Here is a 121,896-nt window from a genome sequence, read left to right on the forward strand (position 1 = left end):
CCTGTCTCTACTCAGGAGCTCTCATCCATCAGAGAGTGGGCACAGACACCAAAGCCCTCCTGTGACACTGTTGTGGTTTAACCCCAGATGGTAAATAAGCGCCACGCAGACACTCAGTCCCTCCCTCCCACTCAGTGGGATGGGGAAGAGAAATGGGGGAAAAAACAAAGTAAAATTCGTGGGTTGGGCTAAAGAGATTTTAATAGGACAGAAAGGAAGAAAATAGTAATTATAATAATAACAATAATAAAATGACAATAGTAATAAAAGGATTGGAATATACAAAACAAGCGATGCACAATGCAATTGCTCAGCACTTGCCGACTGATGCCCATTTAGTTCCCGAGCAGCGATCCCCCCCAGTTTATATACTGGGCATGACATCACATGGTATGGAATATCCCTTTGGCCAGTCTGAGTCAGCTGTCCTGGCTGTGTCCCCTCCCAACTTCTTGTGCCCCTTCAGCCTTCTTGCTGGCTGGGCATGAGAAGCTGAAAAATCCTTGGCTTAGTCCAAACACTACTTAGCAACAACTGAAAATATCAGTGTGTCATCAACATTCTTCTCACACTAAATCCAAAACACAACACTGTACCAGCTACTAGGAAGAAAATTAACTCTATCCCAGCTGAAACCAGGACAGACACTAAGCGCTCAGCTAGGTACTGACCCACAGTATGTGCCTTCTCCCACCCAAGCTTTTCCCCTTGACTGTTGGGACCAAGGCGAGCAGCAGCTGGGCACCTCTCCTCTTCACCTTAGGCCTCAGAGCCAATAGTCACCATGTCTGCTTCTCTTCACAAGAACTGGGAGCGGACCCAGGACCCAGTGTCTGGACAAAAAAAGGTAGTGAGAAGATGAAGTCCTGCATAAAAATTGCCATAGGATTTTTGGGTGTGTCGTGGTTTAACCCCAGCCAGCAACTAAACACCACGCAGCTGCTCACTCACTCCCCCCCACCCAGTAGGATGGGGGAGAAAATTGGGAAAAGAAGCAAAACCCGTGGGTTGTGATAAGAACGGTTTAATAGAACAGAAAAGGAACTAATAATGATAATGATAACACTAATAAAATGACAACAGCAATAATGAAAGGATTGGAATGTACAAATGATGTGCAGTGTAATTGCTCACCACCCGCCGACCGACACCCAGCTAGTCCCCGAGCGGCGATTCCCCGCCCCCACTTCCCCGTTCCTATACTAGATGGGACGTCACATGGTATGGAATACACCGTTGGCCAGTTTGGGTCAGGTGCCCTGGCTGTGTCCTGTGCCAACTTCTTGTGCCCCTCCAGCTTTCTCGCTGGCTGGCCATGAGAAGCTGAAAAATCCTTGACTTTAGTCTAAACACTACTGAGCAACAAGTGAAAACATCAGTGTTATCAACATTCTTCGCATACTGAACTCAAAACATAGCACTGTACCAGCTACTAGGAAGACAGTTAACTCTATCCCAGCTGAAACCAGGACAAGGTGCAATGCTAATAATTTTTTGTGTTTGCACAGAGGAGAAGGGTCAGGCAGATGTAGAAGTTCAGCTAGTAAAATGCTTGATGGAAAAACATGAAGGATATCTTCTCAATAATCTGCTTGTTACATTTTCATAAGAAGAGCAGAGTAGGTAAAGAAATAATTCAGCTTTGCATTTATTCCTCCATTATTCCAGGCATAAGAGGCATGTGACCTCCTGATGGAAACTTGGATAAATCAGGTGGTCATCTACTGTTTGCATATTGCAGCTTGTTCTCTAAAGCTGAGCATGTCCTAAAAGGTAAAAAGTCAGTACTTAAATGTAACTGAAGGCTGTGATGCCCTATCTGGATTTTATTAGTAGGCATGATTGGCACTCTTCCACATCTAGTCATTGGCTGATGTTCTTGAGAAGGTGAGTCAAGACAACCTGGCAGTAAGATGCTGTGTCAATGCACATGATGCTGATACAGACCAAGCTCCTCCTTAGGTCCACCAGAGCTGGGAGGGCTTGCGCTGGGGGCAAGTGCTTTGGGTGTTCAGCTCAGAGGGCCCTGAAGGGCCAACTCACTCTGTGAACTCATAATGCCACCAAGAGACCTGTATGCCTTGGCGCCCAAGGGTACAAGCAAAGGGTGATGGTGGAGGCCTTGAGAGGCCTGAGAGGCACCTTAGCAGAGGGCTGTGTGATGTAAACATAAATCAATCAGACAAGTACAGGTTATGGAAGGGATACAACCTTGAGAGCTGAACAGAACAAATTTTAGGTCACAACAAAGGATGCAAAGAACATATATCAAATGCAGGTATGAAAACATCCCTCTGTGGTGTTTCCACAAAGAAAATAACAAGAAGGTACAAAAAAATGTGAACAAAGGCAGAACAGAAAGAAAGGAATGGCTTCGGTATTGTCATTGTTGTTAAGGACTCCATCCCTGATCAATGCCACTACTTACCTACAGCAGGTCTCCCTCGCCTTCAGTAGAGTCAATGCTGCTTTTTAAATTGCCACTCACCATATTTTGTACTATATGTTGGCAATTTGTATGTGAAGTTATATTTTCACTCTACACTCGGGTTAAGTGAATCAGAATTTTATTCTAATTTAATTCTAAAATACCCTTCAGATAACAGCAAGATTTACCAAGAGTAACACACCATTTACCATACATCAAATACAACCATCTAAAAATAATCCTTATTAAGTTTACATGTACTTCAAGCAGCTGTAGGGCCTCAGTCTGTAGGAGGGATTTGTCTCTGTGCAAAGAGGAAACTAATGCATTTGTCTCACTTCATACCTTCCTAATGGCCATGTCCGCAGTCCACTGAAACCAACAGCCTGAGGGTTACTGTGTGTGGTGGTCCTTGGATTGGGCCTCTAGCTACTGAACTCTGAGTAATCTGTTGAAAGAAAGAACATCTGAGCCCCCTGAAAGCTGCTTTAATAAAATTTTTTTCAAATCAAACCATCATATATACCACTTTCTAGTTCGCATTTGACATCTGCACTTCTCATCACCATGACAACGTAGCGATGTGACCCATCATAGAATCTTATAAAAATTTATAGCAAAGTATTTTATCAGCTTGTTAATTCTGAACTAAACCTTTCTGAACAAAGAGAACAGCAAGGCTTCTGTTTGCTAAACTGAAGTGCAAATGCACAGGGTATCCAGGGTTCACAGTAACCAGAAGTCTGCAACACTTCCAGAAAAAATGATAATCAGTTTGAACTACTTTCCTGTTCAGGGAGAGAAATGATGAGATGTTTTTACTTTCTCTTTCTTTCTCTTTCACTGTCTAAAATCATTGCTTTTAGTACTTAAGGGTTTTTTTCTTACATCAAAAATATAAAAAAGTACTACATGACAACACATTGGAAAATATCCATCAGTTTAAAAGACAAACATGCAATTAAATGATTAATGGATTTTAAATATGATTCAACTAAAATTATGCAAGTTTTGAAGACTAAGAGAGAGATTATTCTTTTCTCTCCTGAAGCCCTATGTGTTATGCGGTACAATTTAAGAATAATATTCTGTTTACTTATCTGTTGATTTAGGTAATAAAGAGGGCCCATTCCAAACACGGAGACTGACTTCGCAGATGGATTTAGCCACCTACTTGTCCCCAAACTGTATAAGATCTTAAAGGTCTTCATCACTGCAACCTTCAAAGTACCTCACATTCCTGGGTTTTGGTGCTCCCTCTAACAAGGTCCTTGGATTCCTGCTTGTGGCATTGAAGCCCCACACAGCCCCCTTCTCAGGGAGGTCACTTCCCTCCCCCCTCCTGCTCTGAGCCCTGCTGGGGTTGGTACAGAGTGCCCATCACCCTGTCACATTTGGCAAACAAAAGCGATGGCACAGCTGGGATCCTGTCCTATTTACTGCCTTAACCACTTACGAGAAGTCTCACCTGAGACAGGAAGACCAGGGTTATTCTCTTTGCTGTTTGCATGGTGTTAGACCCACATCTCCAATGTACTCATAGGTAATGCAGCTGTGAGATACTCTGGGGTAAGGTTCCTCAAGCCTTCTGGTTTGAACTGTACCATTTTGCATGGGATAAGGAATGATAAGTACGACTCATTAGCTATTCTAGATAGCTCCCTTCTTACTTGCTGTATTTTATTGAACTAGGTATCAGATATTTAATTATCCCTGTGAATTTAATAAGGAATTTAATGGCCTAGAGAGAACCATGACTGAAAATTAGATATTGCAATGTCCTGTTGTCCAGGAATACTTGTAGGTGCCCACCTCCACGGACCTGGGTTCTTACCCAGAGCTGTTCTTTAAAGTATGATACTGCTGCTTTCCAAAAGGCTCATGAGAGCCACATGGATCTGGATGTTGGATCAGACGTGAAAGCCCCAAGAACTTCAGGAACAGTTTGACCTAAAACATTCCTTCAACATCCTTGAATCATCAGCCCTTCCTATGCCGCCTTATAGAAAACCTCAGCTAGAGGGCAGGGAAAATTCTCAAAATATAGTCTGGCAATTCACAGAATCACAGAAAAATTTAGGTTGGAGGTCATCTAGTCAAATCTCCTGCACAAAGCTTAGCTACTTGCCATGTAATTGCAACACTAGCACTAGGAAGAAGATCCTAAGGCATATCTATCCTACAAAGTGAAGCCTGGAAGTCCCCCAGTTGCTGCTGTACTCACATGGACCAGCCATCCAATTCAGCTTTGTTGGCCCAGACCTGAAGCATTGAAGCGATGCTTGGATTCTGTGTCACTCTGGCATCAGTAATGCTGCTTTAAGTCTCCACCTGGGTAGTCTGCATGAATCCTACTTGCCGTATTACTCTACTACCTTTGATAACCAAGTCTGCACAGGCCTTAAAAAGAGCTCTGCCTGGACTCACCTGCAAATCACCTTGAAATATGAATATGAGCCAGCAGTGTGCCCAGGTGGCCAAGAAGGCCAATCGCATCCTGGCCTGTATCAGGAACAGTGTGGCCAGCAGGAACAGGGAGATGGTTGTTCCCCTGTACTCGGCACTGGTGAGGCCGCACCTCGAGTACTGTGTTCAGTTTTGGGCCCCTCACTACAGGAAAGACAGTGAGCTGCTTGAACGTGTCCAGAGAAGGGCAACCAAGTTGGTGAGGGGCCTGGAGCACAAGTCTTATGAGGAGCGGCTGAGGGATCTGGGGTTGTTCAGTCTAGAAAAGAGGAGGCTGAGGGGAGGCCTTATCGCTCTCTACAACTACCTGAAAGGGGGTTGTAGTGAGGAGGGTGTTGGTCTCTTCTGTCAGGTGTCTGGAGATAGGACAAGAGGAAATGGCCTCAAGTTGAGGCAAGGGAGATTTAGGTTAGATATTAGGAAAAATTTTTTTACTGAGAGGGTCGCCAAACATTGGAATGGGCTGCCCAGGGAAGCGGTTGAGTCACCATCCCTGGAGGTATTCAAAAAGTGAGTGGATAGGGTACTCCAGGGCATGGTTTAGGGGGCGTGGTTAATGGTTGGACTTGATGATCTTGAAGGTCTTTTCCAACCAAAATGATTCTATGATTCTATGACTCTATGAAATTGGTTTTAAAGTATTAAACTGGAATATAACAATGACTAAAAATTGATTTATATTAAAGATCAGTGAGGAAATAGTTGGGCTATCCAGCTGTTGTTCAGTAAAAAGAAAGCAAAATAATGAGTGGGTTTGACAGATGCAAGCCTCCAGCTATTCTGTTGTTCTTCCTACTTTCCTCTCGTTTTTGTTTTGTGTTGCATCCTCAAAAAAATACTGTAATACATCCTCAGTGCTGAGATTTCAACACATGTGGATTCACATAGCATGGTAGTTAATATGCAGGAATTTGGGGATTTTACCCAAATCATTCCCATTTCTTGCTGCTGAAATGCATGGCCCAACACTAAGCAGAACAGGGCAGCCCATAACAAGCCCTAACCACAAAAAGACCAAAATCCTAAATCACATCTTATTTTCAGCCAGATCCCCATGCCTGGTATTTGCCTTGACAGTGCAGAGTAAGCCAATAGGTAACTCTTGACCCGGGGATTTACATGGATTTTAGGTTTCTTAAACCTGGTCCTAAAGTACTGGACTCAAATCCCACTTTGATTCACAGGAGTCTTTCTGCGGAGATTAACCCCATGTGCACAGGAGTGGACCACCATCACACAGGGGAATACAGGACGAGAATAGCGGGCATAGCTTTTCTGTGCTTGTCTCAGTTGCTGCTATGCTTTCCTGTGGGTAGAGGGAGGTATGTCTGCTGATTTTGGCTGGGATAGAGTTAATTTTCTTCATAGTAACTGGTATGGGGCTATGCTTTGGATTTGTGCTGGAAACAGTGTTGATAACTCAGGGATGTTTTCGTTACTGCTGAGCAGTGCTCACACAGAGCCAAGGGCTTTTCTGCCTCTCACCCCACCCCACCAGTGAGGAGGCTGGGGGGGCACAAGGAGTTGGGAGGCGACGCAGCTGGGACAGCTGACCCCAACTGACCAAAGGGATATCCCAGACCATATGACATCATGCTCAGCATTTAAAGCTGGGGGAAGAAGAAGGAAGGGGAGATGTCCAGAGTGATGGCGTTTTGTCTTCCCAAGTCACCGTTATGCGTGATGGAGCCCCGCTTTCCTGGAGATGGCCGAACACCTGCCTGCCCATGGGAAGTGCTGAATGAATTCCTTGTTTTGTTTTGCTTTGCTTGCACGTGCAGCTTTTGCTTTACCCATTAAACTGTCTTTATCTCAGCCCATGAGTTTTCTCACTTTTACTCTTCTGATTCTCTCCCCCATCCTGACATGGGGGGAGTGAGTGAGCGGCTGTGTGGGGCTTAGTTGCCAGCTGGGGTTAAACCACAACAGTATGCAAGCAACTAGATTAAAAGTCATGATTCCCTTAAAATAGCATTTCTGAAAGAGACGAGGTACCTGGTACAAACAGAGGAGAAAAGTGGGTAGAAATGAGAAATGTCACAGTCTGGCTACCCACAACAAGGATTGCTGCCTGATATTAGGCAGCAGTGAGGACCCTGAATCTGTAGGAGTTGAATGCACTCTACTTTTCTTTAAAAGCCTATGAAGAAGAGAAGGCTCAAGGGAGATGTCATGGCTACCTGCAGTTGCCTGATCAGAGGATCTGAGAAGACATGAGAAATTCCTGTTAGACATTAGTAAAACCTTTTTTGCCATGAGGGTGGTCCAATACTAGAACAGGGCCCAGGGAGGCTGGGGAACCTCCATCCTTGGAGACCTGATTGGACACAGCCCTGAGAAAGGTGATTTGACTAGACGTGCTCTGAGCAGGAGGTCAGAGTAGATGGGACCTCATGAGATCCCTTCCCACGTAAATTATTATGATTTTTTGAATCTGTGATTCAAGACACACAGAGAACCTGGCAGGGATGAGCCTTCAATCTTTGCTCACTCACTGTTACGATCCCTCTCTGGATATGCTGAACACGCAAGTAATTTTCAGTGTCCACACATACAAGTGGACAATCTAAACAAGGTCATGCTTTAGTTCCTTTAAATATGCTCAGTGGAATTAACCAGGAAAATTTGTATTTCTGAACTTCTGTACAGTGCTCCTGCAGAGAACCTCAGGATGTCAATCCAGACTTTTTGAGAAAAAAGAAAATAAAGAAAAAAAAATTCCCTTTGCCAGACCCAGACTTGGAGCCTGATACAGACCTCATTAATTGCAGTACCTTGGGTTCATCCTTAATTTCAGTGGCTTTTTGCCTGAGGACTTTCTGGAGTTGATTTCAACACAGATATACTCAAAATGGTGTTGGGAGATCATTACATTATGGATGAACTCCTGGTTATACTCCGATGTCCATTCCCATTTATGTGCAGAGGCATAGGATTTTGCCTCTTTTGCAACTTGAAGGTTGTTGTTAGGAGCCTACACAAAATGAATTATACTGAACATGATTAAACTGTCAGACTTTTGAGGTCTGCTCATTGTCCATATGGGCATGCCGCAAAAAGCTGATATAAAAGTAGGCATCAATACAGAGAAGGCTGGTAATCATTTCTGCCACAGCCTGTACCATGAAGGAACCTCTGCCCCTGAAAGTGGCTGTGGTGCTTGTGATTCACTGGGGTCTCTCTTCAGAGTTATGAGCCACGCCCGAGCTGATGTAGACACACAAACCTTCATGCTCTCATCTGTTCCCATCTTAAATTAATAAAACCTTAATTATAGGAGCAGGGGAGCAGTAATTGTTTTTGAACAAATTAAAATACTCCATCATGTACTTTGCACTTTTTTCTAAGCAACTGGGTTTTTTCCCTCCTCATTAATGCTTTTCTCTGAGGATGCTAATGGCTCACTCAGTAATGATGCCGTTGCTTTTAGTTAATCAGTGTGTTAGCAGTCACTGCCGGTGTCAAAATGAAACCAATCTCCTTGTCTCTCATAGAGCATAATTCACACAGTGAATGTTAAGCAGTGAAAGCATTCACAACAAAAGGTGTGTCATAAGGTAGCTTTCACCCAGATACCTCTCTATTGCAACCATCATACCAAATTCATCATGAACTATTAATATTTGTTCTCCATAAATAATAAATTCCTCTGCATTTTCTTCTCATCTGCAGAGGGGAACAGTTACACAATTGGAAAGGAGTGTAACACTCTATAAAATGGAAAGAAAAAGTTGAATAATTTATCTAAAGATTATATAGGGCATGCAAGGAAATAGGCTACAGTAGAAACTTTTGAGGAATTATGCATTTACATATCGGTATTGTCAGACTTTGACAGCTGGAACTAGGGATCCTGATCTTGATACTCTCAGTTTTTTACTACGGTTTAGATGATATCCATTTTTACAATAATTTATCTTTTGTAAAGGTAAGAAGAATATTGGTTTCAGATTGCAAGGTGCCCAGATAACCCTCCTGTCAATTTCGAAGTTTTCTTCCTCTGGAAGAATGTGATGAGGATAACTGGCAGGTACTGACACCTTGTCTTACTGTCAAGGTAGAGGATGTGAAACTAAATCATGAATCAGTGAAGAGCTGACTGAACTTTTACCATTTGGCTTGCTTGTTATTATTTCTATAGGTAGATTGGCAAGAAAATATTGATAGCAGAGAGCAAAAGGGGACTCACATTCAACACTGAAAGTCCAGAGACACCCATCAACAAGGAGAAAATGAAAATAAGTGGTAGCCATAGCACTGCTCTGCTGTTCCCCAAGGTCTGTGCTACACCCTGCAAGGGAAAGAAGTAGCTGCAGGAGAAGGAAGTGGGATGCTTGGGAGGTTCAGGGAAGGGAAGGAATCATTGCATTTGCAACCCCAGATCTGAGATGTGCCTAAGAGGGAGGACTGCAAGTTGCTGTTCCTCTGGATGGAGGGCATAAACACAACAATTTGAGAAATACACTCATCATCTTTTTCTCTTTGTAAGGCATTCACAAGAATTTCAGAGAAGTGCGTTTCCAGTGTACTCACAAAGCACACCGCGTATAAATGCCGATTGTTGTGGTGCTTTGCTTTCCTTTTCTTGTGTTTTCTGTGTCATTTAAAATTGAACCGTAAAGTAAAAAAGTAAATCTAGGTGAAAAGTAATTCCTGCATCTTATAACAGGCTGGATTGATTTCAGACTCTGTTTACTTTGCCCCCCATAAATTTGCCATTCTGAGTACTGTTCATTACTGGTTGCTTATTTCAGATTTTATTTTTGGTTTTACCCTCTGCTGCTGTGTTTTGGACACTTTGTGCTGGACTTCTCATACATGTCTTCTCCCATTGAAATCTTCTTCTTTCTACCCCAAGCTGAGGCAGCAAGACAGATTACCCATGAGTAAAGACATTGGGCTGGAGGATACAGAAACTTTTGAGGATGTTTTTCATTTTAATTACTATCTCCTATCAGAGTCAGTGGAAAGACTCCCATGAACTTCATTGGTTATCAGACTGGGTCTTTACTGAACACCTACCTTGACAATGATGAAGACAGAAGCTCTCTATTTAGCTAACATAAGGGTAAAAGAAAAGTAGTGGAAATAAATCAAGTTCAACACTGTTTAATGTTTCTCCTGCAAGGAGTGAAAAAAGGTAGTTCAGCCTCTCAGCTTAGGAAGAATATCAGCACATCAACTAGAATTCCTCTGTTTTCATTATTTTTGGTTGGCCTGGAGTAGAAGGTGCAAGGAATTTTCTAGGACAATTAGCTGAAGTTATGATTTTTACTCCGTTTAATTTATAGTCCTTATACAGTATCTGATCAAACACGCAAAGCATCCCTCCTGACAATACCCTTGCAGAACGGAGGTGTATAAGGCAAGATCACAGCTTCAGAGAAAGATCAAACAATGTAAGCTATCTCCTCTGAGTTTTGATCTAGTGCCTTAATGCAAGATGATCCACCTCTTCCAATCCACAAAAGCTTTCACAGTGAAGCTATCATCTTCCTATCAGACTTGATGACATTTAGATGCACACCACTCACAAACCATGAAATAGTCTTACCACCCAGGTATTGAAGGAGATCTTTAGCATTTGATGCAAGCAAGGTTAATGCAATAAAAGCTCCCAACTTCTGTGATATTTTCAACAGAAGACATTAGAGAATTAAAGTTTTTCAGGAAAGCAGGCAATTTACACCTGATCTCACCTATCTCAAGGGTACCAAGTAAACAAATATATATATAGTTATTGTTTGTAAGAAAGAGTAAATCACTTTTTATCACTCAGTTCTGCCTGAACTTCCATAGAAAATCTTTTTCATAACTAGCCTTCGGTCTTACTGAATCTTGGAAAAAACCCACCACTGAGGGGCTTGTTGGCAGAGCGGCCTCTTGAACAAGCAGAGCCTTTTCAATGGTCTTTAAATATACATATATATGCCTCCTGCAATAAAGCACGTCTTATACATTATTGGGTCACTTTAGAATAGTTTTTTAAAAAGCCTATTTAAAAAGACTATTTAAAAAAAAAGTCTATTTAAAAAAAAGTCTATTTCAAAGAGCCATTATGAGGATTGTGTGGGATACATTCCTCACCGATTCCTTTTTTCTTTTTTCAGATGCAGTATTTATAGGAGCATTTGAGTCACTAAAGTTTTATTTCCCTAGCATGTTACATGTTTTCACACTCAGAGCTCCAGTGCCATCTGCCTTTGCTGGACCTTATGAACAAATAGTGAAATTTTGCTCCTCTGTACCTGTGTGTATGAAGTGGTTGGGTTTTCCAGCTCAAACGGGAATGACACCATCAGCATTTGGTGCCAACTCTCAAGCAGTGATAAAAGCCTCATAGCTTTTCTTCACTACCAGACTGTGGTGCAGTCAGTCAGTCAGTCAGTCAATCAATCTCTCTCATTTAAGGCAAAAGCTGTGAATATTAGGACAAAAACATAAAAGGTTCATTCCCATCTTTGGCTTATGGTGGTATGAGTGCTGATGAATTCAAACTAGAAAACTCACAGCTAATTAACTCACTAGGTAGCTGCTTGTTGACATTATTTTCTCTGTTTGTGATCTAAATTATTGAAGGATAAAAATAAGGCAGTTTCCTACTCACATTTTTTTAAAGCTGAATTGGTACCAGTGCTTTTGTTGACCTACTCCTCCTTGCCAAAAGCCAAAAAAAGGCCCCTACTGAAAAAATGTTGCATCATAGAGAATGTTGCATGATAAAATGAGCTCTCCAGGCAGGTTTAAGAGGGGTTGACCTTGCTCAGATGAGGGAAATGCACAGAAACCATTGTTAAAGAATTAGTTTTGTGCAAACAAACTTGCTAAAATAAACTCTTCAGTATGCTCTTGAGCTGCATAGATAGTGACCATGGGTTAGTCCGAGGACACTTGCCACATTTGCAGTTGCCCATTAGCCAAAGGCGAGGGCTGTGGGAACATGCTGGTGAGATGCCAGACTCATGGGAAGTGTGGCAAAGTCAAAGCAAAGGGAGGGATCCACAGGGAAGTATTGGGATCCAGAGGAGGTCAAACCCAGGCTTTTTTGAAGGGTTTCAGAAAAGGCACAGAGTGAGAGTGGACCAGGTGTATAAATGCAGGGTTTTAAGTCCACAGGTGAACTGTAGGAACTACCCTGTCTTCCCCCACTCTGGGAAACAAACAGCTTTAATGAAGCCAAAACAAATATCCTCTCAGATGAAAACAACCTAAACAATTTGATGATTCATTCTACTAAAACAAAATATTTTGTGTGTAATTAAACTCCTTTCAATTTTGTTTTCTAATTCTGCTTCCTTTCTATACCAGAACCTGTTGTTTTGAAAGAAATATCAAACCATTCTAATCCAACAGCATTAACATGAAGCATTTTGACATGTTCAGACCAAGACTGTTTCCATGTCCCTTTTGGTTTTTTTTACTGTTGAGGCATTTTACAGATCTATGTTGCGCGTGGAGAGAGTACAAGCAGAACTGATCCATTTATATATGAGTTTTCTGAGGTGCAGCTGGGGCTGTTTCTGAGATGCTAGTATGCTATAGCATTGGGGGCTATATAAATGTGTATATATGATGTACAAATAGATTTAGAGAGGAACTGGACAAGATTCATTAATCATTACTCATTACTCATTAATGATAACGCAGGACCCTGTGAACACAACTTTCATAAAATTCTTAAATTGCAGATTATGAATGCTGGGAGGATATGCTAAGGAAAGGAGCATGTTTTGTTTTACTGTTTCTTAGAGTCTGGCTCTAAGTATCTGGTTCTATGATGAGCCAGCAGCAGTCCTGGACAAGAGGACACAGAGAAATACTTTACCCTCACAAGTCCAGTATTAATATATTCAAAAATATAAATAAAACCTAAACATGTGTTTTTATCTATTCATACTGCCATTCTGCACAGCAACACTGTAGAAAATATGTTATAAAAGGATTTTATATTTATATATTAAATTATTGATATGTGTTGAATTATTACATATTGCATTTTTAATATGTGATTATTAAATTATTTAAATACAAGTATATGATATTTAAATAGGATTTCAGTTCTGCTAAGATTATGATTTTTCTTCCTCCTGATAGAAGCCTGCATTAAAAACTCTGACTTTAGTCCATCTGTTGGTAGGGAAAAAACCAACCCTTCCAGAGATGGCTTTTGCTGTTCTGGCACCGTCTTGTGGCCTGCTATATTACCACAAGATCTTCAAAATCCAGAAATTTCTCTTGTCCTCCAAAAGCTTTCCATATTATGTTGACAGGGAATTGAAGCGTTTGCAGAAATGGGAAAGGTTGCAGCGGCGCTGTAGCAGAAAATGCTCCTGGTAAAGCCATATTGCATTTGTCAGAGCAAAAGGTAAAAGCTCCTTGCTGCTTCATATAGGGGGTATTGCAGGGAAGATGCGCTAGGTTAAACTCACACAGTATAGGCTGAGCGCGGCACTACGGCTACGCTGCTCGGCAGGACCAGGCAACGTGCCACGTGGCTGTTGAGCGACCCTAAGTGTAGTGGGTCACAGGGACAAGAACAGATACTGCCTCTGCATTTGCTGCAGCGCACGTTGCCTGTCCCGCACTTCCATGGGTGACCCGGTGTTTCAGTCTGCCTCTCAGGGGCAGGTTAGGTCTGCAGGGAACAGCAGCGGGGGCAGCGAGCACTCAGCTCTTTTTAAGCCTCCCTGGTGCTTGTCTGAGGTTGGGGAAACTGGTAGGCACTACCCGTCCCTCTGCCTGTGCCACCTGAAGACATGTTTCTGCCTACTAACAGCCCATTGGGCCTAAGAAATTATTTAGGTTACGCAGACCAGACGTTGTTTAGGTGGGCTGTGGACTAACCTACTGCAACTCCAGCGCACTGCAAGGTCTGCTCTACTCACCTCGCTCTCCTGACCCCCGGCCACCAGAGGGAAAGTCTCTGCACAGTGAGAAAACACTGGAGTGCATCTTACCTTCCTTTCTGTTTCATTTTAAACCACACTTACAAAAAGCCACCTTCTGCTTCTCTTTTTTTTTTTTTATTTCCTTGCTATTTTATGTCCCAATCAAGGCACTTGTGAATCCCCCACTGTGCTATCACAGCATTTTAGGAGTTGGAAAAATTATAATAGTCTTTCCCTAGCTGACAAATACTGAACATCACTGATGTTTATTACTAAAATAAAACCAAGAAAAACAGCCAATGAGTATAAAATCTTGCATGTGATGATACACTTTCTTATCTTTAATGTAGGATTTGCATTTGTGTCACAGTTTGACTGCTGTTCAATACATGTGTCTGACTTTCTTCCTTTGTCATTGGGTTGCTTGAACAAACTCCAGGTTTGCGTTTGTTACTTTTGTGGGGTTTTCTTATTCTCTCACTTACTCTAATGCACAAAATTACAATTCTCCATATTACTGAATATCTTGCAACACTTCTGCTTTGCTAAGATCAACTCCATGTGGTTTTGGAGCACTATCACATCAAGGTTCATTATGGCTATAGCACTACTCAATGTAAAGGTGAACACCCAAGCCTGGAAGAGTGATCTTTGGAATATATACAACAAAAACATGACTAAATTGCCATCTATAATCTGTTGGGAGTTTATATGACAAGGGTACAACACTTTGAAAGAGCCTGCATTCTGAAATGGAGGATGTACCCAGTTTCATTCTTTTAAAATATTCTTAGTGAGGCAAAATCCAGTTCCCCTGGAAGTCAGGAATTTTTATTGAAGTAGCAGCATTATAATTATGATGAAGGTTGTAATACTAGTATAAATACCTGCATTTAGTTCCCCCTCTTCAGGAAGTTATAAAAGATTCTTCTAAATTGTGATTTATTGATTTGGTTTCAAGGATCTTAGCCAAAAATATGAACAGCAGAGGATATTTCACAGCATTCCCAGCAGGCCAAGCAAAGCTCTTGAGAGGCACTGTGTAGACATCACAAGGAAAAGTAAATGTCAGAATCTGCAGATTTCTACATCTTTGAAGGTCTGGGGCTTCAGAGCACCTAATGCTGCAGCATAGCTGTGCCTAAAAGCCCTGCTGAGGGGAATTAAAGCTCTATTTTATAAGTTACTGAGAACAGATGCAATAAGAAAAAGAGTTTCTGTCCCAGGGAACTTTAGCCCTTGTATGTTATGAGGCACAATAGACAAACACACTAAATATGTAGGGAATTTGGCCAATGTAAAATGATCGCGTTTAGTATGAGCATCAGTTGAAGTTGAAAGATAGTTTAATATCTCACTTGAAAACCGAGGGGAATAGCAAAGCTGAGTGTAATTTTCCTGTGTGACTGCTGGGACTTCTAAAGCATCAGTGCGTTATTTGTCTTCCTTCACACACTCCTGAACCTCCACATGGTGTTTGCATGACACAACCCAAACCTTTTTTCCCTTCACTGCCTGCTGATACAAGCAGCTGCTGGTTTGGAAGCAGTAACTTTGGCAAGGCTCAGCTGCACTCAGAGAATGAGCTCTGCTTCTGAATGTTCAGAAAAATAATGGAAATGTCTTTGTTACGAAAGGGAGAGGAGGAAAAAAGGAGGAGGAGAGCTAACATGATAGAAGAGAAAGTTTCTTTGCACCAGAGTTTCTGACACAACAAATTCCCATCGATACCTGTTTCTGAACAACGGGTAACAGCGAGATGAGAAGGCAATTTGTAAACCCTGGGGAAATCAAGTCCCATCTCTTCATGCGATCAGAAGAGAAGTTTTTCAGGTCACTGTGTTCTTGCATATTCACACATGGGAAAAACACAATCTCTAGCTGCCTGAAGGATTTGAAGTTTGCTGTCACTGATATGACTGTCGCTTCTAGTTCTTGGTTATTCCTGCATAAACTCAATATATTAGCCTGAAGTGCTGAAGCAATGAGAATGGCTGCAGTGCATTGTTAGGCACACTATTGCAAGCTTAGGATATGTATGTACAAACCCACAGTAACTGGATTTACACACACTTCTGAGTGAAAGCCCACGTTCCCCATGTCTCAGAAGGGTGCTGCTTTCAGCACTCTTGGGACCTCGCGGGGATAGAGGAACACCTCAACTTTCATTTTATTCCACAAAAACCTCCTTGTGACTACAAAAGTCAGGGCTCTATTCCCACTGTCACCTATTCATCTGGATTGCCTTGTCCTCAGAGTATCAGGCTCCTGAGAGAAAAGCTCAGGGCTCTGCCATTGTGGGGGGCAGCGGGCATGGGCACCCCTGTCCTGCCCTCATCCTCGCACCAGCACTGACCCAGCGTGAGGCCTGTCAGACTGGCAAGGGCCATGACAGTGACATGGAGGGGTGTTCCAAAATTCAGCGCATCGAGTGCAAGTAGCACTGCAGTGGCCATCCTCGGTTGCCTGGGGACCATGATGGAGTGATCAGTGTTCAGCCCAGGGCCTGATGCCCTGTATGGGGCAGTGGGGAAAGGGAAAGAGAAAGGGAAAGGGAAAGGGAAGACCTCCCATCCCACCTTTCACTTGAAGGCGTAACTAAGTGCCTAAGTTTACCTACTCTTTTTCCAGGGCTCAGCCGGGAAATACTTGCCCAGAAAAAACACTGGTTTGAGAAATAGGGACAGTGCAACCTAAAGAGTGATCCCTGCTACCTCTTAGGTTCAGGTGGAGAATCCTCCCCTGCATAGCTTCTTCCACATCATGTATTTAAGATGAGAAAAAAAGGACTATTGTTATTCATAAAAGTGTGTTTTCCTGTTGAAAGAAAACTAGCTGTCCGTGTTGCCCAGTTGTGCCTGGTTCGGCGGCAGCAGGAGCAGTCACACCGTTCCCATGCCTGACACCATGCAGGGATTATGGAGCGGTGTTAAGTCACAGCCTGTCCGTGCTCTCAGTTCATATCTGCTCGCCTGTCTGTCCTATTCACCAGGCTCCTGGTAGTACCACAGGGGTGCTGTTTACAGAAAAAACAGCTTGATACACAGCCGAGCAAATGATGAAAGTCCAAATTTTTCCTCATTTACAGCTGTGATGTTGCTTCACCACTTTGTAAACAAGGAGGTGAAAGAAGCTTAAAAACGCCTTGGCACAACACATGGAAGGACAAGCACAGAAGCCTCGCTGTGACGTGGAAGAGCTTAATGGGGGCACCATATATCAGCCACCATATACACTGTGGAGTTACACCACTCTAACACATAAGCCTGGCTGAACAACACAAGCTCTGCTATAAACAAGCTCTTAGCTCTCTTCTGGACTAATACCTTCTGACAGTTTCAAATTGAGGGGCTTGACTAAGTTATTACAGGGATGAATTTAATTGTTTGGCTGTAGGGGGCTTGTCAACAGTCTTCCCACACCTTTGTTAATGTTTTTTTTGTCCTCCTTCTGTCACTTGCCTGAAGGATGAAGAACACCAGAGTAAAAGAGCCATCATGCAGCTCCTCTTGCTGAGGGAGGCTCCTTGTCACAGCCTGAGTCCAGGGAGGGTGGCACATGTCCTGGGGTGATGACTAGGATTGTGGACAGTGATTTCAGCAGGCAATTTTCAGCAGTCACCCACTCAGATAAACAAGGGGTGTTCAGAACAGCTTGTAAAAAAAAAAATCTATAGAATAAATATGATCCTGTCCCTTGAATGCTTATGTCTCTACCTGAAACTTCCTTTTCTACTCTTCTTTCTCTGGGGAAAACAAAATCCACCTCCACCTTAATGATAATTCTATATTTTGACCTGGGATTCCTGAATTGTGTCAGATTTGGTATGGGGCACGTAAGCTATTATTTCGGATCCTACAGACGCTGACCAAACAACCAAAAGTTTTCTGTAACACACAAACCAGGGCAGCAGCTGGCGACAGTGGCAATGGTGACAGCACAGGAGCACAACAAGTTTGGGAACCTCTGCAGAAGATGAAGTGGACAGTACCAGGCTCAAGGGAAAGGATGCTCTTAGCAGTTTAGTTCATGATTTTTCTTGTTATTTCCCTATGGCCATCATGTGGCCCTGATTGTTGCTATGTATATATGAGTACTTTACAGTCTCTATGGCCCAACCGGGAAGTAGGGGAGCCTTTTGTGCCACATTTTACTGATGGACAATAAAGGCACAGTGAATCTCAGAGCTTTGTCTAAGGTCATTTGGGAAGACTGTGTCAGAGAAGAATGAATCTAGGTTCTTGCAGTCCCTTCTTGTACCTCAGCCATGAGCCCATCATTCCTTGGTGGTTTCTCAGCATTTTATATTTTAATTTCCCAAATACTCCCACTCTGTAATGTTTCATCCTAATGCTTTTTTAATGCTGTCCTACTTTTCTTTTAGCTTGTCTAATTTCAGAGAGAAAGACAGACAACTGATGCCAAGGAAACCTATAAATCACTTTATTTAATTTTTAACGCTACTGAAAAATCTGTTTGGGATTTATGTCACTGCAAATGAAATATGCCATTTGCAAGTTGCCTTTTATAATTTATTGAGCAAGTTGAAAATGTTCTTTAAAACAAGCTTTGTCAGCTTGTCATCTACTGGAGCAGAAGTAGTACTTTGCTGACGGATCACAGAAATTGGATTTTTATGGTGTCCCATCCATTTCGAAGGGCTTCCTTTTCTCTGACAGGGTTGACACAGGATGCCACTTCAGAAGCATTGCACATGCTCCAGAGGACTACCTCTGTTTTTAATTCATACCACTATCCATCCTGCATCTTCCTCAAGTTAGCTGAACACCGTATGTTCCAATGTCTTAATCTGAAAAAATAGGTATACACAAACACACGCACAAGTCAAATATTTAGGGCTGACATGATGCACATTTGAAAAGTTTTAAATGGAGCATTCGTGTCACGTAACCTGCTTTGGGCCATCGCTCGCTTGCAGCTGGCTGCTGAACAACCCCACTGGGGAAATCTGGTGGCTGGGGTGTGTGTGCCAGTCCCAGAAGGCAGCCAAATCCCAGATTCAAATCCCAGAGAAGTGATGACAAGGTTTCCCTGGGCTTCACCAGGTTTTGGCAGAGGACCTGAAGGAACATGTCTGAGCAGCCTCTCCGTTTTAAGGCTTTCTTACATGAGCCAGAACATTGAGAAGGTGTGTAGAGCGGGGACTATCCTAAGGGCTGTACTGGTATTTTGGGATACAACACTAGAAAAGCCTCCTGTGTGTAACAGCTTGAATATACTACATACAGTTTTTAATGTAAATAAGGCCCAGAGGAGGAATGTGTATATAAAAATCTGTTTCACACCTTGTAGTATTGCAGGTTCTGCTTCCTGGCTGGAAATGTTATCAAGCCAACACCTTCCTGAGTGTTGATTTCATGAACCAAGAGAAAAAGAGAATATAATTATAGCACCCTGTTATTTTCATTTTGGCTAGAGTGCTCATTTTGAAGAGAAGAAAGTGGTGGCCCAAACTGCCTCTGAGAGAGGCAAAAGCACCATCAACAAGCTCAGTAAAACTCTTTGTGGACTGGGAGGTTGGACTGTTGCCACAGCTGATGTGATAGCCCATCTCTCACAAAGCTACAGAAAATAAAATTACATAGTGACATTCCTTTTCAGGTGGCAAATATCTTAATCATGCCTACATGTTAGGGTGATGGAGTGAAAAAAAATTGCTAAATAATTTTCTATCAAAGCTGCATGGCAAATATGGTTCATTGCATTTTCCAGAATTCTCAAGGGCTTTTTTAGATTTCCTCTGCAATTAATAATGAGAAATTATAGTGACTGTGCTTATTATTTTCTTGATTATTATGATTTCTCTTGTCTTCTAAAGACAAAAAGTCCTGTGTCTCCACCAAATTGTTACTTCTTTTTGTGATATGCATGCTCAGCTCTTGGCTTCTTCACATGCTTACAGGGGTATGGAGCTCAGAACTGGGGGGAGGCTGAATCCAGCGGAAGTCATGGGACATGGCCATTGAAGTTCTGAAGAAAGCTGTGATGACAACAATGAGAGCAGGAGCATGGAAAAGTGACAGAAATGGGATAACAACAGCATGGAGACTGTGGAAAATCAAGAAACTGCGTTGTAGTCGTTCATGATGGGCCCACCCTTCATGGGCTGATCTGAAACATGTCCATTTGCTCACTGGGTGAGAGAAGAGAAAGCTCAAGGGTGCAGGAGACAAACGTGGTGGAGCCTGGGAAGGCAGGCGTGGAAAGGTGCTGTGTGTCCCCTCTCTGCACAGCCCTCCCCGTATGTGCTTGCCCAGTTGTGCCCTGCATCTGGGGTAGAGTTTCTCGCAAACACTGAAGCACAGGATTTTTTCTCTGAAGTGTGGCAGTACTCTGTGGAGAATCATGAAAATTCTCTGGCCTTGATTTGTCTGTCTTTTCCTTCAGAAAATGCTGAGTAAAAGAAAGATGATAGAAAAAACCCCAAGGAAATCTCAAAGGGAATTTGAAATAGTTGCCAGAGTGCAGAGATGACAGATTTATTATCGGTCAAGGGTTAGCCATCCTTTTAAAGCAAATGCCTTTGTCTACAGTAAAATGAAGCTGTTGGGGAAAAAAACCCACCACCAACAAAGAGAATTGACCTAAATTATAAATAGCAACATGAGATAGGATGTATTCTATGAAAGCTTTGTCCTTCAGAGAGATCCAAGAGGTGCTGCCCAGCATTGTACATTGTGGAAACATGTATTTCTTCAAAACTGCTAAAGTGGCATTTTAGTCATGTGAAAGACTGCAAATTAACAGTCTAAAAAAAACAGTAAAAAAATTACTGCGTCGAAAGAGGCTCAAGGATAAGAAAGCAATAACTGCTGCTGCTGGGTTCGTGCATTTTTTTTTTCCTGTGGATGGTAAGAAAAACAAATCTCCTCCTTACAGTAACTTCACCTCTACTGCAGGTGTCATAATGAGTATCAAGTTGAAGCCATGAGCTGGAATAATTGGAGCTCCTCTTTCAAAGGGACAGGCAAGCAGCATCTCTGGATTTTGTCAGACCAATCTAGAAACATTTTTGCTCAGAGCGTGCAAGGCTGCAAATGATGAAGTTGCCACTGACTGTGACCTTTCTTCAAGGCTGTTCATTCCTTTCGTGTGAAAAAAGGAGCTTCATGGAAAACATGGAAAACTTAGCCACATTTTTCTACTGGGGAGGAGAAGGAGTTTTCATAAATATTGCTTTCAGGGTTGACATTTGTCATCTTTGTTTTGAACTTAAGACAGAAGTTGTTTAGGAAAAACAGAAGTTAATTTTGTCCGGTGTTCGGAGTGATTGGGCCCCTCAGCAGTGTCTCATCTCAGGCCCCTCTTTTGGCCTATTTTTCCAAACCCTGACATTTGCAGAGCTCAAACCCAGATATTAAAATGTGTAAAACTGAGTCTAAATATTAAAAGGTGCCTTTTTATTAAGAAAAAGGGGGGAGTTAAAATGAAACAGCTATGGTGGTTGTTCTCTTGCATCTGTAGCATGGGAGCTTTACTCATTCTAATGCTATCTTGAAGAGTGGACACTCTGGCAGACAGCTGCCTTAACATAATAAAATAAACTTACTTAAGGCTACTTCTTCAACTAGATACAGCACATACAGTGCTTCTGACATGTTAAATTTGAGGCCTGCAGGACTCCAGACCATAATGCCAACGTCTGGGTGCTGTTCAGACTTCTCTCAGTTATTCCTTTAATTATAGAGGTGGAAGGCTCAGAAAGCCTTTATTGCGCTTGTCGATGTGCACGCTGTCAAAATTCAGCTTGACCCGTGACGTGTGAGCCCTCAGCGCCCTTCTCCCTGCACCTACAGCGAGGGCCCTCCGAGGGACAAGCCGAGGACAGGCCAACAGCCTGTCGCAGGAGAGGTGAAATCCTCTCCGTCTTGTCCGCAGGAGGGCCAGGATACTCCCAAGGCACCACAGGTCTTAATCTGAGATCACAGGTAGGAAAGAGACTGTAAGGGCCCTGTTTCAGCTGCTCTAAGCAATTGCACTCAACGTCTCTGAAAAAGGCATTTCTCTGGAAGAATCTGATTCTCCAGCCAAGCTCTCATGGGGAAAGTGGGCACAAAGCCACCCAAGAAGAGGAGGTGACACAGGTGCTGTGTGACCTGCACTTCCAAAGCATGGGCGCATCCAGGCCTAGAGAGCGGTTACCAGCGTGGGCTCGGTCCTTTGCAATTCAACCAGCAGCAACAGCCTGTGCTGTGGCTTCGTTAGGCGAGAACTGCACCCCAAATCTTTCTTTCCAACTTCACAGAACTTCCCCCATCACTGATCTATTTCTAAAGCTACCAAGTAGCCCAAATGTACCCGTTCAACACTTAGGACTTCATTTCATGCTGACGGCCCTCCGCTAGCACGTTCACCACCAGGTGCACCTGCAGCACGGAGGCTGGGAGATGCCCACAATGCCGAATTGCCCCCGGGCTCCAGTACCCGCCCAGCCTCTCCTACACCGGCTCCCAGTCAGGAGCTGCTCCCGTAGGGGAAAAGTCATTTTTATTTTCATAGGGCAGTTCTGCAATCAGGGAGGAGGGGACCCAGTGGGCACAAGAACGAATAGAATAGGTGGGAAGGGAGAAGTGGAAGCCAGTACTACTGCTGAATTCTTTTTATCATGTATTTTAACATGGCTTTTGCTCCCGGAGCAATGCTAATTCTGCAGTGCTAGAGGGGATACATTCTCTGTCTTTCCCCTTTTTATCCATAGTCAGAGCACTGCCGTTGATTTAAAAGAGGCTACATGCCAGCTGAAGGCAGATGACAATCTCTCTACTGCCGTGCGTGGAGTCAATCTACACTCCTTTAATCATTTCATCTACCCTTTTAAAGAAAGCAAGTAAAAAAAGAGGGAATTTACTCCTGTAAGGGCCCTTAAAGGCTGGTTCATCTGAGGCTTAATAATACAAAAAAACAACAGAAAAGATACTGATGTTATAAGCTACAGCCAGGTCTCTTTTCTGCTAAATTATGTCTTAGCAGAAACAGCATCAAGGAAGGAAGGAAGGAGCCTGTGGAGCTTTTCTTAGAGAATGCAACCTCACAACCCTTCTGAGAAGATCAACAGTTTCCGTTCCCATCTCTTTATCTCATCCTCACCTCTTAAGGCCCTTCTCTATTTGCCAAACACCTCCACAAAGTCATTCAAAGATATCACACATGCATCCTGCTTTTGCAGCACTTGCAAAAAAATTGATATGCTAATATGAAAATGCAACAAGTTTGGTTTGGAGGTTTTTTTTCTCAGCTATGCAGTTTTTCTCTTTCTGCACACCTTCATTTATAGGTTGTAAGTTCTTTAGTGCAGGGACTGGCTCATTCAGGACCTTGTTTTGTGCTCTTCACTTTGACAGTATTTAATCAATAATGGCATGCCTGAGTTACAGCTGCAGTGGGAATCAACACTGAGTTTCTCAACTCCACTGCAATCATACCAATAATGCTATGCTGTCATTTCACACTGAACATGCTAATTGTATTTTATACAACTTTCAGTAGAACTTCACTAATTTTAAATGTACCTGCTGTTGCCTTCAAGAGCAGCATTGGGAAAATGTGCTTCATCCAAAAAAAAAAAAAAAAAGGAAAAAAGGAAGTGTCATGACAGATACATTCCTCACATCAGTGTGGAACAGGCCCCCGCAAGTCTTGTATCTCAGTACAAGTATTATACAGAAGGACTGTCAGACTGTTCTCTGTCTGCTCATTTTTCACTGTTTGTAGCCATCAGTCATCTATTTGTAATGATGTGAATCAGGGAACTCACCAACACTTGTATGTCCTCTCCTTGCTTCTTTTGCTGTATTTAACACGTCCGAGAGATTGCTAGGTATTATACCCTATCAGCAATAGACTGGGTGGTATTCATACAATCCAGCATCCAGCGCCTAGCCTGGCCAGCCAGTCTCCCTTGACTCAAAGAGCAGTAATGGAAAGTGGCAGGCTCCTTCCCAGAGGCCAGTTCAGAGCAAGAACCAAACTGCAGAGGCTTGCGACCATCTCTCCGCCGGCTCCAGAGGGACCCCAACATTACTCACCTTCCTGATTGCCTTTTTAAAAGAATACCAACCAGCTAACCAATTCCCTCTCATTCATCTGCCTTGCACCTTATGTCCGGTGCTGGAGAGGATGAATGGATGGTCTTATGGGTAATTCAAGAGCAAGGTCATCTGCAGCCTTGTTTTATGACATATTGTCCAGGGAATGCAATGCAAGCCTTAGCCTATCTCCTCCCAGCACCACAGATAGAACAATATTCCCTCCCAGCCCCCCGCCCCCGCCATTACAGAGACCTGCATTAAAGAGGTGGAGGTGTCCAAAATCCATACTGGTAGGGACTATAAAAATATAAAGCACATGAATCTTGGTTCATACATGTGATGAAGAAATTGCATCTGAGAGGCAGTAACTGAGAATGGCTCTTGCTGATGTGCAGGCTGATTTGGCTCGGCTCAGCCTACAGTGAAAAAGGATCACTTTGTAGTTGTGGGCTTACAGCACCACAGCTGTGTTTAAAATCCCCAGGTAGGGCTTACAGATGCAACTCATAAAAAGCAGCAGCTTTACTACAGTGAAATGATTTTTTTTTCTTTTCAAATTTCTTTCTTGAATCCTAATGTCACCAAACTGCAATTTGCTATCACATCAATATTTTCTGCTTTCACTTTCCAAACATAAATTTCATCTCCCTCAAGTCTTCAACACAATAAACAATTCTGACCCAAACAAAGCTTCACATTAGTCTGTGTAGCTCTTCTCATGAGCAAAAATCATTAATGGAGTCCCACCTTAAATCTGGAATGTCAAACTTCCAATTTATTTATAGAACAAAGATATGAAAGGATCAGAGCCCTGCACAATGTGGATGAAATTATATACCCAGGAACTATGTGCCTGCATGGCCTCCCTCAGTCTCTCCTTCTTCATGCAGCTCAGCCTTTTGCTTCAAAGGCATCTGTGTTGCTTTAAAAATTTCCCATGCAGCACTGATGTGGGGGCAATCAGGTGTGTGGGCATTTCAGATTTTTAATTAAAAGTTAAACTATAAAGCAGCCTGGGCCCACTCAGTTTTGAAACAGGGTTAGGGCAGAACTATAGATCCTCTGTCTTTGATGGCTGACAGGAACCCACCACGTTCCTCTCACCAGGACACAGACAGGATTCCCCCACTTTTCTGGAGAAAAATATTAGAAGGCACCCATTTAGCTTTAAAACAACTCTCTCCTATTAAATCTGACATCAGATGCACACAACCAAGTCATGGAGCTGTCTCTGTGTGAAACACTAATAAGGTGAAGGACAGGACATGAACAGCACTACAATTCACAAGAGCTTATACAGAAGAGACATACAGGGGAGGGCAGGAAAAAGGAAAAAAAAACCACAAACCAAAACCACCACCACCAAAAAAAAGACCATTCTTTCAATTCAAATGGTTAGAAGGAAGGATGCAGAAACACAGTGGTGTCTCTCTGACCACTGCTAATAGCAGATATGTAAGTGAAGAAATAGAGGGGTTGGATAGGAACCCCTCCATCCAGGGTTTCTGGATCCTAAACCAAAAAAAGAAGTTTGTGCCTTACTGCGCTTGTATTTGCTGAACATTCTCCACCTTTTGGACTTGCAGAGGGTACTGCAAGTTAAATATTGCGTGATCGTTTCATTCAAATATTCATTCACTATTGTAAGATTACTTTCAGCAGTAGACATGGTAGGGGTAAGCCCATCTTGTGGAGAGTCACAGGAATAAGCGAATTCAACAGTCAAAGGAGCCATTTACAATTACATTATCCTCATTTGGTGCACCTTCAGAAAAGGCTGCATGATTTCAGGTATAGTCTGCCAAGCCAGAAGTATTCATTTATGTCCTAAAAAGTCTTAGTGCTAAAAATCAAAGTCAAATACACTGTTCTTATCTATTGCTTATTTTTTGAGGTGATTAAGCACAAAAATATCTCATCAACTCTGGCAACTGTTGCATGCATCAAGTGATTGGCTTTAAAAAAACAAAACCAAAAACTGTGACAATTTTGAAAGATTAAAAATCTTTGTATTTGTTTGGAAGATTTTGCAAATCCCACATCTCTAGGGAGTCCTCCAGCAAACTTGTTTATGAGGAAAAGAAATAACAAAGCATATTTTAAACATCAAGGACAACAGTGTAATATGGCTTCTAAGCTGTTAAATCTTGGATTAAATTGTTGGTATATCCAAGGAAGATCTGAGTGTTCAGGATGTTGCATTATACACACTATCAGCTGAAGATCAGATAAAATTTTTTGAAGAAATCTCCCTCTGGTGGTTAAAGAGGGAATTTAATTTTTTCTAGCCATCTGTTGACTCAGCCAGCCATATCATAATAGACTGTTCAAATCTCACTAAATAAATATAAAAGTCAGATGAGGTGGTGGAAGCCTGGAACTATTGTGTCCGTTCCATACTGGCTACCTGTAATTTGGAATACAAAAAACCCAAAAGCCAAAACCAAAACTTCAGACTTAAGTTTCCCTTCACTACTCACAACTGCTGTAAGTTCCAGCAGAGGGCCAAATGCAGTTTTTTTAATTTTATAAACCAGCCATATTACAGCCATAATCAATTACAAATGTATGTCTGAAATTACACTGGAATTTTGTCTTGCTGTGCTAGTACTTTAGAAAGTGAATTTGGTTAGCTGGGTTTTAAAGGGTAAGTTATTTAACTCATAAAAAGCATTGTTAAGAATTAATTTTTAGACCTGTACTGCTGAAGATGCCAAGTGTAGGTTTTAGCAGAAGAGACACCTTATTCCAGCTAGTGAGGGTTTAGCGCCTTCAGAAACCTGGTGAGTTTTGCAGAGAATGAGTGTGCATGCTCAGAGGAAGAGGAGTCTTCCCTTTGCATTTCATAATATGTAAACCATGTAAATCACTAATTCTACTAGGTAACCAAGGGCTCAGGGTCCTGATTTGTAGCACTGTTAGTGGGATATACAGTCTTTAAGCTCTAAGTCAAAAGTTCAAATGTAGTCCAGTATTGATGAAACACAAGTTTTTCAATGATTTGCTAGTGCCAGCCCAGCTGCGGCAATCACCGCCACATAGCACCAGGCCAGTGCATTGCAGTCAGCCTCTTAACATAACTGCACATGTTGTAAAGACACAAAGCTGAAAGAGGGAGCTGTTTCTGTACACCACTGTTGCCTGCCATAACACTAAAGAATTTAATTTTCCAGACCTACAAGAGAAAGGAAAAAAAAGAAGCAAAACTGAAAACACACAAAGCTTTAAAGAATTCCAACAGCTCTCATGATTTGCTTCTGAAGGATTATCCAACTTCCTTGATACTATCTGTGAAATCCCAGTGACTGAAAACAGGTGCTAGTTTAAATATTAAAAGGGACACTCTGGCTTCCACATCAAGCATCAAAACTATTTCAATATGAAATAAGACAATTCAGAAAGATGCCTGTCATGTTAGCATTAGCTCAGTTAGAACATGCATGCAGAATAGCCGTTTCATGGGCTCCAAAAACTGTTTAGGAAGAGAAGTCTTAACACAGTTTTGCTGCTGACCGAAGTCTGCAAACCCACGACCAGAATTTTGCTTCGCAGGTCTGCCCCAGAAAGCCTATGGAAAGGTCTGTAAAGGTCCACTGGATTTTTGGAGACCAACTATATTCATCTTGTTATCAAATTCGAGCCCAATGGTATTAGAGTCACCTGACTCTAGAATGGAATACAAGACCTTTTAAACCAAACGTAACAGCATACAATAGGCAAACATGTTTTTCTATCAGACTACAAATTCACTGAAGAGCAGTCACAGTTCTCTGTTACTCAAATTACACTTGGCAGAATTTAGGATCCAAGTACAAATGACAGCAGTTTCCAGCAATCTAGGTTTGCTGTCCTTCAGAAACAAACAGACAAAAAAACTTCCACCCATTCAATCAACAACTCCTTTTCATAACTGTTAAATTTTTACAGAGAGATATAAATCAGACCTGACCTTACTAATCTGGACTCCATTTGTAAGAGGTTAAAATTGGCATTATTGTAAAGCTGATAGAGAACTTGGGACATGTAAGTATACTTGCTATGGTCAATTTTTATTTTTAAGGTAATGGGTATGGAAAACAAACAAGCTTAACAATACTAATACAGTCTTTTAAAGTGGTTTTTTTTTAATTAAAAACATTTGTCAAACAAGATGAGTATTTACAAAACACTGAGCCTTTCAATTCTGTTATCAAAGCCTGCTGAACACAGTACATATAAACCAAGGTAAAATATTATACAAATCTAAAATATAATAAGATATCAATAAAATTCATGTGACTTAATAAAAACTACACCATTTCCCAAATCAGAAAGATAAAATATGAACCAGCACAGCTTGAACTGAATATGCAGACTTCCAATAGATTCATTAGGGACAGCCTCTGGGTAGTAATCTAACAGTCTGGTAATTGATGCTAGATCAAACCCACTGCTCATGTGTTGAATGTAAACTGTACATACAAAATTTACAAATATTTTCAAAGGCTCATTCTTAGTCTTTGGAAAGATGTTATAATTAACTCAATACAATTGATGCAATCTCTCTGTCTAGGACCATTTCTGTGTAAGGGCTTAACTTGTCTGCCCAAAAGACAAAAAGAATTTAAATTCTTCTGTTGGACAAAAAGAATAGAAATTTTTAATAACGCGGAACCTAAATTTAAAAAGGCCATTTTCTACTACGCTACATACATTGAGTGTCCTTTCATATCACAGACAGAAAGAAAGGAAAAATCCAGGTGACTCAAACGAGTATAGGTAGCAGGATATTGTAAACTCTTCAGAAATCCATGTATTTGCTTGTAAAGAATCTTTACTCAGTGCTTTCAGAGAAAGGCAATATATACCTCATCTAGTGTCTGATATAAACAGGTAAGAAGACTGTGGCATAGAGTTAGACAGCTTCATTATGCAAAAGAAAACGAAGCAGAAATCTGTACATGGTTCTCTTTCCTTTCATACAGCATACCAGATTTCAGATCAGATGATGTTTCACCTTGATCAGTAACAGAAGGAAGCCTTCACATCAAGGCCAACCGAACACTTCATTTCACTGTGTTACTGGCAAAGCAACATTAACAGGCACTTGGCTAGGCTGTTGTGCTGGTGACCCGTTATTGAGAGGTTGTTGTGGAACAGCAGCTGGTTCCATTTTGCTGATGTGTGTTATGAAGCGTAACCGCAGTTTCAAAGCTGGTCTTAGATTACAAATTATTTTCTCAACCTGTTAAAAAAAAAAAAAAAAGACGACAGAAATGCATGGGTAAAACAGGAGTATTTTGACATATGTCACTACTGTACACAAACATCACATTAGCAAAACAAATAAAGGAAAAAGATATAGTAAATAGTGGTATTTATGTTAATATTTTATTTACCATGTTAACTTTTGAACCTTGAAAAAAACCCTCCCTGGTGTAACAGTTGTACATGAAAGCTTTGCAAAACAATTCACACAACTGACAGTTTTAAAAGTGCATACTGTTATAAACTAAAGTCAGGTGAACGATTTTTCACTGAACATGGATGCATTCTTGCTTTCATCACATGTCAAGTTATATTAATGAATCAGAAATTAGGTAAAAACTTAAAAGGTATAGATTGAAATGACGAAAAGCTATGAAATATCCAACAGCTTTATTTTTTAGTGATTGCTTTAATAATAGTACTTAAAGCACCCTCAAACTATATCTTAAATTTCAGACTACAGAAATTAATCATGAAATCTGAGATACCTAGTCTTCTGCATGTAAAACTTTTAAATGTGTAGAAGTGCACCAACTTCCTAGTTTGCACACAGACACTAGACAACTGTTAGGCATTTTGTTGTACTGCTACCTATGAAAATAATTCATAAAAAGATTAAATTGCTATATGGGAAGAAAGATAACTGAAGTATCGATATCTACTGTTTACTTACTTGGTCTTTCACACTGTCACCTGTAAACATATACTTCATGTGATACAAGAAGTCACATATAGGATCCATGTAGTTCAGGTGTGAGCTGTACCGATCTGCATTCAGAAGCATTTCATAAAATGCCACTCCAATCTGTTTCCACAGACACAAAAAGCACCCCAAATGAACACAGGTTTTAAAATGCTTTAGAGTAGAAATACATTTAAACAGTGCAATAAATATATGTACTACTTTTTAAGTATCTGTGATTCCTAACTATTTACTTTCTTACAAGGGCAAATGGGCAGGTCTAGCTCATCCCATTATGATTAACTAAATTATCCCATTTTCCCAAGTTAACTTCCAGCGAGTGCAATGATGGTATTTTGGTATATGCTACATAATCAGTGCTTAAACATCATTGACTGCAATATGGTTTGAGTAAGTGCCTACAAAACTTGCAAAAGTAGACCTTAGTAAATAACTAGGAAAATTTAGCACAAGATTTGAGTCTTCTGGAGAGAAGATATTACAGTTTATTGCATTCAGCTTGTATATAGACTCCAGCAAGGTCTTCAGCAAATGCATACAGTGCATTTTAATGGTTCAAGCATCCTCTACAAAGAGTTTACAACTACAGTGTTTCAATATACTTATTAAGGAAGTGCTGTGTGCAGACATGTGTGTGCCTAGGACCATTTAAAGATGGCAATGTGAAACCTGAACTTTGTGCTTGGTCATTTAAGTCACATGATAGTTGCTGCATACTCTGAGGGTAGCAACTCCTCACGATTTCCTCACACTGAAATCAACTCCTTGCAAAGAAAAAGGAGTGGTATGGGAATGTTAAAAGCATGGAAAGATGACAGCTTTTTAACTTTTCTTATATTTTTGGTTCAATACAGAGAATGCAGGCACAGAGAAAATTTTCTTCCTGACAGAAAAAGAAACCAGTCAAAGCAATACTTACTAGCAATTTGTAGTATTATACCAAAATCTATAAAATGATACTGCTCCATGCCTAAACAGTACTTTCTGTTGCTCTTCAGTACTTTTACTTAAGCACTGCTTTATGGAGTTACTTCTATTGTAGCTTTAAGACCAAAAAAAAAAAATAAAAGGCATTCCTAAAGAATTATATATGTAGGTTTTGTTTCATAATATCAAAGTATACTTAAAAAGAACCAGAAAAGGCCGTAACTCAGGGGTAAAACTGAAGGAAATATGTAAACAAGTATACAGAAACACTGGCATATGATTATTTAACTACCTGATACAGTTTCTTACAGTATCGTGTGTTCATGATATATCAAAAACATGGGAACAAAAGTTACAAAACTCTTCTCCCACTGTGTATGCATCCCTACAGTTTTTGACTTCTTCACAGGACAATGTATGCAAACTAAGTATTTTAGAAAGAAATGGGGGCGGGGGGTTAGGGTGGGGAGAGTTGCAGCTCAGGAACTAATGGGGACCTAAGAAGGTTAAGAGTGAAGTCCCCAGCACAGACATTGGTAACTGGGGATGACAAAGTAATGAGTAGTGGTAGCGGACCTGTATGTTATTTTGGTCAGACTCTAGAGGGAGACAAGATACATACTTGACATCGAGACTTAGTGTATATTTACTGACAGCACAGATATTTAAAGACTTTGGATTCCCAAATTAAGCTCTTATTTCTAAAAGGGTCTCTGCTACCTGCTGTTTTTCAGCTCATCTGCCTATTGGTCAGCTCCATCTCTTTCCTCCTCCCCTACCCTTATCCACATTGAGATGAAGGTAAGAAACAGCTTGTGCTCCTCCATCCTCACAATTCAGCTCTTGCACGCTTCCCTCCCCTGCATAGCAGCTTTTAAAACAGGCAGCAAATCTGATGCATATTTTGCATGCAGCTTGAAAGCCAGAGAAAGCATGTATTGCTTGCTATTTTGGAGGTTGTATTTCTTTTTTTGGTTTGGGGGGTTTTTTTGTTTGTTTGTTTGTTTTAAAAAAAAAAAAAAGAGCTAAGTGTTTTATCCTGAACCAAGCTGACAGTTAACTGGGTAGCTGAATACCAACTCAGCAATTCAGATCTTTGAAAATACTATTTAATTTGTATAGAATTTAATTCTGAATGTTTCCCAAAGATCTCTATCAGATTCTGCTTTGTAATATAACAGCAAAGCTAAAATAATATATACTGTATAAATTAGACCAAGAGCTACACTTTACCTCTATCATGCATCGTGTCCTCTCTTGCTGGAACCGTTGTAGAAAAGGACCAACAAGGTGGTAAACGTAGAGTAACTGGAACTCTGTTTTCACTATGGGTATCAATACTTCTGTGAGGAACCTGTAGTATTTCAAAACACTGCTTCAACTGGATTTTTTTTTTTTTTTCCTTCTTTCCCCTACCCCAAATTCTAGCCAAAACATCACATTCTCTCTCACAGATTGGGGCCTTCATTTCAGAAAATACAGTGTAGCTCTGCAAATATTAGTTATTTCAAATATTAGTTATTCCAGTGAAGTGCTGGAACATTTCCAGCTATTATTACTGGACTAGAACAGGCAACGATTCTAAGCTCAGCAGAACGCTACACACAGTCAAAAAGCTGTCCTCTGACGTTTTAACACTAGCCTTAAATCAAGGTTCAGGTTTAACTGAGAGGAATACATCATACCACCTTCATTTTTGTTCAATATTTTAAGACTTAGTAAGTGAAGTCTGTTAGTTCTCTCATTAACACAGCACTGAGGAAAGTCTAATCAATTTTGTAATGCAGTGGTATTTTTTACTTGCTTTAATGATTAAGTGGACCATTACCACATCCTTCAGTTAGCAAAGTATCTCAACATGCAGTAGAGGGTACTTGCTAGAATTAAGGATACATTTACTGATTACAGTTGATGCTTTAGGAATATGCTACAGTCAATGGTTTAAGACAAATGTAAATGAATAAAAGCATGAAAGCTAACCAAGATAAAAAAAGTCTCATTAAAGGTAGTCACAGTCTAGACAAAAGCCCCGAAGCTTACAGATAACAAGCATCATGTCACCGGAAGAGGGAGCTGGAAAAAAAGTTGTGATCTATCTGGCGAGTTTTGGAGCTCCCCTGTACGTATTTGCTAGTGTAAGTGCTACAGGTACAGCTTTGTTATTTAAAATATGCATGGAATTTAAAAGACAAATTAAATCATCAAATATCTTTACACCTACTTAGGAATGAGAGAAAGCTGTCCAATGCTAGAATGATGCCAGACAGCATGTGCCAAAGCCAAAGTGTAGCTACAACTCATCTCGGAATAAGACTGGTGACATGCTGTGAAATCAAACAGCTGGAATGGGTAACCAACCCACTCTGTCTCTGATGTCAAGCTGGGACTGTTGATAACGCTTACAATGCGATCATGGAGAACAATCCAGTATGGCTCCTAGAAAAAAAAAAAAAAGTCAGAATTGTTTCTGAAAAGAACACCATGTAAGACAATGCTTCCTCAACTCTTTCTACTATTATTGCATTTCTAAAAAGGTTTTGACTACATAGTAGTTTACAAACCTGTCTGACAAACATGAAAATTAAGAAGCACAATACAGAAAGCATCCATGTTAGTGGATATGGCACACTCGAGGGTGTGGCATTGTCAAGAGGTATTTTATGAATTTAATTATTTAGTCAGCTAATACAAAGGTCGCCAGAGAAGCAGAGCAGAAGCAAAAAACCTTAATGGAAGGAGACTGAGAGTTTTCTGAGTTTTCTGGCACAAACAGACCAAAAATCCAAGAAGGAAACAGGAAACAAAAACCGGTAGAAAAGTCAAAGAATATAGATGAAGATGCAAGGAGAGGGAACAGGAAGCATAAGAAGCTTTATAAAAATAATAAGGATTAAATCCATGTTGGCTTTCTTCCAAGAAAAGGAACCATTTTGTTGGGGAAAAGAAGTGAAAAGAAAGGCTATCTGTTGCACATACAAGCAACAGGTAAGCACGATCAAAATTAGTCAGGCAGTCCTGGTCAGGTTACAAGAGTCATTATATTCAGAAGATCAAAGTTTCTACCAATACACAAACTCTAATACTGCATACATTTGCTTTTGCAGTTGTAGGCTTATGTCACTCATATGGTTTAAGAGATACAGGATATGCAAGTGCAAGCTTTAATAGAAAATTAGATTTGCATCAGAATCCTTACAGACCTTATTTCATAGTTCCAGTTCTCAATTAATACTACACGTGACATTTAACTATGTTTTTATATAGGAGTGATTTACTTCTTTTCACCCTAGCCTCAAAACATAAAAGAAAGACAGAAAACCTGGTCATTTTTTCCATGCTGGAGGAGCAGATGTTTCTCAAACATACAAGCAGCCTTCTGAATAGCTCTCTGTGGAATCTACAGATGTTGGCTATCACACTGCAAACTGCAGAAGCTTTCACAACATACTCTAGAAAGATGATAAACCTTACATGGAAGACGAGATTTTTTTATTTTAAAATACAAGATATTGACTCACTGGTAAGGCTGTGATAATTAGTCCAATCGCATTCATCCAAGCTGTGATATTCTCTCTTGGCACCAGGGGCTGACTAGAGACAGAGAAAAAGAAAACTGAAGCTCTGAAATTCACAATTGCAATTTGTGCTTCTGGTGCACCTAAAGACAAGGTATACTTAGGCAAAGAATATTTCTCAAGTTGAGAGAACTACACACATACAGGTATTTAGAAGAGCCAACAGACAGTATAAATGCCATTGTGATGCTGCTTGCAAAACTTTGTTCAGGCATGATTTTGTGTTAGTAGCTTCAAAGGCTGTTATCACACTGTTCTTCCTAACAAATAGGTTTTATTGACTCTTCCATGTGCCCCAAACAGAGCTAACAATAATACATTACTAAGCTGAATGAGGCTGAAAACCAATCATTTCAGTTTGTCATTGCTCCAAGATGACATCTGAATCGCTGCAAGAATACTAGGTCCTTTCTTTCACTTCAGTTCTTTTCACAGCGGCTGAGCAAGAAACAGCTATGGGTCAAACTTAATGCATCATGACAAAAGGCTAGCGTTGGCATACCACTTGTTTCAAAGTACCTCTGATTTTACATTAGCATCAGGAGGATTCAGTCCTGACAATGCTTCCTGCCCCTTTCTTTGTGTTCAAAGATCCTGTGATATTAACTGATAAAATGTCCTCCTCCCAGCACAGCTGAAAGAACGCCAGACTTTTTCCAGCCTCTCTGCCACTGAACCCACTGGATAAGTTCTTTGTCTGTGCGGGGTCATCCTTCTGCCTTTTAAGGGGATCATGCTGAATCAACTGTTCCTGAAGCACACACAAGCCCCTACAGCACAGAAATATAACACATGACTTTTCTGCGTGATCCCTGTAGCCTTGTTTGTCCTCGAAAAATACTTTATCTATAAAACTTCAAGTATTTATAATTAATTAAAAAATTATAAAAACCTAATAAAATGAGTACCACAGACTACCTTAGAATCTCTAATTATGTATTATATATTGTAGAAAACAGTTTCAGAGAGCCAACGTACCTCTTCAGCACAACATTCAGTAGTGCATTGCCCACATCCTTCCCCGGAACAGCCAGAGCCATGAGCTCAACACAGGTAACATGGAGGGCATGGGCAGCTGGGTTAGGGAACTCGTTGAATCTCCAGTCACAATTTGGAAATGGACCGGGTGATTTGCCTGCCATAGGTGACAGTGATTAAGGAAAAAAAAGCTGCCCCAACACAGACCAGTGTAAGCAGCACACTGCTTAAAAATATATATACACACCACACATACTAAGTTGAATTGAATTGAAAGGTAAGTTACTGAGAACAAATAAAACAATGGCATTTCATAAAAATAAGACATATGGACAAAAGTATGAATATAAGGCCATGACACTCAATCACTGAAGGACTGCATGAATACATAGCTATAAACACACTACACACACAAGGTCATGCAGAGGATAAATTTCCCCGATTAAGAGGTAGAACAAACCAACACCAACCATCTAATTTACCATCTGCTTCCAAGACAAGAAAATGAAAATAACAAGAAATTTCTACACTGCATAATCTGAAACCATTAATTTGCTTCAGTATATGATCTTCTAGCAGATTTCTAGGGTGACAGTTTATGCAAAATAAGCACCTGCTTAGTCTCTGAAAATATTCTACTTTCCCAACCAAGACTAACTCATTTGAGCTACATATAGAAAAGATCTCTGAACACACTGTTAACATTTGCATAAAAGAAGGGTTTTATATAATTTTAGCTTTCTTTAGAGAGACCTAATAAACTTCTTTCAAGTTACACATAAAAGAAAGGCAAGTTCGGGAAGAGGAATAAAGGAAGACACATAACATCCAGAAAATTGGTCAACTTCCATAAAGGTGACCCAGAAAGCTGACCCAGAATATCCAGCGAGATTCCACTAGCGCTGTTCTCTAAAAACATAGCTGCATGGGTTCACCAGCTATTTCCATAGAAATTTAAATCAGCTGTAGTCATAACTGTAAAAACTAATAAAAGGCAGCAATTAAGAAAATGTAAGTTTGTGTTAAAAATATAACTTCCAGTTTTTCCCTCCTAAAAAACAGATTCTCAGCAGTTGCTAACAGCACATATACCAATCTTCAACTAGACGCAGCTAGTTATATACTATCTTAAATCTGGCACTGCTTATAATATGTTATTTTTAGTAATATTGATAATGGCATTAGAAAAAAGTAACCTCATTTTCTACACTTTTTTTTAAATACTCATGCTTTGTATCAAGCTGATTTTATGTGGCAATTAGAATTCAATTCAGAATGCGTAAATATGAGTATTTGTATTTATAAGTGATGCATTAAACAGTGAAGTATTTATACAAAGACTGTACTTCATTTTCACCATATTTTTCAAGATGTTTTTACTAGGGCAGCACAGTCCCTGTGTAGAATAATAATTAAAAAAAAAAAAAAAGTACATTGAAGTAATCTAATATGAATTTAGACTGATATATGCAGCTAAATAAAGACTCCAAGCTTTATTTCATATCAGGATAGACAGAAATTGAACTTTATGTTTTGATAAAGTGAAGCTATAAGACATTGGCACAGCTTACTTAATGCAAACTTTAAGAAGGATATTGTCTACTAGTCTTCCAATGAGCTTGCAATAGTAAGTGTCATCAGGAAACCACGGATTTTCTTCTCGGGCATTCATAGCACATTTGAGATAAGTGTCACTTAGACACCAGCCTAGTGGGCGATTATCTTTGAGAGAGCCAATTATGGCATGAACAAGTTTTCTCTTGAGGTTTGTGCGCTCTCTGAGATGCCCCTCATAATAGTGAAGAGTGTTGTACAGGTAAGTCACTGGACGGTCTGCCAAGAAGAAAAGGAAAACAACAAAACCCAGAAATAACTCCTAGCATCACTATTATGTTTATGGTGGCAAACAGGAAATTAAAATCAAGAACTCTACAAGACTAAGCTGTATGTATTTAAAAACAGCACATATGGAATTGATTCACATTCTTTATTTCACTATGCTCTACAACACTGATTTGCCTTTGTTTTGTACATACACTTTAACATGTGTGCAGAAGGGTAGAAATTGAGCAAAGAAAGTCACTATTACTAACAGTTCATATATTAATGATAATACTAATATATTTGTAAGTAAACTGTCTAAATCATCTCTTCATATAAAAGGTATTAAATAGGAAGAATCCAGGTATGAAGTCAGAGTAAAGAAAGAATATTGTAAATTGTCTGGGCATAACATAGCAATGACATCTATACAAAAACTTATTATAAAAGTGCTGTTAAAAAAGTGTTAAAAAAAATCAGGTTAAGTTATTTGAATCTTAAACAAGGATAGATGGAGGAACTGCATTGTTAGGACACAGGTCCAAGTAGTTACTACTAGAAGGGAACGAAAGGGAAAGGTGTAAAGGAAACATGAATTAGCAAGAGCTACCTGAATAAAAGCAAGTTCACTGTTAGTAGGCTGAAGTTCACTAAACAGGGATTGTACCACTCTGTGGAAATGTACACAGGGCTTACAGAATAGGGAAGGATTAAAACACTGCTGTGCTAGTAGATGAAAATTATGAACGAAGGAGATGAAGGAGAATAGAATGATTGCAACAGGAATAAAACTGTATTCACAGACAACTTACCATGGAATTTGTATAAACCTCCCAGATGATCCAATAAAGTTTCTAGCGATTTGGACACTGGAAGCAATTCCAGAAATCTATGGATTACAATGTCAAACACTGGCAGAAAGCGCAGGCATACATTTCCAAAATAAATTGGTAGGTACTGGGGTTGGATCTGAACTGGGGGATTGACTTGTTCTGCCAAGCCTTCAAAATACAGCTTTTCAGGATATTTCTGGAGGGAAAGAAATCCAACAAAATCAAAAGCTCTTTCTTTAAAAGCAGTGCATTAAATATTCAGCATCTACCTTGCTTTAAAAAGACACTTCATAACCCTCATTATCAGATATGAATGTAGTGAGATGATTTCACTGTAAAGCTTACCGAAGAAAATTCAACTCTGAGTGAAATTATTTACGTATTAGACTAGTAGATAACAACTTCTTCAGAAAAAACAAAACAAAACAAAGTTTCACCACCATTCTAAATGGGCATAAGAGAACATTAAGCATCCCAAGGCAAAGCTGAAAGCAGCTAGCACTTATGTGTCCCTTGTCAAGTATTTTAAGAGAAAATCTAGGGAAAATCAGCACTACTGAAAGTTTCTGCATCATATACTGAATCAGAACACTAGAAATGATATGCATGTAATAACTCCCTGGGAAAGAACCGGAGTGTACTCAAATACCAGATGAGTACAGCTGAAGGTTGAGCTTATAGTGTTTCACCTGTGACTGAAATGTCTATATTGCAGATTGGGTCTAGTATCTGTGCAGCCATGTCAGAGCAATTTGCTTCCCTGCTACCCTTATGCTTTTAGGCACTGTTAAAAGACACTGTATGGCTAAAGCAGAGTGCTAATACAGACCAAATAGCTTCTGGATCAGAACTAGGTTGTATGTGTTTAGCTACATGAGAGTTTGCTTGTATCTATTTAATCTCAGTGTTGATTTATCATTTGACAGAAGACTCCATTGGTACATCCTTTTCTAGCCAGCAGAAGCCACTATGTTTACAGCAGCATTAAAATCTCAGCAATTCTTTTCCCTAACATATCAGGATATCATGTTCTTGCCACAAAAGAGATGGAAGAAGCTTTAATAATTAGGAGAAAGCATAGGTTTAACTATTGTTATAGTCATAGAACACCAGAAGGAAATACCTTCTCTCTGATGCACAAAAACTGTTCTAAATGAATTTCAGTAAAATCAAGATTTTAAAATGATGGGATTTAGATGAGCAGGAATGAATCTCCAACCAACTCTTCAGCTGCTTCTATCTTTGAATATCATTGCATTATAATTTTAACTATTACATAAATATAGTGATTAATTTTTCTTATACTAGTCCAAATAAATTACTTACTCCAAAAATTGACAGAGCTGTCCTGTCATTTACAGGACAAAAGACTCTCTGGCTGATAACTACTCCACAGAAAGTATTACAATAAAAGAATTTTATTAGCTTTGATACCTTGTGATAACTCATATGCTTAGTATGCCAGTCATTCTGCAGCCAGTGCTCCGGAGAATTCTCCTTCACAAAATCACTCACTCTGTTTCTGAAATCGTTAGGCTTGAGTAAGAGTAACTGAATTATGAAGTAACAGACTTGAGCTTCATTTCCTTCATGACTACGCATAGCCTTAAACAAAATGGATCAGAAAACATGGAATTACAGTTGACACCGCTGTCTGCTTTATAACCCCTAAACATTGGCTAGCAGATTTGGCTGCACATTAGGTACATCTGCACACAAATTCACACTGAGCACATCGTCTTTCAACTCTATTTTTTCAAGTGAAGGCATAGAACAGAGGCGGGTTCAATCACATCCTGTGAAAAGTACACATCACATTTTTTATTCCATTTGCAGAAAGCCTTACAAACTCCCCAGTGACAGCATGTTCTCCAAGAATTCTAGCTCTCTTTTAGCTGTCAGTTCTCTTATTGAAAATAACCAAGTGATGATAATGAAGTTAAGATTGCTTCAAACTTCTGGCCACTCTGACATGTTTGGACTTCAGTTTGAAAACCAAACTAAAATTCAAACAACCAGCTTTACATTAAGATGAGATTTTAAAATATAAGTAAAGGATAATTACTGAAGGAAAATTTAATTCTCTCTAGGTGAGTTCTGCTTTGTTTTGTAGGATAACCTGGAAAGACAGAGGATGCCATTTCTCTCTAACTTTTCTGATGAAACAGGTTGAATTCTAAGCAAAGAAAGCATACTCTAATGGGTACAAGATTTTTCATTTGCTTCTGAATCATGGCATGCCACACCCCTTCTACCTCTTCAGGCTGCAGAAATAATTGCATAGCTCTGAGATCAGAGACCCAAAGCACTAATAACAACATTTAATATTGTTATATTATAACCAATTCAATGGTTGCCATTAAATAACCAAGAAAAGCTTCCCCTGAAGGTTCAGAGAACTGTAAGACTGAGTTTTACATTGCGTACAGAAGTAATCTGTTATTTTACTTGATTATTGGGTTAGCAAATAGTCGCTATTTAAAACCAATGCATTTTTAAAAAGATTGCTCCTACAAAAGTGACTCAGAAAGCAGACTGTGTGAAGAACTGGTGCCTTATCTTCTAAGGCAATACTTACCAAACACAGTATCAACCTATCCAGTGTTACAATGTTGTATTTCCACACCATGTCATTGAGAATCTCAATACACTTATTGAGCTGCTGGCCTCCTGCAGAGGTAGAGAATTCATACACCAAGAAATCTGCAAATGTCCTGACATGTGCCACCAGAGCTCTGGCCCCAATTCTTTCTAACACTCTAGCAGGAAAGAAGAAAAGAAAAAAAAACAACAAGCAATTGTTATGTTCTTAATACATTTTTAACTGGTCTATTTTATAAGAGTTAGTAGGTTTTAATACAATTGTCTTTATTAAATGAACTGAAGAAAACCCCAAAGCAAAGCAAAAAAAAGCCTTAGAGCAACGGATTTCCAAAGTCTGGATACGAATCAGAAGAAATGCTTCAAGTTCACCAATTCTTATGTATAGTATTCTGCCCTGAATCCACGCCTGCCTTACGCGTTTTTAGTTATACAACTTCTAGGACAATCTTCTGCAACTCAACTTTATCTTCCTGCAGTATGCATTTTAATATAACCATAGCATTAAAATACTGGTATTTCCTCATTGCACAGAAGAGTAACAAATGCTATCATAAATATTAATTGTTTCAACAGATCTAACAAGGACTGAAAAGAAAGAATTTATTTTTCACAGCTAGAGCTGATGCTGTTACTACTGAGAACAAGTAAAAACACTGTAGGACTACTACTTCTACAAAAAATTTTCATCTTAATCCAACATTTGCTTTTTGAAAAAAATATTTGGCCTTTATTCCTGTATAAAGGCAAAGTAAATAAATGCTTTATATTTCCTGTTTACTATTTCAGATTGCCTGAAACACTGCCATTACAAGTAAACTGCTTAATTCAAACACCTCACATCCTTGTCTCTTACCAGGAAGAATATGCACTGCAGACCACTGTGTGGTGTAACCAATCTTAAACACTGCACAATTATTATGATATGCTTGCTAATACCTCGCTCCACTGCTTTTTTCCATGCTCTGCATGCTCTGAATTAATAAAGTACAAATCAAACTGTTAATGCACAAGGCCTATGTCCTCAGAACTGAGAATGCTACTGTAATAACTTTGAAGTAGCACATCTTTTAAGCTCACCTGTAGCCAATTTGATTAATGTGATCGGTCTCTAACAACATCTTCCATAAGAGACAAAGAAAAAGTGGGGGTGAACCTTGCATAGAAAAGTGTGTGATTATATCATTCTCATTGGTCATAGACTTCCACTTTCGGTATTCTTCTTCCACATTCTTCTTCAAGTTAAAACGGCTTTCCTGAGGTACATTATTCTGCTTGAAGAATACCTGAAATAAAGTAGGCTTTGCTGTGACTGAGAGCCTAGAATAAAACATCTGAACAGGCAAAAGTTTGCCTGACTTAGCACCTTATGAGCTCCTACTTCCTTGTACAATACAAACCTACTAGGTAGGATTGTTGCTTCACTCTGACACCACAGTGACTGTTTTGTCACTAACAAAGCTACATGACAAATTGCCACAAGAAAAAAGGCTTCAACTTTTTTTCCTTTTTTTTTTTTCTTTAAATTTTTTTAAAAGATCTGATTTACCTTCCACCAGAAGTATCAGTTGGCCAAACTTGGCCTTAGAATACTCTAGGAGAAGCTAATGCATTTCTGAAGAAATAGCAATGTTACAATCATGCTGCATTCTTTAGGGACTTGAGATTAATGAAGTCTGGACAGGGGAAGAATCTCACCAACTAGCAAAAGGCAAAGGATCTTGTTAAGTGACTAAATTCTCTGTATTTCCAATTAGAAAATCATCAGTTTGAAACTATTACCTGCAGAGGAGCTGGAAAACAGCTTAGTGTATGTGATGCCCAGTTATGTGGAGTAAAACTCATGATAGTCTGCAATATATCCTTGCACCAAGTTCCCTGAATTGAATCAGAGCCTGTGAAAAAGTCTAGAAAATGGATTGATGATATTAGAATCTCACACAAAAAAACATTTCTTATTGGTATTCCTTTTGCAGTCACATGCATCAAGGCTTTGCTAGTTCAACGGGGCTTCCTTTTTGGCCAACTTCTCCCATCCTTTTTCTCTGAATCTTATTTACTCTATAGAACAAGCTGGATATTTTTTTTTTTATGCTATTAACAATAACAAAATTATTCTTAGGTTTTGAGCTAGAAATAAAGCAATCATGATTTTAAGATTTTATATTTCATTTCCTGTAATGAAGGTAAGACAAGCTTTTGCTGATAACCTGATTAGACTTAAAAAAAAAATCCTGAGGAAGATAATGATGATGAAATTGCCAGATGCCATTTTATATTTCTTTAAAAAGGCTGCTCAGCAGTACCTTTCCCAATTAAGCTGTAGAAATAAAACACAAGCCTCATCCCCCCAAACCCAGTGTTGATTTAACATTAAAGGTTGAGCAAAGGTTAAAAAATAGAGAAAACACAAAGAAGCCCTTTCCCTTTCAAATCACCTCTACCAGTTTTTGTAAAATCAGTTGTTCTAACTCTCCAGCAACTCTGCAGACTAGAACCATAAAAAAAAGGAAACAGAGAAGACATCTCCCTTGTCAAAACTAACAAAAACCTGACCCATGTCATTGCACATTGTTAAAACAAAACACACAATAAAAACTTCCCCCTCTCCCTTTCCCAAGAAAGCAAACCCAAACCACACACTACTTTTTCTTAAAGGTAAGCTGTAGTGGGGGTGGCTTCCACATGAGCAACATACTTGCTGTGCACATTCCATGGGTTTTTTTTAAATGGCATGTATCCGTAATCAATCCAAACATTTAAATTTAAAATAATGAAATTGAAAATAAGACAGTAAAAAAATAACTAGTCATACTGTATCTCTGCATAAAAATAAACTTTTAAACAATGTCTGATTTCACTACTGCTTTAATAATAGCTTTTTGCCTAAAAACAAGTAGTTAGAAATTAAAATCAGACTTTGTTTCAAAACCAGAAGTGTATGGGATATGTTTTATGACTGGGTTATTTCAAAGATACTCTATTAAACAGTATTTTAGCAAAATGGCTTGACTACAGCTTTCACTTAGATGTTATCTCACAGTACTGCTATTACCTGTCACATGTGTTGCCCTTGCTAGAGTTAAGATCAAAGCCCTGTTGAGTTCTTCTGATTCTGCGGAAAGAACTGTTTTGGGATCACTGAGGAATCGTGTAAACTGTGGTTGGACTTCCGAGCTGCCCAAAGCTGTGATTAGCCTTAGAGCAGTACTCTCAACACTGAAAGAAGGAAACAGTCCAGTTAGCAAATAATGCTTATATTGCAGCTTCTAAGATTCCCAAAATACCTATTTTTCCTCCATTTTCTGCTTCAGATAATACAAAAACTTTTGTTTTGAAAGTGATCTTAACCTTTTGGAAAAGTTTGCTTTTCCCATTTTTTAATAGAATTGTTATCAACTATTTAAGTACTATATTTTCAAATAAAGCTCTCAAAAGTTGATTTAGCGAAAATTCCAGGTGCAGAGCCCCTGAAAAAGAGCCGCAAGTATCTTCAATTTAGACCCGCCCCCATTTTGTTATCTTTTGAACGTCTTCATCTGAACAAGGATACATAGATAAATAAATATATGCAAAAACAGAATAAAAAGGCATGCATAATGCATGGGAAGTTTCAAAGCTAACTATCACCTTAAAGCAGACAGCACTAAATTGTCCTTATTAAAGAACTTAGGAAGTACTGCTTTTGATTAAAAGCACTTTATTTTCCAGTGCTCTAGTTGGAAGCACTTCTCACACCAGGTAGTTTGAAGTAATTTAAAAGGCTTTTTTATAACCCTGTGTCTTTGAAATGCCAAAGCCATAGGTTAGTTTACTCCAATCTAGTTGCATGCAGTGCTTATCAAAAGTGACTGATTAACATCCACATTTCACAGACTAAGATGACAAAACAAGATTTAGGTGAATAAAAAGAGCAAGACCTTGAATTTAAGGAGAAACTTGTCTTTACTTGTTCTCTTTGTTCTTGATAAAGGATAAGCAACTGAGCAATTTGAATTTGGACTAAGACATTACTGTGTAACTAGACTTCCTTGATATGAACTGATAATAATGAGGTTGCTCTGTCACCCTCACATACCCCCACAAGAACTATTCTACTCTAAGAGTGAATGGACACTCTTTTCCCCAACTTTTCTGCAATAAACCCCAGATTCTACATACAAACTGAATCTCATACCCTTCAACTTTGTTAACAGTAAGTTAAACTCAAAGCTTTTCCCTAGCATTATCTGCATATCAACTCTAGAGCTTCTTTAACCAGCTCTTCCATCTTTCTTGTATCTAAATTAGCCATTGTTTTATGCATGTTTTATGCTGATATAAGACATACATCATACGATGGAAGTGACACTTTTTTCTCCACTCAGGTTCACATAAAGCCACCATAGCCTTGCTCCAACTGCTTTACAGCTGCAGGATGAATCAGATTATTTCTCTGATCTGACTGAAAATTAACGTCACTAAAGAATTAAGTGGAACCAACTTAACTCTTGTAATGGAGTTATACATCTGCTACAGGAGTAAGCAAGCACAGTCCCACTGGCAGATAAGCCAATCACTGTGACTACAAGTAGCAGGCATTGCCCTTTATCTCCAGTGCAAGAAGCTCAACAGTTTTCCGACACTTCCTGACATGACAGTTCTAGTGCGTGTTCCTGTGTTTTGAGCCATGACACTGCTGCCACATCTGTGCAAGACGCTGCCTCATGCAACTCTGCAGAGTACTACTACTAATATCTAACTGTATTTTTGAAACATGACCTGCTGAGATACCACAAAACAATTCAGCCACAGAACTAAGACTGGGAAGTACTTATGTCCCATTTAAACATAGTTCTCACGCAGCTTTCAACTTATGATGAAGGAGGAATATGAGATTACAGTTAAATATGGTAACCGTCACTCACCACAGATGAAGCTGGTTCTGATTAGTCTGCGGCACAGCAGCCAAGGAATGAAGATGGCTGAGCAGCTGGACTCTGTAATGAGGCTGGATGTGATGCATCCGATAGCTAAACATTTCTAGCAGAGTGTGCAAAATTCCCCATGCATGAGATTTGAACACTGTTGGCAGGAGCTGACCTTATGAAAAAGGTTTCGTAAAGTAAGTTTTCCAAGTGATTGCACTTCAAAATACAACTACAGAGTACACTGTGCGTAGACAGTTACATTAGGCTGCAAGTCAGATACTTGATTTGAAAACTGTATTATCTCCAAAGAGTGCGTGTGCAAGCACTGTCTGAAGATGCTGTGAAAGTGTAGAACTCAATCTTTTGAATGAACATATACAGCAGACATGCAAATTATTTTAACAAGTGCAATTAAGTATCATTTGCATCTAATTAAGTAACTTTGCTTACGATTTTCCGTTAAACATATTTTTGCACAACGCAGTGTAACTAGGAAGGTCCTGACCATACAAGTGATGGCATAAAGGGAGAGCAGCACACTCATATGAAATTTAATGCAGCATTAGGATAACCATCACAATTTCCTTTGTATTAAAATGATTTATACATGTATTCAACATGCTGCATCATTAGATTTTCATTTTTACTATGGTCTCTAGTTTCCATTAAAAGAAAATGCAGCTGAACAGAAGGAAGGGGGGAAAGAAAAAAAAGGTTTTCTTTCTTACTGATAAAGCCTTTGATGCCCAAGGACTCTATTTCCATATAAACCAACAGGCGACTATAGGTTTCCACAAGAGCAGGAGCCAAGGCCACACTAGATTTTGCATGAGCCAACTTAATTACCCTTGTAGCTATGCTATGAATCAGACTGAAGGAAAGACAGAAAGTATTTTTCAATCAAAAACAAGGACTTGAAAGTTAAGAAATTTATTAAGTAAACAAACAGATCTACACATGACATGCACAGACATAGGAAAGCTTTCCTGATGATAATTACACACAGATTTACAGGTTAAAAAAATGCCAGCTGCATACTATACCTCATTTTGGCATGAACTGTGAGTGAGTCCAAGAGGTTCATTGGTAACGGGGTAATAGACCCTGATGCCATGCAGTTAGTCCCTGGAAGAGGTATCCTCATGTTGCCATTTCCATAAATAGTCTCTACTAGCACACCCATTGGCAAAGTGAAACACTCTGAATTGGTTGAATAAGCATTGCACAACAAGGCAATCTTGTAGTCATTCATCTGTAAGCTTTTATTTCTTAAACTCTGTTGCAAAAACCTGTGTGCCAAAGAGATTAAACATTAAGTAGAAAGAAACAAGCCGAATATACATGCATTCCAGGATTACACCCACAATAACCCCAGTAAAAAATCCATTGCAAAATAGTAGAAAAAGTGAAATATTTATTAATTGCACCACATCAAAACGACTACATCTTATGCTGCAGTTTCACTGTGTTACAATTTTCCTGTATCAGAAAAATACCTCAGGAAAAAATACACTTTAAAAATCACCTTTCTGAACAAAACTTAACCCAATGTACTGCTTACGCACACTTTCCAAACCACAGCATAATAAAACAAAATAGTCAATTTTCTTTCAGATTCTCCATCAGTAAAAAAGATTTATTAATCTTAGATGTAATATTTTATTTCTGTTAGCTGCATGATAACAGCATATTTTGACTTTGAGCTCTTTCTTAGTTCTGCTTCGTTCCTTTGGTAACCCTTATACAGCATCCCATCACACAATACATTCTGAATACAGACTTGGAGCTTCCTATTCTCTTATGTCTAGACAAATCAAAACATAACAAACCCCCCAAAACTCACTCATGGTGAAGTTTAAGAGAATGAGGAATGGGAATCTGTAACTTGGAGTTGTCACTATGGGCCTTCCGATTCAGATGAATCCAAATACAGGTCATTGCAAAAGCATGAGTTGACTGGGGTTTGTTAATATCAGGTACGGGAATACACTAAAGAAAGAACACATGAATGTGACATATTGCATGTATTAATGTACAGAAAACCAACTTAGGCAGCCAGCATTCACAAGGTCAAGTTTTTCTTTTTCTGACTTGCAACACCAAACGCAAGATTTTTAAAGAACAGATTCTACCCTCATCTGTATATGCAATTTTAAATCAAGAGCTGTGGAAAAGACCTGGACCTCAGTAATTATTCTGAAAAAAAAAAACCCCAAACAAACAATCTAAGACCTCAGCAAATGGAAGTTGATGCTTAGAGTATACAAATTCAAGACACATATAGTTACAAAGCATATACTTTTACTCTCAGCCTCACACTTCCACATTATTCAGAAATCAGTTATGGTATGTGCTTCCATAGTAGGTACTCAGTGGTCCACCAACCACTATACTTAAAGATTAATACACTTCCTATGAAAAGGAACAGATACACACCAAAATTCAAAAGGTTTTGGCTACAGACTCAGGTATATTACTGCCATTGGAAAAGGCACCCTGGCTCTCTCCTTTTGCCAACATTCGCATTTCTTTTCCTTTGGTACAGTTACTACTGGACAAGCATCACCGATAGCAAGCGCAAGGGAGACAGCAGCAATGCATAATCAAGGGGATAGTAAGACACATCCTCTTAAGAGCAACAGCCATAGATAACATTTAAACTGCTTGTGAAATTGAATCCTCAGAAATGCCCTAGTCCCACAGACACTTTAAACAAGTGTACCTCAGAGCCCATCACTACAGTTAAAGTAAATAGTCCCGTCATTCTTCCCATATTTTGGGCTGACAAAAGCAATTGCAAGCTCATGAACAAATTGTACTGAAGAATTTCTGTGGGTCACATTAACTTAAGAGGGGGAAAAACTGCTACATATCAGTTTGGTACACCACACATTTGTGTTAACATATCTACTGGCCCAAAATAGAAGGCACTATGATAAGAGCAAGCAATGAGGACTTCATGCTGACAAGGCTGTCACGATGGAAGTTTTAAGAACTTTGCCTAACTCCCCCTTCCTCAGGAACCTTCATTCTAGAGGAATGTACAGAGCATGACTAGGATTTGATTTGCTACCACAGAATCAATTTTAATTAATCATTAATACAAAACAAATTTAAAGTGTCATGTTCAGTTCTTCGCACCTGAAAGCATCTCTCAGTGTATTATTCTGTTACAGCCCAGATGTAACAATAAAATTCCACGTTATTCCTTAATAGTATCCTCAGTACTTTAACAAACTCCTCAAAACCTTAGTCAAAAGGAAGAGTTAACAGAAGTCTTTTTCACCCCTAAAAACACTGCACAAACATGGTTGCTGGAAAAACATAGCGAGGAAATCCTGAAAATTTTCATTTAATTATGAAACATCTCTCTCCAACTATGCAGCACACTGCTGTAACAGTGACTCAAGAGTGATAGTAATATTGACATATGAAGGTCTCAAGCTGAATTAAAAATAAAACTTTTAATTTCAGAGAGAAGACTTACTTCCTTCTCAGGATACAGGAGGTCGAAAAGCTTCATAACTGGGAGGAAGTCAGCCAGTGCATTCTTCTGGATGCTGCCAGAGATGAACTGGAGTAGCACCCACATCAGATGGTCTCTTCCTTTAATGAGACCACGTCCTGCCAACTGTCAAAAACACTCAGTAACAGACAAATACTGCATGCAGAAGAAAAATCACTGCAAAGATTCCTATAAAAGTAGAAGGGAAGACTAAAACAGTTCCAGCAGAGATTACTAGGAGTTTTATAGCAGGACTTAGGCACAAATGTACATCATGCTTTCAGAAAGATGGCAAACAGCTACATTAGTTGTAACACAGAAACAGATTCTAGGAGGCCCACAATAATTAATGGTAAGATTTAAAATGTATTTAGCTCTTGAGGATTGCTGTTTTGAAAAATTAGCAACTCTTAAATACTGGACTTAAATTGTCACCTTGTAGCCCTGTAGCCAAGTACAGGATCGCCATTGCTAGCAGCAGGCCACAGGTTTTATATTAACTCTATCTATAAAGAAAGTCTCTGAACCAGAACAACTTGGGCTTGCTTCATCTGGACCCATCTGGATTTGTTTTTTTATTATTTAACTTCTTTATCTGTAAAAGTAATTCTCTAATAACCAGTAGTCTTAATGTCTACTATTTTCTAGCTTGCTTTAGTTTTAGATTAGATTTGTGCAATCTGTTGTATAGTGCCTATTGTTTCAATGGTTCATTAACAGTAATTAAAGGAATGCAACCCTGGTAAAACTAATTTCAGGGATATCAAAGAGAACAGAGAACTAGAATCCATCACAAGTAAAACACAACATACATAGTAAATTTTGATGTAACATGGAACTGTGGACAAATGAAGATGGAGCAACGCGTAGCGCAAGTTAGAAACTGTATCTAAACAGCCACAAGCTAAACCTATAGTGAGGAGAAAGAACACCCCTTTCCTACCATCGACACCATACTTTCTCTTGGCAAAGAGCTCAGGATGTTGCTGACTTACTGTAACCCGTCCTCTCCTTTCTTATGGAGGACTGGCACCACCACCCTTAGAATTCAGAGAGGCATTGAGCACCACAGAAAAGGGTAAATACTAGAAAGTGTACCAGTTTTAATGGAATTATTATTAGGAAGTAAATTGGATGCAACAGCACAGTACTCGGATCTTCTGAATTATGCCAGTTTATCTCCTTATTCTAGTTATTAGCACATTTTGAATCCAAATATAATGCAACATCCTAACTGAATACACTAGAAACAGACCTAGCTCACAGCAATGTAACTTGAGAATTTGACTGACTTCTACAGAGCACAACAATCAAAAATCTAATTCTTACACATAAGGTATTTCTTGCAGGGGTGAGTGACCTTTTTTTCTTTTCAACTTGTTTTGTTTTTAAAATCTCTCTTACCACGTGGGAGCGATACAAACAATTTACCTTTTGATGGAGTGACAGGACCATATGAGGAAAACTTGCAAACTGAAAGAGCACAAAGAAAATGAGCTGGCTGGAGAGATGCTGCCACAGAAGCTGACTGGTTCCACCATCATCAAACTTCTCTTCAGTCTCAGACCGTTCCATGGCATACACCACCAGATCCACCAGCTGGTCCTCCAGCACAGGGCAGCGCTGCTTGTGCTGTAAGGCAGAGATCAGATACAGTATTCCAAAAGCCTTGCCATTAACTTCAGAACTTGTACAGTTGCAGTTACAGTACAGTATTTTGACAGAAGGCTGGGAAGCATGAAATGAAGTCTGAACTTAAGTTAAGGATAAGCCAGTGTATTAAAGCTGCACTATGTTACAGGTCACAATGATTTTTACATTTTATCACAAATTACATAATTCCCTACTCAGTTCTAAAACACAGATCATCAATGCACAAATAACATCTGGGGGTTTTGTTTATGTTTTTTAATAAATTCACACAGAATGTTATTTCTCTGATCTTGCATTCATGGGAAACACAGTCCATTCTTTTAACGCTCTGGTGAGTGTTCTTTTGTTTGTTTTGGGTTTTTTTGTTGTTTGTTTTTTCTTTCTTCCTTCTTTTCTCCTTTAAGTCCATTTCAAAAGTAGGGATCACCATAAAGAAAAAGATATATCAATTATACCACCAAACCCAGAGGAAACATCTCAATACACAATATAGGTCTTTAATGACTATTCTCTTTTTCACTCTCATTTTAGGCTCACCTACAACCTACAACTAGCAGCAGAACTAACATCTGGTTAATACCTGTATAATTAGGTGCTGTTCTACTGACACAGCACCACCTAGTACAAGACAAGACCAAAGAGACTTGAAAATTAATCTAATAGAAGTGGTATATTTTACATACTGTGAATAGGACAGAAATTCCATATTATAGTGACAAGCTCTTTAGATGTTAGATTTAGACTGCCACAATCTCCACAGTGAGCTATGCAAACACAGAAATCATTTAAAATACACACCTTCCCTGATGACTTTTAATGATCAAGTAAGGAATGCATTATATATTCAAGTTACGTATGTTAGTACAGACGTATGTAAAGCAGGCCCGATACCAGCAATTTGGAACTTGGATTATAAATCTTCAGTTTAAGACCATCAGGTATAATGTCACATATCACAAGTTCTTCAGTGCAACAATCTTTTATTACCCTGCACTTGTATAGTTACACTCACACAAAGTACTATTACTAAGAACAAAAAGCTGTGTGGCATGTAACTTATTTCAGACAGTGCTAGCACTTCAGAAATAATCTAACCTCTGTTCCATTACAATCTCTATGCAGGAATGGTAACTTTTTTTTTTTTTTTACACCAGGTGCCTGTAACATAATGCAGCCTTAAAGGAAACATTATTACTTTAATGACACAAAAGAAAAGGAACTGAGCTGCTCCAACACTAATCATGAAAATGCAGTATCCCTTTCTAGAGGCAAAAAGGTATACATAAAAAAGTTTTAAAAGATCACCCAAATACTCTTAAAACATCTTAGGGATGCCTTAGATGAGTTCTTTGACTTACTAGCCAGGCAGCCTAAAAAAACCCTTTTAAGTAATAAAGAAAGAAATATAAAAGGAAAGAGAGATGCTGAAAGGAGATGCTTGCTCTACCTTCATCGATGGTAGTCTTTTGCCATGAAAAAAAGAGATTCTCTTCAATTAAAAATAAAATGCAAGAATGGGAAAAGTTGACAAAATATAGTGAACAGCATCCCCTGTTACATGCTCTTCGCCAGCTCAAAACTGCAGAAAGCTACAATTCCAGCTGTGCTTTCCTGAAGCATGCTTAACACAATCCTCTAACTAAAACAGAAAGCATCGATTACAGTTTCACCTTCTCTTCCAGTACGCAATGCCATTATCATGGATCAACCACATTACAGGTTTACAGAGAGCAGTATTAACACCACCAGTTGAGAATACTTTGGGTTTTTTGTGGTTCGTTTTTTTTTTCCCCCTCCCAAAGCAACTAATTATGAAGCAGAGCAGGGTGCAACAGACAACACTACAGACTAGTTTATAATCCAGCATGCAAAACTACTATGTACAGGGCTTGAAATTTAATAGTTTGCTAAGCACTGGGTTAATGTCCAAAAGCCTAATCACGTTAGGCTATATTAATTTAGAATAAAGTTATTCAAAGAATACAACAGGAAAATATTACTGTTAAAAAGAAAGCCAGAATTTCCAGTAGGAATTTTCACTATTCTGAATAATTCTAAGATTGGGAAAAGTTTAGGAGACAGGAAATTAAAAAAATAAATTCACTCTTTTATTCTGAAAATCACGCTTTTATTGCTTTAAGAAAGTTTTCAGTAAGAAATATAGCAGTACTTCACATTCAATCTTCATTAATTTAATTTTCTGGCATTTTTTTTCTGTATTTTCAGTGAACATACATTTTTGCACAGATTTTGTATCTATAGTTTTGGAGCACTGAGAAATAAAATACTATGCTGCATAAGAATTTGCAGGATTGGGGCCTTGTTTTATTAATTGCTCATAACTGAAAGAACATCTCAGTATATACTGAGACGAATAAAAATATAGGTGAGAGCTGATTCCTCTCACAAGTAAGTAGGAATTCATGTTTTGGTATGGCTTAAAGAAAACAAAAACAAACAACAAAAAAACCCCAAACACTGTTTTGGATTATATATAGAAAAATATAGCATTCAAAACCACAATGCTTTTTTCCTAAAGAGAACATTATTCAAATTTTTGTAATCTGGTTATATAAATATGTATTCTCCATTTTGCCCTGAAAATAATATTTAAAGATCTGACAAATACATAATCTCATTGAAAACATTATTAAACCATAAAGAAATATGGGGGCGGGGAAGCACTACCATGACAACTTGATACTAGAATTTCTTGAGACCAGCCCTCTAATAGACTAGTGGTACTTTTTTAAGTGGATCAAAGCTTCAATTGGGTTTGGGTTTTTTTTTTTTCTGTTGGCTGGGGGGGGTTTTGGGGGTTGGGGGGCAGGTAGCATTAAGAGTGTTCCCTAAAAGAAAAGTATTTTAAGAAGTCAGTAAGGCTAGCTGCAAGCTATTATAGTTCTTGAATATTTTAAGCAAACAACATTTGGCTCAAAAATATTTAATAAATGTCTACACTTAATAAATGGATTCAGAAGACCAAACCGCAGAGCCCAAGATCCCTGCAAGAGTAGTGTCTCCAGAAGTCCAATTCAAAATGTATAAGTTAAATGCCTGAAGTAGTTAATACAAGACAGAACTATAGCCTCCCTCTCACTTTTATTTTCCAAAACTGTATGCTATCAAGGCACAAAACCTTAAAGCTTGTTGTTTATATTACATCTGATTTTGTTTCTACTAAGTTGGGTTTGGTGGGCATTCTCGTTTTCCTCATTAAAATATGGAGTAAGTTTCAACACAGAAATTGCACTCAAGTGTTCTCAACACACACTCTTACAATCAGAAATATATAAAAAATAATCACACCCCTTGATTTAATTACTTTGTCACGTTAACACTAGTAACATTGGATAGGAAGTTCCCAGCATCAACCTACAATATTTTAAAAATAAAAGGGAAAGGAAAGTAAATTTTTTAATATTGCATTTTGTCATTCCTTTCACTTGATGATTCTGCTTACACAACGCATGGACAGACATGAAATAAACATCTTCCCCAAGCAAACTATCTTGGTTTGTAGCTAGGAGAGAGTAACTACACATTCACCTGAACAGAGAATGGCATAGATAATTTCCTACTCAAAGCTGTAGATCACCACAGCTGGTTTAAAAGGTGACCAGTCAAATATACTATTTGAAGAGCAAAAGCATTAATACAACAGCTGCTAATTAAAAGTTTGTATAACATTACAGAAACAAGACACCTGAAAATTACCTCCTCTTTCAAATATTCCCCAACCCAGAGAAATCAAAGCTTAACAAAATTTTTTGTGGTTTAGAGGACTGTAATACAATCCTGACTGCAATTATGCAAGCAAAAATGGCATTTTATTCTTCATGCAAGTCTGTACATACAGTGAAGGTAAAGATATAAACAGAAACGTTCAAAGTGACTTAATGTCCTTAAGACATTACTAAAGTTCGATTTTAAGAACCAACTGTAGGATCCCTAAACTGAATCTTAATTCGGCATCAGTGTATTAGGACACTTTGAACTGTTAATCATTTTCCAAAAAACAGATTGTTACATACCTCAACTAATTATTTAAAAGATAATTAAGTATGGGGAGCTATATCACCCCAGCTAATAGCAGAATATAAATTGACATAGAATCATAGAATCATTTAGGTTGGAAAAGACCCTTAAGGTCATTGAGTCCAACCATAAACCATGATAACATACATGATAAAGTACAATTTAAATCTCTACTTCCTATAGACCAGTTCAAACAGGTATACAAGAGAAGGTACTGTCCCACACAGAAGTACACAGTAGCAAAAAATAAAAATCCCCAGATTCCAACAGAAGGAACATTTTGAAGTCCATATTATTACATTTGGACTTAAAGCAATATACTTGATAAAGGTATTAGAAAACCTCATCCCACAACAAAATCCACAGCAAAACTTAGAATCCTGAAAGGAATATATGAATCTATAAACATATCAAATTTTACCTTCATTTTTCTCTCTGCAAGGTTAACAGGACTGCTGGATTTGTACTTTTTTTACACAACTCAGAGATGGCTTGAGTGAACAGTTTCCTAACATAGATCTGCTTAGTTAAGACTGAACCAGAAAATTTCATTGTTCATCTTCAAGAATATTTGAGAACTAGGACAAATTTGGCTGAACCATACCTAGTTTGTGATGCCAAAAGATTCAAATGAAGGCTCCAATCCTGCAACTGGATCTGTGTAAATAGTTGACAGGGCATACAAGCAGCTTCACATAAATAATTAATGATCATAAATAATGATCATTGCTTTGAGGTGTTTCTGTATTTATTTTGAAACAAACTTGGCACTATTTGCATTTCTAAGTGTCTTCTATTATACTGACCATTCATTTCTGCAGGTTAGTTCAGTTCTAATAATAAAATACAAAATTATCAGCCATTTTACTGAAAGCATCGATATAGTTATACAACTTCTGAAAAGCATGCTACTATTTTTTGTCAGGTGGCTACATTAAGAAATTCAGCTATAACATGAAGTTAATTTGTACCTAAAAGTGAGTAAAATTTTAATGTTTTCCACAGTTTTAAACAAGAGCATATTCATGTTTAAATGGAACATTATTTCCTGTTCTACACCACTACACCAGCCTACTCTATATTTGTAATTTTAACTCACAAATTTTCAATAGCCCAAACATCTTTATGCTGGTGTAATATTAGTAGCACAGCTATAGTTCATGTTCTGTCAGCATTTCCTTTATAAGCTACCTTCTTCAAGTTTGTTCCTTGGCCATAAAAATTCACGCCAGGTTGAAACTTTGTGTAGGAATTCCTGTACTAGTGAACAAATTTTAAGAAGTATAGTTCAATATATTTCATTACTTCATTTAAATTTTCCTTGATTACTTTTAGAAGACAGTAAAGGAGGAGTTAAAACCAGCATTTTTAACTTCAATGGTTTTTGAACTGAAGGCACAGACTATCCATAGTTAGAAGAATAAAAAGGGTTCAGTATGGGTTTTTTGTCTAGATCTTGTATTATTTACCAGCTACAAGATGCACAGAGGAATAGTTTGATTTATTAACTGAATGTAGACACAGAAATAGACACAGAATACAAATACTACTCATTTCAACACTAAACCTAGCAGCTCATTTCCAAGGTTTAACATTTCAGCTGCTTCAAGTCTCCGATACAGAAGATTGTCATATACAACACAGAGTACTGTTTGCCAAGATGTAGGAATCTGCGCATTCAAAAACATTGTCCAAATCCAGAAAGAGCACTGGTGTATTTCACTTACAATGGGAAATATACACAAGGTTTCAGGATCATGTAAATTTTATAGTCAAGTTACAAATCTAAAAAAAGTTTCTTAAATGGAAACACTGACACAACCTTCACTATAGTATTGCAAACAGCAACGCTATTTTATAAATCTTCAATGGTTTTTAAAGTAGGTGTGGAATTGATTATTGTAACAAGGGATCAACTGTAAATATAATACCCATAACTTCAAATTTCAAGCAGAAGTCCACTTGGTTGATTTGCTCAGGCGTTTATTTATTTATTTAAACAAGTAGTCAAATTTTAAGGAACTACTTTTCACATGGTATTCTGCACTACCTTTCTTTCACCTAGCTTGGAGAATATTATAATTGTCTGTTGGGAAGTTTGTTACAGAGACTTCCTAATGATAAGAATATTCCACCAGTAAAGCTTTTTTTTTTTTTTAAACAATGATTTATTTACACCTTTATAATTTTACAATCAAGTGCAGCGGATGTTTTTCCACCTGCATAAGGAAAGAAATTTTGAACTAAGAATCTCTCCTCATCTGAAAATTCCAGCAGACAAAGTAAAAGTTCTTATAACTGGTAATGGAAATGGTAGCAGTCCATTCCAACGAAAATTTTAGGACCAAAGGACCACTGACTGTCAGCTTTATGCTACATCTCTCATATCTCTAGAGATTTGTAGTGAGAATTTGCCCTCAACTAATGGTCCTGCCAATTTCAAGCCCTGACTGTACATGTATTCTCTAACTGGAATCAGTGGCTACAAAGCGGCCAGCGTATCGTTAGTCACAATACAACAGTAAGGTTGTGAACATACCTGAGCAATGTTCAAGGTCTAGAGCATTGGAGGATGGGCAGGACAAGACAGGACAGAACAAAAATAAAGGAAGAAAAAAAGAAAAGACAAAACAGTGACTATGAGGCCAGCCTCAAGGATCCCCAAGTCAGACTAAGCCCTCCCATTCTAAGGTATAAAAAAAAAAACAATGTAACAAAACAAAACCCAGCTTTTCACTATTCTAGTACTGTAACATGCCAATATAACAGAGTACAACAATGCTTTAAAAACTAATGAAAAAAAAAAAAACATTTTTATTGTTTGAGCTAGCAGTCTCCCACTGTCTGTCAAAGGTGTACTTGAGGCTGGCCTTATAGGAAAAAAAAGCAATGCAAAAAAAAAATCATATTTTAAATCTCTACTTTTCAATTTAACATTCGTAAAGCAATATACAAATGATAGGAGCAACAGTGTCCAATTAACCTAATATGATCTCATAAGAAAAAAAAAAAAAAAAATCACTCTCTGGACCTAAACTGTTTTGCTTAGTTAGCTATAGCAAAGAAAAGAGAAAAAGAATAGTGCAGATTCTATGCAGAATTAAATCACGTGTTACAGCATAGTACAGTACCTGCTTATTCAGACCTAGCATATTGCAGACCATATCCCTTGAATACGGTTGTTCCAGCACATATCTCAACAAAGCAGTCTGTGGCTCAAACAGATCCTTGAAAAAAAGAAAAGCAATCACACACAAACATGTATTGCCTCAAGGTTATGTTTAATATTGAGTTTACATTTAACTGAGTTAAACAATGTAAGAAGGAATGTTTAATTTATGCAGATATGTATTATCTGGCAAATCTGTTTGCTCTCTGATACCCAAAAGAAAGGAGGAAATAATCACAGCTCTTAAGCAGTGACAGATTTTATGGGGAACAAATAGAAGAACATTCTTCATCCAATAAAAGGATGGCACACTTTTTGAAACAGCCTTGAAATACTGAAAGACTGTCGAGAACTTAAAGGAAGCCAGGTAAGACAACTGAGGAACCACATGACCAAGATGCATAAAAATCATAAGTAGCGTGAAGAAAGCAGATATGGAACAACTGCTCACTGTATCTTCCGATAGCTGAACCACTTTAAAGAAAAATGTTATCTGAAGCTAGGTTCAAAACAAACAGAAGGAGCCAATTACTCATGCAACATGAAGTTGAAAAGTGGAACTCCTTGACAAAGGGATGTTGAGGATGCTGAAAGCTTACACAGGCGCAAGAGGAGACTGAACAAATATTTGGAAGAGGCAGGTTTACTAAACATACAGAAACCAAATCTGTCTCAGGAAATACCCAAAATGGTAATGGATGTAGAGTATGAACACCATACATGTCATTAGATATATTATCTTTATATCCTTCCTTAGACACCTAGGATACGGGGAATGGAATGCCGGACAACCTGGATTTTTGTCCTGATCCTTTACAGTTTATAAATTCTTTCAGTACACCACTATTTCACACTCAGAGTTTTAAGTTTAAATAAACTAACTATATTTAAGCTTGAATTGTAAAATTATCTATCCTATGGAATAACAAAAAGCACAGAAAAGAAGAAACTGCCTTCCCATTCTCTTTCATCTCCCCACTGCTAAACTAATTTTCCATCAACTCTCTGCTCTCACTTGCTCTCTCACAGGCACACACCCACAAAGCACATTAAACATCTCACATTCTTCTGCATCCTGGGCAGCAGTTATACCACACACTACTTTAAAGGTCCTCCACATATAGCTTGAAATCACTGAAATATATAACACGGTGAAAATATCTACATCTTCTATGTTAACCTAGCGGGAACAATCGAACATTCACAGTTGAAATTATTTTTTTCCCCCAATGATATAAAAGCTTCGTATGTATTGAATATAACATGTTTAAGAAACTTAATAAGGCATACCTTATCATATGGTAAGAGACCTTTCAAAGGAAAACGAAGGGTTGTAGGATCCAGCTTCCATGAGTTACACATGGCACCTGAGTTATTTACCACAGGAAGAAGACTACAGCGACCTACATGCAATGAAACATAAATTCTAAAACAGCGAAACTGGCCTACTGTTTAATCATTCTGATGCAAAAACTGGCCTCAGCCACATTTATACTCTCCTTAAATTTCCACTGTTTAAAGCTTTTTACCATAGGATTGCTTCAGGCTGATTTTATTTTTCTAACTAATTTTCAACTACTAAAATATCTAAGGAGTAAAATCCCCATTTATTCAGATTAGGTACCTCAAAAATAAAAGTATTTGCAAATATTAATCTAAAAGTGCCCTTTTAGGTTACCAAAAGACTGTTCCATTGCCATTGCTTAACCTAGGGATTTAATGTTGGTACACTGACCCTTTGCACAGAGAAAATGGTATTACTAATCTAAGTATATAATCTAGTCTTTTGATTTTCCTTCACCCTGTAAGACAAACTGTGGACAGGCTTCTGTTCAGTAAACTAGTCAATTACAAGCATCTGTACTCCAATTACAGTCAGTGTAGGCCAATGTGATTCAGCTGATCACACATGAAGAGTTTTTTGTAGGGTAAATTTACACTTGTTACTCAGTGTAGATTAAATGCCTGGGATTTATTTCAGTTGCTTAAACATGGGCTTCTGAACTGAGCCCCCAGCACACCTGTATACCAGCATGTAAATTTAGGTGCCTCAACTTTGACCTAGATCTCACTGGCGGTTCAAATTCCATGACTTACTTCTATTGTCCAGATTGGCCATACTGCTACCAGATAGAATAGGAAGTAAATAAATATTTCTTTCTTCCCTTCAACCATATCTATATGTCATTTACACATACAAGACTTGTAAAAATTTGTGTGTGATCCCTGTGAGTTACATGCATAAAAGCTATACAACACTTTCAATAGAATAACTACACACTTCTGAAACACAAAATGCTTTGGAGCGTTACAGATGAATTTACATTCTTAATCTTTGCACTGAAGAAGCTCAGTTGCAATAAACCTTGCTCAAACCTAAGAAATAATGCAGCTGTTATTAAGCTACGTAATTCTCAAAGCAAACAGAAGACATTTTATCTTTTTGAAGAAAAATGCAACAGGCATCACAATTAAAACAGCCAAATTTTAATCTTCATATTTCTAGCAATAAACGAAGGTGAGTTTTTCTTTCACAGAAAGGAACAGCCAGTGATCATCTAAGCTAGGAAATGTTCAGACAGAAGCCTGCAACGACAGGGATACGGCTGAGCAGCTACAAAAACTCCAATGGAAATTGAAGCCAAAAAACACTCCATGACTAACAGACCAGTGGATCTGTATTAACTCAAAATCCTTGAGCATAGAAAACCTATGATTTTCTAAATGTCTACTGTAGTTAGAAACTATATGGCCATGTAACAAGTAGTACGCTTCCACTACCAGCTTGTACCAAAAAATTATTTTGATCTCATCAATATGAATTTTCCCCTTCAAAGCAAAAACTGAAGAGAAGCAAGTCTAAGAACAAACTGACAAGAGGAAAGATACTACATGAAACATAAGCTCTGAATCATTTTGCTTAGATGAATATATGCCCCAAAAGTTTATAAGAAACAAAACAGTTCAAAATAAATTAATTTATTTTGAAGTCATTCATGAAGTCGTTCTCTTACCACAAATAGAATTTATTCTTGCTGTAGGTCTGAAGGTATCCACAAAATCCGATACTAAGTTACCTAGTAACTGGGTGAGAAGAGGAGAAAAAAAAATAAGTTAAGGGTTTAAGTTCCACATACTGATAGGGAATATTTAAGACTTAAAAATAGTTTATACATTTTAATAAAATATACAGGCATCTACTAAAATAACTAGCTTCATACACATTTCAGTGAGTAGGAAAAATCATTGAGAACCTAAAACCACAAAAGGAAAAACGTGACCTTATAAAGAAGGGGCAGGAAGCACTCAGTTTGCACTCAAATAAGAGTTTACATAGTAACTCTTTCTCCTATGCATGCTATATTATTTCAGTGCACACCATTTAGTAACAGATGATTTAAGACAAGCTTTAGAATTCCTGTTCATAACAAATCTGTTTGCCTCTGAATAACAATTCCTCAAAGACAAAAGACCTAGATTAGTACACTCTGGATTAAATCTTGGCTCGAAAGAAGTCAGGAACAGTTTTCCCATTAATTCAAGGGAGTAAGGATTTTATCCTTTTCCTGACACCTAGTTATTTTAACAGAATACAAAATTAAAAACTGGATCAACATTACATTCTTATTGGAAACAGTGACCATTTTCATTGCACCAGAGCCCCAAGTATATTTGCATAACTGAATTTAAACAGAAACAAAACACTGGTCAGCTATTTAAAGTGATTTTTCTTATCTTGAAGCCACAGAGAAAGCACAAACTGGTAGGTAAGCATGACCTGCATTTCCAAATGTATTCAACAAAACCCATTCAGTGCTTCAAGAGTTTCGAACATCAGGCCATAGGTCAAACTATGTCATCAATTTCATGCAAAAACGCAGGGAGCTGCTGCTGCAATCACATCAAGCCTGTACCTTAATTTACATGCCTAAACACAGAGCTTACTGTTGAATAGAAGATTTTAAATCTTCATTTAAACTTTGTTTTTGAAAAATAAAAGTCATTTTGTTTTGTGTGGAACAAAACTCCAGATTACATGATTTGATATCATATCATTACCCAATGGGGAAGTTTTCCTTCAGGATATAGTTTTCTGATTTCTGTAACTGCAAAGTAGGCAGGTAACAAACATGCATTTCTTTCCAAAATGTAGGCTACCACCTATAAATAAAAAAATACATCGATGTAAAAGACTTTGGATAAGTTAAGCAAAAGTGTAGTCTGTCTGCTAGTCTGAGGCAGCCCATGAAAATAGACATAAGAATTAAAATACTTTTTCTGAAGTTGTATTCTGATACTACTATATTAGTTTAAAACCTGTTTTTAATTGTACAAGTCTAACTTGACTGTTTAAGCCTAAGTAAAACTATGCCTCTATGTCTGCCTCCAAAGTACTGAAAACAATTATTATTTTTATTCACTAAGAAAAAAACTAAAGAAATTAATCTCAATATTATATCTCATACATCTTACCTTAGGCAAGTCAAACATTGGGCCTGACTCTCCTGTTAGAGATTTTAGTGCTTATCTACAATAAGCACTATCCCCAAAAGCTCTTTGTATACCATGTAAAATGCAATCACAGAAAAGGATTAGAGCACAAAGAGTAAGTCTTTGCTGTTGAACTGTACCAACTGTCAAAGAGAGCCATCCCAGCTATTAGAAACTCACTAATAACAAAAGAATGAGGCCTATCTTGCTCTATAGTGATAGCATATAGAATTCAGATAGTTACCTCTCTTGCTGCTAAAAGCTGCTGTACAACAGCTGAGCTCACAGTGTTCGGAATTGTTAAGATTTTCTCTAGGATCACTTTCAATAGGTCGCGCACACCCTAGAAGAAACCACACAAAATTAACATTCCCAGATATTCTTTATTTCTGGCAGAAAGATAACACAATCAATATGGTCAGACAATATTTTGACAGACAAACTAGTTGTTTGATGCTAAGTGTCAGAAGAGATCCTGCTACTAAGAATGTGAACACTAATGACATTAAACTCCTTATGGAACTTCTCAAACTTAGGATACCCCAGACAAGAAAGTAACTTTTGAAATTTTGATGTGCATCCAGAGGCATCCAACCTACAATGGCTTGTGCAGGCTGACCAAAGTACACTGTTGTGGTTTTTGCTCTAACACGCTCACCAGCGCTGGTGAGGTGATTCTCTGCAAGAGATGCATGGTTTCCTACTCCTTCTGTTAGAGCGTACCCTGCCAAAGACTCAGCTTTCAGGACCTCTTTCCTACATAGCAACAAGGGTCAGAGCAGATGACAGAACTTCAGCCTTAATGCTTGATAGCATTACTTTCCCATGTGTACCACTTCTGCAACTGCATTAGCATTATTTAGCTTGTAACTGAAAGAGGGATGAAAGATGACTGTGTAAAAGAGAAAAGAGCAGGAAGACCTACATTGTCCTTACAGAATTATCTATTAAGGTAAAGCTCAACTATGAAAAAGCATTAAAAGTGGTCACACTGAATTATTTTTTTCTTTCATAATGAAAGCAGACTGAAACACTGGATGTCTCTGACATAAATCATAAAAACAAAGCCAGAAAATAACGTGTCATAGCACAAAGAAAGGTATGGGTGGAAGATACCTTGTAGTCTACACCTCCAATAATCTTCCGGACCAATTTAAATGTTAATGCCCACAACTGTGTCCTTTCCCATTCAAGTGTATCAGAGTTTATCAGAGATTCACAAACCATCCTAGCAGAAGGAGACAATGCAAGAATGAATGACAGATAATAAGCTTGTGTTCTCCAGCAATTAATTAGTTTAAAACACCATCGTAAAATACCCTCCAATATTACAACTTCCATGTATCCTATTTATGGATTCATTCCGACATAGCTTACCTGGGTGGCAAAAGTCCGGTTTCTACTGCCATTGCTAAACAGTCATAAAGAAAAGAAATTCTTTTAGGACTATGTTGGCTATGAATGAATCTTACAATCCACTGGACACACTGCTCATGGGATTCCTGAAAAAGCAGTAGAGGGGAGAAAGAATATATTTACAGGTAGTGAAACAAACTGTAAAATTCATATAGTATCCCACCATGAAGAAATGAAACTAACACAAGAACAAGACTATAAATGGTAGAAGTTGTCCAGTTGTCCAACATATAGTTTCTCCTACAAGTCTTTTGATCTTATTTTGAAGAAGTCCAGTTGCCTAACAGAAGTTCTCCAGTTGTCCAGTACTGGAAACACCTCCTAGCTGAAACACTGATTTCTACAGTCAACTTTGTTTTTCACATGTAAGTTAGCACAGAATAGAATAAAATAGAACTGTTCTGTATTATTCTTCCCTTTTCACATTTATAATAAAATTCAGTGAAAACAAAGATGACCAGGTCTCCAATTACAGAAGAGTGCCTAGAGGTATCTAAGTTTTGGAAGGTAATTTTTTAACATAAACATCTATCTCTTTTTTTTTTCCTACTTATTGATTTCTACCAGAAATCCTGTAACAAATTACCTTTTTTTGTTTATTTCTTTACTGTTATACTTCCATTTGCTTATCTTCACTTGCACTGCATGCCAACCTCTGCTGAACAAGTATATCATCTTATAAATGTCAAAACTAAACTTTTTTCTTGCAAAGTCTTCTTATATTCTTTCCGCACCGTATCTGAAAGCAGATTCTGAATGACTGGACACAGACCTTATAGCTTAGCTGTTTGTCTACTAGACAAGGTATCACTATATTAAAAACTATATAAAGTACATGTAAGCAACAAATTAAATGCTAACCTGAGAAAGACTGCTCCAGAACTGCCTAAAAGCACCCAGGCAGCTGATCAGTTTGGTTCTCTCATCTTCAGGAGTGTCCATAAACATACTAATGCAAACAAGAATGTTAATTATTAGCAGTACCCAATGAAAGAGCACAAATAGAAAAATACATTTATATGGAAAGACTTGCACAAATAAACTAACATTACACTTACCCAGGAAAAGCTTCTTCAATTACTTCTGTTTTCTGTAAGAGAAAAACCCTAAGTGAGCTATTGTGAAAAGGTTTTCTATGAGTATCACACCACCAGGATGAAGCTCTTTTTACTCTTTTTCTGAAGAAAAGAGTAAATCCTACTGTTATGGGACTGTATCAGAGAAAGATGTATTTCTTCTGCTATGCTAGACTCTTTCAAAGTTGAGATTGCTTTGTTTTCATATAAACAACATAACTTGTAGATCCAGATTAAGGCGCTTTGTTATGGGTTTTTTTTTTTCTTCTAAACACCTAGAGATTAATTTACTTCCCAAAGTTGCAGAAATTGTTCAATTCTGTTATTGCAGCTCTTTTTTCATACTTTCAAAAAAATAGTATTTTTGAATCCCATTAAATTTTTGTCCCACTTATGTTCCATGACACTCAATTACACAAATCAATTATATACAGTTACTTTCTCATCTGAGTTTAGATTCATTGCTTTTTAAATTCCATTGAATGATTATACGGTCTTGTACTAGGTGCAAGACTATGAATAACCAATTTATCTCCTCTAAAACATCTCCCCCCTTTTTTTTTTTAAACTCCCTTTTGCTGAAATGTTTCTACATCATTATTCTAATACATCAGCAAAGATATTCTGGAAAATACTATCTTACAACTTTTTCTACCTTCTCTAAGAATTTCATATTATACTCAGATGTGATCTATAACTGACCACTATGTATTTTTATATTGTAGAAATAAGAGCATGTAATAAAATAAACTTTCTGGTGATCCTTTTCAATCATACAGCCTAGAATCATACAGCCTGTCAGTGCTACTCATAGCTTTCTCAAGAAGCAAAAGAGAAACCGATACTCATCTGTTCTGCACAGAAACTTAAGTAAGTTTCGCTGCTGTCCACCAAGTTGGTAACAGCAGCAGTGAAAGTAACAACTTGCTATTTTCTCAGTTATGGCTTCAAAAATGCAATGAAATTTTGTAAGGGCCTTTTATTTTGTTCCATAAAAATTTTAAGCAAATAACATTGCTTAAAAACAGGCAATGTGACAACACAGTCAAATCACAATGTTAAACAGGTGAAAACATAATCTGAATTGACAGTGCCAAAATGAGAAATCAACTGGGTATGGACAATTAATACGCTATGAGCAACTTCACATCATTCCAAGAAAAGTACATCATGCATTTTATAATGCAAACTTAAAACAGAAAGAAAAACCCAACCTTCCCTCTACTGAAATTCATCATATAGACATCATTTTCAATTACACTTTTCTGTGAGACCTACATATTCTTTCCAGTTCAGAAAATTTGACCAGCCTCTTCTGTCAGAAACGTCAGTCAGGCTCCTGTTCAGGCCCTTATCAGCTACTGTCACCCCCATGTTCCCGACCATGAAGTGCTCATATCAACCAAGAAACTCATTCATTTGTGCTCTACAAAACAATGACTTAATGACCCAATGACTTGGGTTCACAAAGGGAAAGTCCTGTTTAACTAATCTGATATCCTTCTACAATAAGGTCACCTGCCTAGCAGACAAAGGGAAGGCAGTGGATGTAGTTTTTCTGGATTTTATAAGGCTTTTGATACTGTCCCTCACAGCATCCTTCTGGACAAGTTGTCCAACTGTGGGATGAGCGGGTTCACAGTGTGCTAGGTGAAGAACTGGCTGAAGGGCAGAGCTCAAAGGGTTGCAGTGAATGGGGCTGCATCTGGCTGGCAACCAGTCACCAGCAGTGCTCCTCAGGGTTCAATTCTAGGACCGGTCCTGTTCAATATATTTATCAACGACCTGGATGCAGGAGTTGAATGTACCATTAGCAAGTTTGCTGATGATACCAAACTGGGCGGTGCTGTTGACTCTCTTGATGGACAAGACGCCTTGCAGAGGGATCCAGATTGGAACACTGGGCAATGATTAACGGGATGAAATTTAACAAGTTGGATCCTGCACCTAACATGGAGTAACGCCAGGCACAAGTATAAACTGGGAGAGGAGTGGCTAGAAAGCAGCCCTGCAAAAAGGGATCTGGTGGTGCTAGTCAGCAGTAGGCTCAATATGAGCCAGCAGTGTGCCCTGGCAGCCAAGGGACCAAACTGCATCCTGCATCAAACACAGTATAACCAGCTGGTCAAAAGAGGTGATTATCCAACTGTATTCAGCATTGGTGCGGCCTCACCTCGAGTACTGTTTGCAGTTCTGGGCCCCACAATTTAAGAAGGATGTGAAGGTCCTTGAATGCATCCAGAGGAGGGCAACAAAGCTGGTGAAAGGGCTGGAAGGAATGTCCTATGAGGAGCGGCTGAGGTCTCTGGGTTTGTCTAGTTTGGAGACAAGGAGGCTGAGGGGCGACCTCATTGCTCTCTACAGCTTCCTGAGGAGGGGAAGTGGAGGGGGAGGTGCTGATCTCTTCTCCCTGGGATCCAGAGATAGGATACGTGGGAATGGTTCACAGCTGCACCAGGGGAGGTTCCGACTGGATATTAGGAAGCATTTCGTTACTGAGAGGGTGGTCAAACACTGGAACAGGCTTCCTAGAGAGGTGGTCAATGCTCCAGGCCTGTCAGTGTTTAAGAGGTGTTTGGACAATGCCCTTAATTAACATGCTTTAACTTTTGGCCCTGAAGTGGCCCAGCAGTTGGACTAGATGGTCGCTGTAGGTCCCTTTCAACTGAAATAGTCTATTCTAGTCTATTCTAGTCTAATGACCTACCGAACTAGGCTTCATTTTGCAGGTATCACTGTGCTGGTGTATTTCCACAATTCGCTCACGCTGTTATGTTGGCTGAAGAAAAACGTCTCCTCAAGACATTCCTCTTCTCATAGTCTCCTTTGAAATGTCTCCTTAAACTGCTTCCACAGTGAACTCAGCACACTATAATTCGGTTTGGGGTAAGCAATCTGCCTCCCCATTTTATGCCCAATCCTACTCTCCATCAGCCTCCTTACAGGAACTCAGCAGAGGAAGGATTTCAGCCCTGAGAAGCCACCTCCCCTCCACCGACCTCCCGGGTCGGGGGTGACAGCACGAACGAACTACCGCCGAGGCGGACGGCGACGTTTCACACCCCCGGGGGTTCAACGCACGAAGTGCGCCAGGAAAATCAAAAACTTCTTTCTCCGCTGTTTTTTTATCTTCTTCAGGACGCCTCCCCCGACCCCTCCCCGGGGGAGCGCGGCAGGCCGCGGAGCCCCCGACAAGCCCCGGCCCCGGGCCGGCCCGCCCACAACGCTCCCCCCCCGCCCCCGTGGCGGCGCTCCGGGGACGGACTCACCACCACCTCCTCGAAGATGCTCTGTAGCTGCGTCTCCATAGGCACCATGGGGATCGCCATGATGCCGAGCCGGGCCCCACAGGCCGAGCGGCGGCCCCCACCGGGCCCTCTGTCAGACGGAGACGGCGGCGCGGCGCGGCGCCCCCCTCCCCCGCCGGAAGCTCCGTCCCTGATCCCGCTCCCCCGGAAGCGGCTGCTCGCCCCGCCCGGCCGTTCCGGCGGCGGCAGCGTTCCGGGCGGCGCCGCCCGCCTCTCCCTGCCCGGTGTGGGACTCGGCGGCTGCGGGCCCTGCCCCTGCCCCTGTCCCTCCTCCCGCGACTGACGGCCCGGGACCCCTTCCTGGGGGCGGGGCAGGAAGCGGGAACCGAGGGCGAAGGGGGGAGAGCAACGGCCGTTTAAAATTTGGGAGTTGTTGTTTTTAGGGAAATATTTGCTTAGGCTTCTTTGTTCTTTGAATAATCTGTTCTTAGAATAATTTGACAAAATACATGTTCTGGTTCTTACAGTAAGGATCCCTTACGTTATTGTGGGACTATAGTTTGCTGTAATGACTAGAAAGTTAGAATTATTCACTCCTATAAAAAGTCATAAAGACAGAATAAACTGAAAATGCATTTTTCTGAAAACATCTGAGGATACTTTATATATGTGCAATGGGCTTTAGGTTAAAAATATATGTAAAATGCCAAATCAAGACAGTTTTTTTAAATTTTTGTGGCTCTCTGGCACTCTTTTATATAGAGTCATCTGTGGCTGTTTGGGCATGAACCTAAATTCAGCTAGTGATGGTAACTAGATAGAAATTTATGTCTACACAGAAGAATAAAGCTGATCATCCCAAATTCTAGCTGATAGATGAAGGCCTCAGAGCAGTGAGAAATTAACAATTCCAGGCTTGGAGTTGAGTGGAAAATAAGACGACTGTACCCATAGGAGAAAAGCTTACATGGAATTGGGTAGAGGATTGTTTGTTGTAAACGTAAACAGCTTTTGTGTAAACAGGCCTAGAAGAATACATAACATAAGCAATGAGAAATGTTATAAGTAAATTTTAAAAAAGTACCTCACCAAATCGTGATATGCGGGGCACCAGCACTTGCACAGCTAGTGGAGATATGTGCTGTAGCCAACAGGCAGTAGTACACATGATGGAAGTCAGTGCATTCTTGTCAGCAATGGGAAATACCTGGTTGGGAAACAAATAATGCTTACCTGTTGTTGTGGTTTAACCCCAGCCAGCACCTAAGCACCACGCAGCCACTCACTCACTCCCCCCTACCCAGTGGGATGGGGGAAAGAATCGGGAAAAAACAAGTAAAACTCATGGGTTGAGATAAGAACAGTTTAATAGAACAGAAAGGAAGAAAATAATAATAATAATAATAATAATAAAAATAATAATAATAAAATGACAATAATAATAAAAAGGATTGGAATATACAAAACAAGTGATGCACAATGCAGTTGTTCACCACTCGCCAGCCGATGCCCAGTTATTTCCTGAGCAGCAATCCACCTCAGGCCAACTCCCCCAGTTTATATACTGGGCATGACATCATATGGTATGGAATACCCCTTTGGCCAGTTTGGGTCAGCTGTCCTGGCTGTGTCCCCTCCAAGTTTCTTGTGCCCCTCCAGCCTTCTTGCTGGCTGGGCATGAGAAGCTGAAAAATCCTTGACTTAGTATAAACACTACTTGGCAACAACTGAAAACATCAGTGTGTTATCAACATTCTTCTCCTACTGAACTCAAAACATAACACTATACCAGCTGCTAGAAAGAAAATTAACTCTATCCCAGCTGAAACCAGGACACCTGTATATTATTTACGTACATATACATGTAATAAATGATCATTGGAAACAGAGGATATAATTGATGGTCCGTTTGTACTTGCTTGTGTTGCTCTTATAATTGGGTTGCTCTCAGTCTTAACACAAAGCTATTCTGTAAGAAACGTTCATTATACTCCTCACTGTGTGCTTATTTAAAGTGTGTTGCAGTACAATCTGACATGCCCTTGGATGTCCCATCAACATCTACTGTCAGTACTTGCCCACCCTGGGCAGACTGGCTCATATTTTATCAAAATGGCAACACCCGGGATAGGTGTCTACTCTAATTCTATGCCAAGCTCCTAAGCCATTCCCATAGTGACCCATAACAGGACTGGAAATGGAGCCCAAAAGAGGTTGTTTTACTTGTCATTATGTCTTACCCTTATTTTGAGGACCAGTCTACTATTACTTTTATCTGCCTTACCACTCTGTCACACTCACTGACTAACAGCCATTCCTAACGGTGCCTTGGACTCCAGATCTCGATCCAACCTTAATATGCACCAAGCCACAATCTGTCCACAACTTTGTGCCTAATATGACTTTATCTTGATTTTAGGTCATTAACCAACATTCATTCTAAACTGTACTTACCATGCCAGCCCAAATCTAACTGGTTACCTTTATTAGACAGACTTGGTTTAACCTTAGAGTCCTGGTCCACAACTTGGCCCAAATACTATACCCAATTTTGAGTTTTAAAACTGGACCACGTGATAGCTTTGAACCCCCTAAGAGGTCTCAACAATGATTTATCTCCTAAATTAACCCCTCATCTAAACAGACCTTATTTTAACAAAACTGAACTACCTATGATCCTACTTTCGGCAGAGAATCTGGTCATTGGGATGGAGCTGAGGGCCAGGGGTGCCACAGTAAGTCAGGCCTAAGCAATGATCGTCCTGCTTTGCCTAAGGGAACCGAATGTCCAAGAGGAGGAACCATAAAGATCTTAGGCCCAGGGACTGTACCACAGTGCCTCTGCCAAGGCATGAAGCCCTGTCAGGCTCTGTGTGTTAGGTAACACAGAGCCACAAGCCTCACCAAACAAGGAAAGAAAAGCAGCATTGGCATGAGGAAGGAATGACCCTTTCTTCATCCAGAGACAGAAAAGGAAATGCACTTTTCAAAATGTCTGTAAATGTCATGTTACTCTGGCAAAAAAACCCCCTTCATCAAAATAACCATTTGTTTAAGGATGATAAACATTTGGCTGAAGAAAAATATCTCCTCGAGACATTCTTCTTCTCATAGTCTCCTTTGAAATGTCTCCTTAAACTGCTTATTCCACAGTGAACTCAGCACACTATAATTGTGGAAAAATGGTTAAGCTTTGAGGTGTTTTTTTGTAAGTGAGTGCCATTCATTTTAGAAGATGGGTGACAAATGAGTATAAAGGTGTCTTTTAACTGATGATATATGAGGTCTGTCTAGTTCTTGATGGCCTTAGAGGACTTTCAGCTCCTTTATATTAGTAGCTTAAAACTACGGGAATCGTAGTGAAAATTGAAAGCAGCCACAACATAGTGCTATTCAGAAATGTCTCTCCGTGTTTCCCCAAGATGCTTGTTAACATGTATATGGCACAGATGTCCTGCCTGTGTTCTTCAAAACCATCTTCCTATTTCTGGAAGTGCCAGATGAACTGAGGACGGCAATTTGACTATAGGGGAATAGGTTTGTCTGTACCCTAGCCCTGCATTTGTATAGTGTCAGACTGTACGCAGAGCGGTCACTTAAATTTGTGATTCAGTAACTGAGAACAGAAAGGGTAATTGCTAATTATTTCCTTCTTCCCTGTTTTTTTCTTTACTCTTAAGTATTGATCACATGGATTGCTTTTTTTTGTGTGAATTGTCTTTTGGTAGGGATGAAAAGAAGTATTTTTAAACATGTGAGGCCCTTGATTTTTAAACAGAAAAGTCTTGGTTCTTGGTCAATGTTCATGAAGTTTTATATTCTTATTTTATCAGTGAGAAATTTTATAGAAATTCATCATGTGGGCAGTAATGTTTGTGAAATTAGAGCAATGATTATGTAAAAGTAGCTAAATCAAATATATGAGATCACATCCTGTTCCACTTCCTAAATTATTTTCTTTTATATCAATAGGAGCAGAAATTCACCCTGGGTGTCTACACTGATGATTCACACTCTCAAAGGTCAAATTTGCTACTTCTGTAAATTTCTGTATTGATTTTGGCTGGAATGGAGTTAATTTTCTTCATAGTAGCTTGTATGGTGCTATGTTTTGGATTTGTGATGAAAACAGTGTTGATAAGCCCCCCTTGTTTTAGCTGTTGCTGAGCAGTGCTTTTACAGCCTCAAGGCCTTCTCTGCAGGTCGGCTGGGGGTGCACAAGAGGTTGGGAGGGGGCACAGCTGGGACAGCTGACCCCAACTGACCAAAGGGGTACCCCACACTGAGACAAGGGGATTCAAAAGAATCTCAGTAGACATAATAAGGGGGGATGAAGGATGATGTTTAGCGCTTACATTGTTGAAATTAGCTGAGGCAAAGACAGTCTTTGATAAGAAGAGCTAGTCCCAAGGACCAGCCAGTGAGGTAAAGACAGCTCCTGATAAGAAGCAGGAGCAGGCCCCAAGAGCCAGCTAAGACTGGTCTTGCGGCTTGGGTGAATACCAAGAAATCACTGAGCCTGCGCAAGAAAAAAGGTTACTAGCGGTGACGAAGAGGAGTCATCTATCTTCATCTCTGCGACCACCAGACGACCACCATAAAGAGGCACTGCGCAAGCGCAGTTGAGAGGAGACTATGGAAATGACCTCTCGGAGCTAATTTTAATATGAAGCGGGATAGGTCATGCATATGTATAGGCGTATTGTGAATATGTAACACTTGACTGCATAAACTTGAGACAAACTGCCGAGTCGGGTGCGCACGACTTTGGTGGGACTACCCCCGTGCGGCCCAGCGCTGAATGAACATACCTACTTTACAATCTCACTGATTGTGGAGTCTGTTTTCTGCACGTCAACACCATATGATGTCATACTCAGCAGTAAAACCTTGGGGGAAAAAAGGAGGAAGGGGGGAGAGTCAGAGTTTTGGTGTTAGTATTCCCAAGTAACCATTATGCACGGTGGAGCCCTGCTTTCCTGGAAGTGGCTGAATACCCTTCCCCTGCTGAAGGGAAGTAGTGATGAATTCCTGATTCTGTTTTGCTTGCATGTGCAGCTTTGCTTTACCTATAAAACTGTCTTTATCTCAACTCACAAGTTTTCTCACTTTTACCCTTACGATTCCCCCCCGCATCCCACTGAGGGGGGGGTGAGCAAGGGGCTGAGCTGCCTGCTGGGGTTAACCCACAAGAGTGCTTTTTGATACCCAGTGTGCGGCCAGAAGGGTTCAAGATAACAACAGATTTGATCGGAATGTGCTAGACCGGATTTATAGCTGCTACAGCTGTTTAGCTATTAATCGACAGGCCCCTGCGCTTGCCACAGGACTTGCTTGCTTTGCTGTATATTAGAGTCTAGTGATTGTTTAGTGGCTGCTATTTGCTGTAGTGCTTATCATCTTACTTTGCTGTGCCTGGGAACATTTTGATAACAGCGCTGGCCACGTGCCTGGGCTGGCATATGGCCAGGGCATTGCTGCTGTTCCTATACTGCTGTAGTAGGCATGTTTTAACTACAGTGTGAACTCCAGTTGAAGGGCCTGTGACTTGTGAGTGACTCCACGCTGGAGCAGATGCACCCCAAAGCGTCTGTGTCTGTGGAGAGGTCCACAGTGGAGCAGGTACACCCCTGAATAATAGAATCATAGAATCATAGAATCATTAGGTTGGAAAAGACCTTTAAGACCATCGAGTCCAACTGTCAACCCAACACTGCCAAGTCCACCACAAAACCATGTCCCTAAGCACCACGTCTACACATCTTTTAAATACCTCCAGGGATGGTGACTCCACCACTTCCCTGGGCAGCCTGTTCCAATGCTTGACAACCCTCTCAGTAAAGAAATTTTTCCTAATATCCAATCTAAACCTCCCCTGGTGCAACTTGAGGCCATTTCCTCTCGTCCTGTCACTAGTTACTTGATAGAAGAGACCAGCACCCATCTCACTACAACCTTGTTTCAGGTAGTTGTAGAGAGCGGTAAGGTCTCCCCTCAGCCTCCTTTTCTCCAGGCTAAACAACCCCAGTTCCCTCAGCCACTCCTCATAAGACTTGTGCTCTAGACCCTTCACCAGCTTTGTTGCCCTTCTCTGGACACGCTCCAGCACCTCACTGTCTTTCCTGTAGTGAGGGGCCCAAAACTGAACACAGTACTCGAGGTGCGGCCTCACCAGTGCTGAGTACAGGGGGACGATCACTGCCCTGCTCCTGATGGCCACACTATTTCTGTTACAAGCCAGGATGCCGTTGGCCTTCTTGGCCACCTGGGCACACTGCTGGCTCATATTGAGCCGACTGTGGACCAACACCCCCGGGGTCCTTAAATTGTTGTAACCCATTGTTTGAGTTGCATGTTATAGGAAGCACTATAGCAGAAACCACCTGAACAGAGGACAAGCCTGACAAGAAGCCCTGCAAGTGTGACCCAACCTGAATAGGTTTTGGCAGCCAGTAACTCCACAAAACACACTGCCTCTCCTGTCCTGAGCAACCACTGTAACAGATGGAACCCTAGTCATGGAAGAAGTGAACTCATGGACAGTTTATGGACATTTAACAGGGGTGGCCCATAGACTAAGGGAATGATATCTGTCCATATATCAAAGGGGGCAGGGGGTGGGTTGTGGTTAATGGGATGTATTGCATAATGTGGGACCTGAGCATGGCACAAATGGTATAGAATAAAGGGTAGAGATTGTACAGGTTTGGGCTGCGATGGAATTAATTTTCTTCATACCAGCTCATATAGTACTATGTTTGGGGTTTCTTTTTTATAATTATAAATATTATAAATTACAGCTCATGTGGTGCTCAACTTTAGAATCAGATCAACATTTCAATAGTTATACTTGCATAGCCCTAGTAGGCTATGAAGGTACATTTTCATAACAAACAACCCTTCCATTAAGCACCAAATTGAAAAACAAATAGATTTCAAATTATACTTAAACAAAACCTTTTTATTTTTTATTGAATTTGATTTGGCTCTATGCCATTTTTTTTTAACAAGTACATCTATCACTACTGAAAAAACATGTAACAAGCTGAAAGAAGTATGTGACAAAGATGGATTGAAACTAAAAGTGAGGAATCATCTGGTGCTAAATAAGGGAAGGGATCTGAAAAGATAGGTGTGGCACAGAGCAGGAATTAAGAAACGGTCTGCTTTCATATTTGTTTCATTTAACATATTTAACACTTTCTTTGAAGATAACAAATACTCTGGATGACAAGTTTTTAACCAAATAGTTGAGTACTTGAATTTGTGTCATTTTTGCATTTTATTGCTTAGCAATGTATTACTCCTAATCTCCAGTTAAGAGTTTACCTAATGCTGTCCTTATCTTGAAATGTGACAGACAATTTCTCTGTACACAGAAAATGCTTTTCAGCCTTTGACCTTTCTGAGTCATTTTCCTGCTTACTTTGGCTTCCTGCAGACCTGATGCAAAAGCTAGAATCTCATAAAAAACCTATGAACAAAGTACATACACACTTGAAGAAGGAGTAGCATCTTAGTCGCAGCTAAACCAGCTGGTGAGGCTGAGGAACGCAGCATACACACAGCCAAGAGGCAGATCTTGGCAATATGGAGCTTCAGGATGATATCATCAAGCATCAAAGAGGACATTTGGATGAGGTGTCTTTAAAACCAACAGAGTATGTGAAAAGAAAAACCCTTCTGAAATACAAAGCCATCTGTGCTGTAAGTAGGTGCTGTTCTTCAGGGCTGCTAGTTTAACAATTGTCAAATCTGCAGAATTTTTAGAACTTTTGTTGTATTAACATAAGCATTCAGGGTAGCTTGTTAATTGGTGCTTAAAGTTTTACTGCATGAATGCACTAACATCACTGGCAGATTTCTAAAGTTCTTCTGGTACTTACCAAGCGAATTTGCTTTTTTCTGGCAGTTAACTGCACTTTTTGTTTTACTACGATAACCTGACAGTTCTTTTGCACAGCAAAGACATTGCTTCAATACTTTATTTTATACATTTGTTTAAAAGTGATGTGTTTGTGGCCAAAGCAGCCACAGTTCTTTTCTGCTTACTTTTTTATCTTTGGATATGTCATTAACAAAACAGAACATGTAGGCAAGGCGTTGGTGAAAAACACACAGGAAGCAAGGCATGGGAAAAGACTAATGAACCATTTTGTACAGTATTATCAGTCCCACATCTCAAATATCGTGTCAAATCTTTCCCTCTTCCCCAGGGCTTTAAAAGTCATGCAGCTGCCTTGTAAATAAAAATGTGTAGGGTTTTTGTTACATTTTTAAAATCTTTTGTTGTAGCCAATACACAGTTTCAAGCTTCTGTTTGTGACCAAAAAAGAAACAAACATTAAATATATATATATGTATGTGTATATGTTTGCACAAGCTCTTGCATCTGTAAATTGGAATTTACAGAAAATGACAGGTACTGATTTTAGAAAGACTCAAACTTAATTTTGAAAACAGTCCTATGAAAAAGAGAGTCAAGTTATGACACTCTTCAGGTCTGTCATCAGAACAATTTCACATAGTACTACTTTCTATTTAATGCTGCATTGTGCTAGGATTGCGTAAAATATGAAGGAAATATTGGAAATGGAGAAAAAAAGAGAAGATTAAGAGACATTTTTTTCCTTAAGTCTTCAGTAAAAATAAATGAATCATGAGAAACAATGTGGGAAAAATGGCTAAATATGAAGGAAAGTAAATTATACTTTCAAGAGGTACTTGGAAGAGTAAAGTGAGAAATTTAAGTATCCTAAAACATATTCATTCTTTCAAATGCACTAGTTTTCAAATGCCTGCCTGTATGAAAAAACAAAATCTAAATATTGGAGGTGTAAACTGTTAATATTCTACACCATTTATCTACATTTTTAATAAACTATATGCATGAAGTACTTCCTTGGCAACTTTTTCCTGAAAGCTTAGGCAAAGAATTGTGTACTCACAAATAGTAGTCACACTAATAAGTCCTCCAGAGAACAGAGCATATGCATTAGGAACAACTTTTTTATGAATAAGTAGCTGTAGTCCTGAATTTAGACATAGAAGTTAGCTGTGGGAAGTCTGAAGATTTGAATAGGCGGTACCAATGTTGTTTCACCTTAAGGATGAATGTCCCAAAATCAAGGGTCTTTGTGTAAATGGTGTAATAAATGCAGCATCTCATCTGTATACCTGCTATGAGTTTTTGGTTTTTACTTCAGCTCTCTCATTGCTTGTAGCAGTGAAATGTTTGCTGCTGTAATAGCTGTACTTTCAATTTAGTGTCATCTATTTATTTCAATTACAAATGTGAGTTTTAATGAAAATGGAAGGTAACACCGTAGTGAACTTTAAGGTGAAGAGTGCATGCCCTGGTGATTGCGCTTATTTGAGACCAGTTATCCTCAGGGTACTCCATCCCCTGAGCTGGAAGGTGAGGATGAAGAACAGAATATACCCCCCTTAATCCAGGAGGAATTAGTTAGGGACCTACTACACCATCTGGACACCCACAAATCTATGGGACCCGATGGGATCCATCCAAGAGTACTGAGGGAGCTGGCGGAGGTCCTTGCCAAGCCACTCTCCATCATCTGTCAGTGATCCTGGTCAACAGGGGAGGTCCCAGAAGACTGGAGGCTTGCCAATGTGGCTCCCATTTACAAGAAGGGGTGGAGGGAGGATCCGGGGAACTACGGGCCTGTCAGCCTGACCTCGGTACCGGGGAAGATTATGGAACAGTTTGTCTTGAGAGCACTCATGTGGCAAGTCCAGGACAAGCAGGGGATCAGGCCCAGTCAGCATGGGTTTATGAAAGGCAGGTCCTGCTTGACCAACCTGATCTCCTTCTATGACCAGGTGACCCACCTAGTGGATGAGGGAAAGGCTGTGGGTGTTGTCTACCTCGACTTCAGCAAGGCCTTTGACAGTCTCTCATGGCATACTCCTTGAGAAGCGGGCATCTCATGGCTTGGACAAGCGTACTCTTCGCTGGGTGAAAAACTGGCTGGATGGATAAGCCCAGAGGGTAGTGGTGAATGGGGTTAAATCCAGTTGGTGGAGGGTCACAAGTGGTGTTCCCCAAGGCTCAGTGTTGGGCCCTGTTCTGTTTAATATCTTTATTGATGATTTGGATGAGGGGATTGAGTGCACCCTCAGCAAGTTTGCAGATGACACCAAGTTGGGAGGCAGGGTCGATCTGCTTGAGGGTAGGGAGGGTCTACAGAGGGATCTGGACAGGCTGGATTGATGGACTGAGGCCAATTGTATGAGGTTCAACAAGGCCAAGTGCTGGGTCCTGCACTTTGGTCACAGCAACCCCATGCAGCGCTACAGGCTTGGGGAAGAGTGGCTGGAAAGCTACCCAGCAGAGAAAGACCTGAGGGTGCTGGTTGACAGCCGGCTGAATATGAGCCAGCAGTGTGCCCAGGTGGCCAAGAAGGCCAACGGCATCCTGGCCTGTATCAGAAACAGTGTGGCCATCAGGAGCAGGGCAGTGATCGTCCCCCTGTACTCGGCACTGGTGAGGCCGCACCTCGAGTACTGTGTTCAGTTTTGGGCCCCTCACTACAGGAAAGACAGTGAGGTGCTGGAGCGTGTCCAGAGAAGGGCAACCAAGTTGGTGAAGGGCCTGGAGCACAAGTCTTATGAGGGGTGGCTGAGGGCGCTGGGGTTGTTTAGCCTGAAGAAAAGGAGGCTGAGGGGAGACCTTATCGCTCTCGACAACTACCTGAAGGGGGGTTGTAGTGAGGTGGGTGTTGGTCTCTTCTGTCAGGTGTCTGGAGATAGGACAAGAGGAAATGGCCTCAAGTTGCGGCAGGGGAGGTTTAGATTGGATATTAGGAAAAATTTCTTTACTGAGAGGGTTGTCAGGCATTGGAATAGGCTGCCCAGGGAAGTGGTTGTGTCACCATCCCTGGAGGTATTCAAAAAGCACATAGACGGGGTACTCCATAACATGGTTTAGTGGGCATGGATGATGGTTGGACTCGATGATCTTGAAGGTCTTTTCCAACCTAAATGATTCTATGATTCTATGATTATATGTACTCAGTGAAACAAGACCTGTTAGGTTACTCTGGCAGTGTTATTATCCCTGCCCAGAAAGAGTGGCCGCTGTTCTAGCCCAAATGTGCCCCCTGATTCTTAGTCCTTGCAAACTGGATGTAGGATTGAACTGCTGCCTTCACACCTGGGTTGTCTCTTCGAGGGACTTCAGCATTTCTGCCACTTTGGGCAATCTTTCCAAACACGCTTATTCCATCTGTCTCTCTTACCCAGTTCTCTCACCAATTCCATTTCCATTCCTACTTTTGGGGTATTTCTCCCATACAAAAACCAGGGAGTGAGGAGCAGGAAGAAAGTAAAGGTGGGAGAGAGAAAGTGTGAAGGAAGTAACTTTGGCATTGCTGGTGTTTCGTGTTGCTTGGGAAAAAATCAGTGACATGAGGCTGGAGAGGGTGGGCAGCAAGGAAGAAACACAAAATTCTTGAGCACAGTGGCAAGGAGCATAGCAGCATGAGGAGAAAGTGTGGGGTCTGGAGGAGGCCGTCTGACTGTATCTGTCCAGAGGAAGAGGTATGTGCCATGCCAGACATACAGTTAGGTCTCCTGGTTGTCCCTGAAAGAGGGCTAGTTGGGAGTGTGCCACACTCCTGACTTTCTGGCTTGTGTGCCTGGATCTTCCTGGTCTACGGGAAGGAATAATGTGTGCTTAGACTGTCCTGGTGTGGAGCTGCTCCGTGGCCAAATTGTATGCCCACAGCTGAGAACTGAGCAGCCCTCCCTGCTGCCACACTCCTGCCCAGCACCTGCAAGGCAAGATGGGCAGTAACAAAGAGTGTAGGGTGGTTTTGTGAGCAGGGATGAGCGAAAAGTAACAGGATGGCTTATGTGCACTTGGTTATACTGTAACCACACAGAGTTTTCCCCAGCTCCTTATAATTGCTGTAGTCTCAGTTAAGAGGCTCCATTACAGTAATACTAAGCATGAGAGTATGCCTCTCATTTCTACTTTATTTTGAATCTTAGTAGTTCCTAGTGCCTGGTGGTTCCTGGAAACAGCAGGAGACAAAAGAAGGCTCTGAGGCAAAATGGGAAGTAAACTGTGTTGGTTTATGGTGATTTTCTGTGATATGCATTTTCTTTCCCATCATTGCCTTAGTGAAATGGAAAGTGCATACACTATGAAATACTCTGAGATGGTTGTCACTTTTCACCGCACCTTTCAGCCACCATACATCACCATTCATCTTGAGTGTCCGTTAAGCTGATAGAGGCCTCCTCAACTCTTCCTTAACCTCCCAAATGTTATGCTGCTTTCTGTTATGGGGTTTCCTTGGGCCATTTGTCTCTTTCCAGTTTCCTCTAACCTCACTAATGGGGTGACTTATTACAAGAAACTGGCATGTGGATGAAAACTTGACACCTGCAGCCTCAATCCAACTGAGTCTCTTAAGAAATCCCTGTGAGCATTTCAGGAAAATACAAAAGCTAAATAAAAGGTATTACCTTCTCTTTACACAGATTAAGAATTTGCAAAACAGGTAAATATATTGATTACTTCCTACACTCTTTTCCGCAGCAAAGACTTCCCTGATTACAACATGGGACTGGCCATAGGTTAAAAGTGCGGTATTAAGGCGTTGACTTGTAAGCAGTTCACAAGATTATCATTCTTGTGCCTCTCCTATCTTCAGGCTCAGAATGCCTCCAATTTTTTGATGAACAAGTTCAGAGAAATTATTAGTTCATAAAAGGTAATAATCACATGGTTAATTTCTAATAAACATAACAGTTTATCACAACTGTGAACTTTAATTTTCCTGTGTCTTTGTGACAGGTTCTGCTGTGTGCTTTGGTGGTTGTGTCCCTGGGACTAGGTTTAGGACTAGGACTGAACCGTGGAGACCAGGAGCAAGGTATGTTTATGATACTTTCAGCATAATCACCACTGAAGCTAGAACTGGTAAAGGCCTTCAGCAGAGGCTCTTTCATAGCGTAATGTAAATGCTCTGTGAAAACTTATCACCTGTGAAAATAATAAAGTTCTTGCATTTTTCAAGTTGGATTGTATAAAAACTGTACACTCACAATCTATACTTGAAAAACCTATCCTAAACCACTCAGTGCCTTGCTTCTCTTTTAAGAAGTGCTAAACCTAGTTCACAACAGGTTTGGAAATTTTTTTATATTAATACTTTTAGGAAATTTGAAATAGGGGTTATCTTACTACATATAATATTTTGCAATTATTTAAGCAATTTGTTTAGTAGAAGAGATATCATTGGACCATCTTTGGGACTCATGCTTTGGGTACATTTGGCATAGTTCAGGTGGCTAATGTTAAAACTGATTATGAATTTCTCTGAAAACTTCAATTTCTGTAAAGTTATGGTAAAAAGGCAATAATGGTTTGATTTGGTGGAATGTTGTTTTTTAGTTAGAAAAACAACATAACATTTTGAAGTCAAGGGGTCAAGCCAGATCAGAACAACACACCACATGGTGAACTAAATAAAACACTTCCTTTAGAATCAAAACAATAGTGATCTCATACTAGAGGAGGTCAAGGAAGCACAGTCTCTTTTTCATTCCTAATCAACACATATTGAGGTTGTTTACCTACTTATTCATTAAGTCTTAGCTCCTTCTGAGATCTTTCAACACTATGGGCCTAGCACATAGGATGAGATGGAACTGTAATTGATTTTTGATGACACATATATGGTATTACAACTTCCTGCGTAAAATATGTAGATACCCACAGCTTGAGTCTTCACTGACATTTAGCTGAGGAACTTGGTCATAGTTGTAGTAAGTGAAAGATAGCACTAAATCAGCATGTTAGCATTTCAGTGCTTCTGCAGGTGTTACAGAGCAATCCTAAATAGGGACTGACTAACTTTATTTTCTGCTTTCATAACCAGACCTACTTGGGAAAGATGAATTAGCAACACACAGTATTACACTGCGGAGTGGGAGGTGAAGCCTCAGCCCTGAGCAACATGCACTTTTGTGCAGTTGCATTTGCTATAAGGGCAGTGGGAAAGAGTGTTGCTGTTCAGGAGCAAAAGGAGTCACAGTCGAGACAGGTGCTGGGGGCTTGTGGTCTCAGGAGAAGAGGCCTGGAAAGGAGTCAGGAGGACCTGGCATTCTGTATGTTTAAAAATTAGCACGGAGTTTGCATTTGGTGATAGTACAATTGATGCTGTTTATATGCTCAAGGTACATTTCCTTATACCTCCTGTAATTGTACTGACTATTGCAAATAAGAGTTAATGAAATACTAAATTTCTGACCTCACACAGTTACGTAAATAGTGTAAAGAAATTAGAAGCATGGGTTGCAAATTATGAGAGTTATGAACAGTTCCACTACAGAGGAAAAGGTTTATACTTTTATCTTTATATTTTTTCTGACTTAGACTCACCATTCTATATCATTGTAAATCAGATAGACCATCTGAACAACTTTGAGTTGTTCAAAAGCCAATGGATAGAGGAAAAATTAAATACTCTGAACTTCAGCCAAAAAAGCACAGAAAAACTGTGTGCAGATTTTCATGCTCATTTGTGAAAAATTGTAGCTCTTTCTTGACAGAACAGACTCCAGTCATAAAACACTTAACCCTCAATTACTTCTTTTCATCTCTACTTTTGACAGATCCATTTATGCTCATTACATATATTGTTTGTTATTCTAATTATTTGCAAAGCTTTCTTGCATTGAACAATAGTTGTTGATGTAAGCACTTAAAGCACAAGGTTCAACACGAGAACTTTCTACACGTGAAACAAGCTGCCTAGCTTGAAAAAAATCATTTTAGCTCTACATGGTTTCTACACAGTGGATATTAAAGCCCAAATTTTGTAGGGAGTGCATCCTACAAAAGCATGAGCCTTTTAGCAACTGTAATAGAACTGCACTAGCAAATCTGAGTAGTTATACTTATCCCTGTCTAACGGTGTGAGTGGACAAGAAAGCTGGAAATGTAGGTGCTCAGAGTGGTTCAAACAGTACTTCTGCAATACAGAGAAGGTGGACACAGGGCTTGTCCTTGTGGAGGCTAATGTGTAGCTGCGGGTGATGTTTGGAGATTTGGGGTTGTCCTTGGGTACCCTCAGGAGAGCCAGAGCTCTCCTTCACCCTGTATGAAGGTGGCAGAGTTGTGGTGAGGAAATACATGTCTCCATTTCCAACATGAGGCCCCTTATTTGGACCCTTTCTTTCTTTCGATCAAAACAACAAAACCTGAAGATTTTTAAGGGACGGTGTAACGATTAAGTGGGAGAGGTATGGTCAGAGTCCCGAGTGCACTAATAAGCCTTATGGGCCCTGCCCAGCCCCCCAGGGCTGCCCCCACCCTGCCCAGGACCCCATTTCAGCCCCCTGGGGCCATCAGCCCCTGCCCCAGCAATGCCACAGCAGGGCTGATCTCCAGGTCCCCGCAGCCGTGCCCTGCGTGGCCATGGGTCCCGCTGAGCCAGGCCCACCCACACGCCAAGAGCCTGACCTTGGCCTGTCCCTGTCCCCAGGGAGGTGCCCAGTGCCTGGGGTGCCCTGGCTGCCCTGCTCCTGGCTCGGCGGTGGGACGGGCCTGGGCTGCCAGGCCCTGTCCAGCCACCCCTGGGGGAGCCCCCATGGCTCTGGGTGCCTGGCCTTGGGGGAGCCCCCGTCCCACGCAGCTCCCTGGCAGGTGCATTAGGGGACGTCCAAAGTGGGAGTCGCTCTTCCTCTTGCATCCCAGACCCAGAAATGAGCAGGGGAGATGCCAGTTTCCACCTCCTCATGCTGGGAGGGTGGGACACCCAGGCATTGCCTCCTGTGCCACCGGTCCTGGGAAGACCTGCTGCAGAAACAGCCCCATCACAGGCTATGGGCGAGCACGGCCTGAACAGCCACCAGGACCTTCAATGTCCAGAGGACTTCCTACAGCTTTCATTTCGCCTCGCTGACCCACAGTGTGCTAGTGACCGCATTGGAAAATGACTCAGAAAACAGATTTGGGAAATTATTCAGCACATTTCTCCATGGAACCCGTGTCTGTGATCCATTTAACTGACCTGTCTGGGACAGGGTTATCTGAGCGCTCAGACTGCCTGCCTTCTTACAGTCAGCTGCAGACACAAGTGCAATGAGCCGCACAGGAAGGAGGTGCCTGGCTGCCAGTGCGACAGCAGCTGCAAGGAGCGTCGGGACTGCTGCTGGGACTACGAGGACGCCTGCGTGGAGCCAAGTATGTTCCCCTACAGGCACTGCTCACTGGTTTCCATTTTATTCTGGGTTTGTTTTTTCATGTGATAGTAATAAGAAAAGGATAAACTCTCATATTTCCACAGATATACAGAAGTTATGTCACATTCCCTCAGGGAGGGAAGGATGTGGCGGTGTCAAGCTACTTCTGCACTCAGGTGGCTAGAGGGCCATAACTTGGTGACCTGGCAGGACACAAAGTCTTCCTGTGTCTTTCTCAAATCAGATCCCTGTATTTGTGTCCCCCCTGGATAACCAGAGCATTTGCAGTGCCTATTTCCTGGCCCAGATAAAGCTGTGGATGAGCATGAGTGGAAATCGTAGGTTATCTTTGACCAGGGCCCTGAAATGATGCCGCTGTGCCGGCACCTCTTGCACTTTTGAAAATGAATGGGTGTTTCCCGGTCAGGTGCGCTCTCCAGCCTCATGCAGCACTCGGTGGGGGCCTGGGCTTGGACGAGTGCACTCATCTTCCAGGGGACAGGCCTGGCTCTGCATTGAGGCCAGACTCCTCTCCAGTTCTCCTCTCTGCTCTCCCAGCAGCTGCTCAGATGTTTCTTCATCCTTATCTCTTTTTCTGCCTGCTTCAGCACTTACATCTCTTTTTTTGCTGTCTGCTGGGAATCATGTGGAAGAGCGGGAAAAAGATCTGTTTCCTTCTCTCTCTTCCGTAGGAGAAATATGGGTTTGATTATGTTTTTTTTAGATCTTCCTGGAAGGGTGGAAGGCATTGAAGAATGTGACTTTGGGGACACCTTTGTAAAACAAATTATTCTATGACTCTGTGTTATCATTCAATGGCCACAGAAATAGGCTCTATGTGTTAAATGAAATCTGGAGCTTTCCTTTCAGGTAAAACTTCTAAAGCAACTCAAGCAGGACATGTAAATTATAGCTTAACAAAAACTCTTTTTTTTTTCTTTACCTGTTTGGGGGATTTCCACACCAAGGAGCTTACATAAGGTTCTGTGAACTGAATCATAATATTTTTTTCCAATTTTCAGCCCAATCTTGGAGGTGCACTAATTTCCGCTGTGGTGAGACACGGATACCTGGAAGTTACTGTTCTTGTTCTGATGACTGTTTGCAGAAAAAAGACTGCTGTGTAAACTACAACAGCATTTGCAAAGGTAAATCAAAAGTCAAAGATATTTATATATAAATTGTCCTGTGAAATAAATAGATGACCAAACATGGCAAATATAAAGGTAGATGCATTTGTTTCTCAAGGTTAGAGTCTTACAGTGATATTTTGGAAAATTAAGATGTTTTGAGGTGAAGCTTTTGATATTTTTGACTGGGAAAAAGATGGTTTCTGGAGAACAATGTGAATGTGTGTCATTCATAAGAAAGACAGAATGTTTTGAATATTGCACAGTATACCAAATGTGGGTTTTTTCGTTGTTTCTTTTCTTTTTTTTTTCAAAAATAGATGGAGACATGTTTTCTGCTTCAAAATTCTTGCAACCCGAAGTACATATTGTAGTAATCATCCCTAATTTAAAATTTCTTGTCCTTCTTGTTAGAAATTAGTTTTCAGATTGGGTTTCCTATGTTTTACTTATTTCTGAATATCTTTGTTCATAGCTGGTTGTTTCATACAGACTCTGGCTAAACACATAAAGAATAGCACTGGTAAAATTGGATTACAGGAATGGTACCTGAGGAGTATACCAGTGGCATAAAACATGGTATCTGTTACCAGAATTCCTTTATATTGTGAGGTGAGAGATTTAAGGCAACTCCTGCAAAATTATATTTGTCACCTAAATGCAAATTAAAGCTAAAAGCAGTCAGGAGTTTGACTAGGTGCTAAATTGATTGAGTTGACGTAGTTAAGGTTGCTGTACATCCCTGCCTTTGGCTGCTTACTGGGAGAGAAACTTTCTGTGGTGAGCTGAGAACTTCAGCAGCCACTGCTTCTTCTCTTCTTTTATATTTTTTCCTTTTTGGATGCTTTTCTTCTTTCTTCTCTTGTTGACCTCCCTTATTTCTTCCAAAGAGATGGGCAAACATTATCATAAATGAGTATAGCTGTGAAGCAGGTAGAGAATATTCAAACAGGAACAGAAAGAATTACTTGAAATTTGGAAGCCATGGTCAACAAGGAAAGATTGAAGGAGTTTGGACTCTTTACAGGAAAAAAAAAAAAAAAGAAAAAAAGCTAAAGGGAGCCCTGGTAATCATCTCTAAATATGTAAATGGTATCTGCAAAAAAAGAAGTCAGTAATCCAGTGTGGACAGGATACAGTTTAAATGTTATCCATTTAAAACCAGAGAAAACTTAAGCTAAGCTTTCATCGTGATTTCTTCTCCATTTTGTTTGTTTGCTTGTCTGTGTAGTATATGTTCTTTGTTTTTAACTTACAATTGTAAGCATTAGCCCTTTCAGGGTTTGGAGGCCTAATAGGTTGCACTAAATGGTTTCTAAAGGTATCTTTAGACCTACATTTCTATAATTCTGTTTTGAAGCAGAAAAAGTACCAGGAAGAGCTCTGAAACGATCAACCAGGAAACTTCTTTGTTGTTTGTGGGGGCGGGTTAATGCTGACTCACTATTTTCTTTTGTCCTTCTAGGTGAAATACCTTGGGTAGAAGAACCATGTATATCACTTGAAACTCCTCAGTGTCCAGCTGGGTAGGATAAAATAATTTTGTCTTCTTAGCAAATAAAATCATTGTGATGGTCAGAAATACTCCAGTGGCCTGAAGCAGGTCTTCATGAGATTTTCATATTTACTGAGAATAAGGTTCCTGCCCTGAGGAATGTTCTATAGAAGCAGTTTGTGGCTAGAAATGTTTTTTCTTTCTAAAACCTTTGTCATTTTGTTGCATGTTCATTTATCATTTACAGTTTGGAGCAGAGTACAGGAGTTCAAATCCAGATCGAAAGTCAGTTTGCAAAGACCTGGAAAAATTACTGGAGTTATCTCAGGGTTCATGTGTCACAAATTGTCCATAGTCCATTTTTGTTACCATATTGGTTTCATGACAATTCAGATAAATCACTTTATGCAAGGTGTAATAACAGTTAGACTCTGTGATTGCAATTCTTTATCTAAGTAACAGAGATTTCTTTACTTGAATTATCTGTGGGAAGAAAGGTGTCTTAAAAAGGAAGCTATGAAAGTAGTTGTATATCTACTAATGCTGAAACACGGTAATTCTGATGTCTGCTATTTGTGCAGTATTGCAGAATCATAGGTAGAGGCTAGGCAGAAACACAGTTTAAAAGTTGTTCTCAAAGAAAAATGGATTCTTTTCTGGTTCCATTGTGCTATTTGTGATATTATCCATTATTCTATCTATTTTACTGCCAGTTTAGTTTAATTATAAAAATAATACCTTTAGTATTGTGGCCTCTTCATGGGTTCCTGCATGCGCCTCCCAACATAGGTGTAAAAATATACTTTATAGGTTAACAAATAACTTGCTGAATTAACACAGTTTCATAGGCTAAAGCTTAGAAACTAGTGGAGGAGGGCTTCTTTAAGTGCTGTAAACAGCATTGCTATATAAAGCTCCATTTAATTTCAGATTCAGATCAGGAAGCTGTTTTACACAAACTGTTTTTATACAGACTGTTAATGCCAGTGTAATTCTGTGTTTTGAAAAGACCACTGTGAATGAGAAACAAATTGGGATAGTGATTACTGCCTGATGTGAATATATAAATTTTTTTAATAGTCATCACTCAACGTATTACTCAAAAAAATGGTTTCGTGTAAGTTATCAGTAACTGCATTTTATCAATCATTTTCTCTCCCAGTATTTTACAGGCTTATTTAGTGAACCATTCCTATAAATTACAAATAGTTTGTGTTTTATTAGATACTATGTGTAGTGAAGCCTACTTCAAACTACATCTTTAATTTAACTGTATGTTTACAATTTTTATGTTTCTTTATATGTTTCTAAGGAGACTGTGCAATATGTAATGATGGTTAACAAAAAGACTGAATTTTCAGAACTAGATGACTTGATCCTACTGATTTTGTCACTTGGTGTTATGAAAAAAGGTGCAATAGTACCAGCACTTCATAACTGCTAATGCATTTTTCTTTAGGAGTCCTTTTAGATTGGCTAGGAGAAAGCATGTTTAAAAGCTTTGAAGTTTACTTTCACAGCTAGCACCTCCTACTTAGAATTTTTATAACAAGAATTTAAACACTGTTCTAGAGATCAGCTGCAGTTTGTGTCTATTTTATCGTACCTACATATGAAGTCAGATCTGAGGCTTTTATCCTTGTTTCTTTACATAAAGTCTTACCCTAAGCACATTAGCAGATGCTGCATTCCTTTTGTAGCTTTGAGTTCAGTTTGTCAGGGGCCTTGAGGCAAAGAAGCATTCTCCATCTCCATGGGAGCTGGGAAACTTGAAAGATAAAATCCACAAAGAACATGGGTTGCTTAGTGATGTCTTCACAAAGGAAATGTGGTAAGGTAAGGGGTTAGCACAAACCTGGCATTGCGAAGAGATTACATTTCTCAACAGTGAGGCCAATTGACCCTTACTGCTTGCTGGGTGACTGTTGTACTTTTGCAGTCCTTGTGCAGCTGCCCTGAAAAATTTTTTAAGATGCATTGAGATACAAGAGACAGAATTCAGCCCATTACTATGTACAGAGGTACTTTGGCTGTTCTCTACTCTGGGTTGGTATTTGGATGCTAGTCTGCAGCATTTGTATTTATTTGTATTTGTAATTAAAAGATTAACAAAAACCTGATTTTTTTTTCTAGGTTCTGTATATACTGAGTAGCTTGTATATTTTTCCTCCAACGTTTTTTTTTTTCAGGAGGATTGTGTATTTGCTCTCAAATATTGAACTATTTGTTTATCTCACACTGTGATATTAATTCTGGGAAGTACCTGGAAATTCTGGATCCTGCTTTTAAAAGTAGAATTTATTTTGTTAAAGATCTTAACAAGTCACCAACTTTCCAAACTCCTTTACAATGACAAACTCATATTTTCTTGTAGGTTTGATCTGCCACCACTTATCCTTTTTTCAATGGATGGGTTTAGAGCAGAATACTTGCAGACTTGGAATTCTTTGCTGCCAAACATTGAAAAACTCAGTAAGTTACCAAGAGTACTTTGACTATTTTCTTTAAAAGTCTGCATGCAACCTCTCCAATCCCTTTTGCTGCTGTCATGCATATGTGTTGCTCAGCAATAAGAAAAACACAAATCAGGTCTCCCTCATCAGTTGTATATTTTCATTATTATATGTTCTATATTAATTCTTGCATTTGAGTGCATAGCAAACATGACTTTTTTTTAACAAGGCCTCTAATACTGTTCAGCAGCTTTTTATTAAATAAATCATTTGAAATATACATTAAAATACAGTTTAAGACTGAAAAAAGTTCCAGAGAAGGATTTCCTGCATTGTCTGTACTGCATTGAAAAATTCTAACTGGTAAGGAGATTATCATTAAAGTATAATACACAGAGAAAATGCATAGGGTTATTGGGAAATTTTCCTCAAAGATGTACTTTTTCAAGTCAGATATTTTAAGATATTAAAGAGAAGCTGCATATTTAAAAGTATGTCCGTGAATATTATTATATTAGACTTAAATGCAATGTAATTTACATACTGGTATAATTTCATATATTGATATGATTGCAGTAAGGTTCAAGTAACTGTTTCCCAGTATTTCTGAATATTGGGAGAAAGAGTAAGTTGAAGATCTTTAGCTTGTGCTGTAAAGGGCTCTAAAAAGTGGGACCCATTAGTGCACACTTCCTTAAAATTTCCTGAATATTTTAGAGCTCAGCTCTCAAGATACTTTGTACCTGGACAAAATGTCTGCATATTTATTCATTTCTTCTCAGCAGTAATAGTCTAAATTGACAGTGTTCATATCTGTTCTGAATCTATCATATTCTGTTTCTATTGTGCTCATTTAAAAACTTAACACGGATGTTACAAAGTACTACATTTTACTGAATGGTTAACAATCTTGTTTATGGATACTGAGGGTAACCAGAAGCCTGAACCTGAAGCAGTGTGCAAACCTGACTTCTTGTGCAAATATTTTATTCTTTGATGTCATTCTGACTTTGGAAGGCATTTGAATCAGTGAAGAACTCATGCATGCAGAAGTCAGTGTTCAGTTCCAGTCTTTTGAAACAGGTGAAAAGGAAATGCCAAGTTGACAAAAGGCATGAAAACCATGCTACGTGTATGTTTCCAAGAAATCCTTTCAAATGAAAACAGATCTAATTCAGCATTACTCATATTTGTTGTCAATTTTAACAATTGCTTATGCACATTCATGCTTATACTTCTCAGAAATCTACAGTGGAAAGGAAAGAATTCCTTTCTTTGCAAAAGAAAAAATGTAATGCTGATTTGTAGCATAAAATATTTCCTCTCTATTAACTCCCTTAACCTAGGATTTTCGGTAGAACTAATCAAGCTAGTTGTTATAGAATATGTACACTATGAATGTAGCTTCTCTACCATCCAAGAGAAATCCATATAAAATTATGCTGATTTTCTGATGTATTTGTCAATTATTCAGCCCTTCTTTAAACACTCTTTAAGCCTTTTTTTTCTGTACCACACTGGAACAGTTTTGTTGAATAATTTCAGGCTTTCATTGTTTAGTTGAGGTTGTTTAGTTAAAATCAGTTTCTGTTCTTTGACTGAAATGCTGTACATCAAAGAAGAAAGTGTGTTTGAGTGTGAATCAAATAATCATCTGACTACAGCTTAATAAAGAACTGTTCTCCACGTGAGTTAGATTAAAAAATGGCATTAAGGCATCTTCCAGTCTTTGCACCTTTGTTTTGTGGGTAAATAAGTTGGATACTATAGTGCATTTAGATATTACAGATGTTCAGGCGTGGTAAGTGCCTTAGATTGCTGTAAAGTGATGCATGTTTGGAGATAAAGGTAGGATACCTGGGGTGGGATTCACTCCAGAGCAGGAGACCTACAGTTAGATACATTCTTGGAGGTGTCTGTGTGTGAGATGTCTATATGCTTATTGTAGTCAGTGCATTTATGGTTAATACAGTCTGTACAGAGCAGTGCAAGAGCCTAGAGAGCAAGTCAGCTCAGGTGCCACGGGACACGTTGTTGCCTTAACCTATGTTTCTAGTATACTTCAGAGTGCTGTGGCACATCCTAGGTGGCCTTCAGCAGTTGTGACAGGAGGACACAGATCTCCTGGTGATCTTGCATCAAAACTGCCAACTTTCATGCAGATGTCTTAGATAACTGAAGATATCTAAAATGGCACCAGATGCCAGTGCTTAAGCAACTGAGTCCTTCCCATGCATCTGGTCACCAGAGAGCTCTACAGAATATCTTGCCTGGGCTGACCTGAGGTTTTAGTCTCATTGCATAAACATATATGTCTAGTGCCATTTTGGATCTCAGAAGTATCTGAGACACTCGTTTGGGTTGGCAGACAGGATGTAGGAGCAGCATCTGAAGGCCAGGCAGGATCATTAAAGATGTCTCAAATGGCCCTAGGCATCTAGGCTTTAGGCAGCTGAATTGAGTGTCCAGGGTCCATTGACTGGAATGGGATGGTAGGCCTAGCTCACAAGGAGACACCAGAATGTACGCGTCTTAATTTGGAGTCACATTTCCCCTCTAATACCACAGCAACTTACTGTGGCGATTTTTTTTGTTTGTTTTTAAGACTGTTAGTTTTCAATTTAAAAAAATTATAAGCAAATTTATATTAATTCCATGATCTGTTGCAGAAACATGTGGCACACATTCAAAATACATGAGAGCTGTTTACCCCACAAAAACCTTTCCAAACCACTATACTATTGTCACAGTAAGTGAGAATTTGCTATTTTTCCTTTTCGTTATCTGGACGACATAGAAAGGATTTTGTGGTGCCAATCTTTTTGTGGGACATGGGAACTCAAGCTATAGGAGTAAAAGAGAGAGATGCTGAGAAAGTACATACAGGCATGATCGATGTGGCTATATAGGCATGCTATCTGATTCTGGCCTGTAAACTGGTTATTCCTGATCTTTGTCAGTCTAATTGTATATGGGTGAGTATGTGTGAGGACACAGCCAGTTGATGAGAGTGTGTGTTATGATGGGTTTGGCAGCTGATATACAGCCATATGACATATATGGTACTTAATCTGTAGCACATCAGGTTTTAACTGGGCTGGGGAGAAAATGGGGAAATTCAAGGGAACTTGACAGGCACACTGAGTTTATTGGCAGGAATCTGATGATCTGTGTGAGTTAGGAAAGCATGTTCTGTTTCTGTGATAAAACAGCCCTAAAAATAATTGCAACACTGCAACAGTGTGCATTGCAACATAGTTTATGCTCCATTGGATTTCAAGATTCAGTGGGTTTTTTTGTTTATTTTCATTTTGCAGGGATTGTATCCAGAATCTCATGGTATTATTGATAACAGCATGTATGATGTAGACTTGAACAAGCATTTCTCGCTTTCGGGGACGGAAAAATTCAGACCTTCATGGTGGAAGGGACAGCCAGTATGTTTATTTCTCATTGTGGTATTCCTTTAAGTCTCAAGTGGCTCATGTGCCATGTTATAAAACAAAACAAAACAAGGATGAAATGCAAAGCTGTGTGATATATTTGCAGTATGTGCTAAATATCCTGTAGGCTTCGTATTACACGCTGCCTACAAAACAGTTTGCTTTTCATGAAAGTAAAAGAACTCTTACAGTGTTAATTCTGAGACTTAAAAATTTCACTTGATGTGGTAGTTAGTAAAAAAGACTTAAATATTTTGGCTAGTATTGGAATTAATCTCTTGCCACAGGACACCACTGTAAATTTTTTATATGGTTTTATTGTGGGATATTTTTTTGTTTGTCTTTTGACAACTAGCTACAAAATGAAATATGAAAATCTACTTCCAAATTATATCAATTTACAAATACACTTACAAAGTCCAGGCATATAAAAGCAAGGAAGAGAATAGCAGAGCTTAATTTCCAGCAAAATGAACATTTGTGTATAATGTATGGCACATTTCATACCCCCCCCCATTGTGCCCATGGTTATGATTAATATTATTCATTTACTAGAAATATCAAGCTATAATAATGGTACAAAAATATAAAAAATACACATGTATATAGTACATGTATATACACATGTATATAGTATATCTACTTAAAATACATTTATATATTTATTTACGTGTGTGTGTGTGTGTGTGTGTATGTCTCTGTAGTCATGTTTGTAGTGTGCTCAAGTACCCAGGTTTTTGGAGCTATTGTTTCATGAAGGATTCCATCAGGTTCATAACAGAACCACAGCTGCACTCTTTAAGATAAATAGAAATATGCCCTCTTATAATAAAGTCATATAACTAGAATCCATATCTTAGAATAGAATAGAATAGAATAGAATAGAATAGAATATTTCAGTTGGAAGGGACCTACAATGATCATCTAGTCCAAATGCCTGACCAGTTCAGGGCTGGCCAAAAGTTAAAACATGTTATTAAGGGCATTGTCCAAATGCCTCTTAAACACTGACAGGCCTGGGGCATCAACTGTTGATGCGGAAGTCACGGACACTGCGCACAATCAATATGATCAAGCAGATGCCCCTTTATTGCCAAGGTAGCTCGGTTTATATATTCATTCTAGTTACTGTTCACGCATAAGCAAATTAGAGATTGGTTAGCATGAGCTGTCCACGCGCCTAGTTACACCTAGTGATTGGTTATAACAACACTGTACACGCGCATAAACATAAGGCATAATTAGTTGTATTAACTAAAACATGCGAAACTTGTCTCAGTCTAATTGGTCAAGATAAGCTGTGGAATTGAAGTTCTTTGCCAAGTTCCCTTTATCGTGGAATGCGCACCTGTGTTTTTCTAATTGGCATCTTTCTTTTTTTGTCTTCTTGTTTATTCTGTTCAAGGCCTTCTAAAGGCATCTGGAATGCTCTTACTACCATTAGCTAAATATGTGTCCACAAGCAAAGCATCCTTGAAGTCTGCTGCCTACAAAACATCCTTGGCTCACAAATTGATCAATTCTATCGAGTCTGGATTGTTCACTATGTGCCCATTACTTTCCAAGTATCCCACAAATCCCTCTTTTTGTTTTTGAACAATCCAGACTTTAGCCATTGCATTCTGTACCATCCTTCCTAAACAACTGAGTATACAAGGGATAATTAATAACAAGACTACTAATACTAACAAAGCAATTCCCAACATTTTTAACAGATCTCTTATCCATCCCATAATTCCCCAATGGGTAAACAGCCTGTCTAACCATCCTAAACCATCACTAACCTGCAGTTTTTGAACTTGGTCCTTCATTATTTGTATAGCTTTATGGACCGATTCAGAGTGATCAGATAAATTCATACAACACATTCCATCTAAATCTTCACAACCATGACCATGAGCTAGCAATAGAAAATCAATAGCAGCTCGATTCTGCAACATTGCATGCCGTCTTGCATCGCAAACTCAGCCCAGCAATCGGTAGGTGCCAGCTTTACATGGGCGTCCCCATGGAGGCAACGATGGCCTTGCCGTACACCAGCCCGATGCTCTTCGGAAAATCCCGGTATTTATACATTTGCAGAGGATCGGATTTAAGCACACGTGGCCAGCGGGTGCCAAAATCCGCCTTGGTTGCAATATGGGGAGCCTATGACGCATACGCTCGCTGGCCAGGCGCGCTGCACGAGTCATAGCCATCCTGTCTACTGGTTCATGGGTTTTGTGATGCGGTTGCAATGCACAGAGAATCTTGACCTGTTATGTTGGCCAAGGTAACCTACAAGATCTATGAGCACAATTAATTAAACACAGTAAAAGCAACATTATACCTAATAAAATACATAAGAATAAAAGAAACCCCGATTTTTAACAAAGATACAAACCAAGTCCTAAGTCCCCATCCTGCAGCTAAATGCTGTAAGCCGAAATGACAGCTTTCTTAATTGCGTTAAAGCTCTTGCAGCTCCTTCTTGCCTCTGCAGTTCTGTTATCTTGTTTATTAATTGCTCCACTGTCCAAGTTCCTCATGTCCGTTGTTTTTCTGGTGGTTCAAAGTCCGTTTATACTGCAGCTGTCACATACTCCGGCCCACTCATGCTAACTGCGGCCTACTTATGCTAACTCTAAATAATCAGGCTCAAAGAAATGTCTCCCATTTTCCATGAAATCTCCCACAATCAACCACCTCTCTAGGAAGCCTGTTCCACTGTTTGACCACCCTCTCTGTAAAGAAATGTTTCCTGATGTCAAGTCTGAACATCTCTGATGCAGCTTAGAACCATTTTCCATCTTCATGATCCATTCCACTGGCATTTGCCACAGGAAGAAAGATCACTTCTTGTTGCCAGTTATGGAAATACCTATACGATTTTTTTCTATGCTGACAATACCCAAGAAATGGCAACATCCTGGCTTCCATGCTACTGCTTCCCCTGTGCTTGGCACTGGTGAGGCCGCACCTCAAGTACTGTGTTCAGTTTTGGGCCCCTCACTACAAGAAAGAGACTGAGGTGCTGGGGCGTGTCCAGAGAAGGGCAACAAAGCTGGTGAGGGGCCTGGAGCACAAGTCTTATGAGGAGCGGCTGAGGGAACTGGGGTTGTTTAGCCTGGAGAAAAGGAGGCTGAGGGGAGACCTTATCGCTCTCTACAACTACCTGAAACAAGGTTGTAGTGAGGTGGGTGCTGGTCTCTTCTATCAAGTAACTAGTGACAGGACGAGAGGAAATGGCCTCAAGTTGCACCAGGGGAGGTTTAGATTGGATATTAGGAAAAATTTCTTTACTGAGAGGGTTGTCAAGCATTGGAACAGGCTGCCCAGGGAAGTGGTGGAGTCACCATCCCTGGAGGTATTTAAAAGATGTGTAGACGTGGTGCTTAGGGACATGGTTTTGTGGTGGACTTGGCAGTGTTAGGTTGACAGTTGGACTCGATGATCTTAAAGGTCTTTTCCAACCTAAACGATTCTATGATTCTATAATTTTTCTTCAGAATGTGTATGTAGAAAACAAACTTCAAATCAGATATGGTCATTAGGCAACTGCATGATGTGTGAAAAAAGAAAGAGGAATGCATGCTTACAGCCCATATTTCTGATCCAATTATGTATTTTTGCTTTGGTGATCTGAGGTCCTCCAGTGGTGTAAATGCCATAAAATAATTTGTTTGTATCTTTACCCATAGGTCTGGCTGACAGCAATGTACCAAAATTTGAAAGCAGGCACCTTGTTTTGGCCAGGCTCTGATGTTCCAATTAATGGAACATACCCCACTTTGTACAATGTATACAACAGGTAAATTTTTGTAGGGCTTGTAGTAAATTCCTGTAAATTACTCCAAAAATCCAAATTGCTATATGACAGTTGAAGGAAATGAAATATAAGATTTTTAAACAGTCTGAGAGGTAAATGCATGTCACATTGTCCTGGTTTTGCCATGGAACTACCAATAGTAGTTGAAATTTTCAAAATCATTTAGGGGATTCACAATGAGAAAGTCAAAGGGTACTGTATATTCTGCTCTCCTAGAGAGTTTTGAAAGTTTCAGCCAACTGCAAGCTAATGATCTCCCACTAGGAAAGCATCCTATAACTGATTAGTATCCACTGCAAAGCTATACCAACTATTACTGTATTTCCACACATAAAATCTACACATATGATATAGCCCTTTACAAATACTTGTAGCTGTACTTGAGAATAAGTTTTCAGATAGCCTATACCCTAAGATAATGAACAGAAAGTTGGAAGTCATGGCAAGAGGCTATAGGAGGCAGAAACTAACTGAAGAGATGATGCTGGATAGGGAAGCTACTGAAGGAAGACAGGCTCTAGATCAATTCCCTCCAGTCTTGCTTGCACGTGTGATAATGTGCACACTGCTGATGAATCATAGTTCTGTATGTTTTGTCTAGTTAATTCACAGGTTACACATGTGAAAATATAGCAATTACCTTCGTAGTATTTTTTTCCTTATGGAAGGCATCAATGCTAGTAAACTATTTCTAAATTTTCATGATGATTTCAGTAGATATCCCATGATTCTTCACATTTACAAACATAATCTAAAGCAAGTATGTAACTGTAAGTCTCTATAGATAATAAAGGTTTTGCAGTGATGTGTAGGATTAGTACCCAGAAAACACCTGAGTACTATAGGTAACTAACATAAAGCTTGTGCATGACTTTGGAGGAAAGGAAAGCTATTAATGGGTGAATTCCTTCATAGGAGACAAAGCATGACCTCACAAAGATTTTGCTGGGGACATTACCTTTAAAATGTGAAAGTCCAAGGTTTATACATGCTGGAAAGAATAAAAATTATTCTGACTTGTACTTCAGGTTTATGTCCTGAACTTGAAATCTCTTTTTTGCATGTATTTAATTATAAATATGTGAGTATTGCAACCCACATCACATGTTTGTGTTTGCAAAATCAGGATCTGTCTAATTGCCATTAAAAGTGAGTTACATTCAATCAAAAATGAGAATAATAAAACTGATTGCTGGTACCTTGTTAAGATGCATCATTCTTGAAATCCAAATCTGTGACTTTACTATATGATTAGAGGGCAGACACTCTCTGTGTCTTGGAATTAGAAGGGCTTATCAGAAAAACCTTGTTAAAATCTTGTTAACGTTGTATTTTTTTTTTTTTTCAGTTCAGTTACATATGAACAGAGAATTTCAGGAGTATTGAAATGGCTTGATTATAGCAAGTCTGAGAGGTAACAGTAATATCTAGCTGGTTTGTGAGACTATATCTTAGAAAGGTTTTAATGCTTAGCAACTGAGATTTCTATTGGTGTTTGTGAAACATGGAATCTTCCTCACCACCTCAAATGATACTTTGCTGAACTTAAGCCTGTTCTGTAAGTATAGCTAATCATTTTCAGGATACGATTGTAGATATAAAAGATGAAAAAGTGAACATATATCTGAATGGGATGTACTGTTGCAGAAGTTTTCTTTTATTGTTGTGTCTTTTTTCTTGGTGCACGGCCTAGAGGAAACATGGAACATTCAGTTTCTGGTCTAAGTGTATGGATGAAGGATGTTATATGAAAGATATTGCACAAGACAGGTTAAATATCTGAAAGTAATTGCAGGCAGTATTTCAGGATGAAAAGTAGATGTCAGGACTGATTATCATGCTCAACTTTGTGACATGTAAACAAGTGAAATCTTTTATATGATAATTTGTTAACAAATTCCTACTATATTTACAGTTAGAATATGCTCTCTAGAGCCTCACTGCTTAATCAGGAAGAAATCCTTTAGGTGGTAGTTCTACTTATATCTCAAAAAGGAACAGCTTGCTCTGCTATCTGAGACATTGAAGTTTTTCAGAGTGATTTCTGGATACCAGTTAAAGACACTGGATACTGTTTCTGAAATTGTAACTTCAGATTGTGTTGATTAATTACAAAACTCAGAAGAAGTTGAATTATTATATTTGCTGTATGGACTTTTATTAAGGTTTAAAGAAGTTATTTATAATTCTGTTTTAAGTTTGATTTAGTTTTTTTTAAATGGAAGTGTTCTTTTGATATGCTGTCTCTAATTTCTCATAATATTCCATTCTTATTTATTTCTAACTTGAGGCCTGATTTCTACACTTTATATATTGAAGAACCAGATTCTTCTGGACATTCATTTGGACCAGTTAGTGGTGGTGTAAGTAGTTTTTGTGTTTTTCTTAGACTAAATTGAACTAAAAATGGTGCTGTACTATGAACTTAACCAACTTACAAACATGGAAAGGACAGTAGATCAAAAATTACCGTGACTGTTTTATGAGTTTTTATTAAGAAGTCCTGCTTGTGGTTGATCCCATTGTTCTGATTCCAACACTGTGTGTGAATCAAAAGAGCTGTAAACCAAACAGACTGGCAGAAAATCATTTCAGATCATACTATTAGAAATAATATTAATGGTTGTGTTCAGACTGAACTTTAATTTTATTGCCAAGTGATATTTGGAAGCATGTGGTCTGGCAAATCCTCAGAACTGTCTTTTATTTATTCCTAACACTGTACTTCAGTGTTTGTTAATTTGTAACCCAAAAATATTACATTTTTACTTGCATGCAGGCAAAAAGTTCAGTCTTAAAGGAGCTTGGGGCTTGTCATATCAGCTCCTTCCTGGAATGGTCTTGTTTAATATATTTGAAAATGGTCTTCAGCAAAAGGACTTGTTATAATGAACAAAGACAGAAAGACTGATCTTTGTAGGATAGTTTTAGGCTCCCTAATTGGAAAGGGACCTCCATTTCTCTTTGTACATAAAGGGCTTAAAAACCCATTACCGTATGCATAATTGTATATGTGTACATTGTCCATGCATGCAAGACATTCAAGAGAGTGCAGCAGAGTTAGGGGAACAAGGGTGTAAGCAGTCAGACATGGAGTCCTCAGACTCAGTCAGGTATCGTCCTTACTGTAGGACTTACAGGAAGACTGTAAGTCAGCTGTGCCAACTAGGGAAGAGCCATCCACTGTGAATGGCTGCAGGGAGCGTTGTGCTGGATTTCTCCCATATTACTTCAGTGGTGGTCAGTGGTTTTCTGTAGGAAGTTTAAAGGGACTGTATATATGAGAGAAGGGCACCATGCCTTCTTGGAGGCTACACTGGTCTTATAGATAATATGTGTGTGTAAATATTTTTTAAATACCGCTTATTGTTAATACAATGACATGTTCATACTACAACAAAAATTGTATTTAATGTTACAAATCTGATATTTTATATAAATTTGGGAGTGAGGAACAAATTTGATCGGAATGTGTTGTTTTCTTTCCATAAACATATTTTAAAGCTCATTTTTTCTAAGGTAATAGAAAAAATTAATTGTGAGTCTTTTTTTAAGTTGCATATTCTGTGGTAGAGTAGTGGAATCCTGCACATCTATACTCTAGTGGTGATGAAAAAAGAAAAAAAGAAGCAACATTAAGAACCTGAAAACTGACAGAAAAGCTCACTTTTTTCAGACTTTGATGATCACATTTAAGTGAGAACTTGAAATCAGAAAGAAAAATTCTAATGAAACAGGTTTATCTCACAGGTAATCAAAGCCTTACAGCTAGCAGATCAAGCACTGGGGATGCTAATGGATGGACTTAAACAAAGAAACCTGCACAAATGTGTAAACCTCATTGTTTTAGCTGATCATGGTAATGTATACAGTTCTTTTTTCAATCTAAATTTTACTGAGTCATAGTTTTCTTCCTCTGTGTAATATGTGTGCTTACTAGTTTTAATCTATTTTGTAATTCTCTTTATCTTCCTTGCCATATATTGTATACAAAAAATAACTCTTTCTATATTGTCCTTTAGGGATGGACATGACCTACTGCAAACAGTTAGAATATATGACTAAATACTTCAAACAGATTGATTTCTACATGTATGCTGGGCCTGCAGCTCGCATTCGAGCAAGAAATGTTCCAAAGGACTATTTTACCTGTAAGTGTAGACCAATCCTGGGATTGCACAATCAATATAACAGGAAATAAATAAATAAATAAATAGGGAAAATAGATGATCAGTAGTAATCAGCAGAGTGAACAGCTGTCTGTTTCACTTAACCTGGCTTAAACATCCCTGGAAGTTGTGGTTGGTTTTTATTTTTTGCAAGAGCAACCCCTTTAGATTAAATTGAAGCTTAGAAAAGCTTGTTGCAGATTCTGATTTGCATTTCCTTAGCATGTGGAAAGATGAAGTAGAGATATTTTTGTTGTTTTGAACTGGAACTTCAGGTCTTTCATAAGTCCACTGCTCTTCACAGATTTCTTAAGCAATGCTGGCAGAGTCCATCTTTTTGAAGCAGTGACTATTTCTAACTGTGTGTACAAAGTTACGGAATCTGAATCTTAGCACAGTAGGATCTAAGCCTTGGTTGAGCCCTTTAGCTAGTATCACAAAAGAACACAAAATTGAAACCATGTGAGCTGACTCTGACTCGGAATAGATACTGTGCTACCAGACTGAAATGAAACAAACCACCTCAAAACTTTCTGTATCAGGGAAAAGAATGGAGAGAGGTAAAATGATGGAAGTGCTTGATTTAGTGAGTTTGTAGAATTCATAAAGTATTCTAAAAGGCTTAATTCTTGCAGATCTCAAGTAAAAGCTGGGATCCCATTGTACTTCATCTTTTCTAATTGTATTTATCTTTGTAGACACAATATTTATACAACATGAAGCAGACTTTCCTTGGTTTAAGTAGAAGACAGTCTAAGACAGGAGCAGAGTAATAAGCAGAGAGAATAATGGTGTTTCGTATGTGTCTTAAGCTCAATATAATTGTTGACTCATTTCCTCTAATGCTCTTACTTTTTCTGAAGGAATTTTCCTTCTGTAAAGTGCTCAGATTTGTTTTTTAGAAAGCTAATGTCAAAAGGTTAAAGTGACTCTTTGAAAATGTGGAAGGTGAAAGTACTAAGACAGACTGGATTTTTCTCTGTGACTGCTGCTGGAAGAGGACTACAAGACAAGTGCTCCAGGTCCACTTCAGTGTAAAAAAGGTTATACTTCATACAGGTTAGGTGGGAGAGAAAATTTGGTTCTGATGATGTGCCAGCTTTAGGTGTAGGCAGTCATCACCATGGCAGTTTTCTACAGTCTGTCTTGATGTACCCAAAGTGCTAGGTACGTCCACAGGCTACCACATTTACAGACAGTTACTCTTGGAAACATAACATTCCTACCTGTGGAAGGCTATGGTTACCATAATCTTCACAGGCTAATGAAGAAATTCAATTTTACAGACAAAAAGCACATTGAAATTTTTCTCATGAGGCTTTGGACCTTCAGCTGTTGGAATGTATGTTAATTCATCTTTTCTTTTTAACAGTTGACTCAGAAGGAATTGTTAAAAACCTCACAGTGAGTAAATATTTTCATAATTTTTCCTCATAGTTCCTCTTAATAGGAATCTGATCAAAAAGCACAGTTTGTGAAAAACCGAGACTACAGTGCCAGTTTAAATAGTGTACTGACTCCAGTGTACCATAGGAGGCAGTTCTGGAAGTTGTTTGAAGATGGTGCACGAAGATTTGTCATGGGGGGATCTCTGTTTAGAGCAAAAGAGTTTTCTGTACTTCTCTTTGAAAGAGAAGCAGCTGACTTCATGTGGAGAAAACAGGATATACCTTCATTATAGAACAGAATACAACACAGAGATGCTTCAGGTAATAGGCATCTGTTAGCTCTGGAACACAACTGCTGCACCCAGGCTAGGTGAAAGCAACTTTTCCACACAACAGATAATGACATTATAGAGCACATTGCCACAGGGTGTTGTAGGGGCTGGAAATATAAATAACAAGGGGGTATTTGAGACAAATTAATGGAGGACAAGCCTGTAAGGGCTATTAAACATAATACACAAGCAACCTCAGCCTTAAGAAATCCCTGAAGCCTAGAGGAAACTGAGCAGGTACAAGAAAGAAGGTTCATTCAATACTTGACTTGTTCTTACACACTTTCTTGAGTATCTGATTCTGGAAATTCTGGAGATCTGATTGGAAACAGAGTACTAGGCAAGATAACCTTTGGCATGAGGCGGTATGGCTCTTTTAGGATCTTTTATGACATACCACTTAAGTACTTGCAGTGGTTTTAAGTATGCTGCACTACCACTGGGTGCCATACTGATAGTTCTGCTTGGGTCTCTGCCACACCATGTGGACGTAGCACTCCAGGGCAGGACCAAGCTTGTCTGTGTCTCCATGTAGGCAATTGCTCCTTGTAGGTACACTCTGTGACAGCTGAGCTCTGAAGGGTGCAACGGAAGGAGTGCAGAACAGAGTGCAAAACAAAGGAAGACCAAGCCTATTTTACTGAAAGGTGATAAGATGTGGCAGTGCATGTTTTTCCTTATACTTTTTTAGATAGATAATTCCCTGCTTTTTTTTTTTTAGTGTTCAAGATATACATTAATACATGTGAGATGAATGTGGTGGACAAACTAAAATGCTTGTAGGAAAGTTGTCTTTTTGTATTTTCTTTGCATTTATAATTTACAGTGAGTTAAACATTAAAACTACTTGCTCTCTATGCATTGTCATAATTTTCCCTTTCCTTCATTGCCAGTTTGTTTTCTATTCTGTGACTAGTCCTAGTCCAAGCAGTAGACAGATATATTCTTATACTTTTAGAATAAATGCTCTCAGCTTGGAAAAATTATGGGCTGTCTCAGCTGGGTATATTTCTGATAAATCACCACTAGAGGCCTTCCTTTAACCTGTTGAACAACTCAGTTGTGCAATATTAAACGTAGCTTTTGCCTGCCACTGACGTCCAAAGAGCAGCGAATGTTCCTGTTTAATTTTTTCTTGATTCTGAATACCTAAGAATACAGTTGCAGTAGTAGGATATCAATGGTTGGGAATAGCAGAAGGAGCTTTTTCAGTGCTACATCCCCTACCCCACTATATGATGTGGAGCCTGTCATATCAAAGAGCAGTAGTGTAAGCGGAATAGCACGATTTGCATATTCTGTTCTCAACCCCAGTTGAAACTGCAACTGCTAAAAGTTGCAGAGATGTGACATCTCTGCCTTTTAGGAATAGCCTGGTATCAGGACGCTTCCTCTTTCCTTTTTCATTCATAAATAGTTAGTGTATTTTGTCCTTTCAAGTTCTTAGAATGAGGGTTTTGGGCAGAGAAGGGAGTTGTGTGTTGTATACTAATTGCTAATTGATAGACATAAAGTGATATTATATGTCGATTTCCTCTATTTTTCCCTTTAATTAGACTATGCTTTGTAGAATGGCCTCCTGTCCTGGGCTAGCAAACCCATTGAATCCTTATTTTTCATGTTACTGGATTCCACTATGCTTCTTTGATGACTATCCAGGCACACTCACTCTCGTTTCACGTTAATGTTATTCTGTGCAGAGTATACAATTCTAGTACTTAGAGGTGAAGATGTCAGATCAGACTCCAAGTGTGCTATAGTTTTTACTGCCTGTGTGGTAGAACAGGTCCACTTCTCTGGCTTACCCAGCTTCCTAGCAGCTCCTCCCTCAGCATTTTAGATGTTCTGTGTTGTCCCAGTGCTGGATTGCTGATCAGCAACACTTCTGAAACATTGCCATGATGCTTGCAGCCAGCTGGAATGGCTCCTGATGGCCATATGTAGTTAAATCTTTGCAGTATGTCATATGGTTGTCATTAGGCTCTCAATGCAAACTCATTCATGGCATGCCTGCTAACACAGCAGTTATATTAACACATTAAACGTGGATGTAAAAGCTAAGGCATTTATCTAACAGCTGAGTACTGGACATTTACATGGCATGAGAGTACATGTTCAGTCTTGCAGCTAAAACCCTAGACTGTGCTTTGTTACGTATACTTGGTTTTCTTTGTTATTTATTGAATGGTAAAGTAATAGAAGATGGCAGAAATAAACTGCCAGGGAACTTTCTCTTGTGGAGTGTAATCTTACATACTAGATGCCAGTGACATTAGTATGGACACACAGACTAAACATTACAGCCTTAGGATTACTTTTACCAAAGTATTTGTGAACTTGCTATACATATTATAGCACTATATTTTCAAACAGTTCCAAAAAAAGCCACTTTTCCTTCCATTGCTTCTTGGGCCAAAAATGAGATCTGCAGGTTATCTGAGAATCTATCTGTGAATAATGTGCTTTGTTCTTACATTCCTGCCACTAAGATGTTTGTGATAATTTTGAATGATCAGTTTATTTTTGATACTGAGCAAAACTCATGACTGGGCTCTTTCCTTTTCCACAGTGCAAAAGATCCCCTCAGCACTTCAAGCCTTATCTGACACCCGACTTGCCAAAACGATTGCACTATGCTAACAACATTCGTATTGATAAAGTTCATCTTTTGGTGGATCGACAGTGGCTGGCTGTGAGGTAACATAATTTGTGTGACTGTTACCTTATCTTTTTCATCCATTCTCATCCTTTTAGTTTCCTTCACAGATGCCTGATTTCCCGTTTTGCTTTAGACTTGTTACATTTCCATGTTTGTTACTTTTAAAATCTTACTATGTGTAAAAAGGAAACACACCTTATATATAAAACCAAGAATGTATTATTAGTATGATTCAAATCTGAATAGTCTAATAAAAGAATCATCATTACTCCAGATGAAATTTTTACAGAAAAAAAATGAAGAAAAAAGCAAATAAAGAAATGAATACTACTACTACACAGAAAAGGTCTCAAAACAATGCCTCAAAATTGTTATACAATGCCTTCCTAGTATCTAGCCCTTTTCCTGGCATTACAGTCTCCCCTCTGCTGCCCTTCTGGGTCCTAAGGTTGATGGCTTCATTCTGGTGCATGTGTGGATATGGCTAGTAATCAGCATTATGAATCCTTCATCAGGAGGAATATGATGTCCGTGTTCCTTCTTCCACACTCTGTGATCTGAATGGGGTCCTTCCTGTATGTATGATAACACTACAGCTTGCTTATTCTTCACTGGCCTGCAAGTTAACATTGCATCTCAGTTCACTAGATATGGTGCATTCTGCAAGTGTTAGATATTTGTTCTTTATTCTCTTTCTTACCTCTAAGTCTGGTTTTGCTCAGTTCCAGGTCTGCATTTCCTTAATTGGCCGTTGGTGAGTTGTTTCTAGCCTCAGTCTCCATTCTACACAGAATAACAAATTGTTACTGCTATCTGCATAAAAAATATGTCTTTACCATGCAAAGATAAACTGATAAGAAAACAAATTAGACATAACCACCTTGCCATTACAAAAAATTGCTGTAAGAGCTAAACAATAAAAAAATAGCTCTGAGCAAGTCAGGAGCAGTTCAGACAAGCCTTAGTCCTGAGGCCTTGAAAACTCAATACAAAGCCTGTGGTGTTAGTAGCAATGCTGTATTTACTGAGCTACAGTCTTGCAGTAGGAGAAGCATGAGCTGACTTGGAATTTTAAGACTTCAAATAGTAGAAAATGCCTGATCAATATATGACTTGATTGTTTGTTTTGATGCAACCAAATAATTGTCCTGGACATATAAAAAGAAATGCCCACTGAAAAATCTCGTATTCACCTTTTTTTTAACTGCTGAAATGTTCTTGTGACTCTGAAAACAGGATACATGTGCTTGACAACTATGTGTTGAATCAGTATGGGATGACTATATCTTTCCATGTATCACCTCAGCAATGGGTAAATTAAAACAAGTGTTAGTCATTTTAAGTCAGACTATTCTGATGTGTTATTAATCCTATAATCCCCCCCCCATCCACATCTCTCCTTCACCCTTTAGAATCCATGATGAAAATGCACTGTCTTGTAAGGCAAGTCCCTTGCAGTCTTATTTATATTGTTCCACAGAGGTTAACAGCAGAGTCCTCCCATTATAGGTTTTCTATTAAAATGCAGATACCACAGAAAATAACTGAGGAATTCTTCCTAAGCAGATTACACTTGTTCTGAAACTTGTAGCTAGGTGAAGGCCTCAGTTCAAAAATAGCCATTTTGTCAATGTATTTTAAAAACATTGATTCACCGTACACTCAGTAGCTACCTAGACAGGATAATTCCTGTCCATAGCAATCTCTGTTACATGAGAAAGAGGTGTTCATAAAAGTGAACACTGGATGAGCAAAAAGCACTACAGTATTATGCCAGAGTCAGTTCTTAAGGCATGATCCAGAGTCCAGTGAGTCAGGATGACTGTTATTAACTGGTTCTGTTTGTGCCATTTTTACTTACACTATATGATGGTTTCTCCTTAGGAACGCAAATTACACAAATTGTGATAGGGGTAACCATGGCTATAACAACGAATTTAAAAGTATGGAGGTAAGATGATTTCTGTTCAAGTCTTGCACCTTCTTATATAGAAAATCACGATGTGCTAGGTGAACCACCAGAATATAAAATATATGATAGTTTTTGCAGTGTGATTTTTCTTCTGTGTTACCCACTGGGTCCACATATTCGTGTTGCCTTTCATCGATGTGTATGAGGCCTGCTTCCTTGGGATCCTGTAGTAAAACTTGTCTGGGCTCACCTTAACTCCATGGAGCCAGATAGACTACAGTAAACCAAGCATACCATGTTTAGCTATGGGACACTGAATTCTTTCATTCTTTCATTCTTCTACTGAAGCAATGACTGAAAAATCTCCATAGGCCTTGGGAGTTCAGTTGAACATCTGAAAGCCTGAGTGCTCAAATAAACTAAATCTCATTGACTCTGCTTATTGTACAAGACTTAATCATACCATCAGAGTAAAAAACTCATTAGTATAACCTGTATGTTAGTATAGCCTGTTTCATCTCATTTTCACTTCTGGTTACAGTGAAAATATTTTGAGTTCTTGAGCTTTTGGTTTTTCATGTTCTTTCTGTGATACGAACCTTTAAGTAAGGTCAAGCATCCCACTACTAGTCCCATATTCTGTGGCTAAGAATCAGATTCTTCCAGATCTTCACAGCAATATTAAAACCATATGTCAATATACTGATCAGAATGGTGCTGAATGTTTGTATGGAAAGAAAAGGTAAATTCTCGTTACCATGGAAACCTTGATCATAAATAACCTTATGCTGGTGGCACAATGACTGAGGAAAATTTTTTTCTTTTTAAAGGAGAAAAATGTCTTAGTGTTGTCTTTTTTAAAAAAATTAAAAATTCCTTCTCTGTTACGGGAACATAAGAATATTATTTTAGAACAGATCATTGTCCTGTTTAGTCATGTTTCCTGTACCTTATGGCAGGCAGCTCAAAAGGCTTATAAACTAGTAGAAACTGATGTGAGACTGTAAGTAGTATCAATGTTCTGCTACAGTGCTTGCAGACCCCGCAAGGGCTGCCCAGCACTACATTGCTTCATTGGTGGTACTGATGCAGGTCTCTGCTGAGCTTGGGATGGGTCTCTGCAGTTCCCTGCTCCTTGCTTTAACCATGGCTATAGGCTCTTAAATGACCCAAAGACTTTAGAGAACACAACATATTAAAACAAACCCCAACCCCCCAATGCTTGTATTTCTGGCTCAATATTAACCTTTAGATAGGATCTGTGAGTGTCATAACTCTGCATTTGTTGAAATGGCATTATTACAGGCTGTTGCAATGAAAACATAAAAAGGTGTGAATTTGAAACATAGCAAAAAATAGTTTTCGTAAGTATGCATCAAAATATTAAAGAACACACCTCCAGATTCATTATATAGTTTAAAGTATCCTGAGAAATTAATTCATGTTTTGCATTTTTCTTCAAATTATATGCAATGGGCAAAATTTGCCTTCTTTACCAGAACAATCCTATATTTTAACTTTTATGACTGTGAAAAGACTGTATTTTGTTCCAGTGTCCCTGTTTCCATAAAATCCAACTGAATTGTTTTTGAATTTGGATTCCTTTAGATAACAACTTTTGTTTTATTACAATCTAGGCTATATTCTTAGCATATGGCCCAAGCTTTAAAGAGAAAACAGAAGTGGATGCTTTTGAAAACATTGAGGTTTACAACCTTATGTGTGGTGAGTAGAAACAATCCAGTACTTTAGATGATAAACCAACAGTGTTTCCAAATACCAGTGTTGGAAGAGCTAAAAGAAGGGTATCTAAAAATTCAGTGAATTAAATCAGAAGCTAGGTTTTTCACACAAAACACTGAAGCCATACTCTTTTGCCTTCTGTACAGTGCTAAAAGGTTAACTGCCAAAAATTGTTGTGCTTTGAAGGTTGTTTCTGATTGCAGAAGGATTCCACTAAAGAATCAGAGAGAACTGCTTCTGCCACGTGGGCTTGCTGTTGAAATGATGCCTGTGGAATAATTGTGGGATAAGAATCTTATAGAGAGTTACCGCTCTTGCTCATAACTTGAAATGGACCATTGTAGTCCTGGCAGTGAGCAATTAGGAAGTATGTGCCTCAGAAAATATGGATTAATGCATCACACAAAAATGCAATAGGCTAGTGTGCTTCACAATACGTGATGCATTTGCAATCACATTTGTACTCTGCATTAAATCATCTAATCTTATGAATGTTATGGCAATGTATAAAACTGTATTAACAGTACTCAAATACATAATTACCAAATCTTGATGCAATGGAAGATAGCAATGAACCTTCATACCTAGAAAACTGGAAGTTGATGGTAGTAGTTACCATAATAGTTTAGATAATGGAATAAGCTATTTCTTCTATATTTAGAATGAATGCATAGGAAATGTGTAGAATTGGAAAGATAATGACTTTTAAAAATGCCATTTTAGTCTTAAAATATGTTTACAAATTTCAAATGTTTCAACAGATTTGCTGCATATTACACCAGCACCAAACAATGGAACACATGGCAGCTTGAATCACCTCTTAAAAAAACCTTTTTACAATCCTTCACATGCAAAAGAAAACTCACCTCCTTCTTCATGTCCAGTTTCCCATCTGACTCCCATAGATGATCTGGGATGCACATGCAAGCGTGTAAGTAGGGGCTTCTGGGATCTTTTAATCATCTTTGTCAAGTATGTTCTCTTTTCTTTGGTTTTTCTAAACTATGGATTCATTGTGAAAGATTTTCTTATATTTTACAGATATCAAATGCTTCAGTGCTAAATGAGAGGTTAAATCTTACCACAGAAGAAAGTAAGTAGCAAGAGATGAAAAGGACAGCAATATTTTTAAATCTATGCCTGGTTTAGATTTTGTATTGTTGGTTCCAGTGGGAATTTTTGGAGTGTTAATTAAAATTTAAAGTGAAGTGGGAAAGCCAAGTCAGAAGCATAACTTTTTTTCTTTTTTCTTTGCATTTGTTTAAAAAATGCTAATTAATACTGTTATAGCAACACTTATGCATAGGAATCAGATCTGAATCCCATTAAAATCTTGGAAAAAACCATACAGGTTTCAGTGGTCTTTGGAGAAAGCCTGAACATTTCCAGGCTATATGCCGTAACTCTTGTTCCCCACCTTGTAACCATAACTTTGCCTTTCTCTGATCAAAAATTCCCATAGATATTTCTGTGTGCTTTTTTATGGGTCTTCTGGAAATCTTAGGAAGCGTTGTGATGCTTCCTAGCCAAATAAGATGTAAATTTCACTCTACTGGCAAGATAAGTTCAAAAGGTTTATATTGGTATGAAATTGCAAAGAAGAAAGAATTTGCAAGTCTGATATATTACAGTGACTTTTGGGGGGTAAACTTAACATGAAAACTATTTTCTACATGTTTTTATTCCACTCATAAGCTAAGAGCTTAAAGAAACACATGCCTATGTTTACTGATGGTTTTATTTGTATTTATTAGTGGTTTAATTTACATTTTTTTCTCTGCTCTCTTAAACCTTTGTGCCATCCAAAATGTTATAGAAGAATGAATCAGTAATTATTGTTTAAATTCTAGTAAAGAAGGCAAACTCATATCATTTGCCATATGGGAGACCCAAAGCTCTTCAGAAGAAAAATGTCTACTGCCTCCTTTCCCATCATCAGTATGTGAGTGGATACAGCTATGATATCTGGATGCCACTGTGGACAGCATACACTGTGAATAAACCTGTAGGTTATCAAATATTCATACTATTCTTAAATATGTAATATAAAGGATTGAAAACATGGTTCAGTCATCAGGAGTCCAGGTTAAGAACTGATGGATATCATGTGACTAAGGTCCTTATGTCTGAAAAAGAAAAAGTGTCTTTGATATCTTTTAAATTTCAACTATCTTAAGCTATTGTTTAAAAAAGTGGGAATGGCCATCTGTTAGGGACACAAAAGATAGCGAAGAATAGAGCTGCTGGTAAGCTGGTTCCATTAAGCCTGTTCTATAAAATAAGCTGTCAAGACAGTGCTCCAACTTGCCTGTCAATTCCTGAGGAAAAGCAGGCTCTGATTTCCAAAATCAGAAGTTTTTAAGCTTTCCTATGAATATCATGATCTTTTTCCTATTAACAAACCTTTGTACAATTCTGCAAGACAGTTTGTACTAATGCACACTTCTGCATGTTCTGTTTATTTGCTCTCTATACATTATATAATTTCTGAAAAATGTAATTATAGCTGAATGAACCTCTGAGAGTTCAAGACTATGTGGCTCTGGAATAAATTGTTTGAGTTTTCAGGGTCAGTAAACTAGTGGACATTCATGGGCTTAATTCCCCCTATAATTTGACCCTTTTTCTAAGTTGCCCTGAGGAAATAACTTTTACACTGATTTTTCTGTCTGAAGAGAACTGTTATTGATGTTTACATGATTTCTTATTTTATCAGTACAAATATGGGGAAATTATTTTAATCAAATATATGCTGCTACAATGTTAGTATTTCAGAAACTTTTACTCCATACTTTCTCCTGATTTTTCACAATGTGGGTGAAGGATCACAAATCCAACCCTAAGAAGGCTTAAAGTCTAGTGAAACAAATGTCCATTTCAAAAAAGAATGGGTTTACTTCATCATATTTGAAGATCTGCTTTTATACCTTGCTATGAAAGTGCATTACCCTAATGAAAACCAGTTAATTGTGGGCAGATTTTTTTTCTGATTTCACTTTAAAAAGATTAAAAAGTCCCACCAGAGCTGGAGTCTTTTTAATATTTCAGCACTAGCAGCAAAAATCTCAAAAAAAGCAATAACTTTTCAGACATTTTCCTTTGTTGAAAACCAAATTCCTAGCTGGAAAAGAAGTGTATGAAATAAGTTCTTGCTCAATATAACATCTAAATCAACAGAAACACATATTTGTGGGAGTTTCTTACAGTAGTTTATGCAACATTGTGGGAAGCAGTGAATGACTGAGACTGAAGTATTGGAGGGTATAGTTCACAGCTGACTCTAATACAATAATGTATGTTTTCTATAAAAAGAATAAGAAAGAATAAATTTCCTCTGTAATACTCTCAGAGACACAAAGGTGAAAGGCTGTAAGTCTAAGAGCTCACTCACTGACTTACCTTATACAGTAAGCTGACATCACGATTTTTTATTACAATATGTACTAATCAAGAGAAAAAAAGCTTTATAATTTATAAGAGCAGTGGAAGGACAGAGGGACAGAGCTAATGCCTTTGACTGTAAGCTTTGGCTACAATACTTGGGAATGACAGAAAATTGCAATTTAAATTGCAAGAATTTTTTCTTGCAAGAATTGTAAGAATTGTAAGAATTTTTATTGCATCCTAGGTTATTTATGTTGTGGATGAAGCCTGTGCAGTGATTTACACAATTAGTAAGGTGGGGCATTTCTTGACATTAGATAGCTATAAAGAAGGGCTTAAACAGTAAAATAAATTATGCAGGCTGGAGTTTTGCTGGTTTTGTATGATTTGGAAGTTTTGAAACTGGGCTGGCTGATCAAGCCTGCATAGTATTACTGCACCTGCATGTGATATCAGAATCAGGGATATTATTAATAATATATAGTTATAAATGTTAAATAAATTATGTCAGAGTTTTGGTTACTTAGCATTCTCAGTCAAAGGAAAGTTTAAGAGTGAAGGACATTTATTTTCTTGAGGTTTACCCTCATCTTCCAGGGAGGAAGGCAAATTTTCTGGCAAAAAGATAGTCCTTCCACCTGCCTGCAGACACCTGTGGAATTTAAATAGCTTTTCTATGTAGAATCACTGAAGTTTACTATAAAAATATATTAAAATGTATAACAATCTAATCTATGCTGCAATGGGATGAAAACAGCAATGGGACTTGTATAAATGACTGGGATTTTTTGAACTAAAGCTCAGTGCACTGGGGATTATGGGAGTTTTGTCTTTTATGGTTTAGTTTTTTTAATTCTTGACTACTGAAGAAAGATTCCTGGAGGTGGCTGAAGTTGACATGACAGACCACAGCAGATGCTTGAAGTCTGTCATGTAATGCAAATAATTCATGCTTCTCGACATTAATTACTAGCTTGTCAAAAGACAATAATCTGCATCATAAAAGGTGATGCATGATGTGATAGGCAAAGCCATTTTTTAGTTGTAACTGTTTTCTTCAGAAGACATTATGGTTCTTTGACCTAAAAGACAAGGAGCCAAAGGGCTAAAGCTGTTGAATTGGTGTTGAATGTTTTTTTCTGATTCTGAAGTTTTGAGGCGATGGCTATCACTGTCAAGACCTCATTTCTTAATAAATGAGCACTTTCACTAGCTTCTTTGAGAATCATTCTATTCTTATTGATAGATCTGTTTAAAAATAGCTTATTCCTCTATTTTGAGGAAAAGAAATGAAGAGAGGTTGTAGCAGGGTCAATGTGTTAGTTCACAGAGCATTAGCAATACGGCTTGCAATCTGGGTTTGCATTAACTGTTCTCATTGTACTAAAAGGTGACACAGACAAAGCCATTTTCATGTCTCAACAGCTTTTGATATTATTTATTTGCTGACTTGTAGATCCTTGAAAAAAGCTGAAATATTCTTGAGCAGTTGCTTTTCAGTATTTTGAGAGTTCATAGGTTCATTATGAATTCTCATTTCTTCAGTTGAGAATTTTCTCCTGTGATGTCCAATGGAAATGCCATGAGCAGCCTTCATCTCCTAAATGTATGGGAGTGTTCGTAAAAATACAGGTTATATAATATATTACATATATGATGGACAGACAGTTCTAAAACACTGTCCTCCTGCCTTGGCACTTGGATTAGAGGTCATAGCTCATATAGTTAGCTTTAAGAAATGTGAAATAATGAGAAGAGAGTTGAATGGTGTCCTCATCACTTCAAGTTGGAGAAAATGTGAATGCTTCTAATAATCCAGATTCATGATATAGGTCAAAAGTAGATTCCCTGTGTGACCACTGTATTTAGTAAGAAGAATGAACTTCTCTTCAGGACAGTCCTTGGCATGTTTATTCAGACCTTTGTTACTTTGATTCAGGTTTCCCTTCAGAGATCATAAAGAAGTTGAAGCCATCGTTGAATATCACATCTCAATTATTAAATTTAAAATATTGGTTTCTTCAGTGACCCTGATCCATTAACCCTGCCTTATTGATTTGGACACTAGAAAGGACAAATTGCTCAAATGAATTGGATGTCAGTTTTGTATTGGGATTTACATTTGCTTGACAATGACATCTTATGTGCTCAGGTGGCAAAGGCAGTCTTTTGTCTTTTATATTTCATCCCATATGAATGAAATATATATATTTTCCATATACAACCTGACCATAATATGGTCATCTACAGGAATTCTCATAGAAGTAAGTAAAGAAATTGAATCAAGGAGTACAAAGAGGCACAAGAAGAACATTCCAGTTCTTTTTTTCTGCTCAGTTTTAACCGATCAAAATAAACAATGTACTGAAAATCAGTTTAGATGTTTAACTACTGTTTATAAAGGTATAAAGAAAATAAATATGTTCCGTTCTTACCAAAATGAAAATAAATTACATGTAAATGAGTATGAAAAAGAAAATGCAGTTAAACACAGAAAAGCATATTCTGATGTTTTAGTTAATGCTATTGTAAAATTACGATAAAGGTTACGGAAAAGGTTATGGAAACAAAAGTAAAGGTTATAGAAACAATTATACTCATCAGCATCACTTTTGGCCAGATCTTAGCTAGTGTGCATGTTAACATGTCTCAGTGAAGGTAGTGAAGCTAGCCAGTAAAATGTACTGAATTTACTATGAATTTATTTAGCTTTAACTCTTCAGCAGCACAGACTCTTATTATGGAGATAGCATCCTCAGATGCTAAGATGAGGTCATAGTGTCATCTTTATATACTAGCTGCTTTCCAGGAGGATGTGACATCAAGTCTGTGTTTCCAGAAATATGTAAAAGTGACAAATGAGCCAAACTTGTCACCTGGTTTTGCCTAAGGTATAACCTTATTTTGCTACTACAATTTTACATGCTGCATAAGGATTTCCCTGAATTACGTAAAACCAGAAGAAGTAGAGGAAAAACACTAGGCAGAAGACATCAGTGTCCATTACCTGCATTGACCTGATTCACTATGAAAATAGGAGAAGATTCAATGAAGTTCGTTCTAGAAAGTTAAAACCATACAAAGCATTGGGTTAGCCACAGCCGTGGGTGTAATACTTTTTTTTTTTCCCCTTTTCACAGGAAAACACATCTCCTCTTCCTCCCACTGTTTCAGACTGTCTGCGGGCTGATGTTAGGATCCCTGTTGCTCGGAGCCAAAATTGTTCCAACTACCCAGAAGGGCTGACCTTCATCCGCAGTTTCCTCTATCCTCCCAGTGAGCATGGTTCTTTTTATAGCTAGAGCTTAGAAAGTCTTAATCAGCTGGATGTGGGTTTATGTTTAAACATATACCCAAACACCAAACCAAACTTCTGCGGATCAGCATGTTGGGCAGAAAAAGGTTTCCAGTGTTTGTAGACTGACCAAAAGCAGGGCAACTGCTACTTGTATCTAAATATTTTCAGTTTAGAACATTTAAGTTTTTCTTTAAAAAATTGAACAATTTGAATTTGATGAAAACTGGTTGGAAAGATGTAAAGGGCTGTCCCTCTTCCTCTGTATGAATATTAATTTCCTATTATCAAATTTGATAATTACTTTATTGAACAGATTTTACAAACAAATTTGGATACATGTTTGCAGTAGGATCATACACTCGTGCTCAAATGTAAAATATAATTGAATTACATGTACCTGCAATTTATAGTAACATATGAATCAAATTCATCTTTGTATAATATTTCATGAATTTTTACTTTGTTCTTTCATATAGACTTCAATTCATCTGCTCTTGAACAGTATGATGCCTTACTCACCAGCAATATTGTTCCCATGTATAGAGCTTTCAGAGGTAGGTTGCAAAGTTTTGATTAATTTTTATTATTTTTTTGTAATTATGGTTCTGGATTTGATAAAGCTATGACAAAGACTTAAAAACATTAATGGGTGGCCTGCAGTATATCCAGATCTTGTGCAAATGTATTTAAAACTTTTTAAAAGTAGATGTTTGAAACTTTAAAATGCACTTATGTAAGTTAAATTTTTTTCTGTGTATAGTCCTGTCTGACCTCTGCTTAGGTGTACCTGTTCACTTCTGAATTTTCTCTTCATCTCTTGTGTGCTGTCCTAACAAGAAATCCTAGCTATGAAGCTCTCATGAAAATTTCCCCTTGGGGAAATGCTCAAGGTGAATGAAAATGGCACTTTTTCTTTCCTTTTGCGAGGTCTCAAGAGAAAACAGGACGAAGTTTGTAATCAATGCCCTGATACAGTGCCTGTTTCATCAAGCAGAAACTCAAACCAGATGATATTAAGCTTGGAATATTTATTTCAGGCAGGTGTTTCTATTATACAAGTGCAATAAGTTATGTTAACTCTTTCCATCCAGTCTGACTCACATTTGTTCATAATCACTGTTAAGAAATTTTCTACAACTTCATATCGTCCTGTTTTACTCTTAGGCCTAGGCTCATTTTCTTAGACAAAGGATAAAAAGAGGAATTGTGTAAGGAAAAAGCTGGAGGCAAAGCAATGATATAACTACCTTTCTAATGCACTCAGACCTCATTTATTCATTCACCCATGTCATATAAAAACCAGAAATCCAGAAAGCCTGGATTTAATCTTCCAATTAAATCAAAAACATTATGAAAAATCCAATTTTCCAAGAAAACTCTACAAGAGATTTAAACTTAGAGAAGTTACTCTAGACCATAAGCAAGAGGTAAGTCAGTAGGGGATGCCCTCAACTCCCCAGACGCATCTGGGTTTTTTCCATGATAGCTGTAAATATTTGAATAGTCTCACTAGCTTATATCCTATAAATTGTACTTTCTCAAATAACAGCTGTGAAATAAGCCAAATTGTCTAGTGATATTTGACATGAGTTCTGTAGAGTTAGACTAACTCTCAGGTGGTGAATATTCCTCTCATAAAGCTGTTATCTCAGTTCCTACTAATTGGCAGAGTTGCAGGTGCTAGCAGATAGGCCAGAAATGAATGACCTCTCAGCTCTAAAACTGTAGCTTCAGCTTCAGCTCAAATGCATTATCTCCAATAGTGCAATGGGCCTTGCAGAGCTATAATAGTATTTACCGTGCCTTTTTCAATGGTGTGTGAGAGTATGTCCCTTCTGATGAAATCCAAATTTTGTGTTACAAAGAGTTGATTTCACAGGCAGTTTAGTTTGGAACTTTTTATTATTCATCTATAGCAAAAAAGGAAATAGGTTCTTTTTCTTTAGTGGTGAAATAACTTCAAATTTATGTTAAATATGCTTGTATTTTCTTTTAATGACAGACATATGGGACTATTTCCATAATGTGCTGCTTCAGGAGTATGCTAGAGAGAGGAATGGAGTAAATGTTATCAGTGGACCGGTGTTTGATTACAATTACGATGGCCATTTTGATACTTTTGATGAAATTAAGCGGTAAGTACATGAAAAGCTAGAAGTCAAACTCCAGATTATTTCCCACTGTATTTCCACACAAACTTCTATTCAAGAAGAACAAGAAACAAGTATCACAGAGAATGGAGTATTCCCTTTATAATATTAAACCCACTGTTGCTCATACAACAGCAAATACTCCTGCAAACAGATACAGTACTGTAGAAGTTGAAGTTCCAGTAAAGAGAAAAAAGCTTTGTGGTTACATGTGGATCTATGTACACATGCACAGATACAGACCAGTAATTTGTTTCCCAAGCTTATGCCTAGATTTTTGGGCCTCTGCAACAGAAATACTGGGAGAATAGATGACATCTAAATATACGGATGATGTGCTTTAGTGTAATTTTCTGACTTTCATGTTGTGCTCACTCACCTGTTTGTTGTTCCTCCCTATTGTCTCAGACTGATGTGTTTTATCAAAGATCAGATTTCTATGTTTGCCTTCACTGAATCATGTAACTGGGAATGCAAAGTGTAACTTTCCTGAGTGCTACCTTTGCATAGCTATGGCTTACACAAGTCACTTGAAGGTCTGACAAGTTCCAGGTACATTTTAGTGAGCTCTGGTAGCATAACAAAATACATTTAAAAATTCATCTGTGTGTAGAAACAGGAATAAGAGAAGACTTGGATAAAAAAAATCTATAAAAGAGAAATATAAAAGATAAAGACCAATTATTTATGTTAGTGAATGAGGACAGAAGGAGGAAAAAACAGAATAAAAAAAAACAATTTAGATTGTTCCAAATATAGGGAAAATGCCTTGTGACAGTAAGAATGCTTATGTAGTAGAAAAATGCTGGGAAATCTACACAGCTGAATCTGTCACTGGAGATGTTTTATTCAAGGCTAGACTTAATACCACATCTGTCAAAAATGGTTTGAGAATGGGAAAATCAGCTCTGCCACGAAGTAGGAGGGTGGAAGGGAGGAGAGACTAGAACTTCCTTCCAAGCAGAATGCTGCAATATCCAGTTGACCACATAATGTCTACAGTTTGGAATAAGCACGTTTTATTCAGCATGGTTAGTCAGTCATACGAAGCAGTATAATGATTTCAGTGATGGTGTTTTTTTGAATACTGAAGATGTACAGCAAATTTGGGAAGTGTTCAACTCCTCATAACTTTATACACAAAAATGACCATGTTCACAGAATAGCCAGAAAAGGGAAGCAAAGACATTTTCAATCAGGTATCCTAAACTAGTTTATACAGCACATAGTCACAATTCATCATTCCAGCATTTCTTGCTGGCAAGGAACCAGAAGCTAATTTTCTCATCACTCTTCCCCAATTCAGTTTCATGTGGTTGAAATTCTTAATGTAATGAAGGGCAAATATGATGCTCTATCCTGCCTCTTCCAGATGTAGAGATCTTTGGCTTTGGCAAAATAGTGTTGACCATGTAAGCAATCCTGTTGGTTTCAGTGGGACTGCTTGTAGCAAAAGGACTAATCCATGTGCATTTGGCTGTTCATGAAACAGATAGTGAGGCTGTCTATCCCATCAGGTATTTATTTCAATTATAAAATAAATAAAAGTCATATAGTAGTGAAAGATCTATGCTGAGATAACTTCTATAAATTACTAATGGCATCAGTGGTTTTAATACTTGATATCTAGATAAATCCCTTAATTAATATTTGTTTTCTAGGCATGTAAACAATACAGAAATCCCTGTCCCAACCCATTACTTTGTGGTTCTGACTAGCTGCAAGAACAAGTCCTATACTCCACTGAACTGTTCAGGCTCCTTGGATGCTTTGTCTTTTATCATTCCTCATCGACCTGACAACACTGAAAGCTGTGCTGTAAGTACAGTTCTATGCTCCTGCATACCAATGAGCTTTGTGAACTGATTCCCAGTGGGATCCAGTCATCTGGAGAATCTTTAGAAGTCTAAGTGTTTAATTAATCCACTCCCCATGAGTTGAGAGTGAGTTGAGAGCTAAAGCAATGACTAGGAGAGTAAGAAGCTCCAGGAGAGGTAGCTGGAAACTAATGAGCTGACAGGAAGGCAAGGAAGAAGAAGAAAGGAGGGTTTGATAAGAGGACTTGGAAATGCTGTCACCTGAGAAGGGCTGAGAACAGCAGCACAGCCAACAGGGTGATGAGATAGCTTTATGGAAGGCTGCAGGATAAACTTACTCCAGAGGTAAAAGAGGACTTTTTGAGTGTTATTCCCTTCAGTGTAGCTAGAATTCCTTCAATCCTTTGTTCCGCCTTTATAAAAAATTAGACAGTAGGCATTTAGATGGATGGTTCTGCAGTGGAAGTTCATACTTGAAATAAATAAAATCTATGCTTACCATTAACAGTGTAAATCTCATGTTTTGTAGCAAACAAAAGAAATTAGCTGAGTGTAATATGCATTGTTGAGCCAGCTGAGTGTCTATTCCATAAACTCTGGGATGCAGAAGGTTCCTTAGCTCAGTGTGTGTATTACAGTCTCCCCACATAGCTGCACAGACTTGAACTGGCCCTCAAAGCAATACAATTGTGTTTATTCAGTTTATTTATAAATTTGAACTCATAACTCCAGACAGGTGCAAGCTTGCACTGCTTAGAAACAACTTGGGTGTCTCCTCATTTGTGGTGTGGATAATCCACAACTGCCTAGTTATCTTTTTGGTAGTTGAAAGTTGACTAAATATACAAAGTAAATTATTTGAATGAATTAGTCTTTATACTTTAGAAATCAACATCTGTTATTTCTAAAGCTTAGCAATAAACCCCAAATATCATTGCACTTCATATTCATTGTGTCTTGCAGTGCCATAAATTTAGGGAACCATTTGTGTCAGAAACAGATACTGTTAACGGAAAAGCAAATTACCATCTGTTTGCAAAAAAAACTTTTGTAGTAAAAGAATTGAACAGTAACATTTTTGATTGATTAGTGCTTACATTTCTATTGTTTTCCCTGTCTCTCTAGCAATTATTATTGCTGTCCAACAATCAAGACTGAGCTGCTGTAAGGACTTTGTTCAGGTTGCCAGGTGTCTGTTGTTTGGCTAGCCTGAGCACTGCAGCTAATTTATACTGTAACTAAAACTGTCCTTACTTGTGTGTTTAAAACCTGACTCAACTGTACTTTGTAGTTAAAGGTCATACTTGCCATTTCAGCATAATTTTTCTCCTCTGTTACTTCAGAAGTGCGGAAGTGGGGAGAGGGGACATCCATTTGATTCTGTTTAAATGAGATCCCTAAATGCAAGGCTGTAAAGATGTCTAGGAAAACCTGAAAGAAGTTTTACCGACTGGAGGCCTTTAGTCTGTCAAACCAGTTCAAACACTGATTATTGTCTAACAAACACCACCCCACCAAACAACAGAATGCTTTTATGTGTTTGAACGTTGTTCTTGTTTGTTTTGGCAGGAAAATAAGACACTTTCCGAATGGGTTGAAGAAAGAGTTCAGGCTCATTCTGCACGTGTTCGGGATGTGGAGCTGCTAACTGGGCTTGACTTTTACCAGGAAAGAAAGGAACCCATCTCTGAGATCTTACAGCTAAAGACATTTTTGCCAATATTTGATACTGAAATTAACTGAGTATCTGTTAAAAAAGTATCAGTGCTTGGAAGAAAGCAAATTTAAGTGATTTAACTTTTTTCCATGCTAAAGTATGTAGGAAACATGACTACAGCTCTTCTATAGGAAAACACACTTAGAGGAGCTAATTTCATTTTTCAAATGCGTGTTCTTTGGTCAAGTGTTTTGTGCCAACTGAATAAAAATTACCTAAAGTAAATTAAATCATCATTGCTCAGCCAGTGTTTTAAAACAGAGAATATTTTATTAGTAGTGGTTTGAAAAAAACCTGCAAAAGGAACATGTTTCATAGTAGAGAGACCCCAGAATTGTAAACTGTATAGAAAATATTTCTATAATGCAGTTGGAAAGTGAAGCAGTTTGAGAGGAGTGTGAGTGTTTTCTCTCGTGTTTATCAGAGAGGTTATGGTTATCTAATACTAGTATGTCCTGAAATGTTCTGAATTTTTCTTTCTCACCTATTAATTTACATGGAAACTGCTATGTATTTAAAAAACATATTAAGACTCACAGGAAGTTTGTATATAGTGGAAGTGTCTTCTATGATCATCCCCTATGTTTTCCACTTGAGTTAATTCATTATGCTAGTAATGAGTGAAGTGAAGTTAGAGTAAACAAGGTATATTCTGTACCCTTCAGAAATCTTAAAGCATTCTGAACATGAAGAGGTAAAAGAAACACTCTAGCCAGAATAATTTTGTCTGGATATTTACATGTATTTGCAACGAT

The 121,896-nt window shown here is 38.8% G+C and overlaps 2 protein-coding genes across 8 annotated transcripts; one reads left to right on the forward strand and one right to left on the reverse strand.

Annotated features, from left to right (window-relative positions):
• Positions 1-27,859: 27,859 nt before the first annotated feature.
• On the reverse strand, positions 27,860-68,201 carry MED23 (mediator complex subunit 23). 6 transcript variants are annotated; one of them, XM_052784365.1, is made up of 30 exons: positions 68,044-68,201; positions 64,757-64,788; positions 64,560-64,647; positions 63,660-63,784; positions 63,399-63,510; positions 62,527-62,625; positions 61,851-61,952; positions 60,806-60,875; positions 59,082-59,194; positions 57,754-57,849; positions 57,162-57,179; positions 50,363-50,563; positions 48,914-49,057; positions 47,270-47,415; positions 46,470-46,715; positions 46,155-46,297; positions 45,424-45,598; positions 43,572-43,735; positions 42,299-42,423; positions 41,597-41,802; positions 40,494-40,674; positions 39,350-39,520; positions 37,895-38,111; positions 36,858-37,094; positions 35,262-35,427; positions 34,227-34,299; positions 32,930-33,144; positions 31,942-32,062; positions 29,752-29,883; positions 27,860-29,055 (listed from the first exon to the last, which is right to left on the reverse strand). In XM_052784365.1, the coding sequence occupies exons 1-30, from the start codon at positions 68,101-68,103 to the stop codon at positions 28,882-28,884; spliced, it is 4,152 nt and encodes a 1,383-aa protein (XP_052640325.1). In that variant the 5' UTR covers positions 68,104-68,201; the 3' UTR covers positions 27,860-28,881. The 6 variants fall into 6 exon arrangements, 5 of the variants coding, with proteins under 5 accessions (XP_052640325.1, XP_052640326.1, XP_052640327.1 ...); XM_052784366.1 differs by lacking the exon at positions 57,162-57,179; XM_052784367.1 differs by lacking the exon at positions 36,858-37,094 and having other exon boundaries at positions 35,262-35,418.
• Positions 68,202-75,420: 7,219 nt separating this feature from the next.
• ENPP3 (ectonucleotide pyrophosphatase/phosphodiesterase 3) lies at positions 75,421-121,683 on the forward strand. 2 transcript variants are annotated; one of them, XM_052784371.1, is made up of 25 exons: positions 75,422-75,729; positions 80,849-80,927; positions 84,122-84,244; positions 85,266-85,391; positions 86,839-86,899; positions 89,243-89,340; positions 91,991-92,070; positions 92,639-92,758; positions 96,445-96,554; positions 97,921-97,986; positions 98,863-98,935; positions 100,323-100,431; positions 100,595-100,723; positions 102,114-102,145; positions 105,031-105,158; positions 107,005-107,071; positions 108,670-108,757; positions 109,537-109,706; positions 109,817-109,868; positions 110,626-110,780; positions 115,300-115,435; positions 115,934-116,011; positions 117,460-117,592; positions 119,269-119,425; positions 120,994-121,683. In XM_052784371.1, the coding sequence occupies exons 1-25, from the start codon at positions 75,613-75,615 to the stop codon at positions 121,165-121,167; spliced, it is 2,661 nt and encodes an 886-aa protein (XP_052640331.1). In that variant the 5' UTR covers positions 75,422-75,612; the 3' UTR covers positions 121,168-121,683. The 2 variants fall into 2 exon arrangements, with proteins under 2 accessions (XP_052640332.1, XP_052640331.1); XM_052784372.1 differs by lacking the exons at positions 117,460-117,592; positions 119,269-119,425; positions 120,994-121,683 and adding an exon at positions 116,239-116,325 and having other exon boundaries at positions 75,421-75,729.
• Positions 121,684-121,896: the final 213 nt, after the last annotated feature.

Source organism: Harpia harpyja, chromosome 4, assembly GCF_026419915.1.
Source record: "Harpia harpyja isolate bHarHar1 chromosome 4, bHarHar1 primary haplotype, whole genome shotgun sequence".
Classification (NCBI taxonomy): domain Eukaryota; kingdom Metazoa; phylum Chordata; class Aves; order Accipitriformes; family Accipitridae; genus Harpia; species Harpia harpyja.

Bases quoted from the DNA above. Each gene is read 5' to 3' on its own strand.
- ENPP3 (XM_052784371.1), top strand. From the start codon at position 75,613: ATGGAGCTTCAGGATGATATCATCAAGCATCAAAGAGGACATTTGGAT. The intron at 97,987-98,862 runs GTAACAGTAATA...TTCTAACTTGAG, and splicing joins GATTATAGCAAGTCTGAGAG to GCCTGATTTCTACACTTTAT. The intron at 98,936-100,322 runs GTAAGTAGTTTT...TTTATCTCACAG, and splicing joins TTGGACCAGTTAGTGGTGGT to GTAATCAAAGCCTTACAGCT.
- MED23 (XM_052784365.1), bottom strand. From the start codon at position 68,103: ATGGCGATCCCCATGGTGCCTATGGAGACGCAGCTACAGAGCATCTTC. The intron at 42,424-43,571 runs GTAATAGCAGTA...TCCATTTTCTAG, and splicing joins AAGGGCAACACATGTGACAG to ACTTTTTCACAGGCTCTGAT. The intron at 39,521-40,493 runs GTAAGTATTGCC...ATTTTGTTTAAG, and splicing joins ATAGGTTGATACTGTGTTTG to GCTATGCGTAGTCATGAAGG.